Source organism: Macaca nemestrina, chromosome 3, assembly GCF_043159975.1.
Source record: "Macaca nemestrina isolate mMacNem1 chromosome 3, mMacNem.hap1, whole genome shotgun sequence".
NCBI lineage: Eukaryota > Metazoa > Chordata > Mammalia > Primates > Cercopithecidae > Macaca > Macaca nemestrina.
Window position 1 is genome coordinate 1,968,094 of NC_092127.1, and position 143,600 is coordinate 2,111,693.

Here is a 143,600-nt window from a genome sequence, read left to right on the forward strand (position 1 = left end):
AATCTCCACTGCTCACTGACAGCACCAGAGAAAAACCATGCTTCATTGATTACTCACTCAGAATCACCTAGCATAAGCTCAAACCCCATCACGAGCCTGTTCTATCACCCTCTTCCTGAGACGTCCCATGGGTCTCCAGAGGGTGGTCTCCTTGTTAGCAATAAGCCCACCTTGTTCAACTCCGGGTGTCCTGATGGCCTTTGGCTGGAAGTATTCACAGCAGTCACATCCCTTGTTCAGTCTCTGTCTTGAGGGCTGTGGGGACTTCCTTATAAATTCGCCAAAGAAGGAGGCACACCTTTAGAGCAGACGGCAATCTAGTTAAGCATACTCCTCCTGTTAGAAGAACGTTGGTCCAGGGCAGGCGCAGTGGCTCACACCTGTAATCCCAGAACTTTGGGAGGCCAAGGCAGGTGGATCACTTGAGGTCAGGAGTTCGAGACCAGCCTGACCAACATGGTGAAACCCCGTCTCTACTAAAAATACAAAAACTAACCAGGCGTGGTGGCACACACCTGTAGTCCCAGCTACTAGGGAGGCTGAAGTAGGAGAACTGCTTGAACCCAGGAGACAGAGGTTGCAGTGAGCCAAGATCGCGCCATTGTACTCCAGCCTCAGCAACATGAGTGAAACTCCATTTCAAAAAAAAAAGAGAGAGGGAACATTGGTCCTACCATTTGTGAATGAATGGTCACAGTATTACACTACTCTTATCAGCACATGTTACAGGAGTTACTGCACTGGCTATAACAGACCCTTTAATAAGCCCAGGACCAGTAACACATACTTCTGCTAATTCTACTCAAAATCACTACTGTTTCTCACTTTGTCTCCATCAATGAGGTTATGCTCCAGCACATCTCACCAAATGATAAAATTGAAATACTAGAATTATTCTTATAATAAGATTACTGTCAGATGTTGAATATTGATCAGAATCTCACTATAATTTTCACCAATCCATGGAGGTACCTTCATTAATACTGTTCCCGTGCTTGTTATTCAGAACCAGTCACCCCCAAGGCAGTGTTAATATTATTTGAGAAGCACAAATAAAGGCTTCCCAGCTGAAAAATTTCCTTCCCCCTAGGCTGCCACTAGGGAAAGCAAGAAATTAACATTTATTGAGTTTCTTCTAAATGTGAAGCACTCTCATAAAAATTTATCTCATTTAATCCTCACAACACACTGCAAGATGGGTACTATTCAAATTTTGACATGGAAGAAACTAAAAGCTGATGGTTTTCTCTGCAAAGAAGGGACTTTGTCGTGTATCTGTTACCCCTTCAGGACAGGCCAATGGTAGACCCATTGCAGACACTGAGTAAAAGGTCAGTCGAATAAATGAGGCTTGAAAAGGTTAAGAAAATTGTCTAAAATCCACCACTTTCTAAAAAGCAAAATAAAGTTTCACACTCCACTCTTATTCCAAATACCTAGCATTTATTAATAGCCTAAGTTATACCAGTTGCAAGAGATTGTGCTATTTGACAATTAAACCTACACTTTGGTATAACTATGAGCATGGTAAAGAAATGAAATATTTCTAAGTAACCAACACTTTAATCAGTACCTAGTAAATAGTAGGCATACAGTGATACTAATTCCCCTTTTCCTAATTAAATAGGGACATGTTGGGTTTTTCTGACGCCATTTTTCTCTTTGACCATCTAGACCATAAAAGTCACTGATAGCCAATATTGAGGGACCATCACAGACTGACAGGTTCTTCCACTGCCCGCCCCCCCAAAAAAAAGCCAATGAGATGGAAGGTATTTAATTTATGTATTTATTTTTGAGACAGGTTCTCACTCTGTCACCCAGGCTGGAGTACAGTGGTGCAATCATGGCTCACTGCAGCCTCAACCTCCACCTCAGCCTCCCAAATATCTGGGACTACAGGCATTCACCACCATAGCCAACTAATTATTATTATTATTATTACTATTATTACTATTTTTCCTTTTTTTTTTTTGAGACAGAGACAGCTCTGTCGCCGAGGCTGGAGTGCAGTGGCACGATCTTGGCTCACTGTAACCTTCACCTCCCGGCTCAAGCAATTCTCCTGCCTGCCTCAACCTCCCAAGTAGCTGAGATTACAGGCACACCCCACCACACCCACCTAATTTTTCTTCTTCTTGTTGTTTTGTTCTGTTTTGAGACAGAGTCTCATTCTGTTATCAGGCTGGAGTGCAGTGGCACAATCTTGGTTCACTGCAACCTCTGCTCCTGGGTTCAAGTGATTCTCCTGCCTCAGCCTCCCTAGTAGCTGGGACTACAGGCAGGTGCCACCATGCCCAGCTAATTTTTGTAGTTTTAGTAGAGAAAGGGCTTCACCACGTTGGCCAGGATGGTCTCGATCTCTTGACCTGGTGATCTGCCTGCCCAAGCTTCCCAAAGTGCTGGGATTACAGGCGTGAGCCACTGCTCCTGGCCATTTTTATTTATTTATTTATTTATTTATTTATTTATTTATTTATTTGTATTTTTAGTAGAAACAGGGTTTCACCGTGTTAGCCAGGCTGGCCTCAAAGTCCTGACCTCATGTGATCCACCCGCATCGGCCTCCCAGAGTGCTAGGATTACAGGTGTGAGCCATTGCACTCAGCCTTCAGCTAATTTTTAAATTTTTTTTGGAGAAACGAGGTCTCACTATGTTGCCCAGGCTAATCTCCAATTCCTGGACTCAAGTGATCCTCCTTCCTTGGCCTCCTAAAGTACTGAGATTCTAGGCATAAGCCATTCTTGCCTGGCCCAAGAACAACAGTTATTGCAGCAAAGAAGGAGTTTAATAATCGCTAAGCAATGGCAGGTCATTAATGCTTCCTGGCCCTTAGCGAAGTTTAATCCCCAACCATAATTCTAACTTTGTTTTATGAATGTACCTTTAATCTCCAGACAAGAAGGGGGATCAGTTTCCCTGGCCTCCGAGTTTAACTATGACCACATTCCTCTCATAGTTATATTGACCTCTCTACTATAATAAGCAAAACAAAAACAAGTTAGCAGGTGAGGTTAAAAGCAAGATAGAGTGGGTCATGTCAGAGTTCTCTCAATATTTATAATTATGCAAGGGTGGTTTTAGGATTCATTGGCATAGAAGTGTCTTCTTGGCTTGAACCTTCAGCAGGATTTTCTGAGACTATATCCTGGAATAAAAATGTGTGTGTGATGAGTGCCAGTCACTATGATGAAAGAAGGACCAGACAAAAGGCAACCTTCATTTTATACTCACAAGATGCCAGGCCCAGGGCCCAGCTACCCGAAGAGGAAGTGAAGGATGTGGAATGCAGCCGGCTCTACCTGACTTCCATCCTGCTTGTAAGTAACGAGGAAGAAATGAAAGTGAAGAAGCGGGGAATACAAGAGATTAGTATACAAAGAGGATAGACCGTATTTCTGTTTAAATTAGTGAAATCTATATTCAAATTCAGGCAGAAAAAAAAAAAGAAAGAAAACTGAGGCAGAAGAGGAGGAAAAAACCTTCCCTCGCTTTTCACTTGCTGACTTTATTACAAGACAAAGTGACACAAACCCACTGAACTCTTTCAGCCTGTTTTTCCACTCTGCTTAGACAATCCTATAGTCTTTTTACACAGCACCTCTTCCTATTTTTAACACGATAGGCTGCTTGGGATCCACCCTCTGATCATAGAAGGATGCTACCCAAACCAGAGTGCATAAAATTGATCCCAATTGTAATGAGCCCTTAGGAGTTTATCGAAAATCTTTTATGCCTTCAACTTTGCTTGTAAACAGCATCATTTTACTCACAGACAAAGAAGAGTTTGCCAATAGCAGACAGACTGTGTCATCAACGGAGTCGGCAGGGTGTGTCTGCCGGAACTGAGCCTCCCTGTGCTGTCGGTGGTGATATGATCAGACTGGTCTCAGCACTTCAGGGTGCTTTTGCCCTGGTCCTGAGCTAGGTTGGCCTCAGTCCCTGGAGGTAACTTTGTACTCAGTGTGCAGTGTGACTGTGAGCCTTACTCTCCAAGAAGAATTGAAGGTCTTTCCCCCTTCTTCCCCTTCTCCTCCGCTTACACCCTTGATCTGTGTTACTGTTCTACAGCTGGGCTAACAAATCACCATGCCTTCTGTGGTTTTAAAACAACACAAATTTATTATCTTGCAGTTCTGGAGGTCTCAGAAGTCTGACGTTATTTTGACTAGATTAAAATTAGGTGTAGGCAGGCCTGCATTCCTTCTGGAAGATAAGGGCAGGAGCTGTTTCCATGCCTTTTCCAGCTGCTAGAGGTTGCCTGCATTCCTTGGCTTGTGGTCCCTTACTCTATCTTCACAGCCAGGAGAGTGGCATCTTGTGTCCTCTCTGCCCTCTCCTTACGTCCTTACCTCTTGTCCACAACTCTCCTCGGTCATCATTTCTATTCTCAGGACCTGTGACACCATTCTAAACGGTTATTTCAAGCAGTTGTGGCAGATACACAAAACATAGTGTTGATCACGTATTTCAGACCACTGGAGCCAGGTTGTCGGCTTTTCTCAGCCGTGAGGCAGACACTGCTCCATTGTGTAACTGCAAGCTCTGTGGATGCACAGTCAGCTGTAGCAGGGGCCTGAAGCTCTCTTACCAGGCATGATGTGAGGGGACAGTACACCCATCCTTCTCCCAGAGAGGGGAGATTTAGGGACCTACGTGCTCAAGTTACTCTTTCCAAAGAAAGCTGCCATGAAAAGAAAAAGTTTAGACAAAATAAATTTAACAGAGTTTATTTGAGCATTAAGGCATTCATGAATCGGGCAGCACTCAGACACAGAAGAGGTGCAGAGAGCTCCGCTCTAGCAGAGTGAGCAACAAGCCTTTATCGGCTGACCATGAAAACAAAGGAATTACTCGACTGACTGGTCCAGCCAGGCCTCATTTGAGTATGATCTTGTGAAAAGTCCTTACTTACATAACTAACAGCTAGTTGGCTGTTTGTGGCCAGTTGCAAGTTGGCTGTTTGTGATTGAGTACTAGTTGGCTGCTTGTGAGTGGTTGCTAATTAGCTGTTTGTGGTTGGGTGTTTGACATCGGTTCCTAGTTGGCCGTTTGTGATTGACTGCTAGCCGATTGTTAGTGACTGCTTACTGGTTTGCTATTTGCAACTGGTTGTTGATTGGCTTTTTATAATTAATTGCTAATTGGCTGTTTGTGTCTGGTTGCCAGTTGGCTGTTTCTGATTGGCTGCTGGTTGGTTGTCCGTGACAGGTTGCTAGTTCACTGATTGGTTGCTAGCTAGTTGTGACTGGTTGCTGGTTGGCTGTTTCTGATTGGCTGCTTATTGCTTGTTGTCTCCCCAAACCCACAAAAAAAATAATAATCAGTTTCAAGAAATGCTTCCAAGTTGAACTTTGGTTTGCTTGTGTAAGTGTTCTAGGTACAGAACCAACCCCAGGCTGATGACCTCCTGCATATTTTGCTTTAGCAACTCCAATTTCCAAATAAATTTCCATCTTCTTCAACTTTAGTACCGGCCCATGTGAGAGTAAATAAAAAAGTGATTCTTTTCTAACTCCTTTGCAAGTTTAACACGAGAAAAAATGAGGAAGTTGACGCATAAATGATCTTGGACTCTCAGTGGAATCCTAGAGAAAAGGAATTCCATTTTCGCATCCTGTCATACACAGTCATTTCTGCTGGAGTGCCACATGCGTTTCTAAAAATCGTTGCAATATACAGAATTGTGTCATAAAAATTACTGAGTTTGGCCGGGTATGGTGGCTCATGCCTGTAATCCCAGCACTTTGGGATGCCAAGGTGGGTGGATCACGAGGTCAAGAGATTGAGACCAACCTGGCCAATATGGTGAAACTCCATCTCTACTAAAAATACAAAAAAAAAAAATTAAGGCCAGGCATGGTGGCTCACGCCTGTAATCCCAGCACTTTGGGAGGCCAAAGTGGGCCAGTCACGAGGTCAGGAGAGTGAGACCATCCTGGCTAACACGGTGAAACCCCATTTCTAAAAAAAAACAAATACAAAAATTAGCCAGGCATGGTGGCAGGTGCCTGTAGTCCCAGCTACTTTGGGAGGCTGAGCCAGGAGAATGGTGTGAACCCAGGAGGCAGAGCTTGCAGAGAGCTGAGATCGCGTCACTGCACTCCAGCCTGGGTGATAGAGCAAGACTCTGTCTCAAAATACATATATTCAAAAAAATTAGCCGGGCATGGTGGCGTGCACCTGTAATCCCAGCTACTCGGGAGGCTGAGGCAGGAGAATTGCTTGAACCCAGGAGGTGGAGGTTGCTGTGAGCCAGGATGGCACCACTGCAGTTCAGCCTGGTGACAGAACAAGACTCTGTCTCAAAAATAAATTAATTAATTTATTAAAAAAATAAAGAAACATAGCAACAAACTACTGGGTTTCTGGGTTCCTGGGCACAACACTAGAAACATTGTCAACTGACACATTAAAAAAAGAAGGACCCTAGTAAACACTGTAGTACAGTTTTACATTGTTAAGTGGTTAAGAAATACATAAGTACTACAATAAATGTGGCACTGTACCTTGAAAAATATCTGAAACTTGCTTATGGAAGTGGGCATCAGAAGGATTACAGCTTATGAGTTATTCTGAAGCAGTAGAAGGAGGGTTATCAGGAGGGACGGAAAAGAAAGGAAATCAAACAGAAAGCTGTTACACCAAATGTGTGTGGGTGCGGCTCATAACACTGGCAGTGAACTGAGGTGGCTGGCAGGTGTCGAGGGGTGTCTGCGCGTGTGCGTGCCTGTGAGTGTGTCAGTGTTTTATGCCTTCCTGGGCAGCTGGATTCAGCTAAGTGCAGTTGTCTCTGCTCACCTAGTGTTTTTCATGGATGAAATCATGCATACACAAACATGAAATTCTCGTTCTGCTTCAATTGTTCTCCAATACACCAACTGCATTGGAACAAATTTGCATTTTCGAAACAAATGAATAGCAGAACTGAATGTATTTTTATATGAGCGACCTGATCAGATCCTCCTCAGGGAGATATGCATCAGATCGTAGCCTATCGAGCTATTAAACATAAGCTGTTTTCAGTTGTCAGGCATCTCTGGGTATTCTTGGACAGATGGTGAGAAATGGGAATCGCTCTCCCATATCAAGAGCGAAATGGAGACGACTGTGAAGCTGTCTCACAGCAGAAGATGTAGGCAAGGAAGCAGCATGTCCTGGTAGAAAGGAACAGTCACTAAATCCTTGCTCCAAAAATTTCAGTGACATCCTGTGTGATTCCAACTATATGGTGTTTTGGAAAAGGCAAAGCTATGGAGACATTACAAAGATCAATGGTTGCCAAGGGTTACTAGGGAGAGAAGGATGAATAGGCAGCGCACAGAGGATTTTTAGGGCAGAGAAACGACTCGGTACGATACGATAGTGGTGGCTGCATGTCATTATACACTTGTCAAACCCAAGGAATGTGCAGCACTTTTGAAATACATTGAGCCCAAGGGTGAACCCTAATGTGAACCCTGGACTCTGTATAATAAAGATGTACCCGTGTAGGCTCATCAGTTCGGACAAATGTACCACTCTAGTGGGCGAAGGTGATCGTGAGGGAGGCTGCACGTGTGCAGAGGCAGGAGTTTATGGAAAAGCTCTGTATGTTTCTCCCAATTTCGCTTCGAACCTAAAACTGCTCTAAGAAGCCTTGAGACTTCCTCAAGTGATAACTGTTTCTCACACAGAGATTTTCTAGCCCTCACTTCTCATAGTACCCTGGAGTGAAGCTGAGCTCATTTGGACGGGGAGGACCAAATTCACATTGCTCACATTGATCAGGCACAAGTTCCTGTTTGGGGATACTCCTGCATCTCAACCAGTTTTTCTTGGGCATCAGGAAAAAGTGGTCGTTTCTACATTGTGCGTGATGCTAAGTGCAGAGACACAAATGAGCACCCAAACGTGAGAGCACTAAGGGATGGTTAGCAAGCTCCGAATAAAAACGCATGCACTTTTGAGTTTCTCTTCCCAAAAGGAGGAAAAGTAGAGTTTAGGGTGGCCTTTGGAGGCAAAGGCCTAGTGGGGTTCCAGCCTCATAGGAAGAGGTCCTGGGGTTAAGCTGGGCGAGAGTCAGTTATGGATGAGAGCAGTGCGGCTTCCTAGCACCATCCACTGACCACCTTCTCTTGCACTTATGACAGCCACAATGTCAATGTATTTCCTTCCTTTTATTTATTTATTTATTTTTATTTATTTATTTTTTTTAGACGGAGTCTCACTCTGTTGCCCAGGCTGGAGTGCAGTGGCCGGATCTCAGCTCACTGCAAGCTCCGCCTCCCGGGTTCACGCCATTCTCCTGCCTCAGCCTCCCGAGTAGCTGGGACTACAGGCGCCCGCCACCTCGCCTGGCTAGTTTTTTGTATTTTTTTAGTAGAGACGGGGTTTCACCATGTTAGCCAGGATGGTCTCGATCTCCTGACCTCGTGATCCGCCCGTCTCAGCCTCCCAAAGTGCTGGGATTACAGGCTTGAGCCACCGCGCCCGGCATTTCCTTCCTTTTAAACAGTATCTACTTTTAGAAATTTTGCCCAGGGGACACATGGACTCTCCCACTCCTGTGCCCATCCTCTCTTCTCCTGGGCCATCGTTTCCACCTTCCTTAGTTGTGTTGCTGTTGAGTGTGAGACTCCTTTTAGTCCTTTATTCCTAGACTTTTTTTTTGGAGGGGGGGCAGAGTCTCTCTCTGTCACCCAGGCTGGAGAGAGTGGCGCGATCTCGGCTCACTGCAAGCTCTGCCTCCCAGGTTCACGTCATTCTCCTGCCTCAGCCTCCCGAGTAGCTGAGACTACAGGTGCCGCCACCACGCCCGGCTAATTTTTGTGTTTTTAGTAGAGACAGGATTTCACCATGTTGGCCAGGCTGGTTTTGATCTCCTGATGTCAGGTGATCCACCTACCTCAGCCTCCCAAAGTGCTGGGATTACAGGCGTGAGCCACCGCACATGGCCTATTCCTAGAATTCTAAGCCACCCTGTCATTACTGTAGTTGTCATACACACAAATACTATATTTATATATAAAGAACCATAATTTTGTCCGGGCGTGATGACTCACTCCTGTAATCCCAGCACTTTGGGAGGCCAAGGTGGGCGGATCACAAGGTCAGGAGATCAAGACCATCCTGGCTAACACGGTGAAACCCCATCTCTACTAAAAACACAAAAAAATTAGCTGGGCGTGGTGTGGCGGGCGCCTGTAGTCCCAGCTACTCAGGAGGCTGAGGTAGGAGAATGGTGTGAACCCAGGAGGCGGAGCTTGCAGTGAGCCGAGATTGTGCCACTGCACTCCAGCCTGGGCAACAGAGTGAGACTCTGTCTCAAAAAAAAAAAAAAAAAAAGAACCATAATTTTAAAGAATAGAACTTAAATAAAAATTCTCTGACCTTGTGTCATTATAATTGCTTTAAAAGTTTTGCTTTAAAATTACTTAATCATGCTTAACTTACATGGTTTTTACCATTAATTCAGTTCCATAATTTCTTATCAACAATTTATAAATCCAGGCCTAAAAGTGTTTTCCTCAGTCCGGGGGGGGTGGGGAGTGTATTCGGAGACAACCTGCCCTGCACTGACAGGAGGATGCTTTTAGTCTTTATTGATCCCATTTCGTCTGAATAATTTTATGTTTCACTCCAGAAATATCGAGTGATTTGTGTAAAGGGTGCTGCCTCAGACCCCACTGGGGTGCTACGCAGTGTAGAGCATGTGTAATTTGTTACTTTTCTATAAACCAAAAATTCCTGACTTTCAAAGCACATGGAGCCCAAGGGGGTTAAGGAATTGAAAGCCCGCACGCTTTTCAAAGCATTTTTCCTGTCAAGCCGGTAACGTGTGTGAGGTTTCAGTGCAGCTGCTGCAGAGGCTGCTGGGGTCCCTAAATGTTTTCTCCTCTTAGCGCTCTGCTGCACTCAGTACCTAACCGTTTCCGCAGACACCTGCGACTGGATGAGCAGTGGAACCTGAGGCGAAGAGATGCTGAAGCTTCTGCATCACCCGGGTAAAGAACAGCCTCTCGCCAGGCGCGGCAGCTCACGCCTGTAATCCAGCACTTTGGGAGGCCGAGGCGAGCGGATCACCTGAGGTTGGGAGTTTGAGACCAGCCTGACCGACATGGCGAAACCCTGTCTCTGCTAAAAATACAAAACTACCCAGGGGTGGTGACGCATGCCTGTAATCCCAGCTACTCAGGAGACTGAGGCAGGAGAATCGCTTGAACCTGGGAAGCAGAGTTTCAGTGAGCCGAGATCACGCCACTGCACTCCAGCCTGGGCAGCAAGAGCAAAACTCTGAAAGAAAAGAAAAGAAAAAAGAAAAGAAAAGAACAGGAGAAGAGAAGAGAAGAGAAGAAGGAAAATAAAAGAAAGGAAAAGAAAAGGGGAAAGGAAGGGAGGGGAGGGGAGGGGAGGGGAGGGGAGGGGAGGGGAGGGGAGGGAAGGGAAGGGAAGGGAAGGGAAGGGAAGGGAAGGGAAGGGAAGGGAAGGGAAGGGAAGGGAAGAGGGCTTCTCATTCTGAACTTCCAGGCTCCCTTACTCCCCCACCCCAGCTTCTAGTAGCTTGAAATGGTCATGCCTGAAGCTGACTTTAAAACCCTGTGCTGGGCGTCGCAGAGACACTCTGCCAGCCCCAGTTCCTGAACGACCGTGGAGCAGACGCCACAAATTCACCTAGAATGGTTACATGAGAGAAAGTTGTCTGCTGTTTAATCCACCTATTTGGGGTTATCTTTGGTATAGCACCTGGCCTTTACCTATTATGAGATCATCAACATGCAGTTAGCACATAGTGACTTAATGAGGTTTCATTATTTCTATCAAAAAAAAGAACATTTAGGCCGGGCGCAGTGGCTCACACCTGTAGTCCCAGCACTTTGTGAAGTTGAGGGGGGCGGATCACTTGAGGTCAGGAGTTTAAGATGTGACCAGCCTGGCCAACATGCCGAAACCCCATGTATTTCTAGTCTCTACTAAAAATACAAAAATTAGCTGGGTGAGGTGGCAGGTACCTGTAATCCCAGCTACTTTGGAGGCTGAGGCAGGAGAATTGCTTGAGCCCAGGAGGTGGAGGCTGCAGTGAACCGAGATCACACCACTGCACTCCAGCCTGGGCAACAGAGCAAGACTCCGTCAAAAAAAAAAAAAAAAAAAAAAAAAAGACAATTTGTTCTCAGACTTTTTTGAATAGGTTTCTTAGATTAAATAAGATGCCTTTTCAGCTCTTTGATTTTTCTTCCTCTCATTGAATCTCGGTTAGCCAAACAATTAGCTCATCAGCATTGGCCCAAATTGACAAAACTGTTTTCCTTTCCTTTGTTTCCATCATTTAATAAATTCCTTAATTAACAACTTTCTCCAACAGTGGTCTTTTCTCTCTGCTGAGGCGCAGGCATAGCAGCCCTCGAAGCTCCTGTGAAGATCTCAAAAGAAGAAAAAGGCAAAAGTCATCTTGGTCTTTTTTTTTTTTTTTTCCAAGACGGAGTCTCTCTCGGTTGCCGAGGCTGGAGCCTGATCTCAGTTCACCACAACCTCCGCCTCCTGGGTTCAAGCGATTCTCCTGCCTCAGCCTCCTGAGTAGCTGGGATTACAGGCGTGGGCCACCATGCCTGGCTAATTTTTTTTGTATTTTTAGTAGAGATGGGGTTTCACTATGTTGGTCAGGCTGGTCTCGAACTCCTGACCTCGTTATTTGCCCACCTCAGCCTCCCAAAGTTCTGGGATTACAGGTGTGAGCCACCGCACCCAGACATTTTTTTTTTTTTTTTTTTGAGATGGAGTCTCGCTCTCTCGCCCAGGCTGGAGTGCAGTGGTGTGATCTCAGTTCACTATGACTTTCGCCTCTTGAGTTCAAGCAATTCTTCTGCCTTGGCCTCCCAAGTAGCTAGGACTACAGGTGTGCACCACCATGCCCGGCTAATTTTTGTATTTGTAGTAGAGATGGGGTTTCACCAGGTTGCCCAGGCTGGTCTCAAACTCCTGAACTCAGGCAATCCGCCCACCTCAGCCTCCCAAAATGCTGTGATTACAGGTGTGAGCCACCATACCCGACCTTCTTGGTCTTTTTAAAAAAGGACCTTTTACAAGGTGGTAAAATAATAAACATGTATAAAATATATCCTTATAAACTATAGGGATTATTCTTCTTAATTATTGACTTCTCATAATACCCCAATTTCTAATCAGTATGGCCTCGATCTACCACTTTTTATTAATGTTCCAGAGGTTAACATCTGCTACCCAAGATGTTGACACCAGGATGTCAGGGATTTGCTGATGAATATCCAGCAGCAATCAGCAAACCCTCAGCCTTATTGAGAAAACTATTGGTTATTTCAAGTGCAGAGCACTGATACTTGGCTTGCAATACTCATGGTACCCTCTGGTTAATTAATAACCAAGAATGTGAGATTTTACATTGCCCAGGTTGGCATTGAACATTTTATATTGCCCAGGCTGGCCGTGAACTCCTAGCCTCAAGCGATCCTTCCGCCTCACCTCCCGAGTTCTAGGTCAACAGGCATGTGCCACAACAGCTGGCTAATTTATTTTATTTTATTTTTGTAGAAATGGGGGTCTCACTATGTTGCCCAGGCTAATCTTCAACTTCCAGCCTAGAGTGATCCTCCTGCCTTGGCCTCCCAAAGCAACGGGATTGCAGGCATGAGCCACTGCACCCAGCCCGGGCAACTTCTTTAACCCTTCTAAAAGTGGTGTAACTATTATGCACATACTTGACCTGTTACAGCTGTTTCATAAATGTGAGAATTTATGAAAGGTCTGGGATATATTATCCAAGAGATTAAAAGATTATGATTGTTATTAGCGAGAAAGCACATATGCATAGGAAAGACTTCGAGTCGTAGCTATTCTCTTTGCCTTGATTGCATGCATACACCAAAGCTGCCCAGCAGCGGCTCAGCCCAGTTCAGTGGCTGCTCGTCTAAGCACCAAGCTGCAGCCATCAGCCATCAGGGGAGGAAGGCAGAACGATAGTCCCCAGAGGGCCAAGTTTCTGGGAAAAGATAAGCATCTGAATCCAAACACAGAGCCAAGATATTATCCATGAAGTGGAAGATAAAAGCCCTGGAGATGAGAAGAGGCACATAAAATGCAATCTGATTTCTAGCAGCAGAATACTAACAGCATTACCAGCTAGATCTTCCACAGCCTGCTCTTTTTAAAGACATATTCTCAGCCTCTTCCTTATAGTAGCTCATAAGAAAAAAAAACAGCAACGTATGTAACTCCTAAAGAATTAAGAACAGCTTTGTACATTCAGTATGTGAGATATATATTTCTATATATAGACATATAGAGATTTTTTTTTTTTTTTTCGTGGAATAGCATGCTAGTTAAACACTGTTCACCTGTAATCCCAGCACTTTGGGAGGCCAAGGTGGGTGGATCATGAGGTTAGGAGATCGAGACCATCCTGGCCAACATGGTGAAAATCCGTCTCTACTAAAAATATAAAAATTAGCTGGGGCTGGTGGTGCGTGCCTGTAATCCCAGCTACTCAGGAGGCTGAGGCAGGAGAATCGCTTGAACCAGGGAGTCGGAGGTTGCAGCGAGCCAAGATCATGCCACTGCACTCCAGCCTGGCAGCAGAGCGAGACTCCAAAATAAAATAATAATAGTAATAATAATAAAACACCATTGTTCCACTACCACAAAAGTACAAAACCTTCATTGGCTTGGGCAAATTGTATTTTTATTATCCTTCTCTTTGTATGTATGATGCATGTACTATTCTACAGGCAAAGTCAAACAATATCAAAGGAGACTGTTGTTAGGCCTTAAACAGAACCTACCTAAAATGGTGTTCTGAGTCTGAAATACGGCATAGAAAGGGAACAGGTTCACCTGTATCCATGTATACTCTCTGATGGAAAATAAATTTAAGGCCGGGCACAGTGGCTCACGCCTGTAATCCTAGCACTTCGGGAGGCCAAGGTGGGCGGATCACCTGAGGTCGAGCTTGAGACCAGCCTGGCTAACATGGCGAAAACTCGTCTCCACTAAAAATACACAAATTAGCCGGGCATGATGGTGCATACGTGTAACGCCAGCTACTTGTGAGGCTGAGGCAGGAGAATCGCTCGAACTCAGGAGGTGGAGGTTGCAGTGGGCCAAGATCGTAGCCCTGCACTCCAGCCTGGGCAACAGGAGAGAGACTCTGTCTCAAAGAAAAACAAAAACAAATGCAAGTCTAAGGAGAAACGTAGAGAAGAGGCAGCCACTTCCACAGATTTTCCTGTTACCTGATAGGCTGGAGGAGAGGGTGTGCATCCAAATACTCTCAAGACTCCAGGGGCTATTTAAAAATGAGTTGAGGCTGGACGCAATGGCTCATGTCTGTAATCCCAGCACCTTGGGTGGCTGACATGGGTGGATCACCCGAGGTCAGGAGTTCGAGACCAGCCTGGCCAATATGGTGAAACCCTGTCTCTACTAAAAATACAAAAAATTAGCCAGGCGCGGTGATAGGCGCCTGTAATCCAGCTACTGGGGAGGCTGAGGCAGGAGAATCGCTTGAAACCAGGAGGCGGAGGTTGCCTTAAGCCAAGATTGTGCCACTGCACTCCAGCCTGGGTGACAGAGCGAGACTCAGTCTCAAAATAAATAAATAAGTTGATTAGGCTGGAGGAGGACACAGAACATGGGAAACCTTCTAACTTGCTAAAGGCCCCTAGCTGATTTTTTTCATGTGTGAATGAAGGCCCAGTATTTCCATATATGTCAGTTTGCCAAAAGAAGGTAGAAATCTCTATGTTTAGATTAATTGCCTAATTTACAAATTTTAGCAACCAGTACAATTATTAAGAACCTGTGTAGCCAGAAACTCACACACACACACACACACACACACACACACACGTTAGAATTAGTCTGTGAGTCACAGGGTTTGGAGAAAAGACCCCAGGAAGGAGCCACATAGCAGGCAAAGGAGACCAAGGAGAGCAATTCCCAGGGCCTCCAGGTTTAAAAGGACAAAGCCCCTGGAGAGGAATAAAATCTTTCTTGCTGGAGGGACAAGCCCTGCAGCTGGATGACTTACCAGGTGTTTCTAGGCTGCAGGAGGTAAGGAAGGTGTGCCCTAGGCCAGGGCCGTTAGAGAAAGATGTGGGGGATATACTTTTTAAATGATAAGGAATTTGAGAAAAAGAGGAGGACAAATTTTATGAATTGCCTTGTAATAGGTTTGATTTTCTAAAAAAAATACACTGCAGGTTTTCAAGAGCAGCCAAGAGGTGATAAAAATACAGAAATAGAAGGGAAAATTGAGGTTAGCCTATGATGATAAACAACGTGAGGAAAGTCAGAAATACCCTTCAAGGAAAAACTAATTCCAGTCCCCATGCAGAATTCACAGACCGGGAGCTTGGGAGCAAGGTCTGATTTGGAAGGTTTTAGGGGCCCCAAAGCCAGCAAATGTGTGCTACCTTCAACTGAGGTGCTATTTCTGTTAAAAGTCTACATCTTAAACTTCAGTTCCTTAGGGCAATAACAGCCTTAGTTGATAACAAGTTTCTAACTGGAGAAAGCCATTTTATTTTCATGCTCTTTTTTAAAAAGGAAAAAAATTGGCCAGATGCGGTGGCTCACGCCTATAATCCCAGCACTTTGGGAGGCCGAGGCAGCAGATCACGAGATCAGGAGTTCGAGACCAACCTGGCTAACAAGGTGAAACCCTGTCTCTACTAAAAATACAAAAAAAAAAATGAGCCAGGGGTGGTGGCAGGCACCTGTAGTCCCAGCTACTCAGGAGGCTGAGGCAGGAGAATTGCTTGAACTGGAGAGATGGAGGTTGCAGTGAGCCGAGATCACGCCACTGCACTCCAGCCTGGGCAACAGAGCAAGACTCCGTCTCAAAAAAAAAAAAAAAAGAAAAGAAAAGAAATTCTGTTTACTTGCTGATTTTTTTTTTTTTTTTTTTTTTTTTTGAGAGAGAGTCTTGCTCTGTCACCCAGGCTGCAGTGCAGTGGCACAATCTGGACTCACTACAACCTCCACTTCTCCAGTTCAAGCAATTCTCCTGCCTCAGCCTCCTGAGTAGCCGGTACTACAGGCGCCCGCCACCATGCCTGGCTAAGTTTTCGCATTTTAGTAGAGATGGGGTTTCAACCATGTTGGCCAGGATGGTCTTGATCTCCTGACCTCATGATCCACCTGCCTCAACCTCCCAAAGTGCTGGGATTACAGGTGTGAGCCGCCGTGCCCGACCTACTCGCTGATATTTTGATGACCTTGATGAGCCTCAAGATTTCCACCCTCTGTATCAACATGTCCAAACAGGTTTCATCTTTCCTCCCCATTTGTGTTCATCTATCTTCTCCAAGAAAGAGACAACAGACAGGATTAAATGTGCAAGGACGTTTTGAGGTAAGATGCTGATGAAGTCAGTGGTATGCTGATAACTGATTTTGTCTTTGTTGTTTTGAGATACAGTCTCACTCTGTCACTCAGGCTGGAGTGCAGTGGTGTGATCTTGGCTCACTGCAAGCTCCGCCTCCTGGGTTCAAGCAATTCTCCTGCCTCAACCTCACAAGTAGCTGGGATTACAGGCACCTGCCCCCATTCTCAGCTAATTTTTGTATTTTTAGTAGAGATGGGGTTTCACCATGTTGGCCAGGCTGGTCTTGAACTCCTGACCTCAAGTGACCCAGCCGCCTCAGCCTCCCAAAGTGGTGGGATGAGCCACAGAGCCTGGCCTTCTGATAATAGGTCTGTAGGAGGAAAAAGCCCTGATCTGTAATGTCTGCCAACTGTTAGATGCAACCTCTCCCACCTCAGCCCATTTCAGGCTCTCAGTGTAGTTTCAGTAAACCTCAAGTTGAGAAGAGATTGGCACAATCCCCCTGAGCCAGCACCAGTCCGGCCGCCTGTAGCACACCACCTCTGCCAGGGATACAAGGAGGGCACTGTCCACAGCTGCACCCCAAGGGAAGGAGAAAGGGAGACTGGCAAAGCTGTCAAGGATCCCACAGCCAGAGCCAAACATCAGAGGAGTCCTGTGTGTCCCAGGATTGGGTCTGCACTGTCATCCCTGCCACTCTTGGCCAAACCCAGTAGAAGCCTGTAGGAGGCATGGCCCATGCACAGACACTGTGACGGATTTCAAAGGCCAGCAGCTGGGGCCTTGGTCAACTACACCTCCCAAAACTGGGGATCGTGGAGATGCATCTTCAGGCCATGGATGCTGTACCTCGCAAAGGTTTTCTTCCCATTCAAGCCTCGTTTCATTCTGAATTTCCTTACCTAGTAGAGAGTAACCATGGGAAGAATGAATTTGATAATCAAATTGATCAAAATCAAAATATGCGATAAAAAACAGTTCATCCATCAATTAAACAAAAATTAACGTCTTGAACTGGTGGTACTCCCATAATCTCAGCACTTTGGGAGGGAAGATCGCTTGAGCCCAGGAGTTTGAGGCCAACCTGGGCAATGTAGCAAGACCTTGTCTCTTTAAAAAATTAAAAATTAAAAATTAATGTTCAAAATGAAATGAACATTTATAAATACAAGTCAATCAAAGTAAAGAGTAGGTAGTAAGTCAAATTCGGACTAAAATAAGAGAAAGGTTGAATCCAAGGAAAGGGAGTCTTGTGGAAGACATCACATGGAAATCAAGCAAAATATATCCAAATCTCTGTGAGGATTTGAGATGATAAGCCCCAGTTTGAACTTTTACTCGCAGAAGAATGATGCAGTGTATGTGATTTTAAAATAATGATGCTGGTTTGTGGTCGTGTCAACCACTAATCCACTGAATTAAAGGAACACACCTACAAGGATTTTTAAAAATTAAATAATACAGAGTGCTGGGCCAGGCACAGTGGCTCACACCTGTAATCTCAGCCCTTTGGGAGGCCAAGCTGGGCAGACCACTTGAGGACAGGAGTTCGAGACCAGTCTGGCCAACATGACAAAACCCCATTCTCTACTAAAAAAAAACAAAAACAAACAAACAAAAATTAGCCAGGCACGGTGGCACGTGCCTAAAATTCCAGCTATTCGGGAGGCTGAGGCACGAGAATCCCCTCAACCTGGGAGGCAGAGGCTGCAGTGAGCCGAGATTGTGCCACTGCACTCCAGCCTGGTGACAGAGTGAGACTCTGTCTCAATAAATAAACAAACAAATAAGTAAATAAATAAAATGGAGCTTTAAAATGAAAGGCCAACAAGAACTCTGCTCCACCTCTTCCCTCCTGAAGTCCCGGTCTCCAGAATTAAGGTAGACCCTTTTTTTTCTTTTTGTTTTTTTTGAGACGGAGTCTCGCCCTGTCGCCCAGGCTGGAGTATGGTGGCCTGATCTCGGCTCACTGCAACCTCCACCTCCCTGGTCCAAGTGATTCTCCTGCCTCAGCCTCCCAAGTAGCTGGGACTACAGGCATGCACCACCATATCCAGCTAATTTTTGTATTTTTAGTAGAGGCGGAGTTTCTCCATGTTGGCCAGGATGGTCTCAATCTCCTGACCCCAGGTCTGCCCACCACGGCCTCCCAAAGTGCTGGGATTACAGGTGTGAGCCACTGCGCCCGGCCAAGGTGGACACTTTGATGCATGTCCCAGATTCCTCCCAGCAAAGAAGGACTTGGTTGCCCCTTACCGGGAGTGCCCTGGGCAGATAGGCTGCAGCTGTCAGCCTCTTTAGGAACTGCCTCTGCTGGGGGAGCCGCCTTGCCCAAGGGTGCCTAAGGGCTAGGATAGCTCAGTCCAACTCCAGCCAGGCTAGTTTGCAGAGCCAATGTAGCTCCAGGGCGCCCTGTGTGCGGCTGAGGCAGCCTGTAGTGGGCCCTGCATGGCAGCTAGACTTACCCCTCTGCGCAATCCTGCTTCCTTCCCGACCTTTAAACAGGTCTTGGTCTAGAGGTCATCCCCTTAACAACAACGACAACAGCAACAAATATATATATATATGGCAGCATGGGACACCTGCTATAAAAGGCAGCCACTGTTTTGAAAATTTTTACTGAAGTAGAATTTACATACAGAAATTGAACCTATAAATTTCCAGCTCAATGCACTTTCCCAATGAAAAACAGGATGTAACCAGCGCCAGATAAGAACAGAACATTTCCAGCCCCACAAAAGGACAATACATTTAACAGTTACTCTTTAAAATGCCTAATAGCATTTTAAATGAGTCTAACAGTGCTTTAGATCTATGCCAAAGAAGAAAGAAGGGAGAAAAGTTACATTATTAGCTTCAGTGCCCAGGGTTCAAACAACAATAGAAGATTTAGGCTTTAAAAACAAAACTTATAATTAATTCTAAATAGTATAGTATCGTTTTCAATATTTATGTTGCTTAAAATTGGCTTTTGAATGATGTCCGTTAATAGGAAAGGCTAGTTATAAAACAACTAGGATGCGTGTAAAAGCAGCGTGGACTCCATGATTCCTCTCAGGAGGGTCTCCTGGCTGCCTGGGCAGTGAGATAGCGTCACCAAGCAGTAATCTGGTCCCTCCTGTCTTTAGCCTGGGGCTATTTTTATCCCTTGCTCCAGAAGCAGAGAGGCCAGAAATTGCCCTAAGCTTTTCTTCTCAAACAGGTTTACAGAACCAGTGTTTCATTTCTGAGAAGCGAGGTAACTGGGAGACAGAGAGGGTTAGGGGAAAGGAGAGTGACAATTGGAAGGAGAGGGGCGTAATTTGAAGGGACAAGATGGGGAGCTGAGAAAAACAGCCTCTGAAAGCAGCCAGACCCTGCAAGGACCCTCCTACACCGCACCTCACTCCTCTCACACTCACTCACACCCACACTCACACTCACACCCACACCCACACTCACACCCACAACCACACTCACACTCACACCCACACCCCTCACTCACACCCACACTCACACTCACACCCACACTCACACTCACACCCACACCCACACTCACACCCACACTCACACCCACACTCACACTCACACTCACACCCACACTCACACTCACACCCACACTCACACTCACACTCACACCCCTCACCTAGAGGACCCTGCAAGGACCCTCCTACACCGCACCTCACTCCTCTCACACTCACACTCACACCCACACTCACCCTCACACCCACACCCACACTCACACCCCTCACCTAGAGGACCCTGCCACACCGCACCTCACTCCTCTCACACTCACACTCACACTCACACCCACACTCACACTCACACCCACACTCACACTCACACTCACACCCCTCACCTAAAGGACAGTCGCCTCTCCTGAGCACCTGGGCCTTCTGTCCCATCTGCTGGAAGGCAGGCCTCCCAGATACTCTGTAAGGAGGGGTGGGCCCCACCAAGCTAGAACCGAACAGAACTGGTGGAGAAGGAATTTGTTTGAAAGCCGTGGATCCACCATCACTGTGAAAAACACACCCAGGAAAGCAAATCCCCACTCTAGACACTGACTTACAAGGCAGAGGAGTTTACTATTTAGACCGGAAGGAGGTGAATCCGTGCGTCCATGCAGAGGAGTTTACTGTTTGAACAGGAAGGGGATGAATCCGTGAGTCAAATAAAAGACAATGTCTGAGACTCTCAGGAAGGTTCAGGAAGGCTTCCTGCCGGAGGCAGAGTGAGGGAATGAGACTCAGAAGGACCGGATTTGGGGCAGTATGGTTTGAGGCTGCCTTGTCCAGCCAGCCCAAGGCTAAATCATCCCGAAAGCCGCGGGGGGAGTTCCCACAAGGGAGTGCTCTGAACCGTTCCAGGACGGGGTCGATGGGGGTTCCAAAGAAAGAAGCCGTCAGCAGCGGGGTGCTCAGTTCAGAGCGGTTGTGAGGGGAGCTTACCGAGGCACAGCGATCCTCGGAGAGAAAGGGGTGCTCTGCATGGACACAGGGAGGGGAACAACACACACTGGGGCCTGTATGTGGGGCAGGGGAGGGAGAGCATCAGGATAAATAGCAAATCCATGCAGGGGTTCAATACCTAAGTGACGGGTTGATGGGTTCAGCAAACCACCGTGGCACATGTTTACCTATGTAACAAACCAGCGTGTCCTCACATGCATTCCAGAACTTAAAATAAAATTAAATTACATTTTTAAAAAGTGTTTATATAATAACCAGAAAAGAAAAAAAAAAGAGAGAGATAGAGACTGGGTACCATGGCTCAGTCCCAGCACTTTGGGAGGCTGAGGTGGGCGGATCTCCTGAGGTCAGGAGTTCAAGACCAGCCTGGCCAATGTGGTGAAACCCCATCTCTACTAAAAACACAAAAATTAGCTGGGCACGTTAGCGCGTGCCTGTAATCCCAGCTACTCAGAAGGCTGAGGCACGATAATTGCTTGAACCCGGGAGGCAGAGGCTGCAGTGAGCCGGGACCGTGCCACTGCACTTCAGCCTGGGTGACAGAGTAAGACTCTGTCTCAAAAAAAGAAAAAGGTGTTCTACCTGGGTGTGTCTGCAGTGGGGGGTTCAGGGATTATGGAGTGTGAGGGTTTCAGAAATTTGGTTGGGGGCCAGGGCCAGTTTCTTTTCGTGTTTTGGGCGACAACCTGGAGACCTTTGTGAGTGTCTGGGGAAGGTTCAAGACTCCGGTTTGGGCCCGGTTTGGGTTTGGGTGTGCTGGGAGAAGCCTGCACCTGGCTGGGTCACAGAGTGGTCAAGGCACTCTGCGATTTTTGGTCGGGACACAGAAAGAAAGTGAAGTAGGGGAGAAAGGTTACTGGGGGACCCCACAGAGGCCATTGCAAAACTGGGGAGGTAGAGTTTCCATAAGGACAGAACCAGGACCCCCAGGCAGAAGTGGGAGGAATAGAAGGCAAAATTCCGACCTCAGATTCAGGTTCTCGGTCAGAACGGTGAGGAATCCGGGCAGTGTCTAAAAATGCAAACAGAATCATGCTAGTGTAGACGTCCAAGCCCGGTGAGGAGCGATTCATAGTTAGCACTGTTGGGTGCTTACACCTTAAATTAAGTGATGCTCCAAGTACAAGTGTTATGTCATTTCATGCATACAACAGCCCTATACAGCCCTATAAAGCCCCGCACAGGCCTGCACGGCCCTGTACAGCCTCGCACAGCCCCGCACAGCCCCGCACAGCCCGGTATAGCCTCGCACAGCCCCGCACAGCCCCGTACAGCCCTATACAGCCTCGTACAGCCCTGTACAGCCCTATACAGCCTTGTATGGCCCTATACAGCCCTAATACAGCCTCGCACAGCCCTGTACAGCCCTATACAGCCCTGTGAAACAGGTATTATTTCCATTTTCTTTTTCTTTTTTTTTTGAGAGAGGATATCACTCTGTCACGCAGGCCAGAATGTGATGGCACAATCACAGCTCACTGTAGCCTCGACCTCCCAGGCTTAAGTGATCCTCCCACCTCAGCCTCCTGAGTAACTGGGACCACAGGTGTGCCTCCACGCCTGTCTCATTCTTTTTCTTTTTCTCTTTGGTAATAATATTATTTGGGATCTCACTATGTTGCCCAGGCTGGTCTTAAACAGGGCGCAAGCGATCCTCCTGCCTGGGCCTCCCAAAGTGCTGAGATTACAATGCGCCAGCCCAGATATTATTTTCAAACACGTTTTCCTGATGAGGGAACTGAGGCACAGGGAGACAAGGCGGTACAGTTAGTAAGTGGCAGAGTGGTGGAGCCTAGATTTGAACGCAGGAGACCCGGCTTTACTACCTTTAGTGCTTCGTCTTTGCATCTGGCTGACCCAGAGGCAGACGCACCGTGGAGCTAGAGAAACTTCAGTTTCAGGCTCTTATTTATTTGAGACTCTCTAAGACCTTGGGCCTAATTTTATCACTTGTAATTTTTAAATTATTTTTCTTTTATTTTTTTTTTGAGACAGAGTCTCGCTCTGTCACCAGGCTGGAGTGCAGTGGCGCAATCTTGGCTCACTGCAACCTCCGCCTCTCAGGTTCAAGTGATTCTCCTGCCTCAACCTCCCAAATAGCAGAAATTACAGGCACCTGCCACCACAGCCGGCTAATTTTTGTATTTTTAGTAGAGACAGGGTTTCAGTATGTTGGCCAGGATGGTCTCAATCTCTTGACCTCGTGATCCACCCACCTCAGCCTCCCAAAGTGCTGGGATTACAGGCATGAGCCACTGTGCCTGGCCTTCTTTTTTTTTTTTTTTTTTTTTTTTTTTAAGACAGTTTTGCTTTTGTTGCCCAGGCTGGAGTGCAATAGTGCAATCTCAGCTCACTACAACCTCCGCCTCCTGGGTTCAAGTGATTCTCCTGCCTCAGCCTCCTGAGTAGCTGGGATTACAGGCATGCATCACCACACCTGGCTCATTTTTGTATTTTTAGTAGAGATGGGGTTTCTCCATGTTGGTCAGGCTGGTCTTGAACTCCTGACCTCAGGTGATCCACCCGCCTCAGGCTCCCAAAGTGCTAGGATTACGGGTGTGAGCCGCTGTGCCCAGCTTAAATTATTTTTCTTAAAGAGGCCTCAAAAAACCTTGCACCATTCTGTGAGCTGTCAATAAGAAAGTTGCAACAGCATATCTCAGGCAACTGTGCAACAGTGCAACTATGGGTAACTTTCTCTCTCTGTCTCTCTCTCTGTGTGTGTTTTTCTTTCTTTTTCTTTCTTTTTTTTGCAAACAAACTGTTTATTTGCAGATATAAAACAAGACCCCAGCCGGGTGTGATGGCTCACACCTGTAATCCCAGCACTTGGGGAGGCCGAGGCGGGCGGATCACTTGAGGTCAGGGGTTCAGGACCAGCCTGGCCAACATGGTGAAACCCCATCTCTACTAAAAATACAAAAAAAAAAAATAAGGTAGCCGGGCATGGTGGCATGCACCTCTAATCCCAGTTACTCGGGAGGCTGAGGCAGGAGGATCACTTGAGCCCGGGAGGCAGAAGTTGCAGTGAGCCGAGATCACGCCATTGCACTCCAGCCTGGGCAGCAGAGCGAGACTCTGCCTCAAAAACAAACAAACAAAAAACAAAGACCCCAATGGGTGGCAAGGGCATTCCAGGCTCACCTGCAGCAATGCCTCCCTGGCCAGAAAGGGCCTGTAGGACCAGAAATGTCAACCCTCCCGATCCCCAACACTCATTTGTCCCCAGTCAAAAACAACTGCGACTCTAGCAGAAGGGTTACCCCAGTTAAAACCTACTCAACCAAGAAGAATGTGACAAACCAATAGAGATGCCAATGAGAAATCAGTGGCTATCAGGCATGGAGCTCGCAGCTAGCCACTCCCACCCCGGTGACAGGTCACCCTGGAAAACCTGCCCCTGGAGGGTTTCCGAGTGTGACTTCCCGTCCTCTCCCTGGGGAGGTCCCACTCTTGAAAGAAGATAAAACCCTAAAACCTCAGAACCTAAAAAACACACTCAAGTCCCCAGAATTCCAAAGTCAGCTAACCCCACCTCACCCCATCCTACCCCTGCCCAGAGCATTTTGCTGAAATGAATCCACCCCTGCCCATCTAGCAGGAGCCCCTCCTCAGGAGTGAGTAGGTCACGTCCTCAGACACTCACCGTCCTCCTCCTGGGTCGTTCACTCGGACTTGCAGGTAGAAAGGTGAGCCACAACCGACACTCCTAGCCAGACAGTAAAGTTTCTATTGGAACCCACCCAGATCGTGGCCTTGGTGAAGGAGACATGAGCTCAGCTCCTTGTATAGACGCTTTGTGAAGCCAGGATAGTGGGTGTTGGCCGCACAAGCCATCACATGGGAGACCCGCAGCAGGCCCGGGGAGGTCTCACAGGACTCCATGTATGTATGCAATATAAAAACGTAGACAGGCCGAGTGTGGTGCCTCATGCCTGTAATCCCAGCACTCTGGGAGGCCGAGGTGGGCGGATCACGAGGTCAGAAGATCGAGACCATCCTGGCTAACACGGTGAAACCCCATCTCTACTGAAAATACAAAAAATTAGCCAGGCGTGGTGGCGGCGCCTGTAGTCCCAGCTACTTGAGGCTGAGGTAGGAGAATCGCTTGACCCTGGGAGGCGGAGCTTGCAGTGAGCCGAGATCACGCCACTGCACTCCAGCCTGGGGGACAGAGCGAGACTCCGTCTCAAAAAAAAAAAAAAAGGTTACAAGGAGAGGATGCCGTGCTTTCCAGCCTTGTTCACGTCATGGCACACATCTGACATGTTTTTTGCAAGGCAGACAGGAGTGCTCACACAGCTGGTGGTCACCTTCCTGAGCCCCACCGAATGGCTGAGGTCCACATCTCAGGACACTTTAATCTACGTGGAACACTAACCGAGGCACAGTGACGGTAAAGCTTCTGTTGGAACCCGCCCAGATCGTGGCCTTGGTGAAGGAGACATGATCCGCGCTCAGCTCCTTGTACAGACGCTTTATGAAGCCAGGATAGCGGGTGTTGGCCCCACAAGCCATCACGTGGGAGACCCGCAGCAGGCCCGGGGGGGTCTCACAGGACTCCATGCGTGTATGCAATATAAAAACGTAGACAGGCCGGGCGACATCAGCCCATTCTTCCACACACAGGACGTGAAGCGCACGCACTCATAACATTTAGCAAAGTTCACACCATGTCCTAGGAGCTCAGGGCAAAGGTGTGAGAGTCCCAGGACGGAAGGATGAAAACAAGACTTCCTCTTTAAAATAGTTACGCGTTCATTTTAAATGTATTTTTAAGACAGGGTGTCGCTCTGTTGCCCACGCTGGAGGACAATGGCACCATCATGGCTCACCGCAGCCTCCAGCTCTGGGCTCAAGTGATCCTCCCGTCTCAGCTTCCCGAGTAGCTGGGCCTGCAGGCACCTGCCGCCACGCCTGGCTAATTTGTTTTCATTTTTATTTTTGGTGGAAGCAGAGTCTTGCTGTGTTGCTCAGGCTGGTCTCAAATTTTTGGCCTCAAGGGATCCTCCCACTTCAGCCTCCCAAAGTGCTGGGATCACAGCATGTGTCACCAGGCCCAACCTAGTTGTATGTATTTCCTATGTATTATATCAGTTGAGTTTTTAAACGTTGGGGAACAGAATGCTCAGCATGCAGGCTCAGAAGGACTGCACAGCCGTAAGAAAACAATGTGTGGAGGTTTTCTTTTACTACAACTGAACTTTTATTAATATTTTCCCTCTAAAATAGTAACACCAAGCTTGGAAACGTTTCAAAGATGTTGGTGCCTGTGTGTTCTCTCTTCCCCACGAGTCCAGTGTCTTTCTGTCTCCTTTCTGAAGAACACAAAATAGAGCCTCTGGGGGAGACGGGAGAGCTAACAGAAGTCATCCTGCCCCACACATTGTTGTGATTTGTGCTCATGTAATTGTCACAGGGACCAGGTCTTCCCCACACTGTTGAGAAGAGGCAACTAAGTCTCTGAGAGTTGAAATAACTTGTGAACGTTAAAACCGTCACTTTGTGGCAAAGTCAAGCATTCAAGCCCAGGCTGTCTAGTTTCATTTCTTTATCTTTTTTTTTTTTTTCCTGTGAGACAGAGTCTGGCTCCCTCAGCCCAGGTTGGCGTGTTGCAGTCACAGCTCACTGCAGCCTTGACCTCCTGGGCTCAAGTACTCTTCCCACCTCAGCCTCCAGAGTAACTGGATGCCCCGGTGTGTGCCACCACGCCCGGCTAATTTTTCAGTTTTTAGTTTTTTTGTTTTTGTGTTTGTGTTTTGAGACAGAGTCTCACTCTGTCACCCAAGCTGGAGTGCAGTGGGGCAATCTCGGCTCACTGAAACCTCTGCCTCCCAGGTTCCAGCTATTCTCCTGCCTCAGGCTGCTGAGTAGCTGGGATCACAGATGCACACCACCACGCCCAGCTAATTTTTTGTATTTTTAGTAGAGACGGGATTTCGCCATTTTGGTCAGACTGGTCTCAAACTCCTGACCTCTGGTGATCTGCCCACCTCAGCCTCCCAAAGTATTGGGATTACAGGCGTGAACCACAGTGCCCAGCCCTCAGTTTTTTGTAGAAATAAGTTCTCACTATGTTGCCAAGGCTGGTCTCAAACTCCTGGGTTCAAGCGATCCTCCCACCTCAGCCTCCCAAAGTGCTGGGATTAGAGGTGCGAGTCACCGCCCAGCCTCAGTGTCTAGTTTCAAAGTCTAAGCACTACTCCAATCCTTCCCAGCGTAGTTTCTTGGGGAATAAACACAATGCTCTGGCGAGACCGGAAGGCAGGGCACACGTGGCCTTTCGCTGGTCTGGAACTAGTGTGTCTGTCCCTTCGGTGTGGGGGTGTGAGGGAAGCCTCTGGGACTCCTTGCAGTGCAGGTAGAATGAAGGGAGGGGACAACCAACACACACACAGGACAGGACGCACAGGGAGCCTTCCTGCCTGCTGGAGACGCACTTGGGGAAGAATCAGAGAGACATCCAGGGGCTTCTGTGCACTGTGTTCACCACAGTGGGAGGTATAATAGTGACCAACAGAAAATCTGAATGCTACACCATGGTGAAATGATTACATAAATTAGGGACAGTCATATAATGAAGTGCTACTCCCATTAAAAATCATATTTTCTGCCTGGCACAGTGGCTCACGCCTGTAATCCCAGCACTTTGGGAGGCCAAGGCGGGTGGATCATGAGGTCAGGAGTTCAAGACCAGCCTCGCCAACATAGTGAAACCCCATCTCTACTAAAAATACACAAATTAGCCGAGTGTGGTGGCACTTGCCTGTAAACCCAGCTACAAGGGAGGCTGAGGCAGGAGAATCACTTGAACCCAGGAGGTGGAGGTTGCAGTGAGCCAAGACCATGCCATTGTACTTCAGCCTGGGTGACAGAGTAGGACTCCATCTCAAAAAAAAAAAAAAAAAATCAGCCCATGTGTGGTGGCTCATACCTGTAATCCCAGCACTTTGGGAGGCCGAAGTGGGTGGATCACCTGAGGTCAGGAGTTCGAGACAAGCCTGACCAGTATGGTGAAACCCCATCTCTATTGAAAAAAAAAAAAATTAGCCAGGCATGGCGGTGGGCGCCTGTAGTCCCAGCTACTGGGGAGGCTGAGAGAGGAGAATTGTTTGAACCTGGGAGGTAGAGGTTGCAGTGAGCCGAGATCGCGCCACTGCACTCCAGCCTGGGGGACAGAGCGAGACTCCACCTCAAAAAAAAAAAAAAAAATCATAGTTTCTAAGACAGTTAAATTCAATGCATGCTCCTATATTATTCCTGGTCACTGGAAGACTGAAAAACAACTATAAAGAACATTACAAGGACAAGTGACAAATTTTTATATGAAGTGTTTATTAGGTGATATCATTGTGTCCTTTATTGGATGTAGATTTTTGGATAAGATAAATGTAATGTAATAAAATGTGCTAATTCATAGAAGACACATGCTTATACATTTAGGAATATAAAAATTCATATTTTCTTTTTTTTTTTTTTTTTTGAGACGGAGTCTCGCTCTGTCGCCCGGGCTGGAGTGCAGTGGCCGGATCTCAGCTCACTGCAAGCTCTGCCTCCCGGGTTTACGCCATTCTCCTGCCTCAGCCTCCTGAGTAGCTGGGACTACAGGCGCCCGCCACCTCGCCCGGCTAGTTTTTTGTATTTTTAGTAGAGACGGGGTTTCACCATGTTAGCCAGGATGGTCTCGATCTCCTGACCTTGTGATCCGCCTGTCTCGGCCTCCCAAAGTGCTGGGATTACAGGCTTGAGCCACCGCGCCCGGCCAAAAATTCATATTTTCAAGAACTATCTAATGATTGAAGGAAGTTCACTATGTAATATTATGGTAACTTTTTTTTCATTTTGCTAAAAGCATACATACGTTAAAAAACAAAGGATTAGAAAGATATACACAAAAATATTAGCACTGGTTATCTGCATGTTGTAAAATTACATGCAATTTTTATTTTAACCTTTGCACATTGCAGCATGTTCTCATTTTCCTGTGGTGATGTATTAGGTCTCATCCTTCCAAGGTACACGCCAGGGATAAATCCAAGAATACGGAAGGCTGGACTGGCCACATTCTTCAGTTAACTCAGTGTAAGAGGGCCTTGTAAAGTGATCTAAGGTCAGATAAGGTACCGATACTCTCTAAGCGTGATAGGGAGATTGTGGTGGGGCAGGGGGAGGTACACCAGGAAGCTGGGAATAATCAGAGCAAAAAAGTAGATAAAGATCTTATCTGAAGTTGTTTTGGATATCAGATTTCAGCATAAGAGATTGGCAATATTTTATTTTTAAAGTGCTCCAGGGGGAAGAAAATTTAAAAATGAAGCAAATTGCAGTCAGATGCGGAAGATTCCTCCTGATGTCCTTCCTCCCTCTTCTAGCTGATTTTGAAGAGGTAGAGAAGCAAATTCCACTTGGAATAGCTATGTCCTGGGGAAATGGACCACTCAGGAAAGGGGGGAAGACAGGGATTTGGAGAGGAATTAACAAGGGAGGATGAGGGAACAGCTTAAGGAATGGTGGCAGGTTCTGTGGGGACACCCTCATATTCAGGGAATGTCGTTATCACAAGTTGAAAGGCCGAAGCAGCGAGACCCCGCCCTGAGCAGTGCAAGGGATGAGTGTCTACACGAGGGAACACGCCTCCCAGGGTCCACTCTCACTCCCCTTCCCACTCCCACTCTCACTCCCCTTCTCACCCCCACTCTCACTCCCCTTCACCCCCACTCTCACTCTTCTTCTCACCCCCACTCTCACTCCCCTTCATCCCTACTCTCACTGCCCATCTCACCCCCACTCTCACTCCCCTTCACCCCCACTCTCACTCCCCTTCACCCCCACTCTCACTCCCCTTCTCACCCCCACTCTCACTCCCCTTCCCACCCCCACTCTCACTCTTCTTCTCACCCCCACTCTCACTCCCCTTCACCCCCACTCTCACTCCCCTTCCCACCCCCACTCTCACTCCCCTTCCCACCCCCACTCTCACTCCCCTTCACCCCCACTCTCACTCCCCTTCTCACCTCCACTCTCACTCCCCTTCCCACCCCCACTCTCACTCCCCTTCCCACCCCCACTCTCACTCCCCTTCTCACCCCCACTCTCACTCCCCTTCTCACCCCCACTCTCACTCCCCTTCCCACCCCCACTCTCACTCTTCTTCTCACCCCCACTCTCACTCCCCTTCACCCCCACTCTCACTCCCCTTCCCACCCCCATTCTCACTCCCCTTCCCACCCCCACTCTCACTCCCCTTCACCCCCACTCTCACTCCCCTTCTCACCTCCACTCTCACTCCCCTTCCCACCCCCACTCTCACTCCCCTTCCCACCCCCCCTCTCACTCCCCTTCTCACCCCCACTCTCACTCCCCTTCTCACCCCCACTCTCACTCCCCTTCACCCCCACTCTCACTCCCCTTCACCCCCACTCTCACTCCCCTTCACCCCCACTCTCACTCTCCTTCCCACCCCCACTCTCACTGCCCATCTCACCCCCACTCTCACTCCCCTTCACCCCCACTCTCACTCCCCTTCACCCCCACTCTCACTCCCCTTCTCACCCCCACTCTCACTCTTCTTCTCACCCCCACTCTCACTCCCCTTCCCACCCCCACTCTCACTCCCCTTCCCACCCCCACTCTCACTCCCCTTCACCCCCACTCTCACTCCCCTTCCCACCCCCACTCTCACTCCCCTTCACCCCCACTCTCACTCCCCTTCTCACCTCCACTCTCACTCCCCTTCTCACCCCCACTCTCACTCCCCTTCCCACCCCCACTCTCACTCCCCTTCACCCCCACTCTCACTCCCCTTCCCACCCCCACTCTCACTCCCCTTCACCCCCACTCTCACTCCCCTTCACCCCCACTCTCACTCCCCTTCATCCCTACTCTCACTCCCCTTCATCCCTACTCTCACTGCCCATCTCACCCCCACTCTCACTCCCCTTCTCACCCCCACTCTCACTCCCCTTCACCCCCATTCTCACTCCCCAAAGTAAATGTAAATTACTTTTGTACTTTTTAATTTACTTAGTCCTTCCACAAAATTGGGATTTTCGGTAATCAAGGAAAGATATATTCCAAATGTTTGCAGTTTGCTGTTTATAATTTTGTTTCTTAGCTTTTGAGGTGAGAAATCAAGATATGAAATCTCTATAATAAAATAAGTGGAGCCCAGGTGTGGTGGCTCACATCTATAATCCCAGCACTTGGGAGACCGAGGCGGGCGGATCACTTGAGGTCAGGAATTCAAGACCAGCCTGGCCAACATGGCAAAACCCCATCTCTACTAAAAATATAAAAATTTGCTGGGCATGGTGGCAGGCGTCTATAGGGATTAACCTACTCAGGAGGCCGAGGCAGGAGAATCACTTGAACCCTGGGTGGAGGAGGCTGCAGTGAGCCGAGATTGCACCACTTCACTCCAGCCTGGGCAACAGAGCAAAATTCCATCTCAAAAAATAATAATTTTAAAAAATAAATAAGGCCGGGCGTGGTGCTCATGCCTGTAATCCCAACACTTTGGGAGGCCGAGGCAGGCGGTCAGGAGATCAAGATCACCCTGGCCAACATGGTGAAACCCCGTCTCTACTAAAAATAGAAAAATTAGCTGGGCATGGTGGCGAGTGCCGGTAATCCCAGCTACTTGGGAGGCTGAGGCAGGAGAATTGCTTGAACCCCGGAGGCCGAGGTTGCAGTGAGCCGAGATCGCTCCATTGCACTCCAGCCTGGGTGACAGAGCGAGACTCCATCTTAAAACAAACAAACAAACAACACACACCTGCAGGGATAGATCACTGAAGACAGTGAGCCTAGTGCAGACCACCAGCCGAAAGAGCTCCCCTCAGCCGCCACCCCTTCCTAACAAACCCTGACTTTCCTCTTTTTTTCTTTTTGAGATGGAGTTTCGCTCTTGTTGCCCAGGCTGGAGTGCAATGGAATGATCTCTGCTCACTGCAACATCTGTCTCCCAGGTTCAGGCGATTCTGCTGCCTCAGCCTCCCGAGTAGCTGGTATTACAGGCATGCGCCACCACGCCCGGCTAATTTTTGTATTTTTAGTAGAGATGGGGTTTCTCCACATTGGTCAGGCTGGTCTCAAACTCCCGACCTCAGGTGATCCACCCGCCTCAGCCTCCCAAAGTGCTGGGATGACAGGCATGAGCCCCCGCGCCCGGCCTGCCCTGACGTTTTGAGGTAAGAGGAGGGTAGGCTCTTTGGCCTTCCAGAGATTGAAAGCCTTCAATCGCAGAACATCGCAAAAGCCCAGAAAAGAACCTTATATACAGTGCGGTATAGTCGCTTGGCGTCCCCTGCCGTGATACATTTACTGAATAGAGACTTTACTCTGACCTTTTAACATATTAACGGAAGGTTCCAGCCTCTTGTGATTATGGAAACGTGAATGGTATGACGATATTCACACAAATCTTTGCAGTGTTCTGAATTATACTTATGTATATAAGTATATATAAGCCTTCCTGAGCACAAACACTGCAGGCTCGTGGGATGGGAAAGAAAATGGCTTTTGGGAGAAGGATGAGGCCTGAGCCCTTTCACCCGCCCTGGAAGGATGTGCCCGTGCCTCAGTTTCCCAGATGGATTTGAGTTGCCCCAGCCTGCAGAGCTCTGCACGGAGGACAAAGACACATTCGAACAGCACAGTTTTTCAGAGTCAAATAATTAAATACACTTGAAAAAGTGACATCTATTTATAAAGTCCGGCCTATGGCAGTAGGATTCATGGTAACAGGGTCTCAGTATTTGAGTGACCAGCACATACATGGGGTAGCCTAGAGAATTCATTTAGTTAACGACACAGAATATGATCAGCTCTCTTCTGTTGGGGTTGAAGTCGATCGTGTAATTTGGCTGCTCATAGTGGGATCAAGTTAATGGAAACTCTTGGGGGTGGGGTGGGGGTAGGGGAGTTTATTTCAGATCACCTGACATTAATACTGTCGATGCCTTCATCATCTTAATAGTTACGTCTTGGTCTCAGACATCGCCCGCTGTGAAGGCTCAGGGCACGCCCCTCAGACGTGGCTGTTGAGTGAGCAGATGGTGAGAGGGTCTGTGTTTGTCCCCTCATTTGGGAGGCAGGGGGAAAAGATTGGCCTGAGAGCCTCTTGGAAAGAAGCCGGCGGGAAGCTGTAGATGAGGGACTCATCCGTCCCGTTGTAGAATGCTATATGTCCAGACTCATAGTCCAGGAAGACACCAACCTTACACACAGGCTCTCTGACGTGCTGACCCTTCAGAGGGGACGAGACCCAGAGGCTGTAATCGTCTCCGATTTTTAAACCGATCAGTGAGAACAGGTCCCCGGGCGGCTTGGGGAGGTTCCCCTTTCGGCTCACCGAGTCCTTGCAGATGCCCACTTCCCACTCCGTCTTGTTTCCCACCTCCACCTCCCAGTAGTGTCTCCCACTGGTGAAGATCTGAGCGCCCAGCACGGTCGCAGACTGGTCAAATCTTTCCGGGTTGTCGGGTAGCTGCTGTCTGCTTCCCCCGTATTTCACACTCTTCAGATCCTCGGACAGCACGAGATAGGCATTGGCTGTGGCTGGGTCCAGCGTTATCTCTGCTGCAAGAGGAGGAAGGAAGAAATTTCCCTTGGGCATGCTTGAAAAACCTCTTACATATGTGAGATTTACATTGAATTCTTAGTATTTAGTCCTGGTTTTTTAAATCTAATTTAGGGCCGAGTGCAGTGGCTCACGCCTGTAATGCTGCACTTTGGAAGGATGAGCGGGGCAGATCACAAGATCGGGAGTTCGAGACCAGCCTGGCCAACATGGTGAAACCCTATCTCTACTAAAAATACAAAACATACCCAGGCATGGTAGCGTGTGCCTGTAATCCCAGCTACTCAGGAGGCTGAGGCATGAGAATTGCTTGAACCCAGGAGGTGGAGGCTGCAGTGAGCCAAGATTACATCACTGCACTCCAACCTGGGTGACAGAGCAAAACTCAGCCTCAAAAAAAAAAAAAAAAAAAAGTATTTGGTTTAGAACAAAATTTCTGAGTTCCTCTTTCACTGTTCCACAACACATATCATGAAGCTCCAAATGGAGAGAGAGAAGAGCCTCGTGGAGAAGGAGCTTTGATCTGCCTGGCGGGGGAGGAGAATCCCAGTGAGTGGCATGGACGTTGCTCTGTTTACAGGACATCTTTAGAGCTCTGAACTGTGTATCCACACAGGGATACCCTTGGTTGTTTGCATTCATATTAGCCATGGTAGGTTCTGGTTCTTCAATTTGGGTGGGAGAGAAAATAGCACTTACCTTTGGCTGAACTTCTAATGTGCCCAACATTTTCTATATATTATCTCATTTAATCACTGCAAGCATTCTTTTCTATCGTTTTTACAAAACGGAAAACAGGTTCACGAAGGTTAGGAAACTTCACCAAGATTACACAGTCACTGAGTGTTCGAATCACAATCCCTAACCAGCTTTTTTCATTACGTCATGACAAGTGCAGCTTCCTGTGAGTTCAGTGCAGCACCCGGGGACCACCTGATGAAGCACACATACACTGTGAACCGACAGTCACATATGGGGCCTCCTTTTTTTTTTTTTTTTCTGAGACACAGTTTCACTCTTGTTGCTCAGGTCGGAGTGCAGTGGTGCGATTTTGACTCACTGCAACCTCCACCTCCCAGATTTAAGCGATTCTCCTGCCTCAGCCTCCCAAGTAGCTGGGATTACAAGTGTCCGCCACCACGCCCGGCTAGTTTTTTGTATTTTTAGTAGAGATGGGGTTTCATCATCCTGGCCAGGCTGGTCTCAAACTCCCGACCTCGGGTGACCCACCCGCCTCAGCCTCCCAAAGTGCTGGGGTTACAGGCGTGGGCCACTGTGCCTGGTCGAGGACTCCAACTTTCACTCACTGTCCAGACACGATCAGGTACCCAATCATTCCTTTTTTTCCTTTTTTTTTTGAGATGGAGATTCTCTCTTGTTGCCCAGGCTGGAGTGCAGTGGTGCAATCTTGGCTCACTGCAACCTCTGCCTCCTGGATTCAAGTGATTCTCCTGCCTCGGACTCCCGAGTAGCTGGGATTACAGACGCCCACCATCACACAAACCTAATTTTTTTTGTATTTTTAGTAGAGACGGGGTTTCGCCATGTTGGCCAGGCTGGTCTCGAACTCCTGGCCTCAAGCGATCCGCCCTCCTTGGCCTCCCAAAGTGCTGGGATTACAAGCGTGAGCCACCGCGCCCGGCCCCACTCATACCATTTCATGCTTTTATGTATATACCAGATCCCAACATAACTAATTATCTGTGTGATTAATGCCTGTCTCCTCAATTTCATTGAAAATTCTACAAAAGCAAAGGCAAAATCTGCCTTATTTATCATTGTAAGTAAGCGCACAGCCCAACAGCACAGTGCTGAGCCCATGGCAGGGGTTTTTTCAACACTCTGGAGTTCAAAGCTCATTAGACCTTCCTCTGAGGGTCAGATTGTCCCCAAGATAAAAGCTGAGAACTAATCCTGACCTCTCTGGGTGTTAGCCAGACTAAACATCTGGAGCATTCTACAAGGACAGTTCGTCGAATGCGCCCTCGCTGGAATTGTAGAATTTAAGTCAGCTTTTATCCTAACGGGAACAGAGCTAGAAACGCAGACACCCCTGCATGAGAGGGTGTGTCTGCATGTGCAAGGTGGGGATGGAAACAACAATGACAAAACCAACAAAGAAAGGACCAGGATTGGCCGGGCGTGGTGGCTCAAGCCTGTAATCCCAGCACTTTGGGAGGCCGAGGCAGGCGGATCATGAGGTCAGGAGATGGAGACCAGCCTGGCTACCATGGTGAAACCCCGTCTCTACTAAAAATACAAAAAACTAGCCGAGCGAGGTGGCGGCGCCTGTAGTCCCAGCTACTCGGGAGGCCGAGGCAGGAGAATGGCGGGAACCCGGGGGCGGAGCTTGCAGTGAGTGGAGATGGGGCCACCGCACTCCAGCCTGGGCGACAAAGTGAGACTCCATCTCAGAAAAAAAAAAAACAAAAAGGGAAGGACCGGACTTCTTACACAGAAAAAGAAGCCAGATAAAGCCTGAGTCAAGTCTCACTGCTTCTCTCTGCCCACGCTCAGAGACGGTCTGTGGCCCCAGCCCTCCCTGATGTTCCTTGCTGGCCCAGATTCCTTAACCAGGAGCCTAGTGTCAGACAGTGAATGACACTGGCAGAACGTCTGCTGAAGTTAATTCTACGAGTCCCGGAGGGGTAACACATCAGGCTGACTTACTGCTGAATTTTCTTAGCATTTCCTTCATTCCCGTGATGCGGCACAGACTCAGCTCTGTGGTGGTGGCCTCTGGACACTGAAGCAAGAGTGGCTCGCTCCTGCAAGACAGCAGACAAGTTCACTCCTCAGCACAGACCGCGTGACCTGCTCCAGCTGGAGAGGCCACCTCATTTCTCCCCCAGCAACAGCGCAGACCTCCGCTCCCCACTCCAAACCGGCCATCAGCACCCCTTCCCCACAGCTTGCATAACTGAACACAGAATGAAAGCCTACCTTTCCAGGGCTCCTCTCACTTCCTAAGGGTAAAAAGAAAGAAGTTAGCACTGTGCGCTCCGATCATAACACAGACGAAATTCATGTTGCATGCAGTCCTTGCACAGCTCACAGAATCTGCTTCCCATGAGGCACGCCACGAGTGGGAGCACACAGAGCAGAGAAAAGGGGAGTGCCGTGGTGAACGCAGGATGTTCCTCACAATGACTAGAGAATACTCGGTCCTTTTCTTTTTCTCATGTCATCACTTTGTCCAGGGAACCCGTTCCACAAACAAGCCAACTTGCTGGTCTCATTGACCATCCAGTGAGAGACAGAGATAACAAAGGAAAATGGGCTGGTGACAACTGAGGCTAACCAAGCCTGTGTCGGGTCGGGCTGGTGTGTTTGGAAGGCCCTCAATTAACTAGTAGCATTCTGTGGAACCAGTCTACAAACAGACCTGAAGCTGGGGTTGGATCACGTGGCTTATGTTTAAGAAAGTCCATGGCCGGGCGCGGTGGCTCATGCCTGTCATCCCAGCACTTTGGGAGGCCCAGGTGGGTGGATCACAAGGTCAAGAGATCGAGACCATCCTGGCCAACATTGTGAAACCCCGTCTCTACCAAAAATACAAAAATTAGCCGGGCGTGGTGGCGCACGCCTGTAATCCCAGTCACTCAGGAGGCTGAGGCAGGAGACTCGCTTGAACCCAGGAGGCATAGGGTTCAGTGAGCCAAGACTGCACCACTGCACTCCAGCCTAGGTGACAGTGTGAGACTCTGTCTCAGAAACAAACAAACAAAAAAGAAGGTCCTGAAGAATGCAGTAGCCTAGAAAGACAGTAGACCAAAGGAGGTGAGAAATAGGAGCCCCCTGCGCGGAAGAGTGGGGCTCTCCCATCTATTAACTATCAGGCGGGCAGATCGCCCGAGTACCACAGGTGTGAATAATTAAATCAGTGCTGCTGTTAACCCATCCTGTAGATGACAGTCATCTAGACCTAGAGTTCATATCATAATGGTACTTATCTTCATCAGGTCTTTGTGAAGATTAAATTTAATCTGCCCAGCACATAGTAAATACACATTAATAAACTAGAAAAAAAATTAACAAAGCTGAGGTTGCACAGAGGCAAGTACAGAAGAAATTGAAGCCACCGTCAGGCTTGTTTGGGATAAGCATTCCTCTGGATTTTTTTTTTTTTTTCTCTCTCTCTTCTATAAGGCTTTATTGACATAACAGAATGTCAATTCTTCAGGAAAACTACTTTTGGACCAGAACTTAGTTTTTAAGATGAATAAAGAAAACATTATTTCCTATGGCTTGAAGTGCTATGAGTTACTATAACTTTTCCCATGACTCTTGTGAATGTTACCCTCACCTCAAGAGATTCTAAAGCCGAGCTTTGACTGGAGGACTCCATCTGTCCGATCATTTTGCTCAGGCCTCTGATTTGCTGGGTCAATTTGATCTCGTTGTTCCTCAGTTTCCTCATGTTCTCTCTCTCTTCCTGTTCTAGTAGCTGGAGTTGCAGCTGCTCCTCTTCCTTCAGGAACTGGTGCATTTTCATGTATTCTGACACAACAACCTGTTTGCAAGTCTTTGTTTCTTCCTGCCAAAACACACACACACACACACACACGAGATAAAGTTAGTAAGAGAAATGCACCTATCTGTAGATGTTTAATCCTTACAAGTCCTAGAGATTCTTTTTCTTTCTTTTTTTTGAGACAGAGTCTCGCTCTGTCCCCCAGGCTGCAGTGCAGCGGCACAATCTCGGTTCACTGCAAGCTCCGCCTCCTGGGTTCCCGCCATTCTCCTGCCTCAGGCTCCCAAGCACCTGGGACTACAGGTGCCCACCACCAGGCCCGGCTATTTTTTGTATTTTTAGTAAAGACAAGGTTTCACCATGTTGGCCAGGATTTTCTCAGTGTCTTGACCTGGTGACCCACTGTCCTTGGCCTCCCAAAGTGCTGGGATTACAGATGTGAGCCACCGCGCCCGGCCAAGTCCCAGAGTTTCATGGCAGCAGTTCCTGAAACCCAACATATAACACATATATTCTACTGATGCACTCCGTCTAGAGGCTGATGCTTTCAGAGGTATGTGCACTGTAGACACAATAGTGAACAAAACCCAAATCTCCATTCCCAGGAGGTTGTCGTTCTAGTGGAGAAAATCGAAAACGAGTAAGAAGTATGACAGGTAGTGATCAGGACTAGGATACAAATAAAACAAAATTAAGAAAAATTATGAAAAATGCGTTTTCATTTATTCAGTAAATATTTATTCAGTGAAAATAGGTGTCAGATAACCATAAAGGAATAGAAATATATACGGCAAACATTCTCACTGAAGAATTCGAAGTCTATGGCCAAGCACGGTGGCTGGCGCCTGGAATCCCAGCACTTTGGGAGACCGAGACACGTGGATCACCTGAGGTCAGGAGTTCGAGATCAGCCTGACTAACATGGTAAAAACCTATCTCTACGAACATGCAAAGCTAGCTGGGCGTGGTGGCGCACGCCTGTCATCCCAGCTACTTGGAAGGCTAAGGCAGGAGAATCGCTTGAACCTGGGAGGTGGCGGTTGCAGTGAGCCCGGATCGCACCACTGCACTCCAGCCTGGGCGACAGTGAAACTCCATCTCCAAAAAAAAAAAAAAAAAAAAAATGAATTCAAATGCTTTGACTGCCGCAGAGCTCAAATCCACGTCTGTGACCAACCTTGAGGACTTATCAGGTCTCATCTAAACCACTATTTTGCTTTTATATCTCTTTCTCTTTATTTCTTTTTAATTTGCATTTTTCCCTCAATGCTTTTGAGATATTTGTTTTTTAAATTACTTTCCGTCTTCTGTTATGTGTCTGTAAGTATCACTTATGTTTTAAATAATTCTATGAGAGCCATCATAGAGGAGCCCACGGCACTGTCTAGCTACACAAAGGAGTCTGCCCAGAGCGGGGGAGCTGGAGCTGAGCCTTGAGATTCCAACGAAGACAGTCAGAAGGCGGCAGTCCAGTGTAAGGAAACCGCATATCTTAGGGGTGAGACTGGAAACATGTGTCTTTTTTTTTCCTGAAATTTCACTAAATTTCCCTTTAGTCCCCCTCATGGGGTCACATACAAGCACACAAAAGTCAGACAGACACTGACCTGGCACAGTTTCACTCTCTCCTTCTCGTGGGTTAGTACAGCCTGAGCTTCCTTTCTCCTTATACACAAAAGATTCAGGATTTCCTGAAGTTTCTCCTGCAATAGAAACAAACCCTTTGTGGCAAATGAGCAGAGTACCGGGTCCTGAAGCGGCTTTGAAGACCGGTAACAGCACAGTACTAGGCCTCTGAAACAAAGGGCAGGCCGGGCGCGGTGGCTCACGCCCGTAACCACAGCACTTTGGGAGGCCGAGGCAGGCAGATCACTTGAGGTCAGTAGTTCAAGGCCAGCCTGGCCAACATGGTGAAACCCCATCTCTATTAAAAATACAAAAAATTAGCCAGGCATGGCGGCGGGCGCCTGTAGTCCCAGCTACTTGGGAGGCCGAGACAGGAGAATCGCTTGAACCCAGGAGGCGGAGGTTGCAGTGAGCCGAGATCACGCCACTTCTCGCCAGCCTGGGCGACAGAGCAAGACTCCATCTCAAAAAAAAAAAAGACAGAAAGAAAATAAAAGAAAAGGGGGGTGTAAGCGGGACTCACACTGGTTTGTGATGTGGTGCTCAGATGGGCACTCCTGACTGTCCCCCATAGAGGACGTTAGGAAAGCTAACGGGGGGAGCCTGTGATGAGTCCTGGGGTTCACGCTGAGCAGCTGTCTTACCCTGTGATGCTCCTCAGCCTCGCTGGAGAGGTGCACTCTGTTTACACCATGGCTCTGGACTGCGAAGACGCTTCCACCCTGCTCGTCATCGGAGAGCGCCTTGGCAGCAGCGGGCATCCTCCCGTAGCTGCTCTGCTCATCCTCGCTCTGCAGCACCTGGGACCGGAGCTGCCTGGCGATGCTGGCCAGCCTCCCCAGACGCTCGTTCGGCTGGAAATGCGGGCCCTCCAAGGTCCTCCAGCACTCAGGACAAGATAAAGGTGTGTTATGTTCCTCCCAGCTCCGGAGGAGACACACCAGACAAAAGCTGTGCCCACACTCGGTGGTCACTGGGCTGCTAAAATAGTCCAAGCAGATGAAACAGGTGAGTTCTTCCCTGAGATTCTCCATCAAATCTGCTGTAGACATTTTCTCGAGGCTGGACATGGGGCAAGGTCACACCTCTGTTCTGGGATTAGCAAAGCCCTCCCTACAGTCCCACAGTTTTGAGTAACACGTGGGTGACCTGTTGCTATGTTGTTATTACAAGAAACCCTTACCTCTTCTGTGCCTGATTTCACCAACTGACATCCACTGTCCAACACAAAGCCAATTATGACTTAATGTGGAACTCCTGTGCACTGGGCTCCTCACCAGCCCCAAACTTTGAGACTCATCTCTGTGCAAAGCACACATGCTAGAGGCTGAGGGCTCTGGCTTCTAACAGGATTACCATTTCGAGAATTGGTTATCGTCCATAAACAGCACTGTGGAACCATGTGAACATGTGGGTTTGGGGCTGGAAGTCTGGGTGATTTGGTGTAAACCAGTAAAGAGACTTGAGTTTTGATGATCTCTAATAATATCTGAATTGGAAATTTGGTCCAAATCTTTTGGGAAACTCCGCTAATAAAACCTAGTTTTGAACTGAAAGAAGAAAACTGTAATACATCGTCCTTTTCTCATTAGCGCTTTGTTCTGCTTGACCAAAGCTTAAGCTTTCTGGTCCTTTATTGGGTACTGTGTACTTTTATTTAATTTTATTCATCCCAACAAAATGAGAACTCTTCCACTGGAGTAGTCCTTGCTGTTAGAAGCACCACGGATGGCCAGAGCTGTGTTTATTATTCTTCGCTGCAGACCCTAGTCCTCACCCACCTGCCACCATGGAAAGCATCTAAAATGACATTGTAATTGGAAGTTGCCTCAAGAGGCTATCCCACTATGGAGCAGATGGAAAGAATTACACTTTAGTATGAATGTAATTTTGCTCACTTATTTTCACCCATTGAAAATTTCCAGACTAGGCCCTTTCAAATCCCTGATTCTCTATCAGTTCTTACTGGACAGAAATGAAGTGTGCAGACTTTTTTTTAAACATATGAAAAAATAAATACCTAGTGTAGAGAATGTGCACAGTGAACACCGAGATTGGGGCCAAATGCCACAGATTCACTGTGTCCCCTGCTCGGGAGTCAGCTCCCGTCCTGACCCGCCTTCCGCTCACTGCACGCCGGGAAGTGGCGCCTCAAAAGCTGTTCCTCAAACGCTAGAGCGTTTGACCCCCCCACTCACCCATCACGCCGTGTTTCTGTTTCCATCCCTCACTCTCCAGCTTGGCAACCTTCCGTGGGTCGGGTCCATTACTCAGGTTGTTCCATTCATTGGTTTCTGACTGTCAAGGCTCCGACGGCCGCTTCTCTTCCACTTACCTCCAAGAGGATGTTAGATGTTTTCTTACCTTGAACTTTGGGAAAAAGGAGTTTTTGGCTGAGAATGTTTTTTCCTCACCTTCCTTTCTCCGCGTCAAAACTCACCTTTCTGAAATCATTAATTCAAAATGTTTAAATCCTATATACATCCTTCGTAAAGCATACGTGAATTATTAGGATGAGAATTTAAACTATTAAAAACAAAAACAGAGCGAAAGTTACACTACTGTAAAGAGGAAGAGAGGTGGCATCAGGGTGGTGTCGCGAAACCTCTACCGAGATAGCTTCCAGGATACTGACTTGTCACAGCTTCAGAATATTGCTATGAGTTAGTCTTAAGTAAGGCTTGCAAAAAAAAAAAAAAAAAGTTGGCCGGGCGTGGTGGCTCACGTCTGTAATCCCAGCACTTTGGGAGGCCGAGGTGGGTGGATCACTCGAGGTCAGGAGTTCAAGACCAGCCTGGCCAACATGGTGAAACTCCGTATCTACTAGAAATATGAAAATTAGGCCGGGTGCTATGGCTCATGCCTGTAATCCCAGCACTTTGGGAGGCCGAGGCAGGCAGATCACTTGAGGTCAGTAGTTCAAGACCAGCCTGGCCAACATGGAGAAACCCTGTCTCTACTAAAAATACAAAACTGGCCAGGCGTGGTGGCGCATGCCTGTAATCCCAGCTAGTCAGGAGGCTGAGACAGAAGAATTGCTTGAACCCAGGAGGTGGAGGTTGGGGTGAGGCAAGATTGCACCATTGCACTCCAGCCTGGGCGACAAAAGCGAAACTCTGTCTCAAAAAAAACAATTAAAAATTAAAATTACCGGGCGTGGTGTCGCACACCTGTAATCCCAGCTACTTGGGAGGCTGAGGCAAGAGAATCACTTGAACCCAAGAGGTGGAGGTTGCAGTGAGCCAAGATCCCGCCACTGCACTCCAGCTTGGGAGAGAGAGAGAAAGACTCCATCTCAAAGAAGAAAAAAAAAAAAAAGTCTACAATAACACTAACTACCACCACTAGAAAAAGAGTTTATGAACTAGCCAGCACCTCCATTCCGTGTGTTATTCCAACACAACCCCAGGAGGAGTCTTTACTATTTACCGAAATCGTTAGAATAAGCCTCACAATGCAGTTACAGCACATCACAGAGCCAGTATTCCAATTTGGAATAGGGAGGCTGGCATAGTCTGTCTTCAAGTCATACCGATCTGATCCCTCCCGCTTCCCTCTTCTGGATAAATTGTTTTATTTTATAAGCATCGTAACACAATGACCGTGTGCTATTCATTGGTGACTACAAGAACTCTTTGCACACGGCTCGATTTTTCTTTAAATGAGTTACAAATGAATAGAGGAACTACGTTATTATGGAATCATAGTCTTATATTTAGCTGGAAGTCAAGAGATCTTATAGTCCAACTACCTTCCACAGATGCTGAAGAAAACCGAGGCTCGAATAAATTGAATTCGTCCCCTGATACTTACTTACTACATAGGCCAGATTAGGACAGGAAACTGGAGCGCCTCCCTCCCAGTCTTTCTATTTTGTCAACACACTATACTGCGTCTCACTGATTGACTGGTGAGTGGGTGAAAATTTCCAGTTTTCTCGATAAAATGAACATTGCCCAATTGCTGTCAGAAGGGAGTCAGACAGCTGTCACGATGGAGTGATGGTGCGACAGGTATCTGAAATCACTGGCCACATTCACTCTTGGGAAGGCAGACTTCCTTACCGTCTTTCTAAATATATTACCTGGGCTTAATTCATGGATGAAATGCATTCACAGAACAGACCAGCCTTCCCAAAATATATGACCCAGTCGCACTACCAGACACAGCTTCGGAGATCAACAACTCAAGTAGTTTCTTCTCTGGCTTTTCTCTCCTGAGAGGGTGACGCTAGGGGGACCCCAAGAGGGTCACAGTCACAACTATCAACTATCACCCAGATGCCATCAGGATTGGTACATGCAGAAAACAAGGAAATTTATAGATATAGTTAGTAAGGGCTTATTTGTTGATGCGGCAGTGGACTAGATGGGAGCTTATTTGAAAAATACATTGCTTGAAAGCCTGGTTTTAAAAATAAAGTTAACCGGGCCCAGTGGCTTACGCCAGTAATCCCAGCGCTTTGGAAGGCCGAGGCAGGTGGATCACCTGAGGTCAGGAATTCAAGACCAGCCTGGCCAACACAGTGAAACCTCGTCTCTACAAAAATAGCCGGGTGTGATGGCGGGTGCCTGTAATCTCAGCTACTCGGGGCTGAGGCACGAGAATCACTTGAACCCAGGAGACAAAGCCAGCAGCGAGACATGATCACCGGGGCACTCCAGCCTGGGCACTGAGCGAGATTTCAAACAAAAAAAAACTATAGTTGACCCTTGAGCAATGCAGGGGTTACAGGTGCTGACCCCTCGCACATCAAAAATTATCTTTACCTTTCCCAGAACATAACTACTAATAGTCTACTGTTGACCAAAAGCCTTATCAATAACAGAAACAGTCAATTAATATATTTTTGTGTTACATGTATTATTTTATTCTTATCAAATAAGCTAGAGAAAAGAAAATGTTATTACGAGAAAATCTATTCACTAAGTGGAAGTGGATCATCATAAAAGTCTTCACCCTTGCCGTGACCATGTTGAGGAGGCTGCGGAGGAGGGGGTGAGGGGGTGAGGGCGGGAGGGCTGGCCTTGCTGTCTCAGGGGTGGCAGAGGCCAGGCAGGTAGAGGAGGTGGAAGGCTGGGCAGGAGAAGCAGGCGTTCCTGGTATAACTTTTATTGAGAAAAATCCATGTATAAGTGTCCATGTTGAGGAGTTCAGACCCACGTTGTTCAAAGGTCATCTGTACATCTGTCATTTCATACCAGTCTGGAAAAGACAGGTTACTCAGCACAGCTCAAGGAAAGTCGGGGAGTCATCTGGAGAAATACTTTCAGTTGATCTCTATCTCGCAACTTGCACCAAAGTATATTCCAGGTAGATACATACAGGATACGTGTGTGTGTATGTTGGGGGGGAGGGGGCGTGTCTATTTTTTCCCCTCTAAATATGAATTTCTACTCATATTATTATTTCCTTTCTTATTGCTTTTTTCACCTTATTTATTTATATATTTCTAGGAAAGAGAATTCGCAACAGGTGTCAAACACATACTCTGAAATTAGGGAGAGGACTGCCATGAATGTATACTTAAAATAATAGCTTTTTTTTTTTTTTGAGACAGAACGTGTTTTTTTTTTTTTTTTTTTGAGATGGAGTCTCGCTCTGTCACCCGGGCTAGAGTGCAGTGGCGTGATCTCGGCTCACTGCAACCTTCACCTTCCAGGTTCAAGGGATTCTCCTGCCTCAGCCTCCCAAGTAGCTGGGACTACAGGCGCGTGCCACCGCACCCGGCTAATTCTTTATTTTTAGTAGAGACGGGGTTTCACCGTCTTGGCCAGGCTGGTCATGAACTCCTGACCTCAGGTGATCCGTCCTGAGGGACCAGGCATGGTGACTCATGCCGTAATCTCAGCACTTTGGAAGGTCAAGGTAGGAGGATTGCTTGAGGACAGGAATTCAAGACCAGCCTGGGCAGCACAGCCAGACCCTGTCTCTACAAAAAAATTTCTTTTTAAATTATCCAGGTGTAGTGGTCCATGCTTGTGGTCCTGAGTCCAGCCGAGGTGTTAGGATCATTGGAGCCCAAGATGTCAAGGCTGCAGTGAGCTGTGATGGTGCCACTGCAATCCAGCCTGGGCAACAGAGTAAGACTCTATCTCAAAACAATTAAAAAACAAATAGTGGAGATCAGGAAACAATTAAATGTCCATTGAGGAATGAATGGATAAAGAAAATGAGATCTATACGTACCATGGAATAGTAGTCAGCCTTGAAAAGGAAGGCCTGTCATACGCTACAGCATGGATGGACCTTAAGGACATTATACTATAAGCCAAGCACGGAGAACAAATACCGCATGCTTCCCCATCTACAAGTTACCTGACATAGTCAAATTCAGAAGCAGAAAGTAGAAGGGTGGTTGCCAGGGACAAGGGGGAGGGAAAAATGAGAAGGTACTAAACAGAGTCGGGGAGACCAGGCTCAGTGGCTCACACCTATAATCCTAGCACTTTGGGAGGCTGAGGCGGGTGGATCACTTGGCGGATCACTTGAGGTCAGGAGTTAGAAACCAGCCTGGCCAACATGGAGAAACCCCGCCTCTACTAAAAATATGTTTTAAATTCTCCAGGCATGGTGGTGGGCACCTGTAATCCCAGCTCCTTGGGAGGCTGAGGCAGGAGAATCTCTTGAACCCAGGAGGTGAAATTGTGCCATTACACTCCAGCCTGGGTGACAGAGCAAGACTCCATCTCAAAAAAAAAAATAAAAAAATAAAACAAAGAGTGGGTGAACAGCTTGAGACCGGGGGTTTGAGACCAGCCTGGGCAACATAAAGAAATCCTGTCTCTACTATATATATGTGTGTGTGTGTGTGTGTATATATATATTTTGTTGTTGTTGTTGTTTTTAATTAGCTAGGTGTGGAGATGTGTGCCTATAGTCCCAGCTAGTTGGGAGGCTGAGGCACGAGGATCTCTTGAGCTCAGGAATTCAAGGCTGCAGTGAGCTGATTGTTACTTCATTCCACCCTGGGTGACAGAGCAAGACCCTGTCTCCAAATACACACACACACACACACACACACACACACACACACTCTAAATAATTTGTCAGCAGTTTTTTCAGTAAAGAAATACTGGAGAATGGAGTAGGAGCTGAGAAATGTGAGGTGTGACTTGGAGTAAGCCAATTAATGAAGCAATTTTCCTCAGCTTTAAGGATAAAATTGTCTCTGAAGATGGGTTTCAGCTGTGATATAAAAAAATTTTTTAGTAGTCTGCAATTTCAATGGCAGCTTTTATTTATTTATCGAATAGATATTGAGCCTCTATTATACAGACAGCAATGAGCTCAGTGCTGAAAGTGACTAAAAATTATTTCTCTTCTTTGGGAGCAGAAGATATGTGTGCAAAAGAAGAAGAAAAATCTACAAAATGAAAGGACGTGTGCCTTGAGAGTGGTAGAATTTAAATTAATTAACTGCTTTGGCATTTTAGTGGCGGGAACATGACATTCTTGCTGGAACAATTATAAAAAACTTCTTGGAGAAATGGCATTCGACCTGGACCTTTAAGGGCTAACACGTATTTCAACTGAAAAGATAAGCTACTATTTAGAAGTGAGAAAACTAACTGAATATTTCAGAAATAAAATACGAAATCTGATTGATGGTGAGTCAAAATATTACAAACAAAAAGTCGCAACACTCTTGTTATCTCGGAAATTAAATATTTAATTAAGACCCGGGCGGGGCGTGGTGGCTCAAGCCTGTAATCCCAGCACTTTGGGAGGCCGAGACGGGCGGATCACGAGGTCAGGAGATCGAGACCATCCTGGCTAACATGGTGAAACCCCGCCTCTGCTAAAAAATACAAAAAACTATCCGGGCGAGGTGGCGGCGCCTGTGGTCCCAGCTACTCGGGAGGCTGAGGCAGGAGAATGGCGGGAACCCGGGGGGCGGAGCTTGCAGGGAGCCAAGATGGCGCCGCTCACTCCAGCCTGGGCTGCAGAGCCAGACTCCGTCTCAAAAAAAAAAAAAAAAAAAAAAAAGACCCAATTCAGCTTGACAATATTCGCCTTTAACATTACACAGCAAGACATGGGGCCAGATGTGTGGGGAAGGGTCGGGAACTGGAAGCGCACAGGTTTCCTGGTGTGCTGAACCCAGCCACTCTCAGCCAGTTGCCCAGGTTGGCCACTGGGAGGCGCTCTCCAAGAGCTTCAATCTCGGTAGCTTCCCTGAGGATTTCCGGGGAGGTGTTTTGTTTGTTTCTGGAGAATAAAGGCTATATTGTTCATCCCCTTGCTTTAACAAACGTTAAACGATGAACATTTCCTTGTTTCAGGCTTTCTGCTGGGTGCTTTATATACTTGTCTCTTGAAGAGATTAAAAAAAAAAAAGGTGGAGGAGGGGGAAGTCAAAAAGAAATTGTGTAAGTTGGGGAGCCTGGGCAGGAAACTTTGAAAAGCAGTTCAAACAAACAAGACAAATAAGAATTTAAACACTTGGTTGACATTTAGGAGTTATAGTCTAAGGCCAGGCATGGTGGCTCATGCCTGTAATCTCAGCACTTTGGGAGGCTGAGGTGGGTGGATCACCTGAAGTCAGGAGTTCGAGACCAGCTGGCGAACATGGTGAAACCCCCATCTCTACTAAAAATACAAAATTTAGCCGGGCATGGTGGTGGGCGCCTGTATTCTCAGCTACTTGGGAGACTGAGGCAGGAGAATCACTCGAGCTTGGGAGGCAGAGGTTGCAATGAGCCAAGATCACGCCACTGCACTCCAGCCTGGGTGACAAGAGTGAGACTCCGTCTCAAAAAAAAAAAAAAAAGGAGTTAGAGTCTAACTTCTTCCCTCATTCTAATGCAGATTCTGGGGCTTGAGATTATTAGAGATAAATAATTTGAATTATTGCCATATGTATAGAATTTAATATTGGTGAAGAATAATGGCAGATTAATTTAGAAAAACCCTTGAAAGCCAAGGTCACTTGTTCTGTGTCTTGCTTCTATCATATGATCCCCTTTGAGACGCCTGTCACTTAAGTCTGCAGGAATTATTAAAAACCTTTTAAGTTCTAGGTGGTGTAATACACCCAGTATATTAGGAAATAAATCATCATCCCACATTAAACTTGTATTTTATAGGGAAACAGGTGTTTAAGTATATACACATTGTTTCCTCATCTGTTTGTTTTTTGTTTTGTTGTTTTGTTGTTGTTGTTGTTTTTGTAGAGACAGAGTCTTGCTATGTTGTCCAGGCTGGCCTTGAACTCCTGGGCTCAAGGGGTCCTCCTGTCTCAGCTTCCCAAGTAGCTGGGACTATAAGTGCACACAACTTCCTTAATGAGAAAGTCCACTTTTTGCTTTTCTTAGGAAAATCTTTTTTTTTTGAGACAGTCTCTCTGTCGTCCAGGCTGGAGTGCAGTGGCACGATCTTGGCTCACTGCAACTTCCTCCCCGCAGATTCAAGCAATTTTCTGCCTCAGCCTCCCAAGCAGCTGGGATTACAGGTGGCTGCCACCACGCCCGGCTAATTTTTGTATTTTTAATAGAAATGGGGTTTCACCATCTTGGCCAGGCTTGCCTTGAACTCCTGACCCTGTGATTCACCTGCCTCGGCTTCCCAAAGCGCTGGGATTACAAGCATGAGCCACCACACCTGGCCTGGAAATCTTAACGTTTATTCATAAGACTCTACCAGTCACCCCCACTGCAAAAAATAGGATCTTTAATGGAAAGAAACATGAGACTAGTTGTTCTAATGGCACCTGCTTCATGCCAGACACCATTCTCAACACTTTCAACACATGACCCGTGAGGTGGACGTCAGTTCCTGCCCCACTGACAGATGGGAAAACAATATCTAGTTATGTGACTTGTCTTAGATTCACAGAGGGGGCTTTTTTTTTTTTTTTTGAGATGGGGTCTCCCTTTGTTGCCCAGGTTGGAGTGTAGTGGCTCAACCTCTGCTCACCGCAACCTCTGCCTCCCACGTTCCAGTGATTCTCCTGCCTCAGCCTCCAGAGCAGCTGGGATTACAGGCGCCCACGACATGCTCGGCTAATTTTTTTTGTTTTTAGTAGAGACGGGGTTTCTCCATGTTGGTCAGGCTAGTCTCGAACTGCTGACCTTGTGATCTGCCTGCCTTGGCCTCCCAAAGTGCTGGGATTACAGGCGTGAGCCCCTGCGCCCGGCCCAGAGGCGGCCTGATTTCAGAGTCCCAGCTATCAACCGCAGAGCCAGGCTGCCGTTTCCACAGAACTGAATGAGCCGCAAATGCAAAGCTCACAGAGTTTGGTTGGCAGCCAGACTCCTTGAGTTTTGTGACCAGAAGGAGGCTTGCTGGGCAAGGATCCTGTCAAGTCGGTCCCTGACAGTGGATGCGCTGAGGTCCCCGGATCCCTGAACTATCCAATAATAATTGGTGCTGGATGCTGCCTGGGGACACTCCTCCCATGCTGGTTGATTACTTGCAGCCACAGTTGGTGAGGCCAGAGAAGAGAGCGCTTACTTCTAGGTGAGTTTATGACAGGGCTTTCAAAAGGAGCCAGCAAGGCCGGGCACGGTGGCTCATGCCCGTAATCCGGGCATTTTGGGAGGCCGAGGCAGGCAGACCACCTGAGGTCCGGTGTTCGAGACCAGCCTGATCAACATGGAGAAACCCAGTCTCTACTAAAAAAATACAAAAATTAGCCGGGTATGGTGGCACGTGCCTGTAATCCCAGCTACTCGGGAGGCTGAGGCAGGAGGATCGCTTGAACCTGGGAGGCGGAGGCTGCGGTGAGCCAAGATCATGCCATTGCACTCCAGCCTGGGCAACAAGAGTGAAACTCGTCTCGGAAAAACAAAAAAAAAAAAAAAAAAAAAAAAAAAACGGAGTGAGTGAAGCCTCTCGAGAAAAAGCTAACTGGAGCCTTTTCCACCGTCTCTCTTCCTTGGCTGTGGAGGTGCAAAGATGTAAGGAAATGTGTTAAGCTAGGGTGCCGTAGGGTCGTAGAGAACCCTAGAAAAGAAGGAGGGTTTTACATCGAGCCGGGAAGTCAGGCCTGTGGGAATTCATGGCAATCACCAAGCACCACGTCAGGTTCTCTGGGGAGAATGGCTGGGAGCCCGAGCGCTGAATGCCTTCAAGGGGTTGTGAGGCGCGGGGCGGGCAAGGTTGAAACTGAGGGAATCTAAAGGAAGACTTCGAGAACATTTGAGGAAAAGCACCCCAGAAGACTGAAAGTCTCACTGACAGAGCATCTGCATCTGGGGGGACAAGGAATACTTTGGGGCCACTTCTGGGCCAGGACGCTGACGCCACATCCTCAGTACGACTTCATGGCTCTGTCTTCTACGATAGACGCCCCGCCATGTCCCCTTTCAACTCCCCAGTCCCTTATAATAGTGGCTCCCTAACTTACCTGGGCCTCTGAATCACCTGAGGAGCTACAGCCACCTGGAGCCCGAGTCCCACCTCCAGGGGTTCTGAGTAAACAAGTGGAGCATCCTAATGAGCCTGCAGCCCTACGGGGGTGGCTGTCAGCCTCACCTGGAACTTAAACTCTTGAGACCGCCGCCCCGCCAGACCTGTGGAGTCAGAGGCTCTGGGGTGGGCCCCGCACTCTGCTCTATCGAGCCCTCCAGGTGATTTTGAGTCCAGCACACAGAAGTCTGGGAGCCACAGGTTTAAGAATCAGAATTGGCTGGGCGTGGTGGCTCATGCCTGTGATCCCAGCACTTAGGGAGGCTGAGGTGGGCAGATTACCTGAGGTCCGGAGTTTGAGACCAGCCTGGCTAACATGGGTGAAACCTTGTTTCTACTAAAAATACAAAAAATTAGCCAGTCATGGTGGCGGGCGCCTGTGATCCCAGCTACTCAGGAGGCTGAGGCAGGAGAATTGCTTGAACCCGGGAGGCGGAGGTTTCAGTGAGCCGAGATGGCACCACTGCACTCCAGCCTGGGCAGTGGAGTGAGACTCCATCAAAAAAAAAAAAAAGAAAGAATCAGAATTGTTATCACTTTTCAGGTGATTCTAACATGCAATGAAGTTACGAAGTTAAGAATCACAGCTGTCACAAATAAAACCACCTCACAAAGACTGGGTTCCCAGGCAGCTGCAGGCTGGCTCCCGGGACAGGCTTTTACTCTGCCTCTTAGCAAAACTATGTCTCCGTCCCCTCATTCCAGATGAGAGTTCCCAGCGTGAATGCCGGTAGACAGTGACATTCTGAGGGAGGTCTCTGGTGGAGGGAGGAAAGTCCCAGACAACTTCTACACAGGCTAAGAATGGCAAGTGTGACTCAGAAGAGGAAGGAATGTGATCGTGAGCTGACATTAAAGACAAATTCCTGTTGCTGCAAAAAATCAGGTCAAGATGAGTGGTTTTTATTGATTTTTCTCTCCTTAATCCTTCTCTTCCTCCCTGAAAAGTATGAAGGCTATAGCTTGGATCTACCAGATTTCAAGAAAGAGCTGACTTCTTCCATCTGTTCACATCATTGGATCAAACCACTTGTAATTGCAGGTGCACGCAGACCTTGCTGCGAGTGCCTCTGAGGAGATGGAAAGGAACGCCTGGCGATGGCACCTGTGCTCTGAGGTGTACTGTGCCGTAGGGGAAGATGGCTGAGATGGCAAAGCATCTGAGATGTCATGTAATGGATTTCAAGAACAGCACATGTGAGATGCACCCAAAAAGCCTGAAGGCTTGTGTTGACAGATCAGATGCTCCTGTGTGAGACTGGTGTTCTGTCTCAGCAACACAAGTCTCTCTCAAAATTCATCACTGGGAAGGCAAAAGTCATCTTCAAGGTAAGACTGTCTTCTCTGAAGAGTTCAGGCCGGGCATGGTGGCTTACACCTGTAATCCCAGCACTTTGGGAGGCCAAGACAGGCAGATCACCTGAGGTCGGGAGTTCAAGACCAGCCTGACCAACATAGAGAAACCCTGTCTTTACTAAAAATACAAAATTAGCTGGGCGTGGTGGCACATTCCTGTAATCCCAGCTACTCGGGAGGCTGAGGCAGGAGAATTGCTTGAACCTGGTAGGCAGAGATTGCAGTGAGCCAAGATAGTGCCACTGCACTCCAGCCTGGGGGACAGAGCGAGACTCCACCTCAAAAAAAAAAAAAAAAAAAAAAAAGAAAGAAAGAAAAAGAATAAAAGAAAATTTCAGGGGTTCATTCTTAATCATTCTTTCCTTCTTTAAGACATGGTGTCTTCAAAATAATTCCCATTAGCTCATTCATTTTCTATCCCTGACCTGTCAACAATGGAGACTCAGGAGCCCCAAAAGCCCCCTTTTGACTGACAGTAATGCTAATTTTCACATTCTAATTCATGCCTAAATTTATGCTTACTTTTGACTTCATAGCTCTAGCATAGCAACCTCCAGGAGAGGATAATAGTTATCCTTTTCAGAATGAGGCCCAAGAAATCCTGAGTTCTCTACACAAGGCAACGGTCTCACAAGCGGACAACTGCCTCGGCAGAGAAAAATGAACAGGTGAGTATGCCTGGGGCTCTTCCGAGTAAGGACGGCCGCGTGATTACGGAGCGGTCTTCAGTGAGCTCAGGGCCACAGGCTGCAGCTTCTCCTCACCATGGTGTAAACACCAATTTGCCCAAATGCGGGCACCCGAACTATATAAAGGCCAGAAAATATAATGAGTTCTTGCCTCAAGGAAACTATCCTCATGGAAGAGTCAGAAAAGTCACTGGACAGTCACGATCTAGAAACTGTGGTAAAATGGCTGTAGTGGATACAAAGCACCAAAGCCAGAAACAGTTTCAAAGAAATAGTTAAGGATTCTACTCAAGTGTCACTTCTTCCACCCTAATAGGGTTTGAAGGAACAAGAAGGTTCAGAGGGCACCATTATTATGTAGGAAGGACTGGAAGGAGGAGTAAGTCAAGCTCCTCATCAACAAAAGTTATTTGGGAGAAAATAGGCAGGGCCTTACACATCTAAAAAACGTTTACTTAATTCCACAGTAAATATATATCCACCGAAGTGTTAAACAGAAGACCGACAGGGAGAGAGATTATTTTTTATTTTTTATTTTTTTGACTGGCTTCAGGTTGGGATCAAAATAGTTTACACTGTCAGAGAACTTGATAGTTGGTTGCAGTTCTCAGCTAAAAGCTGGGCTGGGGTAGTGGCAGTGGGATAGACAGAAGTGGAATTTAATGTTGTGTAAAGTCTTAGATATGCCAGGCGCGGTGGCTGACATCTGTAATCCCAGCACTTTGGGAGGCTGAGGCAGGCAAATCAAAATGTCAGGAGATCAAGACCATCCTGGCCAATATGGTGAAACCCTGTCTCTACTAAAAATACAAAAGTTAGCCGGGCATGGTGGCAGGCACCTGTAGTCCCAGCTACTCAGGAGGCTGAGACAGGAGAATTGCTTGAACCCAGGAGGCAGAGGTTGCAGTGAGCCAAAATTGCACCGCTGTGCTCCAGCCTGGGTGACAGTGCTTGAACCCAGGAGGCAGAGGTTGCAGTGAGCCAAAATTGCACCGCTGTGCTCCAGCCTGGGTGACAGAGCGAGACTCCATCTCAAAAAAAAAGAAAAAAAAGTCTTAGATAATAACACTTGGTAATTAACTATAGAAATACGAAGCAGATAGTCTTTCCTAGACAATACTGGTATTCCTGAACAACCGAGTGGACGTGGTTGCCTTTGACATGGGGAGAGAGTGATGTGTATATATATGTATATGTTTCATTTTGGACACCTTGACTTTGAGATGCCCTGCACAATATCTGAATAGAGAGTTCCAGTGATCGGTATATACATACGTATGAGCCTGAAGATGAACAGAGGGACCTAAACTAGAGATAAAGTCCTGGCATACAGAAGGTAGCTGAAGACTAGATCACAGGTAGCTGTCCAGGAAGAAAATGTCGAATGGAGGGTCTCCATTGTCATGATTATAGAAGGCAGGTGAAACTCAAAGTTCAAATAGATCTTAAACATCCTTGGAAATTGTCCTACGAGGATTGGAAATCAACTGTAGGGCTAAAAATAGCATGTTTCTATAATGCAAAATAAAGGACTTGTTTTAGTATGACAAGAAAGTCATGTTGATTCAACATGACCTTTCCCTGGCACACTGAAGTTTGGTTGTAAGTGAGAGCAGTCGAAGGCAGAGAACACTAATGCAGCCAAGTGCAGCAAGCCCTCAGTGGGGTGATCTCTCTGCTATGATGAGATCATGATGGCCATCCACACCGCACTCTTCTTGGCTCAGTTTGACCAGATACTCTGTCATAGAGATGCAGATTTTGCTGTTCCTATGTGCATCTTGTCCTTGGCACCCTAACTCGGCAGCCTCAACCCTTTCCCAAATTTCTTATCAAATAACTCTCACTTCCTAAAAAAGCAGTTTCAATAGTTACCCAGTATTTTTGTTTTTGTTGTTGTTAGAAGTTTATGTGTCTTCGACTCTACATGTGGCTTTCTTTTTAAGGGCTGTTAACATTTTGTAAGCATCTGGTTTGAGTTGTCTAGGGATTGAGTGTTCCACTCTAACTCTTATGGAAGCACTATTATTTTAATACATTATTTGGCAGAGTGGGGTGTCTGTTTGTTTGCTTTTTAGGAAACAAACTGCACGTAGCAGAAATGCCTATATATGGAAAAATGCAGTATTTCATCAAGATCAAACTCTAGATTTAAATGAAAAAGGCATTTGAGTATATTAAGAGTCAAGAAGGCTGAGCATGCTGGCTCACACCTGTAATCCCAGCACCTTGGGAGGCCGAGGCAGGCAGATCACAAGGTCAGGAGATTGAGACCATCCTAGCTAACACGGTGAAACCCCGTCACTACTAAAAATACAAAAAATTAGCCGGGCTTGGTGGCGGGTGCCTGTAGTCCCAGCTACTCGGGAGGCTGAGGCAGGAGAATGGCCTGAACCTGGGAGGTGGAGCTTGCAGTGAGCCGAGATCGCGCCACCGCACTCAAGCCTGGGCAACAGAGCGAGACTCCATCTCAAAAAAAAAGAGCCAAGAAAATCAAAATCTATCAAGTGACATGTGTATGTTACCGAGAGCAGTGTTTTGAGCTTCATGAACAGGAAGCTTGTGGTAAGAATTCAGTGCACCTACCAGGGCTTCTGACCAAATCCCAGTCAGCATCCTACAAACATGTCTGGTCATTATGTCACTTCAAGCTGCAAAAGGAACAGCAGAAAACCACACAGGAAGGGACTCATCAACATCATCTGGTGGGAGGTTAGTTTCCTTGGTGGGTGCTGAACAGAAGCGCCCCTGGGTATCTGCAGCCTTAGAGTTCATGCCCAGTGAAATGTCCAGCCCAATGACAGTGATTCCCTAGAAGGCTAGTGCCTTTTAACTGAAAGAAGGACCATAACCAGACTCTCCATACTTTTAGATATGTAAAAATCTATTTCGTTTTGTTTGTGAGATTTAGGAGAACTCGGCTATGGAAATAGCCAAGTAACTCCATTGTAAAACATACAATTGAGCCATTGATTTAGAGTTGTGATTCTAAGTTGAGGTTTAAATATATACAAAGCATTGTGGTGTTTCAGAATATCAGGTTCACTATTTTTATAAGTTTGATTTATCATATGAGAATTTTGGGCCGGGTGCAGTGGCTCATGTCTGTAATCCCAGCACTTTGGGAGGCCAAGGCGAGTGGGTCTCCTGAGGTAATGAGTTTGAGACCAGCCTGACCAACATGGTGAAACCCCGTGTCTACTAAAAATACATAAATTAGCTGGGCGTAGTGGTGGGCGCCTATAATCCCAGCTCCTCGGGAGGCTGAGGCAGGAGAATTGCTTGAACCCGGGAGGCGGAGGTTGTGGTGAGCGGAGATCGCGTCACTGCATGCCAGCCTGGGCGACAAGAGCAAAACTCCATCTCAAATTAAAAAAAAAAAAAAAAAAAAGAATTTTGTGCTGAGGAAGGATATTTTTCAAGTCAGACAATTAAAGTATTTAAAAATATTGACTACATTAATTGATAACTATAACCGGACTATATAAAATGGCCTAGCTTTGTAAACGAGACCCAGCATAAGGGTCTTTGAGTGGTAAAATTTGCTAGAATTATATAACAACTCTAAACAAACTTAAAAGTTTAAGAAAACCTATTTTGGGGTTTGGCTTTATAAATACGAACCTTCCAGATAGTCTACGTATAAAACTACTACCCTTGTGGTCCCCCTACCCTGTGTATAAATTCACATACGATATAGGAAGGTCTACTGCAGAGCCATGGGAACCATCATGTCAAACGCTAACCTCTGCAAAACCCTCAAGGTTTTGAAAGGACAAGACCAAAGGCACATCTAGATGATAAGAAGAAACAAAGAAAAAAATTAAAAGAAAGGAAAAAGAAAAAAAAAGAAGAAACAAATAATTTATTTGTTTCGTACTTGGTAATAGTTTTCCTTTTAAACCACCCATCATTCTGAAGAAGAAAGCAAGCTTGCGTTTGTCTATTTGCCCAACAATGATTACCTCTAGAAGGGAACTGCAGGGATTAATGGAAGATACCTCAGGGTGAAGGGCGTCCACTCCACTTACTGCCTTTTCAGCTTCCACTTCCTCCAGGAAGTATGTCCAGATCTCCTTGGATAATTAAATTCCTCCTCTGATAAATGAGCTCACAGTTCTTCGTATCTCTCCTTCAATGCCTTAGTGTTGGAATTTGCCTCTTGGATTAAACCGTAACTCCCTTATGTCAGTACTTTTCATACCACTGACCACGACCCACTGGAAGAAACAGTTTGACATGACATGGGACATGCAGCTGATGAAACACTCTTAGCTTTGCTGCAGAAAAAGTGCCCTGAATCTTTTTTTGTTTGTTTTGAGGTGGAGTCTCACTCTGTTGCCAAAGCTGAGTGCAGTGGGGCAAACTCAGCTCACCGCAACCTCCACCTGCTGCTCAAAGGATTCTCCTGCTTCCTCCTCATGAGTAGCGGGGGATTACAGGCACGAGCCACCATGCCCGGCTAATTTTTTAATATTTTTAGTAGAGGCAGGATTTCACTATGTTGGCCAGGCTGGTCTCAAACTCCTGACCTCAAATGACCTGCCCGCCTCAGCATCCCAAAGAGCTGAGATTACAGGTGTGAACCATCACGCCTGGCCCAAATCTCTTATATTTTTTTTAGTACTGGTCATGATTAATTCAACTGACATAGCAACCTGTAGTCTAGAAAAAGTGACCCAAGGGGAGGGGACCGTGTGTGTGTGTGTTTTGGGGTATTTTTTTTTTCTCCACACATTGCATTCTAACATTTCTGTGCATACATATGGAGACTGGCATCAAATGGATGCTGGATAAACAAAAGGCTGGATGAGAATTTCAACTATCCATGTGTGTGCTATGTGTTGGATTTCCTTTGAAGAAGGATTTATCTCCTTACAGTGGAAAGCCACAGGTAACGATCTGTAAGTACCTGGTATTAGCCTCGGTAATACTGAGAGGGGGTACACCACTAACTTCATGGAAAGACCTTCAACCACACAATGACACAATTAACTACCAGTAGTCAAACATGAAAACTCTCAAGAATGAGTAAGAAGTGGAGAAAAACAAAATGCAAGAATCTGCCAATACCTGCAGGAGGCTTCTCTATAGAAGATGCTCATGCAGAATCTGGCCAAAAAACCAGAAACCACGCTCGCTTCAGCAGCACATATAGTAAAATTGGAACAAGACAGAGATTAGCACGGCCCCTGCATGAGGATAACACCCAAAGTCGTGAAGCATTCCACATTTTCTTAAAATACGAAAATTCTTAAAATAAAAATGTAAAAATACTGAAACTAGTAGCAATTTGTGCTCATTTCATCGAAGATGTGAAGACATTTAGTTCATTGTCTTATGTGAACAGGTATAGACATAAGCAAGGTGAATTTTTGGAAAATGAATACTTTGTATCTTCTAAAGAACTTTGGTTCAGGGAGAGGGTTGCACCCTTGTAGGGGAGAGGTAACATTTATTACTTTCTCATGAAAAAATCCTCACCGAGTATATTTTCTTTCTAGGTTAAATTCTGTGTCAAAGCTATTCTAGGTTTGTGTTGAAGCTATCATTTTGGTCTAATAAAATAATTTTGTGTTAGAACAGAATTCTTGATTTGTTTTCTTTTTTTTTTTTTTTTTAGATGCAATCTCACTCTGTTGCCCAGGCTGGAGTGCAGTGGCACTGTCTCGGCTCACTGCAACCTCCACCTCCCAGGTTCAAGCAATTCTCCTGCCTCAGTCTTCCGAATAGCTGGGATTACAGGCACCCACCACCATGCCCAGCTAATTTTTGTATTTTTAGTAGAGACGGGGTTTCGCCATATGGAACAGGTTGGTCTTGAACTCCTCACCTCAGGTAATCTACCCGCCTCGGCCTCCCAAAATGCTGGATTACAGGCGTGAGCCACCGCGCCTGGCTTGATTTGTTTTCTGAATCCAACATAAGAGGTAGGCGTTCTTGAAGAATCCACTTCTAATCCTCTTTCTTTCTCTCCTTAGTCACCGAGCAGCAGTTCAGTGGAGGGTCTGTGTCAGTTGTCTATTGCATTGTAACAGGTGACCACAAACTTAGCATCTGAAAACAACACCCGTGGATGAGCTTGCAGTTGTGCAAGCCAGAAATCCAGCATCCCATGACTGGGCTCTCTGCTCAGGGTCTCGTAGGTTGGACAGCATATATTCTCTTAAGTTTGGGGTCTGCTTCCAAGTTCATTTACATTGTTGACAGAACTCAGTTCCTTAAAGTTATGGGAGTGGATGAAGACCCCGTTTTCTTGCTGACTGTCAATGAGAGTTGCTGTCAGAGGCCACCGTCTGCCACTGTCAGATCCATGCCGTGCGTCTCTCCAGAATCCTTCTCCCAAGCCACCAATCCCTCACATGGCGTCTCCCACACCACAAAAGCCCAGGCTTTGTTCGGGGCTCACATGAGTAGGTCAGGCCTACCCAGGGCAACCTCCCTACCTTACGGTGAATTGATTTGACCTTAATTACATCTGCAAAATCCCTCACAGCAGCAAGCAGAAAAAAATTTTTTTTTTCAGATGTAGTCTCACTCTGTCACTCTGTCACCCAGGCTGGAGTGCAGTGGTGCAATCTCAGCTCACTGCAACCTCCGCCTCCTTCCAGGTTCAAGCGATTCTCCTGCCTCAGCCTCCTGAGTAGCTGGGATTATAGGCACCTACCACGCCCAGCTAATTTTTGGATGTTTAGTAGAGACGGGGTTTCACCATGTTGGCCAGGATGGTCTTGATCTCTTGACCTTGTGATCACCCGCCTCAGCCTCCCAGAGTGCTGGGATTACAGACATGAGCCACCGCTCCTGGCCAGCACCCAGATGAACGTGTGTTTGAAAAACTGGGAGAAGGTGTATGTGTACTGGGGGGTGAGAATCTTGGGGGACATTCTCATAATTCTGCCCACCACAGTGCCTCTTCTCTATCTGTCTGTATCTAAGGGATGGCTTACTTACTGAAGGCATCAGATGAGAGAAAGCAGTAAGGAAAACAAGTTCTTTTCTTGGCATTACCTAAACAGAGTAACTCCATCGTTGTTGACAGGCACCATATTCCGAGATGATGAACATCCCCAAGGTGGTCTTGAGAAGGCCTGAGCGTGCAGCAAGATGGTAAGAACGGAAGAGGGAGATTTCAGGCGAAGCCGGCCATGGCGCAGGTGAGCTGGCCTGATTCACGGCTGTTCTATCACTGTACTGCTCCTCCAAGCTTAGAGCAGTCAAGAGAAAAGACCAAGGCATACTCATACAGGGTTAAAATCCAATGAACCTGTCCCTGGCACACGGGACTTAGGTAGAAATATCGGTTTCCTTCTATCCTCTCTCTTTGCAGGAACTATCAGTTTCGAGAAAACGCTTTTGGTCCGCATGTTATAAATTGCCGGTCTTCATTATTAAAGCCACAGAGTCTAGAAGGCAGAGACAGTCTGAGTCCTTCTCCAGGATTAACACTGCTCTTTCCATAGCTTTATCTCCTGTCCCTCAGCTACCTCCCCTCGCCACCACTGCCAGAAAAGCTCAGAATGATCCCATCAGTTATCCCAAACTCAGATAAATCCCATGCTCAGCCGTCCGTGTCAGGTCTTCCAGACCTTAGCTTTAGACAGTCAGTGTCCCGTGTACTAGCTTGAGCTATGAGTGACATTAGCTTTAGACAGTCAATGTATCCCGTGTACTAGCTTGAGCTATGAGTGACATTAAAAAGCAAAGTAATGGTGGCTTAAAGAGGATGGAAATTTATTTTCCTCGTGTAATATCCGGTAGGCAGAATGAATTCAGGGACCCTCACTCTTGTTTCTTTGACACATACAGCCTCCATCCTACAGGATATCTGATGACCCAGTTTCTATCATTATGTTTACATTGAAGTTCAAGGGGAGAAGGGTACACTCTCTCTCTTTAAGACTCTACAAAGTGACCAGGCATGGTGGCTCACGCCTGTAATTCCAGCACTCTGGGAGGCTGAGGCAGGCGGATTCCTGAGGTTACGAGTTCGAGACCAGCCTGGCCAACATGGTGAAACCCTGTCTCTACTAAAAATGTAAAAATTAGCCCGACGTGGTGGTGGATGCCTGTAATCCCAGCTACTTGGAAGGCTGAGGCAGGAGAAGCGCACCACCATGCCCAGCATATTTTGTACTTTTAGGAGAGCTGGGGTTTCTCCATATAGGTTTCTCCATATCATCTCAGGTGATCCGCCCGCCTCAGCCTCCCAAAATGCTGGGATTTCAGGCATGAGCCACCGTGCCTGGCTGTTTCCATTTTTTTTTTTATTTCTTTTTTTTTAAATTTTATTTATTTATTTATTTTTGAGACAGAGTCTTGCTCTGTCGTCCAGGCTGGAGTGAGTGGAGCGATCTCAGCTCACTGCAACTTCTGCCTCTCGGGTTCAAGCGATTCTCCTTCCTCAGCCTCCTGAGTAGCTGGGATTACAGGCGCCTACCACCATGTCCAGCTGATTTTTTGTATTTTTAGTAGAGACAGGGTTTCACTATGTTGGCCAGGCTGGTCTCAAACTCCTGAGCTCAGGCAATCCGCCTGCCTCGGCCTCCCAAAGTGCTGGGATTACAGGCGTGAGCCACCGTGCCCAGCTTCCATTTTCTTTATAAAAGATACTTTATGACTAAGAAGCATTCCATAGTTTATATCCTACCTGGTTAAATATAAATGTTCATTACTCAGGGTGGCCCTGATGTTTTCTGTCTCTGTTCTGCTTCCACCCTAGCAAACCACTCCCTTTTTCTACTTAACATTCTCTTTAACCACTTTAACAGGAGAGGCAAAAAAGCAGTGTCTCTCCAGGATTGCACCGACAATACTGATCAACGGATCCATGCTAAGCTGTTGCAGCCAGGAAATGGAGTACAAAGTTTAGTAAAAGGACTGAGCATGCTAAGGAAATACTCTTGTTTACATCACTACTAAGGCTACTATTTGTTGGGAACAGGCCCCCCCAAAATCTGGCCATAAACTGGCCCCAAAACTGGCCATAAACAAAATCTCCACACCACTGTGACATGTTCATAATGGCCATAACGCCCACGCTGGAAGGTTGTGGGTTTACTGGAATGAGGGCAAGGAACACCTGGCCCGCCCAGGGCGGAAAAAACGCTCAAAGGCATTCTTAAACCACAAACAATAGCATGAACAATCTGTGCCTTAAGGACATGCTCCTGCTGCAGTTAACTAGCCCAACCCATCCCTTTATTTCGGCCCCTCCCTTTGTTTCCCATAAGGGATACTTTTAGTTAATCTAATATGTATAGAAACAATGCCAAGACTGGCTTGCTGTTAATAAATACGTGGGTAAATCTCTGTTCGGGGCTCTCAGCTCTGAAGGCTGTGAGACCCCTGATTCCCCACTTCACACCTCTGTATTTCTGTGTGTGTGTCTTTAATTCCTCTAGCCCGCTGGGTTAGGGTCTCCAGACCGAGCTGGTCTCGGCACTTTTGAAGGTGGATTTGGGGAAGGATTTCCTGCATCATACTTTGAAAGAAGATGGATAGTACTGATTTATTGATTTATTTTGTCTCTCAGCCATCTTTCCTCATTCATTCCAATCAGACTATGAAACTCTGTTCACAGTTGTACAACACTGCTGTGTACCAAATTGAGTAGGTTGAATAAATTAAATCAACTGCATTAAGTTCTGCAAGACAACACCAGGTTTTGTAAAGATATTTTGATGACATAAAATTATCTTTTCTTTTTTTTTTTTTTTGGAGACGGAGTCTTGCTCTGTCGCCCAGGCTGGAGTGCTGTGGCCGGATCTCAGCTCACTGCAAGCTCCACCTCCCGGGTTCACGCCATTCTCCTGCCTCAGCCTCCTGAGTAGCTGGGACTACAGGCGCCCGCCACCTCGCCCTGCTAGTTTTTTGTATTTTTTAGTAGAGACGGGGTTTCACCGTGTTAGCCAGGATGGTCTCGATCTCCTGACCTCATGATCCGCCCGTCTCGGCCTCCCAAAGTGCTGGGATTACAGGCTTGAGCCACCGCGCCCGGCCAAAAATTATCTTTTCTTTTCTTTGGAGGCAGAATCTTGCTCTGTCCCCTAGGCTGGAGTGCAGTGGCTCAATCTTGGCTCACTGCAAGCTCCGCCTCCCGGGTTCCCGCCATTCTCCTGCCTCAGCCTCCTGAGTAGCTGGGACTACAGGCGCCGCCACCGCATCCGACTAAGTTTTTGTGTTTTTAGTAGAGACGGAGTTCCACCATGTTGACCAGGTTAGTCTTGAACTCCTGACCTCAGGAGATCTGCCCACCTTGGCCTCCCAAAGTGCTGGAATTACAGGTATGAGCCACCATGCTTGGCCAGATTTTCTGTTTGAACTAATATTGCTGGCACAATAACCTCTGGTCAAATTTATTTATAAAGCAGCTTTTTTCTCTGAGATCCAATCCTTACAACATTTGATGCCAGTTGTTTTAAACAGGTCCAGGTCCTGAAGGGTATCCAAATTACCATATAACTTTAAAGTGTGGAGCAAGCTTTTTGACTCCTTGTTTCATGAGAGGGTAAAGATGCATATCCTCTAATGATAGTGAGCAGCATGTAGATTTTAGTATCTTTTTAAATTTTTATTACTTATTTATTTTAGAGACAGGGTATCGCTCTGTCACCCAGGCTGGAGTGCAGTGGCACAAGCATAGCTCACTGCAGCCTCGACCTCTCTGGCTTGAGATCCTCCTGCCTCAGCCTCCCAAGTAGCTGGAACTACAAGTGGGCACCACCATGCCCAGCAATTTTAATATCTTGATGATGCAGATTTATTATTGAAATTGACTACAATGGAATAGAAAAAAAAAATCTTCTTAAAAATTTATACCAGTGGCCGGGCGCAGTGGCTCATGCCTGTAATCCCAGAACTTTGGGAGGCTGAGGCAGGCAGATCATGAGGTCAGGAGATCGAGACCATCCTGGCCAATATGGTGAAACTCCGTGTCTATTAAAAATACAAAAATTAGCTGGGCATCGTGACGTGCACCTGTAGTCTCAGCTACTTGGGAGGCTGAGGCAGGAGAACCACTTGAACCCAGGAGGCGGAGGCTGCAGTGAGCCGAGATCGCGCCACTGCACTCCAGGCTGGGGGGACAGAGTGAGACTCCGTCTCAAAAAAGAAAAAAAAAATCTATACCAGTGGTCTAAAAGTTTTCAGATAAACAGTACGTTAACAAAAGCTGAATATATGCCTTGATATCAATTATACAGTTTACCACATTATATATATATATATATATATAAAACTAAACAAAAGAAACTGAAAAGGGCATCAAAGAGCTCTTTATTTCCCACATGCCAATAATTCACCTGTGCCACCTCCGTCACCACCGGCTGCACTCTGCCTTACGGAGAGGGCCGTGCGCTTGACTTGGCTGAAAAGAACGACTCTGGGGAGGAGAGGAAGCGCGCTCATTCAGAGAGCAATTTCCATTCTCATCACCACCCTCCTCGCTCCTACGTGTGTTTCGTCCAGCCTCTCCTGATGCTCAGAGACTTGTGAAAGACGGTGATGGTGACCCACGGTGCAAGTGATGCTCAGGGCTCAGTGGATTGCTGCAGGTCGTGGCAAGTGTGTGGCCGAGCTGGAATCAGAGTCCACATCAGTCTAACTCCATCAATGAGGCATGATGCTTTCCTCAGCTTCTGAGCTTTAGCGAAAATCCGAACTTTATTTGCTCAGGATTCACTGATTTCAGCTAAAGTCAGCCCGTTCCTTTTGCTCAGGCTATTCTCTCTAGTGAAAACAGAAAGGGCTTGCCCCGGTGTTGTAATAGGTGAGGTGAAGGTGACCTCTTAATTCTGTTGGAATTGTTAGGAGGATTATCTTCCTTACAAATGAGTACAAGTAAACTGAACATGTTGGGTTAGACAAGCATGCACTGACTTACAACAACAAATGGGCAGCTGTGCTATCATGAGGTCGACCATAATGTTTGATTCTTTTTTTTTTTTTGAGACGGAGTCTTGCTCTGTCCAGGCTGGAGTGCAGTGGCCGGATCTCAGCTCAGTGCAACCTCTGCCTCCCGGGTTCACGCCATTCTCCTGCCTCAGCCTCCTGAGTAGCTGGGACTACAGGCGCCCGCCACCACTCCCAGCTAATTTTTGTATTTTTAGTAGAGATGGTGTTTCACCATGTTGGCCAGGATGGTCTCAGTCTCTTGACCTTGCGATCCACCTGCCTTGGCCTCCCAAAGTGCTGGGATTACAGGAGTGAGCCACCGCGCCTGGCCCCCATAATGTTTGAATCTTAAGCGTTTTTTTTTTTGTTTGTTTGTTTGTTTTTTTTTTTTGACAGAACTGTGCTCTTGTTGCCCGGGCTGGAGTGCAATGGTGCGATCTCAGCTCACTGCAACCTCCACCTCCTAGGTTCAAGTGATTCTTCTGCCTCAGCCTCCTGAGTAGCTGGGATTACAGGCACCCGCCACCACGCCCAGCTAATTTTGTATTTTTAGTAGAGATGGGGTTTCTCCATGTTGGTCAGGCTGGTCTCGAACTCCGGACCTCAGGTGATCCACCCACTTCATCCTCCCAAAGTGCTGGGATTACAGGCGTGAGCCACTGCGCCTGGCCTGATTCTTAAGTTTTAATACTTTCTTAAGCAAGGAAGAAGCAGTTGAACATGACTCCTGGACCTCTTAGAGCTGCAGGAAGTAAGCCAGTGAGAGCGAAGCCCCTGCTTCTAATGGAGCAGCCTTGGAGAAAAGCAGCCAAAGAGAAGCCACACCTTCCAGATGAGTGATAACACTGGGACCACAACCAGTGCACCCCTGCCCCCCGCTGTTCCTTTCTGGAATGGGAGGACGTGGTACTCTCCTGCCACAGAATCGGTCCAAAGTAACGAATACAGCCTTGTTTGGCACCAGCCATACTCATCCCACCTGGAAGCCAAGAGTATGCCAGCCTGGGGCCAGTGGTGAAGGGAATGTGGCTAACAAATGGGATAGTTCTGTTTTTGTCTTGTCTTGGTTTTTTGAGACCAAGTCTCACTCTGTTGCCCAGGCTGCAGTGCAGTGGCACAATCTTGGCTCATTACAACTTCCGCCTCCTGGGTTCAAGCAATTTCCGGCTAATTTTTGTCTTTTTAGTAGAGACGAGGTTTCACCATGTTGTCCAGGCTGGTCTCGAACTCCTGACTTCAAGTGATCCACCCGCCTCGGTCTCCCTAAGTGCTAGGGATACAGGTGTGAGAGAGCGTGCCCGGCTGGGATACGACTGTTAAAAGTTCATGAAATGACTCATGAGAACCATGATTTACTCATTCATAATTGTGTTTGTTCTTTGACAGTGAAAAAAAAATTACATTTCTTCAGGATTTTTATTTTAATGAAAAGCTTTCCTATGAAAAATCTAACTACCTTAAAATGATCTGTGTTCCTTGTAATGTGATTACTCTAGCCCTATGAAAGCATCTCGTGATAAACTGTCATACAAATTTGAGGCATCTTTTTAATAAATTGTCAAGACATTTAGTTAACATTTAATAAGGACAAATAAGTATAATAAGGAAATATCATGAAATTTGGCACCAGATTCAAATTCCACATCTGCACCCAGTGCTCTTGGTCAATCCCTTAATTCAGTGACTTAATCACTACGTCATCTACTTTATCAGCTGTAGATATACCTCATAGGGTTGTGGGGCATGTAACAGTATATAAGAGTTTACAGCCGGGCGCGATGGCTCAAGCCTGTAATCTCAGCACTTTGGGAGGCCGAGATGGGCGGATCACGAGGTCAGGAGATCGAGACCATCCTGGCTAACACGGTGAAACCCCGTCTCTACTAAAAAATACAAAAAACTAGCCGGGCGAGGTGGCAGGCACCTGTAGTCCCCGCTACTCAGCAGGCTGAGGCAGGAGAATGGCGGGAACCCGGGGGGTGGAACTTGCAGTGAGCTGAGATCCGGCCACTGCACTCCAGCCTGGGCGACAGAGTGAGACTCCGTCTCAAAAAAAAAAAAAAAAAAAAAAAGAGTTTAGCACACTTTTTTGAAACGCTTTTAGAATTATCTTAAAATATTGACTCTTTTAGAATTAACAATTTAATAAATATTTGTTTAATAGTAAAACAGGCTTTAATAATAAGTATTTAAGTATTTAATAGTCTAAAACAGGCTTTAAGAGACTTCAAAACCTGACAATATGCTTGATGTTTATTTTCCATTGGATTCAAAGATTACAAAGTCTTCTTGACAAAATGAGTAAGCTCAAGAGTTATGAAAGCTCAGGGGATGGTGAGAATAAATGACAGAGTATCTGACAAGTATGTGTGAGTATCTTCACAGATGTTGGCTATACCCAGGTTTAGAAGAGAAAGGAAGATTGGCTTAGAAAAATAAGAGGAGGATGGACTGGCTGAGGAGGGGAGGGGTGCACAAGAATAAATATGGTCTACTTGAAGCAAACTGGGGAATTAGGTTTTGGAAAAGAGATTGGGTGTAGGTAATCATTTGAGATAAGAGAAAGGGTGTATGGCCCGGCGCGGTGGCCAGAACTCTGGGAGACCAAGGAGGGTGGATCAACTGAGGTCAGGAGTTTGGGACCAGCCTGGCCAACATGGTGAAACCCCATCTCCACTAAAAATACACAAATTAGCCAGGTGTGGTGGTGCGCCTATAATCCAGCTATTCGGGAGGCTGAGAAAATTGCTTGAACCTTGGAGGCGGAGGCTGCAGTGAGCCGAGATTGTGCCACTGCACTCCAGCCTAGGCAACAGAGTGAGACCCCCATCTAAAAAAGAAAGAAAGAAAAAAGAAAAAGAGAAACGGTGTACTTGAGATTCCATAAGGCAGAACCAGGTTCTGAAAGATCAGATAAGCCAAGGAGAAGAATTCTCATTATCCTGTCAGCAGTATTAAAAAAACAAAACAAAACAAAAAAACTCACTGGTTTGATTAGCAGGGGATTGATTGACTGATGCAATAAAAACCCTCAGGGACAAAACTATAAAACTGAGAAAGCTGTGAAGAGTTCCTCCTCACTGAGGCCAAATATCAAATATGAATTATCTGGAATTGTTCCCTGACCTCCCATCTGTGACAGATTCCTTAGGCAGTTATCCCTACTCTTGGTTTTTCTTTCCACAGATAATGGAATGAACACTTCCTCCAGCAAACGTTCTAGAAACTAACAAGTCAGGCATTATTTTCTGCTAAGGAACAAACACATTCTTGAGTATTAGCTTGAAGGCTTCTTTCTTGTGACATTGTCAATATACACCAGACTCATTAAGAAAAAAAATCCCAAACCTGAAGGAGCTAGAGGTGTTAGGCACTGCACAGGGGACTGGAGATAAAACAAGATATTTATCCAACCAAGGGCAGGGTGATTAAGCATTTTCTGGTACTTCATTAAAAATGGAAATTACAGGCCCCACTCTAGATTTCTGGAATCAGAGACCCTGTGGAGAGCCTTGAGTTTTAATAAACTCAGGTGGTTCTAATGCGTAATGAGCATTTGTTAAGCGTTGTACTAGATTAATTGTGTGAATATGATAAGAAACTTCACAGATGCCTTCCTGATGGTGTGAGGGCGGGGCTGAGGGAGGAACTGAACTGATAAAATCTGGTCAGTCTCCACTGTTCCAGCTTTTTCCCTAAAGGAAATACCTTGATCGGGCGTGGTGACTCATTCCTGTAATACCAGCAGTTTGGGAGGCTGAGGCAGGCAGATTGCTTGAGCCCAGGAGTTCAAGACCAGCCTGGGAAACATACTGAAACCCCGTCTCTACAAAAAGTACAAAAATTTGCCGGGTGTGGTCGTGCAGCGCCTGTAATCCCAGCTACTCTGGAGGCCAAGGTGGGAAAATCACTTGAGCCTGGGAGCTCGAGGCTATAGTGAGCTGAGATCGCGCCACTGCATTCCAGCCTGGGCGACAGAGCAAGACCCTGTCTCAAAACAAAAAAACAAAAAAAAAGGAAATACCCAGGATTGCTACAAAGAAAGTAAGTGAGATTTCCTCTGTAGATCATTTTCTTAATAATTGTTTCATTAGATTTCTAAACTTGATCTTAGAATCTGTGTGTGTATCTGTGTGTTATCAGGAAAAAGCCTGAAGAAAAACAATTAGGAAAAACAAAATAAGGGTAGACAACATGCTGGGGACTTAATTCGTCAATTTTCCTTTGTTGTTCCTGTAAAAATATTTAGTCTCTGGCCCTCTCATTACACCTTCAATTTTTACTAGTTTGACATAAAATATCTTTTATGGAGTGCATGGAGTATGTCAGATGTAGACACAGGACATCTAAAGGACTTAGTTTCTTATGGATGGAGAGTGACCCACAAGTGAATGTGTTCCTAGAAAGAAAATCACTTAGCTACAAAGAAAGTAAAATAAGGAGATGAGTAGTAGGAAGGTATTTCAGATTGAATAGTGATGGAAAGGTCTCTCTTGGGAAGACATTTGAGCCGAGAACTGAAGAGAAGTAAGAAGAGGCAGCCAGAATTGCAAAAATATCAAAGAACAGCTTCCTTGGCCATGGAAGTGGGAAGGGCTGTGATGAATCTGAGGCAACTGGAATTGACAGTGATGGGGGAAAGCTATAGTGAAATCAGCTGAAGGCCGGAGGCCAGATTTTATAGGACTGGGATAGCCACTTGGATCTTACTCTAAATGCCATAGAAAGTGACCAAAAACCTGCTCCCTTGGTTTTGGTTTCAAAACAGTATTCTGGTGGTTGAGCAGAGAGGAGTTGGAGATGGGCGAGGAGGGCAGGACAGAATATAAATTTGGAAAACAATAGTTGAGTTGGTGAAAGGAAGGCTTAACCTGTGGCTCCAAAGGAATGGGTTTGGGGGAAGAGAGCCATTGGGTTGAGATCCAGAGCAGCTTTAGATATGTTAATTTTGGGTGCTCCTTATACATTCTATTGCAAATATGTTAAGAATTGGGCAGGAGATTGAAATCAGAGAGTGGAACTTAAATCTTCAAAAACGAGTAAGATTACCTAGGGAGAGACCAGGACTGGGAGACCAGAACTCAACCTTGAAGCACCCCAAGATTGAGAGGTTCAGAGAATGTGGGACCAGAAAACGCCACAGAGAACAAGACCAGTCAAGTTAGAGGAATGTCAGCTGCAGACTGATGAGAGAAGAAAACATTGTAGGAAGAAGGGCGTGGTCAGCTATGTTAACTGCTGCTGGGAGCTCAAGGAAAAATTTGAATTGGTGAATTTCTTTGTTTGGTGACTCAGTGGAGTCATCTGGGACATGTTCAGGGACCTAAGATGCGGGAAATCAGCAGGATTTCAAAGACCTAAGCAGAACAAAGGATGAAAGCATATTCAAAGACAAGGAGAGAGAAAGTATTTGCAACGCATATAATCTACAGGAACTTGGATCTATAACTATCTCTTAAAATTGATCCCTCCCCCAAAAAAGGCCAAACCTGATGGAATAAACTGAGAAATAGGCTTGAACGTAAGAGTTGGCAGCAAAAGAAATGAAGATGATTTTTTAGCATAAGAAAATAAAAGGCTTAGACATATTAATAATAGAACGGATGGAAATTGAAAATATATGAATATACTATTTCTCACCCAGCCAGTGGGCAGTGATCCAAAAGTTTAACATCTTTTTAATTTGTTGCTTGGAGTGCAAAATTGTACAACTTTTGTGCTTGGGAAACTGACAAAACATGTCAAAATTATGGATGCATTCATTCACAGTCCCATTTGCGGGGAATATGCCTTTTCAGGCCAAGATTCTCAACTTTTTGGAATCAGTACTCCTTTGCACTCATTATTGATGAAGGTCCTAATAAGCTTTTGTTTATGATTGTCAGTATCTATGTTTACTGTATTAGAAATTTAAAACTGCATTTTATAATTATTCATTTAAAATAATATAAAACAAGCCAACCACGGTGGCTCACGCTTGTAATTCCAGCATTTTGGGAGGCCGAGGCGGGTCGATCACCTGAGGTCGGGAGTTCGAGACCAGTGTGGCTAACACAGTGAAACCCCGTCTCTTACTAAAAATACAAAAAATCAGCCGGGTGTGGTGGCCGCGCCTGTAGTCCCAGCTACTCGGGAGGCTGAGGCAGGTGAATCGCTTGAACCCGGGAGACGGAGGTTGCAGTGAGCTGAGATCCCACCACCGCACTCCAGCCTGGGTGAGAGTGAGATTCTGTCTCATAAATAAATAAATAATAAAAACAAAAACCTTTTTCTGAAAGAAAATTTCGAGCTAAGTGGCTTTTTTATTAATAGAGAAAGTCAGAATTACAAAGGACTTAGGAAGAAGGGCATTGGGGGCCTTCTTCTTGCCAAAGACGGGCACAACGTTGACAAACGCCGCTTGTACCGCATCCGCGGCTCAGCCCGGCCTGTCTTCTTCCCGTGCGGCCACCTGAGTGAGAGTCTGACCTGTCGCTTTCCCAGCGCGGCCCGGGAACCACGGACGTGGCCTCCCGGCATGGGGCCTGCGGCTTCCCGGGCAGTCGGGGCCTCCACCCGGCCCTGGTCCAGGGGCGCGCCTGCCAGGAGCACGATCGATCTTCCGGGGCGAGGCCCCCCAGTGGCGCAGCCGCCGCCACCCGGAGACCGTCTCCGGGCCGGTCCGCTGCAGGGCAGGAAGCTCCGGGGCGCGGACCCAGAACTGCAGGTTGGCAACTGAACCGCGCTTCCGGCTGCCGCCACCGCCAAGATGGAGTCGAAGAGGAAGGAGCCGGGGCGCTCGCGTCCGGACCGCGGGCTGCGCCTCACGTCACTCCTAAAGTTTTATTTCGGAAACAAAATTATTGAGAAGGAGCCAGGGCGCTCCTGTCCGGACCGCGGGCTGCGCCTCACGTCACTCCTAAAGTTTTATTTCGGAAACAAAATTACTGAGAAGGAGCCAGGGCACTCCTGTCCGGACCGCGGGCTGCGCCTCACGTCACTCCTGAGATTTTATTTCGGAAACAAAATTTTTGAGAAGAGTGGCTTGGTTTCACTGTTTTGCAAATCTGTTTAATGGATGGCTTCTTAGAAGAGCTGTTTTTGGCCCGGCGCGGTGGCTCACGCCTGGAATCCCAACACTTTGGGAGGCCGAGGCGGGCGGATCATGAGGTCAGGAGGTCGAGACCATCCTGGCTAACAGGGGTGAAACCCTGTCTCTACTGAAAATACAAAAATATTAGCCGGGCGTGGCTGCGGGCGCCCGTAGTCCCAGCTACTCCACTCGGGAGACTGAGGCAGGAGAACGGCGGGAACCCGGGAGGCGGAGCTTGCAGTGAGCTGAGATCACGCCACTGCCCTCCAGCCTGGGGGACAGAGCGAGACTCGGTCTCAAAAAAAAAGAGGAGCTGTTTTCACTTCTTCGCTTCCCCATTCCTTCTGTTGCAGTGTGTTTTGAGCCGCCTTGTAGTCCCAGCTACTCCAGAAGCTGAGGCGGGAGGATCGCCGGAGCCCAGGAGTTCACCAGAGGCTGCAGTGAGCTGTGGTCACCCCACTGTACTCCAGACTGGGCGACAGAGCAAGACCCTGTCTCTCAAAGGGAAAGTATTTTAATAACTTTTTCAACTAGTTGTGGGTATTTTCTGTAATTCTATCAATGAACTTCTTTCGTACGATGCCTTTTGAGCACTGTTTTCCCCCAGATGACTCATAGGTGCGTGCTGTTCTTTGTAATTAATTTTCAGCCTATTGCTCAAGATCGTCAGAAGACCTGAGGGAGCCCCGCTGATCTTAGAACACTGGCCTAACTCTGTCTTTTCCCCAAGCAGGCAGCCGCCAGAAGTTTGTTGGATTTGAGGAGTCCAGAGCGCCGACCCGCTCTGCCTGTGTGGACTATTTCCTTGGATCTTTGTGGACCCTGAAGTTGCCAAGTGTGTGTGCCTGCTCCAGAAAACAAAGGAAGCCACCATTGTTTCTCATTCCGAGTGCAGGGAAATATCTCAGCAGAAGCAAACAGTCCAGTCTTCAACACCTACCAGGATGTCCAAAAGGCTCAGCCCTCAGTTACAGCACATCACGGAAGATGCCTGTTGTGAAACACACCTGGAACCGATACAGCTGTTCTGTGATGTTGACCAAATCACACTCTGCAGCAAATGCTTCCAGTCCCAGGAGCACAAACATCACGCGGTGTGTGGGATACAAGAGGCTGCTGAGAATTACAGGGTAAGAGTCTCGCAAATCCCAAAACCCTCTGGCCAACTCCTATACGGATGAAATGGACAGATATTCCAGTCCTCCAAAACCATGATCTTAGTCGATGTTTATTAAAGAATATTAGATAAGTTCATTGAACCTTCAACCTAAAGGCTAAGAAAATATATACTCAGAGTTGTTGGCTGTTGAACTCTAAGGTTAGGAATCCAACTGTTGTAAATCAATGATCTCACCTGGAATTCTGTGCTTTCTCTCTAGAAGTTATTCCAGGAAATATTGAATACATCGAGGGAGAAACTTGAAGCAGCTAAAAGCATATTGACTGATGAGCAAGAAAGAATGGCGATGATTCAGGTCAGTGCTTATCGTGATTCTTGGGGGAAAATTACCAGTAATGTTGTCAGAAAATAGTGTATCATAAACAAAGTCAAAAGACAAATCACAAAGCAGGAAAAACATGTGAAATCTATAGGAAGGAAAAGTGCTAATATCTTAATGTATAAAAAGCTTTTTAAAGTCAGTAAGAGGCTAGGCGCGGTGGCTCACGCCTGTAATCCCAGCACTTTGGGAAGCTGAGGAGGGCGAATCACTTGAGGTCAGGAGTTTGAGACCAGCCTGGCCAACATGGTGGAACTCCGTCTCTATTAAAAATACAAAAAGTAGCTGGGCGTGGTTCCACGAGCCTGTAACCCCAGCTACTCGGGAGGCTGAGGCAGGAGAATCGCTTGAACCAGGAGAGGAGGCAGAGACTGCAGTGAGCTGAGATCACACTACTGGACTCCAGCCTGGGCCCCAGAGCAAGAATCCGTCTCAAAAAAAAAAATAATAAATAAAAATAAATCAGTAAGAAAAAGACTAGAAACTTAATTTTAAATAATGATCAAATAAGAGTTTGCAGAAAAGAAAGTGTAAATATATTTTAAATACATTGAAAGAATCTGAACTTTTGTTCATGGTAAGAGAAATACAAATTATATTGTGAGTAAAATGGCATTTGCAATGCTATTTGCAGTGATCAAAAAGATTAGTGACACCATTCGGAACAATGGCATAGGAGAAGGAGCATCTCTTGTACTTCTGGTTGCCACATAAATTCTGAAACCCTTTAAAGAGCGATTTGAGAATTGCTATCCAGATTTGAGGGTTCACCACCTGTTAGGCACATTTCACTTCTAATTTCAGACCGTGTCTTCATACTTAATCTTATTCTGTGCAAGGTATCCCCGATTCTGGGTCTTTTCTTTCCCTCAGTTTTTAAAGGAAGTAAATGCCTAGTTGGGGAAGATAGTGGAGGAGAATTGCCTGGCTAAGCAAGAATTTTTCAGCTAATCCCCCCTTTTTTTTAAGTTTCAAGCACCACATGTTCAGCAAATACTGAGATCTCACTGTTTGCCAGGAACTATGCAAGCTGCTAGGGGCGCGTCAATGGAAAACAAAAAAAAAACCAGTTCTGATTTTGTGGAACTTAAATTCTAGTGGAAGTAAACAAAATAAGTTTAATGTGTAGCGTTTTTTGTTTTTTTTTTTTTTGAGACGGAGTCTCGCTGTGTCGCCCAGGCTAGAGTGCAGTGGCGCGATCTCAGCTCACTGCAAGCTCCACCTCCCGGGTTCAAGCAATTCTCCTGCCTTAGCCTCCCAAGTAGCTGGGACTACAGGCGCCCGCCACCTCGCCCGGCTAGTTTTTTGTATTTTTTAGTAGAGACGGAGTTTCACCGAGTTACCCAGGATGGTCTTGATCTCCTGACCTCGTGATCCGCCCGCCTCGGCCTCCCAAAGTGCTGGGATTACAGGCTTGAGCCACCGTGCGCGGCCTAATGTATAGTATGTTACATGGGAAATGTTTAAAAAAATTTTTTTAAGTGAGAAAGAAAGCAATGGAGTGAGCTTTTAAATAAAGTGATCAGAACCTTGTTATTCAGAAGGTGGCACCGAAGGAGGTGAGGGATTGAGCCATGCGGTTATCTTGGGGAGGAATATTCTAGGCAGAGGGAAGGCCTGGAGGCTGCCATGTATCTGGCTAGAGCTGTGTAAGGAAATGGGAGCTGTAGGTGATGAGATCAGAAGATGGTCAGTCATTCAGGGTGGCTAGCCTTCAATGAAATACAAGGTTCAAAACCACTGGAAGGTTTTGCACAGAAGACTGACATGGCTTAACTTCCATTTCATAGAAACATGCTAGCTGCCAAATGAAAATAGACATTAAGATAGTAAAAGCAGAGGTGGAGAGACGTGTAAAGGGACTTGCAATAATTAGGGAGAGATGATGGTGAGCTGGGGGACAGGTAAAGAGGTGGTGAGAAGTGGTCAGGTTCTTGATAAATCTTGATTTCATTGAATCTTTTTTTTTTTTTTTTTTTTTTGAGACGGAGTTTCGCTCTTGTTGCCTAGGCTAAAGAGCAGTGGCTCGATCTCGGCTCACTGCAACCTCCGCCTCCCGGGTTCAAGCGATTCTCCTGCCTTAGTCTCCCAAGTAGCTGACATTACAGGTGCCCATCATCATGCCCGGCTAATTTTTGTATTTTTAGTAGACAAGGGTTTCACCATATTGGTCAGGCTGGTCTCGAACTGCTGACTCATGATCCATCTGCCTCAGCCTCCCAAAGTGCTGGAATTACAGATGTGAGCCACAGCGCCCGGACGATTTCATTGAATCTTAAATAGCTTAATAGAGATGTTACTTAAGCATCTCTAAGATGACTACTCCCAAATATATATCCCTAGCCCAGACTTCCAAAAGGTAGTAGACTTCACGTCCAGTTTCCTACTTACTATCTTTACTTGGATGTCTAATTGACTAACCAAATTCATCACATCCCTAACTAACCAAATTCATCACATCCCTAACTAATGCGCACGCCTCACTTCTGGAATCCAGCCCTGCCATAGATTCTCTCTATATATTTTGATAATTCCATTCTTCCAGTTGCTTAGCCTGAAATTTTTGGTGTCTTTCGTCCATGACTTCTTTTTTTCCCCACACCTCTTACCCAAGCATCAGCAAATCCCATTGGCCCTTTTCCAATGTCCTGGTCTCCTCCTCTGTGTTGACAGAGGCTGTAGCTTCCTTAGTTTTTCCTTATTGATGAACATTTCTTCGTCTGCATTTTATGTTGTAAAATTGTGTTGATGTCTTGGCTGATGTTGACTCAAATTCCATTTGTCCTTTGGGTTTATTGCTTCTGTACTTTATATTTCCTTGTCTTTTTTTTTTTTTGAGACGGAGTCTAGCTCTGTTGCCAGGCTGGAGTGCAGTGGTGTGAACTCGGCTTACTGCAACCTCCGCCTCCCAGGTTCAACCGATTCTCCTGCCTCAGCCTCCCAAGTAGCTGGGATTACAGGCATGTGCCACCATGCCTAGCTAATTTTTGTATTTTTAGTAGAGACTGGTTTTCACCACGTTGGCCAGGATGGTCTCGATCTCCTGACCTTGTGATCTGCCCACCTTGGCCTCCCAAAATGCTGGGATTACAGGCGTGAGCCACCGCGCCCGGCCTTCCTTGTCTTTATATTGGGGTTAGAGATGGAAAGAACACATTGTGGTCAATGTAAGAGAGATATATATATATATATATAACTATTATAATGTGTGTGTGTGGTGTTAATCTATCATGTTTAACCTGAAGTCTATCATGTCTATATGAGGAAGGAAGAGGAACAAAATTTTAAAAAGATGATTGAGTCTGAGTATAGTATGAGACTCCGGTTGTTGGATGAAGAGTGTGAGCTGAATCTCCAGAGACAGCAAGAATGCACGTCTGACTTGAACTTGAGAGAAGGCCTTCTGAATCAAGTGATCCAACTTGCCACAGAGCTAGAGGAGATGTTCCAGGAAATGCTGCAGGTGAGATGTTGAAAACAACATCCTCTTAATATTTGAAAAATGAGAAAAAGAAGAGCTGAACATTATGTCAATTCCGGAATAACATATCCAGTGACAACCACACATGTATTAAATGAATTATATACCTACCTGGCAACTCTATTTCTATGAATTTATCTTCACATGCATATAAAAAGACATAAATAAAGCACAATATACCTATAAATATATTTGTACACATATTACTCTATTATACTTCAAATATACTTACACACATAGAAAAAGATACCTGGATAAGGCAACACTGAAACTGAGTTTCAGTTTAGAGCCATGGTTTAGAATTCTCCTTTGAAGCCAGATGAATGGAGTTCCTATCTGAGTCAGCTGTTTACTGGCTCCTGGGTGGCCTACGACCTGCTGCTTAACCTTTGACTTGGTTCCTTTAGCTGTAAACTGCACATAACAATGGCCCCTAATTTATAAAATTATTGTGAGATTTGAGTGAGGTAATCTGCTAGGCTTATTAAACAGTGTCTTGCTTCATGTTAAGCAGTTGATGAGTAGGAAATACTACAATTATAACATTTATTCATAGCAAGAGGTTAGAAACACCCTGTATTTATCAATAGAAGACTCACAAAATGTGGTCTGCACATACATGGAAGAATACTCTTCAGCATGTTACGATGGTGTCACGGCTCTGTGTATATGAATAAGGAATGTTCTCCAAGAAAAAAGTAAGTTGTCGGATTAGTAATCAAATATAATAAACTATCACTTATGTTTATGTTCTTTCCCCCTAAATAACATACTCACGTTGCTTATGTGACTACCTATGTAAAGTATACTTGGAAGGATAAAAAGAAAACCAATATCAGTACATAATTATGTATTTCTTATTAGTTAATCTATATAACTTAATTTTAATTGATTTCAAGTTAATGAAAAAATAGGGAACCTTCTGAGCAGCCACAGAAAAAACATGAAATGTTTTAGGTACATGTTAATTTGAGTAAGGGCTGCATGTACCCACATCTGTGTCAGCTTAAACATACATAATGGGGTCAAAGAATCCACTGTCTCTTGAGAGGAATCCTGCTTCAACAATATCATGGTCTTGCCTAATTATGTCTATTCCTGGGGTAGCAGGCAGAAAAGCAGGTTTGTTTGGTTTGGTTTGGTTTTTTTTTTTTTTTTTCTTTGAGACAGAGTCTTGCTCTGTTGCTCAGGCTGGAGTGCAGTGGCACGATCTTGGCTCACTGCAACCTCTGCCTCCCGGGTTCAAGCAATTCTCCTGCTTCAGCCTCCTGAGTAGTTGGGATTATAGGCGCCCGCCACCACCCCTGGCTGATTTTTGTACTTTTAGTGGAGACCAAGTTTCACCATGTTGGCCAGGCTGGTCTCGAACACCTGACCTCATGATCTGCTGGCCTTGGCCACCCAAAGTGCTGGGATTACAGGCGTGAGCCACCGTGCCCAGCCAAAAAGCAGGTTTTTAAAGACATGGTTGAATGAATCAATAGGAGAAGTTACCGAACTCTTGTTCCTGAACTTGAGGTTGTTAAATAGTAACAAAGAGATGCTTCTGCAGAGACTGAGCCATGTGGGGAGAGAGAACATGAAGAAACTGAAGGAGAGTGAAGCCAGGGTTTCTGAACAGATCTGCAGCCTCCAAAAACTCACCACGGAGCTTGAGAAGAAGTGTGGGGAAGACGCCTTAGCATTGCTCAAGGTAAGATGCTGGGGAAAAGAAAATAAAATTCATTCCAGTATTTGAGAAATGAGAAGTGGACAGTACTCATTAGGGGTTGCCGCCAGAACACAATATCCAATGATCTTCAACTACAAAAGAAGACTGCACGACTATTTTTTAGCTGCCAAAAGCATTAGGAATGGTCGTAGCTTTGTGGGATAGTGTGGAGCTGCTTATGAGATTAATTCTCACCTTAAAGCAGTAAGTTCGGATTGAGATGTGACAGTGTGGTTAATTGATTAGTCAAATTATGATACATCCATACAATGAAATATTCTGTAATCATAAAGAATAAAACAGCTCTATAGGCACTACAAGAGTATCTTCAAGCACTCAAGTGAAAAAGAAAGATGCAGATTGCTTTTCATTTGATCTTTCGATAAGAAGTATATATACACACATATACATGTGTGCCTGCTAACAGTCACAGACTTTCTGGCAAAAATAAATAAATATATAGTCATCTGCGATGATCTTGAAACAAGGGTGAGATTATCTGCTATGGTCTGAATGTTTGTGTCCCTCCAAAATATTTATGTTGACATCCTCTTCCCCAAGGCGATCGTATTGGGAGGTGGGGCCTTTGGGTAGTGAGTGGGTCCTGGGGGCAGAGCCCCTGTGAGTAGGATTAGGGCCCTTATAAAAGAGGCGGAGGAAGACCTTGCGCCTTCGGCTTGTGAGGCTGGAGATGGAGGCTACCTAGGAGGGCTGGAGCCCTCAGCGGACACGGAATCTGCCGGTGCCTTGATCTGGAGATTCCCGGCCTCCAGAACCACGAGAAATGAATTTCTGTTGTGAAGAAGCTACTCAGTCTGTGGTAAGTATTTGCATATTTTGAATTTTGTACAGTAACATACGTTTCCTTTTCAAAAAGTGGGTTATCTTTTTTTTTTAGATGGAGTCTCACTCTATTGCCCAGGCTGGAGTGCAGTGGAGTGATCTTGGCTCACTGCAATCTCTGCCTCCTGGGTTCAAGCGATTCTCCTGCCGCAGCCTCCCGAGTGGTTGGGATTACAGGCGCCCACCACCACACCCGGCTAATTTTTGTATTTTTAGTAGAGATGGAGTTTCACCATTCTGGTCAGGCTTGTCTCAAACTCCTGACTTCAGGTGATCCACCCGCCTGGGCCTCCCAAAGTGCTGGGATTACAGGCATGAGCCACTGCGCCCGGCCTTACTGTCTTTTTAAGACTGTCCATATCCCTCTGCTAGGCTTATAATTGCAAGTGAATGCGCTCATCTGGAAAGCGTCTGCAGGTAAATCCTTAGGAAGCAGCTCAGTTCTTGATCATGCAGGCAGGTGTGGCTCTGCCTGCCTCCCACTGCCCTCCCAGCCTGCTCAACTCTGGCCACCCCCTGCATGGAAAGCAGATAGATGCTCGTGTTCTGAAGACTGAGAAATGGTGGCTCTGAATAAGATTGCTGGGGTGAAGGATAGAAAACATTTTCCTTGGGGATACAACAACATGATTTCATGCATTTTTCTGACTTTTTCTGTTTCCATGTTAGAATTTGTTCATCTGATAACTAGCATTATGAGGCTGAAGACATGACATGGAAATTGAGTTTATTGTAGAGGATATTTTCCTGGGCACAGATTGCAAAAGACGGCTCAAAAACCCAGTAGTAACCCGGTCTCTTTTCTTTCCCTTAGAATGCAAAATACTCTTTAGAAAGGTGAGTTTTCATTTTGGATACAATTGGGTCAGAACCAGAGTCCAATAAGATGTTGATTGGGATAAGGAGAGTGCATTTGCTGGCAGGAGGTAATGGGATCCATCTACTAGACCAAGGGGTCTGTGGTCTGTGCGGATGACTGAGGCTGTCCTTTCCCTTCAGGAGCAAGTCACTGCTGCTTGAGCGTCTAGAGCCTGCTCATATCATAGACTTGAGTTTATGCCACATAAGAGGATTCAGCAGCATGTTCAGAGTACTCCAGAGTAAGTTGACACGTGTGACGCTCACACGGCTCTGTTCTGTATCTGAGAATCAGGTCACCTTCCTGCCATAAATGGAAACAAATTCCAGTAGTTTAAAAATTTTAGGCCAGCATAGGGGGTCACTCCTGTAATCCCAGTACTTTGGGAGGCCAAGGCGGGCAGTTTGCTTGAGGCCAGGAGTTTGAGACCAGCCTAACCAACATGGTGAAGTCCCATCTCTACAAAAAACACGAAAATTAGCCAGTTGTGGTGGTGCACGCCTGCATTTCCAGCTCCGTGAGTGGCTGAGGCAGGAGAATTGCTTGAACCCGGGAGGCGGAGGTTGCAGTGAGCTGAGATCACACCACTGCACTCCAGCCTGGGCAACAGAACGAGACTCTATCTTAAATAAATAAATAAAAATTTTAGGAGACTGGAGAGCTGAATATGTTATACATATTAGATAACGATCAAGAAAATAACTGTATGATCTTATATGAAAGCTTTTCCCATGCAAATTCTTTTTTATTTATTTATTTTTTTGGACACGGAGTTTCACTTTGCCCAGGCTAGAGTGCGGTGGTACGATCTTGGCTCACTGTAACCACCCCTTCCTGGGTTCAAGTGATTCTCCTGCCTTGGCCTCCCGAGTAGCTGGAATTACAGGCATGCACTACCACACCCGGCTAATTTTTTGTATTTATAGTAGAGATGAGATTTTACCATGCTGGTCAGGCTGGTCTCGAACTCCTGATCTCAGGTGGTCTTCGTGCCTTGGGCTCCCAAAGTGCTGGGATTACAGGCATGAGCCACCATGCCTGGCTGCAGATTCTTTACCAGTTTCCCAGCCATGAAACATGATTGCAGGCAGATTCCACTGCTTAAAAATGTAAACTTCTAGGGGGAGAAATTCAGCATGTATAACAAAGGGTTTGTATCTCCTGTCCTTATAGCTTTACCTTTTCCAGAGCGTCCTATTGATGGAATCCTACAGTGTGTGGCCTTTCGAGGCTGACAGCATACTGCAGTTGAGATACAGAATGTCCAGACTGCTTCATGTATCAGTAGTTTGCTCCTTTTTATTGTTGATAATATCCCGTTGTAGAAATATACTATAATTTATTTATCTTTTGCAATTCTATGGACATGGGTTGTTTCCAGCTCTGTGCTGTAAATATTAGCATGCAGGTTTTTCTGTGGGCATAGCTTCACAGTTCTTGATTGACTATCTAAGGGTGAGATTGTCAAACTTGTTTTCCAAACTACCTGTGCCATTTTGCCCTCCCACCAATAATGTGCAAGATTCAGTTACTCTATATTCTCACCAGCATTTGGTATTGTCAGTTTGTTTTACTACATCCAACCCAATAGATGTGTAGTGGTATCTCATTTTAATTTGCATTTCCAGAATGACTAATGATGTTGAGCATATTTTCATGTGTTTATTTTCCCTCTATCTCTACTTTGGTGAAATACATGTACAAACCCCTTTTTAAAATTGGGTTGTATGTTTCTTGAGTTTTATAATTTCTTTATATATTCTGTTTAGCAGTCATTTATCAGATATGTTTTGCAAATATTTCCTCCCAGTATGGTTTATATTCTCATTTTCCTAATACTGTCTTTTGAAGTGTAGAGGTTTTGCATTTTGATGAAGTTCAATTTATCAATGTTTTTCTTTTATGATTTGTGCTTTTTGTGTCTTATTTGAGAAATTTTGCCAAAGCCAACAAAGATTTCCTTCTAAAAGTTTTATGGCTTTAGGTTTTACGGTTTTATGTTTTACATTGTGGCCTATGAACCATTGAGAGTTAATATCTGTATACAGTTCACAGAATGGTGCAAACCCTCTCCTCCCCCTACCTTTTATTTTTATTTTTTGTCACATGTGTATCCATTTGTTCCAGTTTCATTTGTTAAAAACACTACCGTTGTCCATTCAATTTACTTGGCCCCTTTGTTGAAAATCAACTGGTATGTGTGACCAGATGTATTTGTGACTCTAAGAGGTCTATTGGTGGTTGACTCTATCCATGTGACCAGGTCTATTTGTGATTCTAAGAGGTCTGTTGGTGGTTGACTGTATCCATGTGACCCTGGTCTATTTGTGACTGTAAGAGGTCTATTGGTTTTGACTCTATCCATGTGACCAGGTCTATTTGTGACTGTAAGAGGTCTATTGGTGGTTGACTCTATCCATGTGATCAGGCCTATTTGTGACTCTAAGAGGTCTATTGATGGTTGACTCTATCCATGTGACCAGGTCTATTTGTGACTCGAAGAGATCTATTGATGGTTGACTGTATCCATGTGACCAGGTCTATTTGTGACTCTAAGAGGTCTATTGATGGTTGACTCCATCCATGTGACCAGGTCTATTTGTGACTCTAAGAGGTCTATTGATGGTTGACTCTATCCATATGACCAGGTCTATTTGTGACTCTAAGAGGTCTGTTGGTTTTGACTCTATCCATGTGACCAGGTCTATTTGTGACTCTAAGAGGTCTATTGGTGGTTGACTCTATCCATGTGACCCAGGTCTATTTGTGACTCTAAGAGGTCTATTGATGGTTGACTATTCCTTTGCCAATAGCACATTGGCTTGAATGATAACTCTGTAGGAAGTCTTGGAAGCAGGTACTGTGCATTCTCCAAATGTATTCTTTTTCGGAATAGTTTTGGCTACTGTAGGTTGTTTGCTTTTCCACATAAATTTTGAAATCAGCTTGTTGGCTTCTTCAGAATGGACCGCTGGGATTTTTATTGATATTACATTGAATCCGTAGATCAATTTGGGAAGAATTGACATCTTGACAATATTTAGTGCTTTCAGTCCAGGAATACAAAATATCTCCATTTATTTAGGTCTTAGATTTCTCTCATTAGTGTTTTGTCACTTTCAGCATACAAATGTTATATGTATTTGGAGATGTATCCCTAAGTATTTTATGTTTTTTAGTACCGCTGTAAACGGTATTTTAAAATACCAATTTCTAATGGACATTTCATTCATTTCTAGTTCATTACAAGTATATAGAAATGGAATTGTTTTATATATATTGACATTTGTACCCTATTACTATGCAAAACTCACTCATTAGACAGTGGATTTCTGTAAATAGATCCTTCGGGGTTTTCTACAAAGTCATGCAGTATATGAGTATAGGTAGCTTTATTTCTGCCTTTCCAGTCTGTAAGCCTTTTCTGTATTTTTCTTGCCGTATCATACTGGCTCAGACCTGCAGTGTGTTGAATAGAAGTGATGAGAGTGGGCACTTGCTTATTCTTGATCTTAGGAAGAAAGAAGACATTAAGTCTTTACTGTAAATTCTGATACAGCTATAGGACTTTTTGTTGTTTTGTATTTTGTTTTTTGTTTTTTTGTTTTTTGAGATGATGTCTGGCTCTGTCACCCAGGTTGGAGTGCAATGATGAAGTCTCGTTCACTGCAACCTCCTCCCAGATTCAAACGATTCTCCTGCCTCAGCCTCCCGAGTAGCTGGGACTACAGGCGCGTGCTACGACACTCAGCTAATTTTTGTATTTTTAGTAGAGACGGGGTTTCACTCCATTGGTCAGGCTGGTCTCAAACTCCCAACCTCGTGATCCGCCTGCCTCGGGCTCCCAAAGTACTGGGATTACAGGCATGAGCCACCGCGCCTGGCCCTAGCTATAGGATTTTTTTATGACTGCCTTTCATCAAATTGAGGATGTCCCCCTTTATTTCTGGTTTACTAAGAATTTTTATCATGAATCAATGTTGAATTTATCAAGTTCTTTTTCTCTTGAGATGTTCCTGGTTTTTCTTCTTCAACCTTTTCTTATTGTTGTTGTTTTTGAGATGAGTCTCGCTCTGTTGCCCAGGCTGGAGTGCAGTGGCACGATCTCGGCTCACTGCAACTTCTGCCTCCCAGATTCAAACGATGCTCCTGCCTCACCGTCCTGAGTAGCTGGGATTACAGGCACCTGCCACCAGGTCCGGCTAATTTTTGTAATTTTAATGGAGATGGGGTTTCACCAGACTGGTCTCGAAGTCCTGGCCTCAAGTGATCCGTCCGCCTCGGCCTCCTGAAGTGCTGGGATTACAAGCGTGAACCACTGTGCCCGGCCACAGCTGTGCATTTTTCCAAAGATAATTTGCATTTGTTTCTGCCAGTCTCCTGGAAATATTGAGAGTCTCAGACAATTTATTTAAAATTCAAGACATGTAGCTTTTGAGACCACCCTAATAATGTGAATTGGCCTTCAAATTCAGAGATTTAAGTTAATTAAATTTACTGCAGTCAAATACTAGAAATTAAGTTGGATTCCACATTATAGAAAGTAGGAAATAGGCCGGGCGTGGTGGCTCAAGCCTGTAATCCCAGCACTTTGGGAGGCCGAGACGGGTGAATCATGAGGTCAGGAGATCGAGACCATCCTGGCTAACCCGGTGAAACCCCGCCTCTACTAAAAAATACAAAAAACTAGCCGGGCGAGGTGGCGGCGCCTGTAGTCCCAGCTACTCGGGAGGCTGAGGCAGGAGAATGGCGGGAACCCGGGAGGCGGAGCTTGCAGTGAGCTGACATCCGGCCACTGCACTCCAGCCGGGGAGACAGAGTGAGACTCCGTCTCAAAAAAAAAAAAAAAGAAAGTAGGAAATAAAGGCTTTCCAGGTTTATGGCTTAGACAGCTGAAGCAGTAAGGGAGCTGTGAACTCCCTTAGTGGAGACTGCAGAGGGCTGGCCTTGAAGTTCCATTTTGGGTGTCTTATGTTTGAAATTCCCGTGTTTTTTCCAGCTGGTATTTGGCTGTTTATAGAGTGAGTCATAAACACAGGGAAGGTCTTTAAAACTGAAGCACAGTTACCTGGACGCGGCGAAGGAGAATATACTACTTGAAAGGGGTCCCAGGACCAAGCCCTGTGAAAGATCATGATAGTTAGAGGTTGGGCAGAAAGAGGTGAGAGGAACAGAGATAGGAAGAAGGTATATTTGTGCAGGTATGAGGAATTCATTGAGCCTGCTTGTTCTCAGCGTCAGTTGCTGGAGGGTCCTCACAGGTGTTCTGTCCTCCACTGGAGAATTCTCTGATGTACTTACTGCCTGATGTCCAGGGCCTGTTGTCCGCAGTTTCCAGGCCTCGATGTTACCCTGTGGAGATATTTAAGATGTGTAGAGTACATCATTGGGAGGGCCATGAATGAGTTGCTGCTAGCTTACTCCTCCGTCTGCTCCAGGCTTGGAGACCTGTAGAAGACCAGGGTTGGGTCCCAAGTGATATCTGGGTGGAACTTGGCACCAGGACAGTTTGACAGCCTCTGGGGTGAAGGTGTTTTTTGTTGTTTGTTTTGAGATGGTTTGTTTTGAGATGTTGTTTGTTTTGTTGTTTGTTTTGAGATGTTGTTTGTTTTGCTCTGTCGCCCAGGCTGGACTGCAGTGGCATGATCTCGGCTCACTGCAACCTCTGCTTCCCGGGTTCAAGCAATTTTCTACCTCAGCCTCCCGAGAAGCTGGGATTATAGGCGTCCGCCACCACACCTGGCTAATTTTTGTATTTTTTTAAATAGAGACGGGGTTTTACCGTCTTGGCCAGGCTGGTCTTGAACCCCTGACCTTGTAAGCCACCGTGCCTGGCCGGGTGAAGGTGTTTCTAAACCTTCCTTAGCCCATTCGTCTTTGTTTTATTCTTCCTGCTCAGGCAGACTGTGTCCCTTTCCATATCTTATGGACTTTTTCCTCCACGAGGTCCATATTGAAGTAAAGTTTAGAGGTTCCTTTTTCTGGACCCTCCCAAATTGCCTCTCCCGTGTCTGCACCTGGGGCTTGTGCCCACTCAGTGGGAAGCCCAGGTGTGTTAGAATCACGTCTCTGGCATTGGCATTGGTGAACTCCTATGTTAACGAGGGTTTTCTCTCCTGGCAGGACATTTAACGTTGGATCCTGAAACAGCTCATCCCTGCCTGGCCTTATCTGAGGACCTGAGAACTGTGAAATTGAGGCATGGGCAGCAGGATGGGGCTGGCGACCCAGGAAGATTGGACTTCAGTGCCATGGTGCTGGCTGCAGAGAGCTTCACCTCAGGGCGGCACTACTGGGAGGTGGACGTGGAAAAGGCAACCAGGTGGCAAGTGGGCATATTCCACGGCTCTGCAGACACGAAGGGCAGCACGGCCAGAGCTTCCGGAGAGAAGGTCTTGCTCACAGGGTCGGTGATGGGGACGGAGTGGACCCTCTGGGTCTTCCCCCCTCTGAAAAGGCTCTTCCTGAAAAAGAAGTTGGACACAGTTGGGGTTTTCCTTGACTACGAACACGGGCAGATATCATTCTACAATGTGACCGAGACGTCCCTCATTTACAGTTTCTCCCATTGCGCCTTCCAAGGAGCTCTCAGGCCTGTGTTTTCCCTCTGTATCCCAAACGGAGACACAAGTCCAGACTCCCTCACCATCTCCACGCAACACGGTCCTTCTTGTGATGCTGCTGTTAGCCCTTAATCTTCTGTGTGCAAACTCCAGCACCACAAGAGACCAGAAAGTTGGAGAACAGGACATTGAAATAATTTTTGTAAACTAACCCAATAAAAAGCATTCCGGGAGTCGGAGCCTGATTTAATATCCGGAGCCGTTGCATTTATGTAACTGTCAACACAAATGTATGTAGTGGAAGAGGTTGCACTTAACTTGAATCATGAATGATAATAACAGGGAAATCCTACACTAATGAGAACAAACGCATATGCATCATGGGGTTGGGGAATTAGAGAAGAAATATAGTCTGGGGTCGTTAGAACTAGGTTAGGAACTCGATCCATTTCTGAACACATTTGCAGAATCAGGTATAATCCGGAATGAAAGCAGGACTTCAGATGTAAGCACGCCACCATGAGGAGCAGAGACATCCCATTACTGACAGTGAGTATCGGGACCTCCCAAAATTTTTATTCCAAATAGAGATAATAATATATGTAGATATTTTATGTGGATAAGAAGGAGGAGTTGTGGAAAATGTGAATATTTTAAAATTTTATTTTTCTTTTTTTTTGAGACGGAATTTCGCTCTTGTCGCCCAGGCTGGAGTGCAGTGGCTTGATCTCAGCTCACCACAACCTCCCCGGGTTCAAGCAGTTCTCCTGCCTTAGCCTCCCAAGTAGCTGGGGTTACAGGTGCCCACCACCACGCCCAGCTAATTTTTGTATTTTTAGTAGAAGCGGGGATTCACCGTGTTGACCAAGATGGTCTCGAACTCCTGACCTCAAGTGATCCACCCGCCTCGGCCTCCCAAAGTGCTTGAATTACAGGTGTGAGCCACGGCGCCTGGCCTACCTCTTTCTGATAAGAACAATTTGATTTGGCCGGGCACGGTGGCTCAAGCCTGTAATCCCAGCACTTTGGGAGGCCGAGACGGGCGGATCACGAGGTCAGGAGATCGAGACCATCCTGGCTAACACGGTGAAACCCCGTCTCTACTAAAAAATACAAAAAACTAGCCGGGCGAGGTGGCGGACGCCTGTAGTCCCAGCTACTCGGGAGGCTGAGGCAGGAGAATGGCGTGAACCCGGGAGGCGGAGCTTGCAGTGAGCTGAGATCCGGCCACTGCATTCCAGTCTGGGCGACAGAGAGAGACTCCGTCTCCAAAAAAAAAAAAAAAAGAACAATTTGATTTATTAGAAGAAGCCCGATAGGTAATGCTGCTTTGAATCAGGTAAGTAATATCAATGATGCCTGGTGTTCACCCTGTTTCTCTATTTGGTGATCTACTGGCAAATGCTTTCCCTTACATCCTTGCTCAGGGATGGTTGTATAATGCTGAGAAAATAAGTATCTACACAGGGACTTTCATGTTTAAGTTTTATTATACTTTATCTCCTTTAATATTTTTAACAACCTATGAGTGTGCATTAATGTTACTATTCATATGTGGAAACTGATGCTCAGAGAGCTGATTTGTTTTTTCTAATGTTATTTAGCTGTTACGTATCTAGTAACAAGGAGAAGGAATTAAATCCAGACCGTCATCAGATCAAAAAGCAAGCTCTGCCTTGACTCCTCTCACACAGGGATCTGTTGTAATGAGCATGACCAGGTGGAACAGGGTCCGGTTTTACTCAGATGTTCTGAAAATGCAGGTCAGTTCCCACAGAAGATAGAAGCAGCCTATCAGTTACACTGCCCTCTGTAGGTGGGCTCTGGCTTGTGGAGGCCAAGTTCTTTCTTTAGGACCAGCAGAGGAGGAAGGAACGAAAGGCAAATGTCAGAAAATTGCCTCTGTTGACTCATGGAAGTCAAGGAAGATGTAGGATCTTACTTATCTGTCTTTTGGGGCAACATTTTTGACGATTTCGAATTCTCAAAATGTGCTTTTAAAAGATGTGAATAAGTATATTCTGGTAAAGGTACACCCTTGGAAAAGTCACAGTGTGTCTTTATGCTGAATCACAGGAAGAATTGGGGGAAGTGGCTCTGATTGGAAAAGTCAGGGTCAGGTTAGATAAGTGATCCAAAAGTGAGATAATTATTTGAAACATTGAGACGAAGAATTCAGAGCAGGCCAGGCACGGTGGCTCACACCTGTAATCCCAGCACTCCGGGAGGCTGAGGCAGGTGGATCACAAGGTCAGGAGATCGAGACCATCCCGGCCAACATAGTGAAACCCCATCTCTACTAAAATACAAAAAATTAGCCAGGCGTAGTGGTGTGCACCTGTAGTCCCAGCTACTCAGGAAGCTGAAGCAGGGGAATCACTTGAACCCGGGAGGTGGAGGTTGCAGTGAGCCGAGATTGCACCACTGCTCTGTACTCCAGCCTGGCAACAGAGCAAGACTCTGTCTCAAAAGAATTCAGAGCAACGGCTCTCAAACCCTTACGTAATTTTTAAAGAAAAGATAATGATGACTCATGAAGGAAAATGTGAGATGATTTAGCAATAAATGTATGATTAATGTTCAAAACCCAGTAATACACATCTCCATGTCTAGCTACTGCAAATTAAAAGCTGAAATAAATACTTTGGATCAAACATTGCTATACAACCCCCAACATAAAAATAAAATTGTTTATAATAAGCTAGAACATATGATAAGCCAAACTAGTGGTTCTCAAAATTGCCCCAACTCCAGAGGGAACATTTGACAATGTCTGCAGCAGTTTTTTAGTTGTCACCAGAAGATCAGTGCCACCGGAATCTAGTGAGTAGAGACCAGTGATGCTGCAGTGTATCCTACGGTGGACAGTGCACCCGATGCACAAAGATTTATTCGGCCCAAAACACAGTAGTGCTGAGGCTGAGGAACCGTGATCTAAACCAACAATAATAGTAAAAAACAAGAGTAGCAAACTTTGAAAACTCAAATCAGAATGTTGTTAAACCATTATCTGCATTCTTTCTCCAGAGTACAGGAATTCCTAATGTACCCATTTAGTGAGGGCTTTGCAAGTTATATTTATAACTTGGCACGATCTTGGCTCACTGCAAACTCCACCTCCCGGGTTCAAGGGATTCTCCTGCCTCAGCCTCCCCAGTAGCTGGGATTACAGGCGTGCACCACCACACCCAGCTAATTTTTGTATTTTTAGTAGAGACAGGATTTCACCATATTGGTCAGGCTGCAAATTATTTATTAACAGCTAATTATCTTAGAATATTGAATTTAAGAGAAAGAATAAATTAATATATTGACCTGACCTTGTGAATATCATAATTAATAAGTAGGTTATTAGTTAAATACTTTGGTCATAATTCTATACATTTTCATCCGTTTTGTTTGTTTGTTTGTTTTTGAGATTGACTCTCTGTTGCCCAGGCTGGAGTGCAGTGGCACGATCTCGGCTCACTGCAACCTCTGCCTCCTGGGTTCAAGCAGTTCTCTTGCCTCAGCCTCCCGAGTAGCTGGGATTACAGGCACGCCACCATGCCCAGCTAATTTTCTGTATTTTTAGTAGAGATGGGATTTCACCGGGTTAGCCAGGATGGTCTCGATCTCCTGACCTCATGATCCACCTGCCTCAGTCTCCCAAAGTGCTGGGATTACAGGCGTGAGCCACCACGCCTGGCCTTTCATTTATATTTTTAAAAATACATTCATAATGTCCAAAAACTCTAGTTCCAACTAGTTCCACCTCCTGCAAGACCCCCTTTGAACCTTCCAACCCAGACCCTATGTCTTCCCCCTGTTTCTCTGTTCTGACACACGGATAAGACTGTCGGAGTTGTGTTCTTATGACAGAGAGCCTGACTTAGAGCTTTGTTCGACCAACCGGGTTTTCGGATGATCTTCCAAGGAGTCCAGCAGTCAACATTTCTCATCTTTTGAGCAAGAAATAATTACAAATTCACCTTCACCTATTCTTTCTCCTTCTCTCTTGCAATCAACCAATTTTTTTCCTACCTCGTATTGCCTCCAAATTCCTGTGGGCTTTTAGGAAATCCTCACCCGGAGATCAGGGCTTGGCAAACTTTTTCTGTAAAACTAGGTAATTAATATCTTGGACTTTATTGGTCGTACTGTCCCTCTTGAAACTAACTCTGCTGCTGTAGTGCATATACAGCCAGGACAGTGCTTAAATAAATGCATGTGGCTCTACTCTTCCAATAAAACTTTATTTATAAAAACAGGGGCCACAGTTTGCCTGCCCCCGCTATAGATGATTCCTTTTCTCTTTTCAATATTGAAACTATTCCTCAGTCAGGACCTTCTAAAATTAACTTTTAAAAAGCTAACGTAGGCCGGATGTGGTGGTTCCTCCTGTAAGATGCGCACTTCAGGAGGCCCAGGCAGGATGATACCTTGAAGCCGGGACTTTGCGACCAGCCTGGGCAACACAGGGAGACCCTGTCTCTACAAAGGATAAATTAGCTGGGCATGGTGGCTTGCACCTGTGGTCCCAGCTACAGGGAAGAGTGAGGTGGGAGGAACACTTGAGCCCAGAGTTTGAGGCTACAGTGAGCTATGATTGCACCATTGCACTCCAGCTTGGACAACAGAGAGATGTCTCCAAAAAAACGTATGTGTGACTGTATCTCCTGGGTTTTTTTTTGTTTGTTTTGTTTTTTTGTTTTGAGACAGAGTCTCGCTCTGTCGCCCAGGCTGGAGTACAGTGGCGTGATCTCGGCTCACTGCAACCTCCTGGGTTCAAGCAATTCTCCTGCCTCGGCCTCCCGAGCAGTTGGGATTACAGCCATGTGCCACAAGGCCTGGCTAGTTTTTGTATTTTTAGTAAAGACCGGGTTTCATCATATTGGCCAGGCTGGTCTCGAACTCCTGAACTTGTGATCCGCCCACCTTGGCCTCCCAAATGCACTCTGGTGTGTGTGTTGGTTTATGCTATCCACTTCTGTGTTTAGTCCAATCTGCTTTCTGTCTCTTTCTGCCTACAGGCCTTAATCGCTTCCATATTGCTAAATCCAACTGATTTTATTCCTTTTTTTTTTTTTTAAGATGGAGTTTCGTTCTTGTTGCCTAGGTTGGAGTGCAATGGTGTGATCTCAGCTCACCACAACCTCTGCCTCCCAGGTTCAAGTGATTCCCCTGCCTCAGCCTCCCAGGTAGCTAGGATTACAGGCATGCACCACCACGCCCAGCTAATTTTGTATTTTCAGTAGAGACAGGGTTTCTCCATGTTGGTCAGACTGGTCTCGAACTGCTGACCTCAGGTGATCCGCCTGCCTTGACCTCCCGAAGTGGTGGGTTTATAGGCGTGAGCCACCATGCCCGGCCACTTCCATTTCATATTACTCAAGCTCTCAGAAGTAGTCAATGCTATTAATCTCTTTATCCTCAATAAATTCTCCGTTGACTTACAGGACGCGTGCTGTCCTCATTTTCCTACCCTTTTGCCAAATGCATCTTTTTCCCTTTAAACTTGTAGTAAATACTTCCTGTTCCTTCCTAGGATCTCATTTCTCATTCACTTCTCTAAGTGAACCTCATGTCCACAGCAGAAACTATCAACTCCTCAGAAGTGACCCCTAAATGTATAGAGTTAAGTGTTGCATAATAGTGTTTTGGTCAATGATAGATTATATATATGACGGTGGTCCCACAAGATTACAATACTGTATATTTACTGTACCTTTTGTATGTTTAGATACACAAACACGTTGTGTTACAGTGTGCAGTCCAGTAACCTGCTGTACAGGTTTGTAGCCTAGGAGAAACAGGCTACACCACACAGCCTGGGGGAGCAACCGGCTACACCATATAGCCTGGGGGTACAGCAGGAAGTGCCACTCAGGGGTATGTAAGTACACTGACATATGCACAAGGACAGCATCGCCTAAGGATGCATTTCTCAGGAGCTAGGGGGACACACACGACGGTACTTCTAACCCATGAGTTCCATTGGTAAAAATCGGTTCATGAGAGGTGAGAAAAGTCATATATTACAGTGGCCAGGGCCCTCCAAAAGATCCCAGTCCATAAACATATGCAGTATATATACGGTAGTAAAATTTCATGAGGGAGGAAGTGATTAAGGAAAAAAGTGCAAAAAATCTGTAGAAGGATCTAGGATCATCTCAAAGGTTTTCGTTTTTTTTTTTTTGGAGATGGAGTCTCGCTCTATCGCCCAGGCTGGAGTGCAGTGGCCGGATCTCAGCTCACTACAAGCTCTGCCTCCCAGGTTTACGCCATTCTCCTGCCTCAGCCTCTCGAGTAGCTGGAACTACAGGCGCCCACCACCTCGCCTGGCTAGTTTTTTGTATTTTTTTTTAGTAGAGACGGGGTTTCACCGTGTTTGCCAGGATGGTCTCGATCTCCTGACCTCGTGATCCGCCCGTCTCGGCCTCCCAAAGTGCTGGGATTACAGGCTTGAGCCACTGCGCCCGGCCAAAGGTTTTCATTTTACAGCGCTGTGGGGTTTTAACCAGTTTTGTATCTAACAGAACAAAAATGTTGAGAGACATTGCTCTACCCCAAGTGTTTTTGTTTTTTTGGGCTTTTTTTTGAAACAGAGTCTCGTTCTGTCGCCAGGCTGGAGTGCAGTGGCACAATCTTGGCTCACTACAACCTCCGCCTCCTGGGTTTAAGTGATTCTCCTGCCTCAGCCTCCCGAGTTGCTGGGACTACTGGCGCATGCCACCATGCCTGGCTAGTTTTTTGTATTTTTTAGTAGAGACGGGGTTTAACCATAGTGGCCAGGCTGGTCTCAAACTCCTGACCTCATGATCCGCCCACTTCAGCCTCCCATAGTGCTGGGATTATAGGTGTGAGCCGCCGCGCCCTGCCCAAGTGTTTCTTTAAGCTTTATAGTTGTGTGGCAAACTTTTTGACATACCTCAAAATTGTATCTTTTCTGCTAGACCCAGTGGTCATCCTGTGCTCCCAGAAATGTTCCTTTCCAGCATACTCACAAAGTTGTCTGCTTTCCGCTATCCTCACGGCCACCATCCAGGCCAAGTCTCCGTCCTCACTTGCCTGGTTTCTCCATTTCTCATTCCTGACACATGTGAGTTTCACACTGCCACAAGTGTGAACTTTTTGAATTATGGCCGGGCGCAGTGGCTCACACCTGTAATCCCAGCACTTTGGGAGGCCAAGGCAGGTGGATCACCTGAGGCCAGGAGTTTGAGACCAGCTTGGCCAACATGGTGAAACCCTGTCTCCACTAAAAATACAAAAATTAGCCGGGCATGGTGGCGGGTGCCTGTAGTCCCAGCCACTCAGGAGGCTGAGGTAGGAGAATTGCTTGAAACTGGGAGGTGGAGGTTGCCGTGAGCCGAGATTGCACCATTGCACTCCAGCCTGGGCGACAGCAAGACTCCCATGTCAAAAAAAAAAAAAAAAAAGAAAAAGAAAAGAAAAAGGAAAATGCAATAAAGTAATATTAATGAAATAGTGGAGCTGGGTGAGTGATGTTGGGGTTCCAGGGGAAATATGCCTGCATAAGAACTAAAAAGTGAGTAAAGGATATTCAGGCAAAATGGTGCATTCGTTTACTAGGGTTGCCATAACAGACCCCCCACAAGCTTGGTGGCTTAAACTACAGACACTTATGGTCTCCTAGTTCTGGAGGCTAAAAGTGTCAAATTGGTTTCTTCTGAGGACTTTCCAGGCCTCTCCTGGCCTCTGGTGGCTTGCTGGCAGTCCCTGGTTTTTCCTTGACCTGCTGCTGATACAGCACTCCCTGCTTCACCTTCTTCTTCACCTGGTGTTCTCCCTGTATGGCTCTGTCTCTCCATAGGGCATTTTTAAAAATAAGGGCACCAGTCATATTGTGATAGAGCTTGCCTCACAATATGGCTTCAATTTTTTTTTTTTTTTTTTTTTAAGAGACGGAGTTTCGCTCTTATTTCCCAGGCTGGAGTGCAATGGTGTGATCTCGGCTCACCACAACCTCCGCCTCCCAGGTTCAAGCAATTCTCCTGCCTCAGCCTCCCGAGTAGCTGGGATTAGAGACATGTACCGCCACGCCCGGCTAATTTTGTATTTTTAGTAGAGACAGGATTTCTCCATGTTGGTCAGGCTGGTCTCGAACTCCTGACTTCAGGTGATCCCCCTACCTCAGCCTCCCAAAGTGCTGGGATTACAGGCGTGAGCCACTGCGCCTGGCCAATATGGCTTCATTTTAACCCAATGATAATGCTGTTTTCAAATAAGGTCACATTCTGAGGAATTAGGACTTTTTTTTTTTTTTTGAGACAGGGTCTTGTTTTGTCCCCCAGGCTGGAGCACGGTGGTGGGATCTCGGCTCACTGCGGCCTCGACCTCCCAGCCTCAAGCGACCTTCCCACCTTAGCCTCTGGGTAGCTGGGACTATAGGTGTGTGCCACCGTGTCTGTTTCTTTTCTTTTTTGTTTGCTTCTTTTTGTGTGTGTGTATTTGTGTGTGTGTGTGTGTGTGTGTCTGTGTGTGTATGTGTCTGTGTGTGTGTGTATCTGTGTGTGTGTGTGTCTGTGTGTGTGTTTGTGTAGAGACAAGTTTTCACCATGTTTCCCTGGCTAGTCTCAAACTTCTGGGCTCAAGTGATCCCAGCTTGCTGGGATTACAGGCATGAGCCACCACTCCTGGCCGATACCAGGACTTTAACACATCAATTTTGGGGGCTAAGTGGAAGGAATTAACACAAATGAGCCTATAAGAAAGTTGTTACGAAAATGAGCTGTGCATGGTGGCTCATGCCTAATTCCAGTGCTTTGGGAGACTAAGGTAGGAGGATTGTTTGAGCCCAAGGATGTAAGGTTACAGTGAGCCATGATTGTGCCACTGCGCTCCAGCCTCAGTGATAGCGCGAGACCCTGTCTCAAAAAAAAAAAAAAGTTGGTGTAAAAACGGTATTGCATGTATACCTTCAAGCTTGCAAATCCTGTCACCTGAGAACTTTTTGTTTTTGTTTTTGTTTTTTGAGACGGAGTCTCGCTCTGTCACCCAGGCTGGAGGGCAGTGGCGCAATCTCGGCTCACTGCAACCTCCACCTCCTGGGTTCAAGCAATTCTCCTGCCTCAGCCTCCTGAGTAGCTGGGATTACAGGCGCCTGCCACCACGCCCGGCTAATTTCCTTTATTTTTAGTAGAGATGGGGTTTCACCATCTTGGCCAGGTTGGTCTCCAACTCCTGACCTCGTGATCCACCCGCCTTGGTCTCCCAAAGTGCTGGGATTACAGGCGTAAGCCACTGCACCCGGCCAACCTGAGAAGATTTTATAAATCCTAATATCTAAACCATATCTCCCCAAGGATTACATCAGAATCTTTGGGGTTGGAAACTAGGCATCATTTTTTTTTCAAAGCTCCTTAGGTGATTACAGTATCCAACCAAGACAAGCAACAAAGTTGGCAGAAGCAAGAAATCGAAAACAACAGCTGGTTTGTTCAGTGGCTCTAGCCTTTCGTGTAGTGTACGATTTACTGTTTAAATGTAAAAATGTGTTGAAGGTGCTAGGGATTAGTCATAATGAAATGGCTGTTTTAGGAAGATTGTTAATTGGGCAAGGTATAATTGGAAGTAGCTTTAATAAGTGATAAGTGGGCTGGGCGCAGTGGCTCACGCCTGTAATCCCAGCACTTTGGGAAGTCAAAGCAGGTGGATCACAAGGTCAGGAGTTCAAGACCAGCCTGACCAATATGGTGAAACCCCGTCTCCACTAAAAAAATACAAAAATTAGCTGGGCATGGTGGTGCAAGCCTTTAGTCCCAGCTACTCGGGAGGCTGAGGCAGGAGAATCGCTTGAACCTGGGAGGCGGAGGTTGCAGTGAGCTAAGATCACGCTACTGCACTCCAGCCTGGGGTATAGTGCGAGACTCATCTCAAAAAAAAAAAAGAAAAAAAAAGAAGCAATAAGTGGCCAGGCATGGTGACTCATGCCTGTAATCTCAGCATTTTGGGAGGCCAGGGCAGGAGGATTGCCTGAGTCCAGGAGTTCCAGACCAGCCTTGGCAACATGGCGAAATCTTTTCTCTACAAAAATATAAAAATTAGCCTGGCATGGTGGCACACACCTGTAGTCCCAAGTACTCAGGAGGCTAAGGTGGGAGGATCACTTGAGACTGGGAGGTCGAGGCTGCAGAGAGGCAAGATCATGCCACTGCACTCCAGCCTGGGCGACAGAGCAAAACCCTGTCTCAAAAAAAAAAAAAAAAAGGGGGGGTGTAAGTCTTGGATATTTGAGCTAAGTAGACCTAGGAAACCTTTGGCCAGAGGAGCCTCCAGTGCTATGGAATGCCTGGGATCATCTCTACACTGAAAAGATGTCTATATTTGTATGTGGTAAATGTACTTTGGATAACACATGTATCAATAAAGTAAAATATCTAGTTTTGCTCTGTAGTTATAACTTGGAAAAAGTGCTCTATACATGTGCAGGGATGTCAAGCTGTGAGTTTTTTAATAGCCAAACGACTAACACATTTCTGGGTTAAGGATTAGCAGGAGAGGCTCAGGAAGTCTCACAGCTCATAGGAATCTGGACCAGCTCCTTCTGTCTTCAATGGAAAGGCAGCGCAGTCAGCTCGAAATAGTCTGTGTAGGGCTGAAAGAAGGAGAGGTGAGTGAACTCACTGCCGTTAATTTTTTGATCTTGTACAAAGCAAGGAAAGGAATTACAGGAGAGAGAGGAGATAAAGAATTCACAGGGAATAAGGAATTTGAAGCTTTGATTTTTCGGATTTTCTGATTGGAATGTGATAAATGCTATCAATGGTACATGGAGGTTAAAAAACGCATAGGTGGGTAACAGCAAAAGATGGATAAGTTTGCATTTTAGTTATGCCTCGACAAATTGGAATGTGTATAAGAGAATGGGCATTTTGACCTGGAAAGAATCAAGTATGAGATTGGAAATTTAACCTCACATGAGAAAAAGAATTCTCTGTAACGATAGATGGATGTGGTAGAATGATAAATAAAAAAGATGTGAATTTAAATATTACTTCTCCGTTCAAAATAGCAATTTAAGTTTGTCATACATTTACTACCTGCCAGGTAAGGTTCAGAATGCTTTCTATTACCTCATCTACCCTAAATGGTAGATACTTTTTTTTTCTTAACTGAGTCAGAAATACAACCAATATGTTCAGAATCTCCAGAGAGTGATACTCAGATTCTTGAAACCCGGGCTGTTTATTCTTTCCAACCACACAAATTGAATCTCTTTAAAAGGATTTGCAGACAGATAACAGGCTCACTGGAGGGGAGAGTTGGGGAAGTTAAGGCCTGGCAAAAATATGGAGGTGAGGTTCACATTACTCAAAGGAAGCCGTTGATGGAAACTTAAAATTATTTTCAAAAAGTGTATTTATGTAAAATAAAATTTTTAATTAAAAAATAGATTAGGGCCAGGCGCTGTGGCTCACGCCTGTAATCCCAGCACTTTGGGAGACTGAGGTGGGCAGATCACAAGGTCAGAAGATTGAGACCATCCTGGCTAACACGGTGAAACCCCGTCTGTACTAAAAATACAAAAAAAAAAAAAAAAAAAAAAATGGGCTCACCATTTATCGCATGGTGGCAGGCTCCTGTAGTCCCAGCTACTCGGGAGGCTGAGGCAGGAGAAAGGCGTGAGCCTGGGAGGCGGAGCTTGCAGTGAGCCAAGATCGTGCCACTGCACTCCAGCCTGGGCAACAGAGCGAGACTCCATCTCAAAAAATAAATTAATTAATTAATGAAATTTAAAAAAATAGATTAAAACCAGACCGGGTATGGTGGCTTATGCCTGTAATCCTGGCATTTTGAGAGGCTGAGGCAGGCAGATCACAAGGTCAGGAGTTCAAGACCAGCCTGACCAATATGGTGAAACCCCATCTCTACTAAAAATACAAACAGCCGGGTGCAGTGGCGGGCGCTACTTGAGAGGCTGAGGCAGGAGAATTCCTTGAACCCAAGAGGCAGAGGTTGCAGTGAGCTGAGATTGTGCCACTGCACTCCAGCCTGGGTGACAGAGCGAGACTCTGTCTCAAAAAAAAAAAAAAGATTAAAACCATGTGAATAAGCTTTTTCCCTCCCTAACTGGTTTAATGAGCTTTGCGTTTATCCTCTGAGCACTCTCTAGTCAGCTAAATTACCCTGTTTTGTGTGTCTTGTTTCAGATAGGAGAACTATGTGGTCGTTTCAGATACTCAGAGATACAAGAGAACTTTGTATTTGAAAAAGAGGGTGGAGGTAAAAGCTCCTGTTGCAGTAGTGTTAACAATTATCGTTGCTCTTTGGCCTGTGGAATTTCTGAAGCTAAAAGCTATTGTAACATTGGATGTTAACATTCAGAGCTTCAGATAGGAGTAAACTGTAGTCGGGGAACTATCTATGTAAATTTCCTCTGAGAATGTGCTATCCATGTCTTCCTTGTGGAGCTAGATTGCTTGTGTGGAGGGAAGAGGAGATATAGAATTCGTTTCCTAGGTCTGCAGTGATGTAGGGAACATGCTTCACCCCTTTAGACCAAAATCTATTCCCAAATACTTATAAAAAAAGACGTGTGAATATTCATTGAGAACGTCTTCCCTACCCTGCCCGTGTTTTTATTGATTTCTTGGGGTAATTTAATTTGCTTTATGGGTAGAGCTGAATTAATGTGGAGTCATAGTCAATGATGAATTGCTTGATAAAAATGAAAACCTATTTCCTCAATTTAGTTCTCTTCATCCTTCTGAATTACTACATTAGCTTCCCTTCTTGCCTGCGATTATAAACCCAGCCAGGCTTTAATAAAGGGCCTCCTCAGCCCACCTCAGTATCCTTTCTTCCTCACTCCTTCGCCATGTTTCTCCGTAGCTTCAGTCAGAGCCAGCTAGATTCCCAAATGTGTCACTCTCGCAGGGACCCCATGCATTCGAAAAGCTTCGGAGGCTTATTCTGACAGCACTGACTTTGGAGCCATCCTTTATTTTGCTGCCATTCTGTGTTCAATCCATCAGCAGCGACTGTCGGCTCTACCACCCATATATGTTCCTCAGCAAACGCTCACCATCCTCCTTGTGACCCACTAGTTGAGACTGTGATCTTTAGTCTGGACCGCAGTGCTAGACTCCAGCTGGCTGCCACCACACAGGCCTTTCTTGATCTGTCCTCCACAAACAGCGCCCTCCCTGAACGTTCCAGTCCCCACTCATTCTCTTACCTCTTACCCTACATTATTTTCTTTGTAGCATTAATCATGACCTGATTTAACATTACGTACTTCACTTCCTGTCTGGAATGGAAACCCCACAATGGCAAAGGCGTTAAATGAATGAACAAGAAACCCAGAAAGTGTTTATTAAACAATCCCTGTATGTCAGGTATTTGCCTTACCTGAAGGAACAAAACAAAGATCTCTGGCATTAATGAACAGATGAGGCAGCCTGATTTTGAAGTTTTACAGTACAATTTTATCTAAAAAACTCTCTACAAATTAGCTTTTGTTTGTTTTTGTATTTGTTTTGTCAAACTGATAGCTACTTAGTGAAAGAGCTTCTCTAGTATGCCTACAACATTTCATCATGACCCAGCAACCATTAAGTCTTGCCGAGGATGCCTCCTGAGTGCATGAAAGAAAAGAGGTGAAGGAATTAACAAAGTGATGGTGTATGAGAAAATTCCCAGGACGACAGCACCAGCTGGCCCCAATTAGAGCAAAGGTGGAAGATTCACAGAAAGGTAACTTGAAGGAAAAAATAAATAGAACTGATTATTTCTTAGCCGTTTGGCTATGTCAAGAAAAGCTTTATAGCTCCATAGGACAGTATAAGGGATGAACTTGTGTTTGGTACACTAGGAAAAAGAAAACCGAAACATAGAGAGAGCTAACTGCTAACTCCATAAAAAACAAAGTTGTTGATGGTTTAAAAAATGTTGCTTTGACTATATTGGAATGATGTGGCAGTGAAGTTATCTGCAGCAAGTAAAAGGTAATCAAAGATAATCCTTCTTTCTTTCTCTTTTTTTTTTTTTTTTTTTTTTGAGACGGAGTCTCGCTCTGTAGCCCGGGCTGGAGTGCAGTGGCCGGATCTCAGCTCACTGCAAGCTCCGCCTCCTGGGTTTACGCCATTCTCCTGCCTCAGCCTCCCGAGTAGCTGGGACTACAGGCGCCCGCCACCTCGCCCGGCTAGTTTTTTGTATTTTTTTTAGTAGAGACGGGGTTTCACGGTGTTTGCCAGGATGGTCTCGATCTCCTGACCTCGTGATCCACCCGTCTCGGCCTCCCAAAGTGCTGGGATTACAGGCTTGAGCCACCGCGCCCGGCCCTTTCTTTCTCTTTTCTTTCTTCCTTTTTTTTTTTTTTTTTTTCTTTTCTCTTGACAGGGTCTCACCCTGTTGCCCAGGCTGGAGTGCAGTGGCACAGTCATAGCTCATTCTGCATCCTTGAATTCCTCAACTCAAGGGGTTCTTCTACCACAGCTTCCCAAGTAGTTGAGATTACAGGCATGTGCCACCACGCCCAGCTAATTGTTTACCTTTTTGTAGAGATGAGGTCTTGCTATGTTGCCCAGGCTGGTCTCAAACTTCTGGACTCAAACAGTCCTCCACCTTGGCTTCCCAAAGTGCTGGGATTACAGGTGTAAGTCACTGCAACTGGCCCATCTTTCCAATTTCTATTTCTATTTCCAATTTCTATTTCTATTTCTAAGGTGCTTTGGTGCTAAAATATATGTATTATTTTGATGAAATTAAATTAAATTCAAAACAATGGATAATGGATAAATGATGAATTGTGTTTCTATTAAAAATGAAGAAAATTTTAGTGTCAGAGGTTACTAGGAATGTGAGAGTATTTCAATGAAAATTATAATATAAGGGATTTTTTTTTTTTTTTTTTTTTTTGAGACAGAGTTTTGCTCGCTCTTGTCACCCAGGCTGGAGTGCAGTGGTGCGACCTCAGCTCTGGGATTACAGGTGCCCATGACCACACCCAGCTAATTTTTGTATTTTTAGTAAAGACAAGGTTTTAACTTGTTGACCAGGCTGGTCTCGAACTCCTGACCTCAGGTAAACCGCCCACCTTGGCCTCCCAAAGTGCTGAGATTACAGGCGTGAGCCACTGCAACCAGCCAATATAAGGGATTTTTTAAAAGGTATATTGACTAAGGTGTTATGAAGATTGTTGGCTCTCAGGAGAAAATCTATATACTTCCACAGAAAGGCCAGAAAAGAAAAAGTAATATAATAGGGGAAACCTTACTAATTGAACAAGGAAAACGAGGAGACGCTAGCCAATAAGAGGCAAGTCATTGAAGACCTGGGAAATTAACAGACAAGCTTGAATTCTGGGCAAATAAAGTGAAAATTTGGTGAAAATAAATCAATAGATTATTCCAATTGCTCCAAGTTTGCAGAAGTTGGCATACTTACGATAAACTTAATAAAGTGAAAACAGTCTAATATAGAAAATTATTCTTGTAACAACGAAACTTAAAAAAGAGAGAAAGAAAGAAAGAAAGAAAAGAAAGAAAAAAAGAGAGAGAGAAAGAAAGAAAGAAAAGAAAGAAAGAAAGAAAAAGAAAGAAAGGAAGAAAAAGAAAGAAAGAAAGAAAGAAAGAAAGAGAGAGAGAGAGAGAGAGAGAGAGAGAGAGAGAGAGAGAGAGAGAAAAGAAAAGAAAGGAAGGCAGGCCTGGAGCTATTCCAGCAGGGCATGGTCCTGAGGCCAGTCATCAGCTACTGGTTATTTAGTGAGTGATTTCGTCCTCCAGCAATACTCAAATGTTTCCCTAAACTTGTGTCTAACTAAATGTTTGGCTTCCTAGGCTAATGGTTTGCCGGATTCATAGCTGTAAACAAATTGTGAGCAATTGTTTGGACTGTGAATGGATGGAAATTGTTTTGAATACTTAAAATTAATGGACTACAGTCATATGCTGCCTAATGATTGCTCTGGTCAACAGCAGACATATAGGAACGTGGTCCCATAAGATTATAATACTGTATTTTCACTGTGCTTTTTCCAGGTTTAGGAACACAAATATTTACATTGTGTTACAATTGCCTACATTTGCAGTACAGTCATATGCTGGACTGGTTTGTACCTAGGAGCAATAGGCTGTACCATATAATGTAGGTGTGTTAGGAGGTTACACCATCTGTTTGTGTAAGTACACTCTATGATGTTCACACAATGCAAAATTGCCCAATGACGCATTTCTCAGCATATATCCCCATTATAAAACAATGCATGGCTGTAAACTGATTATTAATACTTTTAAAATACATTGATTTATCCCTTGGGGACATGGGACCTACCAGACCCCCAGGATCAGAAGATTGAGAGCATTGACTGTGACGGAAGACTCTGCTTTCCCCCAGGGTAAAGATGTGTTATGCCGACACTTCCCATACCAGGTAGTTCCCAAAACCTGTGGAATTCCTACGAGTGGAAATATTACAGATGAACTGTGTATATGAGTATTTCTGAATAGTAAGTGAGGCACTATAAAGTGTCTGTGGCTCAGTTTGAAATGAGACCTTTGGGATCCATCGTGACACTGATTGGCACATTCTCAGTAGCGTCTGGAATGGAAGAGGCACCAAGCCCTCTGCTCTTGTTCTGTGTGACACTCCTCCTCCAGGAGAGTTTCTCTACTGTTTATAAAAACAAATTGGGAGTGTCATCTGGCCTTGTCAAGTGTACACAACACCCTTGACATAAGTAATTCCATCTTAACAAAAGACTCCATCTTACATTTCACAAAGCACTTTGCCAACAGGGACCAAATGTTTCACCTGATCAACAAAGACTGCATCCAGCCAGACAGGGGCATCAGCAGGCACACTCGTCCACAATCCGGCCTCACCAGAGGAGGCTGTGGCAGTCAGAGAGCAGGACTTCACCAGCTGGAAACAACCATCTTAACAGTCTCCATCTTGCTGTCACTGGTAGTTGGCACCCGGAATCCACCACCAAAGGCTCTGCCCACGTCAAAGACTCTTGCTTGCAAGACTGATGGGCTACCTGGGTCTGGCCCAGAGATTCTCTGGGACTGGTTCATTAACCCTCTTTGCTATCCCCTTTCTCTTGGTGTTAAATGCTACTTTGTTTGTTGTGATTTTTTTTTTCGAGACGGAGCCCAGGCTGGAGTGCAGTGGCGCAATCTCCACTCACTGCAAGCTCCGCCTCCCGGGTTCCTGCCATTCTCCTGCCTCAGCCTCCTGAGGAGCTGGAACCACAGGCGCCGCCACCACGCCCGGCTAAGTTTTGTATTTTTAGTAGAGACGGGGTTTCACCGTGTTAGCCAGGATGGTCTCGATCTCCTGACCTCCTGATCTGCCCACCTCGGCCTCCCAAAGTGCTGGGATTACAGGCCTGAGCCACCGCACCCGGCCAACATTTATATATTAATTAGGTATATTATGATGTACGGTTTGCAATATTGACTGACATGTGGAGTGACTTGAGCCTCTGTGCCCGCAGCTCTGACTACCGCTTGACCAGGAAGTACTAAGGAGAACTGCCTCCTTGGGAACTCCACAGAGCTGGTGGCTTTTATGATTTAAATAGCGTCGATACAAGTCTGACGTGGAAAGACAGCATGTGACCTTGTGCCACTCATGATACCAAGGGTTTGTCTGCGTCTGTGTCGAGTGTGCATGCCCGCTCTTCCCAGCAGTCTGCAGCTCCCTGGGGACGTTTCCCCTCTGCTACAACAGCGTTGAGCAGGTCATCCCAGCTACTCCGGAGGCTGAGGCAGGACAGTCGCTTGAACCCAGGAGGCAGAGGTTGCGGTGAGCCGAGATTGCGCCGTTGCACTCCAGCCTGGCGACAGAACGAGACTCTGTCTCAAAAAAAAAAATTAATTAATTAATTAATTAAAAAACTTTGTAGAAGATGCTTATTGCATTTTCAACAGGAGGTTGACGATATTCTACATAATCTTAGTAAGGAATTCGAGGCCTAGAGACTGATTGATAATCCCTTAGTGAAAGGTATATATCTGATTTCATCTTTTTCTCTGAGGCATAGGTTTACACAGAAAATTCCTAGCCATAAGATACATCTTCCTGTACCTGGTCACATTATATATAAGAATGATTTTCTGCCATTGGAATATGTGTTCCTAGATACTAGAATCCCAATTCCGAGCATATTGGTGAATCAACAAAAAGATACCTCCTCAGTTTACTGGAACTGAACAATTCTGTCCCAGGCCCTCTCTGGTAGACCAGAATGGATATACAGGTCTCCAGTGAACTGCTTTCCTCCTGCGGGTGGGGGAGGAGTTAGAACAGTTGTTTTAGTTCACAACAGAACCCTGGCTGGTCTGTAACGCCGCCGTCTGAGAATACTGTAAGGACTGAGGACTACACAGTTACCTCATTTTGTCAAATCAAAACCAGAGCCTGAATGTGTATGTGTGTCTGAGAACAGCGAGAAAGTGATAAGCCAAATTTTGCAAAACCTGGACATGTGTAGAGATGATTGCTGGAATTCTTTTTCAACTTTACTGAGATATGGCTTTTTTCAAAATAAAAAGCTAAGGTTAAAAAAAGACAAGGTCATGGCGGGGCACGGTGGCTCACTCCTATAATCCCAGCACTTTGGGAGGTGGAGGTGGGCGGATCACCTGAGGCTGAGTTCGAGACCAGCCTGGCTAACATAGCGAAACCCTGACTCTACTAAAAACACAAAATTAGCCAGGCGTGGTGCCACATGCCTGTAATCCCAGCTGCTCGGGAGGCTGAGGCAGGAGAATCGCTTGCACTAGGGAGGCAGAGGTTACAGTGAGCCGAGATCGCGCCATTGCACTCCAGCCTGGGTGACAAGAACGAAACGCAGTCTCACAGAAAAGAAAAAAGAAAGAAGAGGTCTTTGTTGAATGACCTGGAAAAGCAACTGAATATTTTTCCTATACAGGAGAAAGGAACTAATGTTCTTTTCCTTCAAATATTGTCAGGACAACTCTCTACTATAGCTTATGAAAAACACCAAGTGTTTGTGTTACTAATCTGTGAACTTTCATTATAAAAATGGAGAAATATAAACTGCCCCTCTGAGTTTCATTACCCCAATACAAGGATAATTAATTTGATAGAGAATATTTTTTGCAATTCCCTTTCTATGTTAAGGTTTTAATTTGTGTGACTGAAATCATTCTATGTATAATCACAAGATGCAGTTAATTTGGTTTGATCATTAAATTACAAGTCTATGTGGAAACTTGTTTTTAAAATTTATTTCTTGAATATGTAATATACTTTCCATATCTTTCCATCAGATATCCATCTACAGAGAGTCTGAATGTATATATTTCTTTTGAATAAACCAATTATGTCATACTTTTCTATATATTTTTCCCCAAATAATATATTATGAAAGTCTTTTTTTTTTTTTTTTTGAGAAAAAGTTTCCCTCTCACCCAGGTTGGAGTGCCGTAGCGCGATGACTGCAACCTCCGTCTCCTGGGTTCAAGCGATTCTCCTGCCTCAGCCTCCCGAGTAGCTAGGATTACAGGCATGCACCACCATGCCCAGCTAATTTTGTATTTTTAGTAGAGTTGGGGTTTCGCGTTGTTTTTAGTGAAAATTTGAAAACAAATGTATGTAACACATGATGTTACAATAAATACTTTGTATAATGTAATTTCATATAATACATGTGCAGTTATATCTGTGGAGTGAATTTCCTGGAGGTAGAAATACTGGATCAAAAATGTGTGCACTGGGATTTTTACGGATGTCATAGTTCTCCACAGAAATGCTCACATACAGTTTTACTTGCAAGTCTCTCTTCCCCTTTACTCCGGCCCGTAGGGTCATCAAAACTTTAATGCATTTAATTTTTTTTTTTTACTCTACATACAGAATATATATTAGTGTGTGTAATGTATGTGTATATACACACATATGCATGTTCACACAGAGACTTAAGAATAATAAAACACCTCTGTACCCATCACCTACTTTATACAACAAATAGGATATTAACTAGTCTCTTAGAAATTTTCTGTGGGCTTCTCCCTGATTGCTTTTCTCTCTCTTCCTCCCTGAAATAACTACTATTTTGTATTTATATATCTTTTTTTTTTTTTTTTTTTTTTTTGAGGCAGAGTCTCACTCTGTCCCCAAGGCTGGAGTGCAGTGGCACCATCTCGGCTCACTGCAACTTCCACCTCCTGAGTTTAAGTGATTCTTCTGCCTCAGCCTCCCAAATAGCTGGGACTACAGGCACCCACCAACACACCCGTCTAATTTTTGTATTTTTAGTAGAGATGAGGTTTTGCCATGTTGGCCAGGATGGTCTTGAACCTTGGACCTCAAGGTGATCTGCCCACTTCGGCCTCCCAAAGTGCTGGGATTACAGGCGTGAGCCACCATGCCTGGCGTATATATCTTCTTTTTCTCCCTTTTTCTTTTTTTCCTTTTTTTTTTTTTTTTCCTGTAGAGATGGGATTTCACTATGCTCCCCAAGCTGGTCTCAAACTCATTGGCTCAAGTGATCCATCTCAGCCTCCCAAAGTGCTGGGACTATAGGCATGAGCCACTGCACCCAGCTTGTATTGATATCTTGTGTACACTTGCATTGGCTAGTTTTCTTGGTTTACAGATGGTATTTATAGATTAAGGAAGTTAGTCCTTTGTCTATGATGTCAGTTGCAGATTTCCCTCAGCTGTCTGTTTTGATGTTCTTCTTATGGTCTTTGCCAAGTAGTCAAATCTGTAGTTTTTGAATTTTGTGTTATGTTTGGACAAATCCTCCCCACTGTGAGATTGAAAAAAAAAATCTCCCCTTTAATGAATAGTTTTCTTTTTCTCTTTTCAATTGGTTTTTCTCCTTCCTTCCTTCCTTCCTTTTTTTTTTTTTTTTTGCAGAGTCTTACCTGTCACAAGGCTGGAGTGCTGGAGTGCTGGAGTGCAGTGGCATGATCTCAGCTCATTGCAATCTCTGCCTCCCGGGCTCAAGCAATTCTCCTGCCTCTGCCTCCTGAATAACTGGAAGTACAGGCATCTACCACCACACCTGGCTAATTTTTGTATTTTTAGTACAGATGGGGTTTCACCATGTTGGCCAGGCTGGTCTCAAACTCCTCACCTCAAGTGATCTGCCCCGCTCAGTCTCCCAAAGTGTGGGATTACAGGCATGAGGCACCACGCCCAGCCTCAATTGCTATGTTTACATAGATCCTTTTCTGAATTTCAGAATTGGTCATCATTCCTTAGAATGGCACTCCCAACATAGAATGATACTTATATACAGAGTCTATATACAGAGTCTTACATTTTTCCTTTTTCAGAATCTCTATTAGAAAATGGCCAGTGTTGGGCGGGCGCGGTGGCTCACGCAGCCGAGATCCTGCCACTGCAGCCTGGGCAACAGAGTGACTCCGTTTCAAAAAAAAAAAAAAAAAAGAAGAAAAGAAAATGGCCAGTGTTAAAAAATTAAAACCTTGTACTTGGGACTTCTGGTTCACCTGGTGTTGTAGCTATGAATTTTACAGAAAACAGTCACTAATTCAGAAATTTTATTTTATTTTATTTTAGAGACAGTTTTGCTCTGTCACCTAGGCTAGAGTGCAGTGGCACAAATCATGGCTCCCTGCAGCCTAGAACTCATGGGCTAAAGTGATCCTCCCACCTTTACCTTGCTCCAAAGCAGCTGGGACTACAGGCAAGTGCTACTATGCCTGGCCACTAATTCAAAATATAAAGAATATCTGGTCAGGCAAGGTGGCTCACGCCTGTAATCCCACCACTTTGAGAGGCCGAGGTGGGTGAATCACCTGAGCTCAGGAATTCGAGACCAGCCTGGCCAACATGATGAAACTCCATCTCTACTAAAAATATCAAACATTAGCTGGGCGTGGTGGCGGGCGCCCATAATCCCAGCTACTTGGGAGGATGAACCAAGAGAACCACTCGAACCCAAGAGGCGGAGGTTTCAGAGAGCTGAGGGCAACAGGAGCGAAACTCCGTCTCAAAAATAACAATAATTAAAAAAGAATATCTGGCTTTGGAAGTATACTGAAGATTTTAATATTAAATCTGTTTTCATTTTTAAAGAGTGTTAATTCCAGTTATAAAGAAAATTTGGATTTTTTTGACTGCATCAAATTCTACCACCTGGAGACAAACCAGTGCTGCTCACATTTTAATGTATTTTCTTTCTATTTATTTCTGTATGATTGTATATGTATTTTTAAAGATAAATTAGAATTGGGATATTTGGTATTTTAGATCCCACTGATTTCATATTATAATTTGATACATCTCTCTGTGTCAGTACAAATGTAATCATTCTAATAGCTATATGGCTACAGGCTATTGGTTTCCCATAAATGAATTACCCAAGTTTGTATTGAATCTAGTTATGTTGTTTATAATTTTTGCTTATCTGTACATATGATAGACAATACAGCCTGGTTTCAGTCACACATAATTCTGCTATTTGGGCTAAAGTTTCCAGGAAAGTGCATTTCTTTCTTTTTTTTTTTTTGTGAGACAAGAGTCTCACTCTATTGCCCAGGCTGGAGTGCAACTGTGCGATCTCGGCTCACTGCAACCTCCATCTCCCAGGTTCAAGTGATTCTCCTGCCTCAGCCTCCCAAGTAGCTGGGATTACAGGCATGCACCACCACACCTGGCTAATTTTTATATTTTTAATAGAGACAGGGTTTCACTATGTTAGCCAGGCTGATCTCGAACGTCTGAACTCGTGATCTGCCTGCTTCGGCCTCCCAAAGTGCTGGGATTACAGGCATGAACCACCGCGCCTGGCCGGAAAGTGCATTTCTTTTTTTTTTTTTTTTTTTTTTCCTGAGGCAGAGCCTTGCTCTGTCGCCCAGACTGGAATACAGTGGCTCAATCTCAGCTCACTGCAGCCTCTACCTCCTGGGTTCAAGCGATTCTTCTGCCTCAGCCTCCCAAGTAGCTGGGATTACAGGCATGCCCCACCACACCCAGCTAATTTTTGTATTTTTAATAGAGACAGGGTTTCACCATGTTGGCCAGGCTGGTCTCGAACTCCTGACCTCAGTTGATCCACCCACCTCAGCCTCCCAAAGTGCTGGGATTACAGGCGTGAGCCACCACACCTGGCCAAGTACAGAGCATTTCAAATGGAGATAATGCATAGAGATTGGGAGGTTTTTGGTATATCTGTAGAACGGGGCCCAGCCACTTAAAAAAATAATCCAGAATCCATGGTCAGTAGTGAGAAAAGCTCTTGGATTAAAAAGAGGTTCCTGACTGGGCATGGTAGCTCTCGCCTGTAATCTCAGCACTTTGGGAGGCCAAGGTGGGCAGATCATGAGGTCAGGAGTTTGAGACCATCCTGTCCACTATGGTGAAACCCCGTCTCTACTAAAAAATACAAAAAACTAGCTGGGCGTGGTGGCCTGTGCCTGTAGTCCCAGTAACTTGGGAGGCTGAGGCAGGAGAATTGCTTGAACCGGGAGGCGGAGGTTGCAGTGAACCGAGATCACACTGCTGCACTCCAGCTGGGCGATAAAGCGAGATTCTGTCTCTCAAAAAAAAAAGGTTCTTATTCAATTACTTGAGGAGAATTAAAAGAACAAATGCAGCTTGCAGTCCAGTATGCAAAATTATGTTTGTATTTGATGAAGAGGGACCGTTAGGCTGATACCAGTCCAGGAACTGCTCAGGCCTGAGTCAGTGAATGTGTAAAATCTAATTCCACCTGGAGAGAGGGGCACACACAGCTCAGAGCTTTCCTTCTAGAACTCTACCGACCAATGCACTAGCCACTAGCCACAGGTACTTACCTAAATTCAAACTGAGTAACACAAAAGGAAATGCAAACGTCAGTTCTTCAGCCTGCTGAGCACATGTAAGTGCCCAGTACCCACTGTGGCTAGTTGTGGCCATGTCAGATGGAGCAGCTCTAGAACACTGCCATCCTTTCCGAAAGCACTGTGCGAGCAAATCAAACTGACAGCCTTTTGCAAAATACGCTGGAGCCAGAAACCGGGTGGAGAGGATCCTATTAGAAGGCTATTTTTGTAGTCCATTTGAAGATGGTGTTAGTAAAAAAGGGCCAAGAGATTGATACGAGACGATATTCAGTTATTATCGAGTGTAAAATGGGATGCTGTAACTTGTGCCTTGGGAGACGGGGAGATAGAAGTGTCAGGAAGAGAAATACGGAGCACAGAGGATGAGCCAAGTGTAGAGGAAAGGTCCTCTGGGGATGTGCTAAGTTGAACACTCGGGGTCTCCGTAGCAAGCAGGTCAAAGTATTGGTGCTTAGAATGCTCCGAGTTGTAGACTGATGAGTAGATTCTGGGGACAAGCCAGACAAGGACTTTCTTTTTATTAGTTGCTTATTTGGTTGCTCTTTTATTTGTTTTGGGAGTCTTTTGCTTTTGTTTTATTTTACCTTTTTTTTTTTTTTTGAGATGGAGTTTCACTCTTGTTGCCCAGGTTGGAGTGCAGTGGCGCGATCTCAGCTCGCTGCAACTTCCGCCTTCTGGGTTCAAGCGATTCTCCTGCCTCAACCTCCTGAATAGCTGGGATTATAGGCACCCGCCACCACATTCAGTCAATTTTTTGTACTTTTAGTAGAGATGGGGTTTCATCATGTTGGCCAGGCTGGTTTTGAACTCCTGACCTCAGGTGATCTACCTGCCTCTGCCTCCCAAAGTGCTGGGATTACAGGTGTGAGCCACCGCGCTCAGCCTTATTTTAACTTCTATTTCATGACTAGATATACACAAGCCTATTAGGAAGCTTACTTTTTATAAAATTATGTAAATTTTATACTGAGTCAAGTAAACAAATCTTAAGTGTAAATTCAATGAACTTTTACATACAGTGTTTATTTACCAGTGATGTTACCACCTAGATCAAGATTCAGAAAATGTCCAACAGGCTCCGAGGTCCTCTGATACCCTTCCCAGATAGTACGTAACCTCTCAAGAGGTAGCCATTATTCTGACTTTTTTTACTTTGTCACGCAGGCTGAAGCGATCCTCCCACCCCAGCCTCCCAAGTAGCTGCGACTACACGTGTGTGCCACCATGCTCAGCTAACTTCTTTTTTTTTTTTTTTTTCTTTGTATTTTTGGTAGAGACAGGGTTCTGCTATGTTGCCCAGGCTAGTCTCAAACTCCTGAGATCCGCCTGCCTTGGTCTCCCAAATTGTTGGGATGACAGGTGTGAGCTACCATGCCTGGCCCTGATTTTTATTACAAGATTAGTTTTGCCTGTTCTTGAACTTTATATAAATGGAATAATAGAGTATACATTTCTTGATGTGAAACTTCTTTTGCTCAAGATGAGGGTCATGAGATTTTTCCATGTGTGTCCACATCAGTAGGGATTTTATTGTTGCTTCTGTCTATATCGTACCCCATTTGCTCATCTATTCTCCTGTTGGTGGACATTTAGATTGCTTCTAATTTTTAGTTATTGTTCATGAAACTGCGGTAAATATTATTGTTCATGTTTTTGATGGTTGCATGCATATCTCATGGATATGTACCTAGAAGTGTAATGAGTTCTAAGACATGTGCCACTAAAATAATATATCCAACAGCTCACATATAATTCAGGTATTGGCATTTTCTTATTTGCTACATGATGCATGTGTGTTTGTGTGTGTGCAGAGATTATAGCATTTTGTAGATGTTGTCTTAGTGGTAACTAAGTTAAAAAATAGAATGACAAAAATGATCTCTGAAATTTTTTAAAACCCTTAAAATTATAAAATGCCTAGGAATTAATAAGAAATGTGAAAGATTTATGGGGAAGTTAATCATAAGACTTACTTCAGCCGAGCACGGTGGCTCATGCCTATAATCCCAGCACTTTGGGAGGCCAAAACGGGTGGATCATGAGGTCAGGAGTTCAAGATCAGCCTGGCCAACATAGTGAAACCCTGTATATAATAAAAATACCAAAATTAGCCAGGCGTGGTGGTGGATGCCTGTAATCCCAGCTACTTGGGAGACCGAGGCAGGAGAATTGCTTAAACCTGGGAGGCAGAGATTGCAGTGAGCTGAGATTGTGCCACTGCACTCCAGCCCTGGGCAACACAGTGAGACTCTTGATATATATATATATATGAAGACTAACTTAAAATACTTTAAAAGTGGGAAGACACACGATTTTCCTAAGTGGAACACTTGTGTAAAGACAAATGCCAATTCTCACCTAATTTCCAATGTGAGTCCAAAAATAGTCTTTCAGAATTGTCTTGGAATGCGAAAACTGTTTCTAAAGTGTACATGAAATAGTAAGTGTGAAAATAGCCAATAAAAGTGCCTAAAGAAAAATAATGATATGGGGACTCCCAACCAGTTATAGATAATAAACTCTTCAATTAACAGGTTGGGACAGTAGGCTATACATTTAGGAATAAAACATATATCCTAACTGCAATAACAAATTCCAGGCTGGGCCCAGTGGCTCATGCCTATAATTCCAGCACTTTGGGAGGCTGAGGCAGGAGGATTGCTTGAGGCCAGGAGTTTGAGACCAGCCTGGACAAGACCCTGTCTCTACAAAAAAATTAAAAAATTAGCCAGGAATGGTGGCATGTGCCCGTAGTCTCAGCTACTTGGGAGGCTGAGGCAGGAGGATCGCTTGAGACCAGGAGGTCAAGGCTGAAGTCAGCTATGATTGTGCTACTGCACTCCAGCCTTGGCAACAGAGCAAGACCCCTGTCTCTAAATAAAATAAAGTAAAATAAAATAAAATAAAATAAAAATAAATCCCAGATGGATTAAAAACAGAAGTTCAAACAAAATCCAACAGTGTGAAAGAGTTTACCAAAAAAAGCTTTTTAATTTTGAAATAAAAAAGGCTTTTCTAAGCGTGCAATAAATCCCAGGTAGCCTAAAATGAAGGCTGAAATATTTAAAGCTACATGAAATTAAAGACAAATGGCAAAATAGAGAAAATGTTCTGTAACATACGTGACAAAGTATTACTAGTCTTCCTATAAAGAGTTCTAACACATCAATAAAGAAAAGACAGAGAGTCCAATATAAAACAAGTTGAGAACATAAACATGTATTTCACCTTGGTAGACATAAAATACACAGTACATATGCACTTGCCTTCACTAATAATGCATGTGTCTAGTTCTTGTTGGCAAGGGTATAAAGAATCAGACACTGCCACAGTTACCTGGAGGGTGTGTATGTGAGTACAACCTCTTTGCAGGGCAAATTGGAAAAAAAGTATATGAAAATGCATCGGTGTTTACCATATCCAGTTCTGGGATTTACCTCATGGAAAGAATTGGGCAGGTGCACAAATACCTATTATGAGATATTATAAAATTGTTATAAAAGGAGAAAAGGTCAATAGGGGAATGGCTAAATACATTAAGAAACATTCTGTAGCTGTTAAACAGAAGACAAATTATATAGAGATAGAGAAATAAAATAGATTTACACAATTACTGTAATATATTTTGAGTAATAAAATCAACTTCCATAAAAACTTTTAGATTTATATGTCCTGAGAATTCCAGGCTAAGTAGTTTACACGGATCATCTCATTTAATCCTCAGAGCCCTGATTGTCCAGTATATCAAAACATTTATTACAAGTATGTCTCTTCACTAACAGCCGCCTTAAATGCACAATACAGCAATGGCCAAGGCTGTTGTGGAAAAATTTCCTGACTTTTATGGTTCAGTTTTTAATGACTTTTTATTATTTTTGTTTTACTTTACTTTTATGGAATTTTCGAACATATTAAAAGTGGGGAGAAAAATAAAACGAGTCCTCCTGTGTTGACAGCGTAGCCTCAGTGAGCGCCAGCACCTGCCTGTCTGGTTCCAGCTCTGCCCCACCTGTCCTGGAGAGCTGTGACCCGAGTCACGGACACCATCACTGCACCACGGACGTTCCGGTGCCAGCGCCAAAGCCAAGCCACAGCCTCCCTTACGCACCACTTAGTTCTCAACATAACAGCTCTATTTCTCTTTGTTTGTTGAGTTTCGCTCCTGTTGCCCAGACTGGAGCACAGTGGTGTGATCTTGGCTCACGCAACCTCCGCCTCCTGTGCTCAAGCGATTCTCCTACCTCAGCCTCCCGAGTAGGTGGGACTACAGGCATGCGCCACCATGCCTGGCTAATTTTTTATTTTTAGTAGAGGTGGGGTTTCTCCATTTTGGCCAGGCTAGTCTCGAACTCCCGACCTCAGGTGATCCGCCCACCTTGGCCTCCCAAAGTGCTGGGATTACAGGCTTGAGCCACCACGCCCGGTCTCATAACAGCTCTATTTCTTTTTCTGTGCTTTCAAACTTATTCTGTGCATTTAACTGCTTCTTAGTATTGTATAGTATGGACATAGCACAGATTTTTAAAATAATTTCTCTATTATGCATTTTAACTGTCAGTTTTTCACTGTAACAAGCTGTGCTGTAATAGTCTTTGTACAATGCTTTTTCTTTCTCTTGTGGGGGTGGGGGTGGGGGTGGGAGTGCGGTGGTAAATGTTGAATATTTCAGATAGATGTCCAGAAATGAATTGGTTGGATATTTAACAGATAGAAAAATAAAATAAAATAAAATTTACTTTTTATTTTTATTTTTTGATAAGGGTCTTGCTCTCTTGCCCAAGCTGGAGTGCAGTGGCGCGATCTCAACTCTCTGCAACCTCCGCCTCCCGGGTTAGAGTGACTCCCACCTCAGCCTCCTGAGTAGCTGGGATTACAGGTGAGCATCACCACACTCAACTAATTTTTGTGTTTTTTTTTTTTTTTTTTTTTGCAGAGACAGGGTTTTGCCATGTTGCCCAAGCTGGTCTGGGACTCCTGGGCTCAAAGGATCTGCCTGCCTCAGCCTCCCAAAGTGCTGGGATTATTGGCATGAGCCACTGCACCTGGCCCCAAATTTTTGTATATGATATTTCTATGCTCTAAATCTGCCAGGGACTTTTCATCTCATTCAGACTAAAAGTCAGAGTCTTATAATGGCCTACAAGGGCCCACGGGTGATCTGGACCCTCATGTCCCACCTCCACCCCCACTAGGGCATTACCTCCCATCTCCCCTCCTCAGACTGAACTCTCAGCTGAAGTAACTCCAGACGCTCCTGTTCTTCAAACACATGACATGCACTGCCAGTGGAGGCCCTGACACGCCCTGGCCCTTAGGCCTGGAATACCCTCCTGGGAACAGCCCCATGGCTCCTACCCATGCTGCTTCCATCTAATGCTCTATAACAATTTTAACAGGAATTTTTTAAACTAGAAAGCTGATTCTGAAGAAGGTATGGAAAAATAAGTGAATAAGAATAACAGGCGAAAGTATAAATCTGAGAAATTCTTTATGCAAGTAATTAGCCCTGCAAGATAATAAAACAATAATAATTAGGTTGAGTGCAGTGGCTCACACCTGTAAACCCAGCACTTTGAAACGTCAAGGTGGACGAATCACAGGGTCAGGAGTTTGCAGCTTGGCTAATATGGTGAAACCTGTCTCTACTAAAAATACAAAAATTAGCTGGGCGTGGTGGCGGGCACCTGTAATCCCAGTTACTTGGGAGGATGAGACAGGAGAATTGCTTAAACCCGGGAGGCGGAGGTTGCAGTGAGCCGAGGTCGCACCACTGCACTCCAGCCTGGGAGACAGAGCAAGACTCTGTCTCAAAATAAATAAATAAATAATAACAACATTGAAAACACAGTGTTACTAGAATATGAAGATACAGACTCATCAACGAAACAGAATGAAGCCAGTAAAAGACTCAAATACATACGAAAAAATCTAGTACTGATAAAGGTGATACTTCAAATCAATTGAGAAAGACGGATTATTCAACAAATAGTGTTGCAACAGGAGGAGCTATTTGAAGAAAAAACTAACTGTAACTCTACCTCACACTTTAAACCAAAATAAATCTCAATGTTCACATATTTACACTTCAAAACTGATACCATAAAAGTGCTAATAGAAAACACAGTTGAATTTTTTTATAAAATTGGAATGTATTAGCTTCCTCAGTATATTAAACTCAAAAACAACAAAAAGTACAGATTGATTTGACTTTTAAAATAATTAAGGCCGGGCACAGTGGCTCATGCCTGTAATCCCAGTACTTTGGGAGGCCAAGATGGGCAGATCACCTGAGGTCAGGAGTTCGAGACCAGCCTGACCAACATGGAGAAACCCTGTCTCTACTAAAAATACAAAATTAGCCAAGCATGGTTGCACATGCCTGTAATCCCAGTTACTGGGGAGGCTGAGGCAGGAGAATCGCTTGAACCCAGGAGGCGGAGGTTGCAGTGAGCTGAGATCATTCCATTGCACTCCAGCCTGGGCAACAAGAGCGAAACTCTGACTCAAAAAAAAAATAATTATAATAGTAATAATAATTTAAAATTTTCACATAACTAACAATTTTAAATAATAAAAATGAAATAAATGTTAAATTAGAAAGCAAATATATGTCTCATATCATAGACAAAAAGCTAACTTAATCATGAGATGCTTTTTCAAATGAATGAGGAAACAAACAGGAAAATATGCAAGGAATGTAAGAAGTAGTTTACAGAAGAAAGAACGTAAATTGTTCTTAAGCTTATAAAAGATGTTCTTAATAAGGGAAATGCAAACTTAATCTACCGGAGATAACATTTCTTACCTGTGAATTTGTCAGTAATGCAAAATGTTGACAACCTACTCTGGGCAAGGCTATGGAAACAGAGGCCCGCTAGGACCACAGTCTGTGGGACCGTGAAGCTCTCTAACTCCACCACAGGGGCCTCTGTGTGTTCTTCCAGGCATTTCCACTGACAGTTTCCTTTGTGGAACGCCTAGTTAATGCTGATGCGTTCGTCAGAGCCCAGTTCAGCATCATCTCCTCAAGGAAGCCTTCCCTGACCCAACTTCCATCCCTAATCCTTCTCCTGCTGTCTGTGCTCATAACACTTATTCATAGCACCTCTCAAAAAGGGTTATTTATTCATCTAGCACTTGTTTTTCTCACTCAAAGTCAAAATTTATGAGGTCAAAATCTTTAGCGATCATTTCCTCCAATATTTGGCTCCTACCAGGTATAGCTGCATGGCAATTACAGAATAAACTTTTAGTTATCTGTGCCATTTCATTAATTTCTCTCAGCCTCTGTTTCCTCAAGAAAATACAAATGTCCTTGGGAGATTGTGAATGTTAAATGAGATATCATAAAGTCCATAACATAATGCTTGACACAGAGTAAACCCCCAAGACAGGGAAGCTACGCTAACATTTAATTGCAATTATCATTACCAAGGCAATGTGTACCTGGTTGGGACAGATTAACATGTGCCAAGCTTCAGTTGTTGGTTTGTTTGTTTGTTTTTTGAGACCTCCAGAGTCTCACTCTGTTGCCCAGACCGGAGTGCAGTGGCGCCATCTTGGCTCACTGCAAGCTCTGCCTCCCAGGTTCAAGCCCTTCTCCTGCCTCAGCCTCAGTTGCTCTTACCTCTGTTCCACTACTGTTGCAGTGGCTATGTTCTGTCTAGACTCTTATTTACTTAATATTTTACTTTCAGTGACTAACTTCTTCAAATTAAATGTCTACTTTAACCTCACATAAAATTAATCTCTGCAAAAGTATTAGATTTTTTAATGTATTTTCTGCAATAAATCGTTATCTAATAAAAAGAGTTCCTAGTGATCACCTGAAATTATCATGAGAAGATGCTACTTGACTCAGTCCTTGGGAAATGCTGAGATAAATAATCACTTGATGTTTATCATTCCCCTTCTTCGCATGTCTCTAAATTGTACCTATTAGAATTATTTATCTCTGTGTTTATCTTCATCATTAACTGGGATGTCTAAGGGCAAGGATTGTGACTGTAAATTCTATTGCCGGTGATTACTAAGATACTTTCCCAGAACAGCAGCTCAATAAATATTTGCTAAATGAATTAAACAGTTTTTGAATTCCTACATTGATTAAGAAATATGCTAGACATCTTGGCAGGACTCAAAGAATAATCAAACAGAGATTCTTAATCAAGAAGATAGCAAGTTATAAAAGAAATATTTTTATTTTTCTATAAAAATGTATATGTGATACTACTTACTGGTATGTTATACGTATGTAGTTACTTTCCATGAATGTTAAGAGTAAAAATAAACGTTTTAGCTAAAAATTACATTCAAGCTATACCTTGACAAACAAGGATGTGAACTGACAATGTGTATTTCTGCATGTGTTGGCTTGTATAGAGGTTACACGTGAGCTTCCTACAAAATGCAAAAGTACAAAAGGTGTTGCAGTGAAAATTAAGTTTCCCTGACATCTCCGACTCCATGTACCCAGTTCTTCCGCCCAGGATCCCTGGTTACTAGGTTCTCCCCTCCACTACCACCTGGAGCTGTTCTGTGCATATGGAATTAAGATTCCAATTTAAGATGTAGGGAGAGGCTAGAGAAAGGCAATTCCAAAGCAGAGAATTACAAATGCAAAGCCACTGAGGTGAAAAAGTGGAGAAACATGAGGGAAAAAGTGGGGAAACAATGAGTGAAATTATGACCAAAAGAGTAGAAAATAGTGAAGCAGGGTACTGTGGCTCATGCCTGTAATCCCAGAACTTCGAGAGGCCAAGACAGGAGGACGGCTTGAGCCCAAGAGTTTCAGACCAGCCTAGGCAACCTAGGGAGATCCCAGACCCATAAATTTAAAAAAATAAATTAGCTGGATGTGGTGGTTTCTGCCTGTGGTCCCAGCTATTTAGGAGGCTGAGGTGGGAGGATCACTTGAGCCCAGGAGGTTGAGGCTGCAGTGAGCTGAGACTGCACCACTGCACTGCAGCCTGGGAAACAAGTGAGATCCTGTCTAAGAAAAAAAAAGAAGAAAGAAAGGAAAGAAAAAAAAGAAAGGAAAAAAGGAAGAAAAGAGGGAAGGAAGGAAGAAAAGAGGGAAGGAAAAAAGAAAGGAAGAAAGTACAAATTGCTATAATCTATGAAGAAAATTTGCCAATATTCATTAAAATTTTAAATGCATTTAGTCTTTGACATAGCAATTTTACTTCTAGGATATTGCTACGGTTTTAATGTGTCCCCTCCAAAATTCAGGTGTTAAGGGAGGATCAGGAGGGCTCCTTCCCTTGTGAATGGAATTAAGGCGTATATATAATTCTATATAAGGCCTTTGTGTGTGTGTGTGTGGGGGGTGTATATCTTTAAAGCCTTTAAGCCCTTCTAATATATATCTAAATGCTTTACAAGGTTTTGGCTTCCTTGTCCTTCTGCCTTCTGCCATGTGAGGACACAGCATGTCTACCCCTCCAGAGGGTACAGCATCAAGGTGCCATCTTGGAAGCAGAAGGCAGCCCTCGCCAGACAACTGGCACCTTGAGCTTGGACTTCCCAGCCTCCAGAATTGTGAGAAAATAAATTTCTGTTCTTAATAAATTATCTGGTCTCAAGTGTTTTGTTATAGCAGCACGAGGAAAAATTATTTTCCAAACACTCATATGTATGAGCAATGTTATCCATACAAGAACATGTATTACAGCATTGTTTAAAAATCACGAAATTCTAGAAACTGAAATACCACCAATAAAAGATTGGTCAAATAAATTGAGGACACAGTTATACAAGGAACGCTATGTCGTTTTTATAAAGAAGAGAGCGTTTTCCCAAAATTGATATAAAATTACACCCAAAATACAGTTGAGGCAAAAGGTAGAACATAGGAAATGTGTACAAGATGTTCCCATTTGAAGGTAGAGAAAAGGATATCTATGGTGTGTACATACACACACATATGTCTGTCTGTCCTTATACAGATATACACATGGTTAGATGGGCTTATAATACCTCTGCAGAAAGACAAAATAAAGTTGCCATTGCCTCTGGGGGTGGAAACCAGGTATCTATAGGGATAAAAGGAAAAGTTACTTTTCACTTTATACTATTTTGTAGTGATGAATTGTATAGTCATTAAGTCAGCAAATATTTGCAAGTACCTACTAAATATCAGGTACTTTTATAGATGTTGGAGATAAAGTTCCTACTCTCCTGAAGTTTATACAGTACAAATGCATGTTATTTAAAAAATTAAAGTTCATAAGACAAATGATCTATAAGCTATAGCTAAAATAAATACTACTTTTTAATTTCTTCTCACTACATAAATTAATTTCTTCTCTGTACATAAATTACAAAGTAATTATTTTAACCTTTTTTCTTTTTTAAATCTCAAATTGTATTCGTCTTTTTTTTTTTTGAGACAGTTTTGCTGTGTCACTCAGGCTGGAGTGCAGTGGTGTGAACTTGGCACACCACAACCTCTGCCTCCCAGGTTCAAGGGATTCTCGTGCCTCAGCCTCCCAAGTAACTGGAATTACAGGCAGGCACCACCGCACCCAGCTAAGTTTTTTATTTTTAGTTCAGATGGGTTTTCACCATGTTGGCCAGGTTGGCCTCAAACTCCTGACCTCAAGTGATTCACCTGCCTCGGCCTCCCAAAGTTCTGGGATTACAGGCGTGAGCCATCGCGCCCAGCCAGTCTTTAAAATAAAATACAAGCATTAAAAATTAATTACTTTTTTCACATCAGTTTTAAATACAAGTAAAACTATGTATTCAAAATTATTTTTTATCGTAAACTTTTAAAAATTAGGAAGTCAAATCTCAAAGTTAGAAAGTTAGGGATCAGATAAAGGATACTAAAGTTAGGATAATAGATTTAAAAGTTAAGAATGAAAGTCTCAACTTTGGTTGACTAATTTAAAGAGGATTACACTGGTTATTTCAGCAGGTCTTATGAAGCTGAATGAACAAGACGGCGGTGCAGGGGAAGCAGGAGGAATCACGACAGCCCCGTGTAGTGATCCCAACTTGGGTTCGGAGGTTGTAAGGGCCTGAAAGTTTACAGGACCCTGAAGATTTGAGTCTTGTCGACCGAGGTAGACTGTGCCCGCATGGAAGGGAGAATGAAACCTGGAGCTCATCACAGAATCTGTTCAGTTCCTGATGATGTCAGGCCTCACCATTAGAAAGAGATGAGAACGAGGCTGGGCGTGGTGGCTTACGCTTGTAATCCCAGCACTTTGGGAGGCCAAGGAGGGTGAATCACGAGGTCAGGAGATCAAGGCCATCCTGGCCAACACAGTGAAACCCCATCTCTAATAAAAATACACAAATTACCTGGGTTTGGTGGTGCATGCCTGTAATCCCAGCTACTCAGGAGGCTGAGGCAGGAGAATCGCTTGAACCAGGGAGTTGGCAGTTGCAGTGAGCCGTGATCGCACCATTGCACTCCAGCCTGGGCGACAGAGGGACTCCATCTCAAAAAAAAAAGAGAGAGAGAGAGAGAGATGAGAATGTGACTCAAGGACTAGAGCGAAGCAGACAGGTCTGGGTTTGAAATTTAATTCTTCATGTTTTACTCACACACAAGGTGAGTGTGATCATGAAGAAAAGACCCTCAGAAAGAAGGCTTCCCATCTGGGGCAAAGCCTAGAGGAGGAGCCATGGAGATCGAAGGGGCGATGAATGTACTATGGGGGAAACAAGGAATCCAGAAGCAAGGAAACCTATGGCCTTTCTGAAGAGATGAGTTTTCGTTTTATTTTGTTTTGTTTTTTGAGACAGAGTTTCACTCTTGTTGCCCAGGCTGGAGTGCAATGGCATGATCTTGGCTCACTGCAACCTCTGCCTCCTGGGTTCAAGCAATTCTCCTGTCTCAGCCTCCTGAGTAGCTAAGATTACAAGCATGCATCACCACGCCTGGATAATTTTGTATTTTTACTAGAGACAGAGTTTCTCGACGTTGGTCAGGCTGGTCTCGAACTCCCGCCGTCAGGTATCTGCCTGCTTCGGCCTCCCAAAGTGCTGGGATTACAGGCATGAGCCACTGCGCCCAGCCAGAGATGAGTTTTATAGGAAGAATAACATAGGTAAAGGGTTCAAATTGTGCAGGTGAAGGGGCTAGATAAAAGGAACATCGGGAGCCAGTTGTGACAGCACTTTGGAAGTGTTCTGAGGCTGGAAAGCATTTTGTTAGAAGTTTTTTTTTTGTTTTTGTTTTTGTTTTTGTTTGAGATAGAGTCTCACTGTCACCCAGGCTGGAGTATAGTGGTGCAATCTCGGCTCACTGCAACCTCCGCTTCCCGGGTTCAGCAGTTCTCCTGCCTCAGCCTCCCAAGTAGCTGGGACTACAGGTGCACGCCGCCACACCTGGCTAATTTTTTTCTGTATTTTAGTAGAGATAGAGTTTCACTGTGTTGCCCAGGTTGGTCTTGAACTTCTGAGCTCAGGCAATCTGCCTGCCTCAGCCTCCCAAAGTGTCAGGATTACAGGCGTGAGCCACCGCACCCGGCCTGGAAGTTTAAGTAGTGAGCTATAAGAAAAGGCAGCAGGAAAGAAAAATAGAAATATGGGTTATTATGAGGTCATGTAGGAATGACTTAGGGATGTTTATTTTTTGCAGCTTAGTTAACTAAGGCCATGAAACTTGAATGTGTTTTTGTGGTGTATCAAGAGATTTGGAAATGCACAAATAATATTCCACACACAATACACTAGTACCATATTTAATGTGATTGTTCTCCTTATTCAATTGATTGAATTAAATGTCTTTTTGTTTCATTGAGCTGCCTAATTGCTTCATTATAATTTCTATGTATTCCCCAAAAGAGCAGTTTCCTTAGGATAAGATATAATAGAATAGCCCAGACAGATAAGAAAGTATAGGCATCTTCTCCTCCTTTTCGTTGAAGTATAAATTTATTTGTTTTTTGTGTTAAAATTGGATTAAATGGGGAGGCAAACTCTATTAAATTAAACCATAAAGAAGTTGCATGAATATGGATGGATGGGGTGTTTGTTGGGTGACTTTCCAACTGTCTACAGAAATCTGAGCAGCAGAGAGGCAAAGTCAAACTTAGGGCAGTGCCAAGAGAGGGCCTGGGGCATGACAGTGCTTTAAACATTAGAATCTTAGGAAAGCTGTAGGTCACTGGATGTCTATGCAATTGAGCTAGCGTAACATTAAAAAAGGGTCCAATTTTGTCTATTGTTAACTGTAAGAATTATATCCATGAATAAAAAAGATAGCTATGTGGGTTTATTAGTCCATTCTCATGCTGCAATGAAGAAATACCTAAGACTGGGTAACTATAAATAAAAGAGGTTTAATTGAATCACAGTTCCACATGGCTGGGGAAGCCTCAGGAAACTTACAATCATGGCAGAAGGCACCTCTTCACAGGGCGGCAGGAGAGAGAATGAATGCAAGCAGAGGAAATGACAGTCGCTTATAGAACCATTAGATCTCATGAGAACTCACTCACTATCATGAGAACAGCGTGGGGGTAACAGCCCATGATTCAGTCACGATCAGATCCCACCCCTGCCATGTGGGGATTATGGGGAGTACAATTCAAGGTGAAGTTTGAGTGGGGACACAGAGCCAAACTATATCAGTGGATCATATCTGAAGATGGCCAGAGATAACTTAGTTGTTGAGTTTGTTTAGGCTATGTAATCCCACCAGAAATCTTTGAATGTAGGGGCAAGTTTGGCCAAATATCTCAAGAGCATCTGTGGAAAAGGAAAAGCTAGCTCCTATGTTCCTGACTTGAATAAATGTTAACTTCCTGTTTGAGAGACAGAGCCTTAAGTTCATTTGGGGAAGATGACCAAAATCAAAAGGAAACACACAAATCTCCCTTTCCTTAATTAAAAGTGAAGTGAATCCACTGTGAAAACCAAACACCACCAGGTGCAGTGGAAATGACTTTGTCAGCAGGACCAGAGGCCCCTCCGTGTTCTCTTTCCATTGTCAGGAGTGCATGGCTCATTAAGCGCTTCCCAAAGGGAAGGGCGCGATCCATGACTGGGAGACATAGGAGGCAGCAGTTCCTGCAGGCAGGCAGAGTGTGTCACTCACCAGCACATACACGTGGGGGAGAGTGTTCTGAAACTAAACAGCTGTCCACTTAGGTCTCATCTTAAGCTAAGAAGTCTCCAAAACAGGATTAACCTGCAAAAACTATATGTGAGAGATGCTCGCTCCAGATGCTTTTTGAAAAATACCATGTTGGCCAGGCTGGTCTGGAACTCCTGACTTCAGGTGATCCACCCGCCTTGGCCTCCCAAAGTGCTGGGATTACAGGCGTGAGCCACTATGCCTGGCCAAAATTAGCTATCTTTGGTAATTTTCTTTCTTTTCTTTTTTTTTTTTTTTGGCAGAGTTTTGCTCTGTCGCTCAGGCTGGAGTGTAATAGCACAGTCTTGGCTCATTGCAACCTTTGTCTCCTGGGTTCAAGCGATCCTCCTGCCTCAGCCTCCCAAGTAGCTGGGATTACAGGCACCCACAACCACATTCGGCTAGTTTTTGTATTTTTCCGTAGAGACAGGGTTTCACAATGTTGGCCAGGCTAGTCTCAAATTCCTGACCTCAAAGTGATCTACCTGCCTCGGCCTCTCAAAGTGCGGGCATTACAGACATGAGCCACCTCGCCCAGCCTTTGGTAAGTCTTTAATTTAGAAGTCATATTTGTGGTTAGATAGATTGGCCTTTTTGCAAAAGCCTGTCCCTTTTTCTTGAAATATTGAAGAATATCAGACATACAGACATCATGCAATACATATTGAAAAGTAATCCACATGAATGTAAGGGATCCAAAGGAGGCCTTAACCTGAATGAATCTTTATTCAAAATGGGTGTTTTTTAAAAAGAAAATCTTATCTAACTTTGCCGAAGTTATTCTCTAACATTTTCTAATGTTTTGTATGTTTCCACATGTTCTTCATTCATTCATCCATTTAGTTGTGCTCTTTTCAAACATCATGGAATTGCACTAGACACAGGGTTCTGCAAGCTGCCTTCTTCACTAAATAATTTCTGCGTAGTATTCTGTCTCCTTACACTGAGATCCTCTTGTCTTTAGTGACTGCATGATACTTCCACAGCCAATGTTCCACATTAGGTTTATTAAGCCCCTTTTGGAAGAAACTGTTTCTGCATTTTTGTGCCTACAAATATTGCTCGAATATCTCCTGTAGTAAAATCATGAACTTGACAAGTGTCCGTAGAGTATCTCCAGATGTGGAATTGGTGGGCAAAGAAAAATGCCAAAGTTTTAGAGTTTAATACCAAGAGTGTGTTGGTACTTCATTTTTACTACAATTTTCTGATATTTAAGGATGTGTTCTCAAAAAGCTATTAGATATATTCACTGAAATTACTAAAGTCTCACAATCATTAGGCAATAATATCTCATTTGAATTAAAAACATGAGTTTTGTGAATTTGGTAACATTTTATTATATACACTGGTGATGAAATTACATCTCAATTTAATAGTAGGGTAAGTATTAAATTTTTGTTTTTCTTTTTTTATGTTGCTTTGTGCATTTTGTTCAATAATGGTAGGGTAAGTATTAAAGAGTAGGATAACTAAATATTGTATCTTAATGTGATGCAATCATAAAGTATAGTACAACTTATAAAATATCTGGCCAAAAATACTTATCTGGTAGCTAATGAAACCTTTAGCTCTCACTTTCACATTATAAAAAATACATGTGGGCCGGGCGCGGTGGCTCAAGCCTGTGATCCCAGCACTTTGGGAGGCCGAGACGGGCGGATCACGAGGTCAGGAGATCGAGACCATCCTGGCTAACACAGTGAAACCCCGTCTCTACTAAAAAATACAAAACACTAGCCGGGCGAGGTGGCGGGCACCTGTGGTCCCAGCTACTCGGGAGGCTGAGGCAGGAGAATGGCGTAAACCCGGGGGGCGGAGCTTGCAGTGAGCTGAGATCGCGCCACTGCACTCCAGCCTGGGCGGCAGAGCGAGACTCCGTCTCAAAAAAAAAAAAAAAAAAAATACATGTGATAAACAAAGCTAAATGACATCATGAGGAAACAATTGGACAAATCCAGAAGGTAGAACATTATAGAAACCGGACCAATCTCTTCAATAGGTCAATATGATTTTGAAACAAAAAGGGGCTACTCTTTTAGATTCAAAATCAGAGATATAACAAAATTAAAAACTTGCTATTCATTGTTTATCGGCTTAAACAAGGAGGTGCTAAAAACCTATAGGGACATGTCACAAGGATATGGAAATCAACTTAAAAGCATACCTGCTTGCAAAATTTGGGAATATTTGATCATCTGAATAATGACAAGAATGTATTATTAGGTTGATGCAAAAGGAATTGCAGTTTTTGTCATTAAAAATATTTGCAGCTGGGTGAGGTGGCTCACGCCTGTAATCTCAGCATTTTGGGGAGACCAAGGTGGAAGGATGGCTTGAGGCCAGGAATTCAAGACCAGCCCAGGCAATATAGTAAGACCCTGTTTCTACAGAAAAAAAAAAAAAAAAAAGCTGGGCACAGTGACACATGCCTGTAGTCCCAACTACTCAGGAGACTGAGGTGGGAAGATCACTTGATCTCAGGAGGTCAAGGCTGCAGTGAGCTGTGATTGCGCCACTGCCCTCCAGCCTGGGTGACAGAGCAAGACTCCGTCTAAAAAGACACTTGGCAGGTAAATGCAATGTGTGTGCCTTGATTAAACTTTGAATTGGAGAAAAACAAACAAATCTAACTATATTAGGACAAATGGGAGCATTAAATATGACTGCATATTACTGTATAATGTATTACTGTTTTTAGTTCCTGAACGTGAAACTTATGGTATGGTTTTATAAGCAAACGTACTGGTTCTTGGGAGGTTTCCGCTAAAGTATTTAGGAAAAAAAGTCATGTCACCTGCAACTAACAGGCATGTAATTGTTCACCCATTCCTTCACTCCTGCCAAAACTGTGGTAGACATGCATGTACATATGTACACACATATGTATGCATAAGTATGATGTATGTGATAGTTTGTATGTGTATACTTCACGTTTGTGTGTGTGCATGCCTACGCATGTGTGTTTGTGGAGACAGAGAGAGGGATCACAAAAAAGTGACACAATGTTAACAATTAGTGAACGTATGAGAAAGGTATACAGGTACATTAGTCCGCTCAGGCTCCTATAATAAAATACCACTTACTGGCTGGCTTAACCAGCATAGATTCATTTTCTCAGAGTCCTGAAGGCTGGAAGTCCAAGCTGAAGCTGTCGGCAGGGGGGCCCTTCCTTTCCTCTGAGGCCCCTCTCCTTGGCTCTTGCAGCTGCCTCGCAGGGCTCTCCTGGTGTATGTCCAAATTTCCTCTTCTTACAGAGACAGATTAGATTAAGGTCTACCCTAATGGCCTTGTTTTGACTTAATCACATCTTTTAAGATCCCCTCTCCAAATCGAGCCGCATTCTGAGATACACAGTTTAGGACTGCAACATATGAATTTTGTAGGGACACAATTTAGCCCATCACAAAGTGTATTCATTGGACTATCTGCAACTTTTCAGTGGATTTGAACGTTCTCAAAATAAAAAGTTGTGGGAAAAAAATTAAGAACCTGGCTGGTCCCATCTACTTCTCTAAAATGAAATTATTTTGAGAGTCAGAAATGTTTTGGCATGTGTTAAGCATCGACTAAATTTCTTAGACGAGCTATATGTAAGATATTATGGTAAGAATTTTTTTTGAAAGAAAAAAAATCAACAGAAGCTGGACTGTGTTAGTCAATTTCTATCTCATACCAATAACCCCCTACACCACACACACATACACACACACACAAACATCCTGCAAACTGAAGCACAAGTTTTGAAATTCAAAATAAAAAAACTCCCCTATTATTTTTGCAAAAGTCATAATCTCTTCATTAACTTATTAAATTTAATGTCTTGTTGATAAAGAATATTTCTAACGTGACACACGTCAACATGATGACACTGCTCATTGTTATAATTACAGTCTTCAGATTTTAAAAATGTTTCTATTTTGAGATTTTTTCCATTATAATTTAGCTATAAACTGAATAAATATAACGGCATTCACCTTTCATTTCCAATTCCTCTTGATAGTTTTCAGTCCTAAAGTTTTTTCACCTCAAGCTGTGATTTGTCAGGTTTTATAGGCTCTGAGTATTGTCAGCATTGCCCGTGTGTGGATGGGAAGCCCCCGGAGAAAATCGAGGCTCTGTAGAATAGGCATGGTGATGCAGGAAGTGACGCTCATTCCTCCGAGTGCGCGTTGAAGCAATGCCCCAGCACGAGAGGTGCTCTTCTTTTCAAAATGACATAAAACAGAAGTCTTAACTTTAGTATGAGACGCTTTCACTGAAAACCTCCAGAAACCATCCCAGTTTCAGATTTCATGAGTTGTCTTAGAAACTTTTTTCACATGTATTCAAAAGTTTTAATACTTCAAGAGATCAGACGAATTTTACTAAGTTGCAAATATATTTTTACTTCCTGATTCCTGTTTCAAAAGTATTTTTTCTAATTATAAAGTTAGAATGTTTTTGGTTAAAAAAATTTTCAGAAATGAAAGTATAAATAAAGTGAAAACTCATGCATAATATTCTACCTAGAGATCAGAGAATTGTTAGTATTTTATCAATGAATTATTCTAAAGTCTGGTAAATAAAAGAGTAAAGGATTTATCTTATTTTTCTTGTATGAACTATATCTCAGCATAGCTAACGGGTGAATTCTGGGTCAAATCCTGACCTAATTTGTTGCCAATCTTTCTTATTTCTTCATTCATATATTTAAAGTTATTTACTTTCCTCTAGATACTGCTTTGGCAGTGTTCTACCAATATTAACATGGGGTGCTGCTGTCATTAATTCTACACTCTTCAAAATGAATCTCATTTTGCTCAGAAGATTTTAATATTTATTTATTTATTTAATAGATGCTTGGCACCTTTAATTATACAAAATCAACTTGTTTCAAGATACAAAATTAATGTTGATATGTAATTAATGAAAAAATAATATGCTAAAAAGAAGACTATGCAAATACCCACACAGGCCGGACACGGTGGCTCATGCCTGTAATCCCAGCACTTTGGGAGGCTGAGGCGGGTGGATCACTTGAGGTCAGGAGTTCGAGCCCAGCCTGGCCAACATGGTGAAACCCCGTCTCTACTGAAAATACAAAAATTAGTCGTACGTGGTGGCACATGCCTGTAATCCCAGCTACTCAGGAGGCTGAGGCAGGAGAATCACTAGAACCTGGGAGGTGGAGGCTGCAGTGAGCCAAGATTGCACCACTGCACTCTAGCCTGGGCAACAGAGCAAGACTGTCTCAAAAGAAAAAAGAATGCCCAGACATATGCTGTATTTCCACTTATACATGTGTGATCAATAAACATCAACACACTCATGTAGAAACTGATTTCATTCATGAATGAAGGCCATAGTTTGTAGATATTTTAAGGATGCCAGGACACCACGGAAGCTGGAGAAAGGAGCTGAGGAGCAGTAAGTGCTGGCCACACAAGAACTATGTTTATTTAGCTGGTGAGTACCTAGAGTCGTAAATGACAGCAATCAGGCTCACAAACACCCAGAAATGGGAATTAAGGGTTTCAATGTAGTTATAAAGCTCATAAAAGTCCAATTAGACTGAGGTACATTTACTCAAAATTTTGAGATTCATTAAGTGCTGGCAAACAAAATAACTCCTCAGACAAATGCACATTTTTCAGTATACACCGTATTGCAGGGAAGGAGGGAGAAGAATGTGCCTTAACTGGTGAAATCCACCAAGCTGCATATCAGTATTCTGTCACACCAGTCTGAAGACAGGGATATGTTCTAATAAAACTTCAGATTAGGTTTCATTTGGCTAAAATAGAGCTGAAGGTTGCTTACAGGGAAATGTTCTAATATAATTTCAGATTTTGTTTCATTTGGCTAAAATAGAGCTGAAGGTTGCTTTCTCATGTTAAAAGTTTATTACAATGATTTTTCACATAAATGTGTAGACTTGAACTCCAGGACTAAATATGGCATGATTATTTTGCTTTTAATCTGTCAACTAGCCAAAAATTGACCATTCTAAAACTACAACAAAGAAAAACTTGAAGTAGTGTGGCTCATATCCTCGAACCATTTCTAATGGGTAACTGTTAGCATTTAACATATTCAAAGAGTGAATGAATCCTTGCATTTATTTGGTTTTGCATGCCTCAGCTAGGATGCATAATCACAAAAGACAGCAGACACTGGTAAAAGCTTGCTCAGAAGTTTTTAACAGCATGTTGTAAATGTCCCAGGCAGAACATTTTAAATCAATCATCTACTAATGGTTTCAAACTTACTGTATTATTAGCAGACCACAATCTTTATAATATTATCTTCAGAATATATTAAGGTTTTCCTTGTATCCTAGCACATGAACATTCTTTTAAGATTTCATGTATGCTTGAATAATTGTTGTATTTTCTCTGGTTGATAGGCATGAAATATTTTCTTTTTTCTTTCTTTTTTTTTTTGGAGATGGAGTCTCATTCTGTCTCCCAGGCTGGAGTGCAGTAGCGCCATCTCGGCTCACTGCAACCTCCACCTCCTAGGTTCAAGGGATCCTCCTGCCTCAGCCTCCCGGTAGCTGGGACTACAGGTGTGTGCCACCACGCCCAGTTAACTTTTGTATTTTTAGTAGAGAAAGTGTTTCACCATGTTGGCCAGGCTGGTCTTGAACTCCTCACCTCAGGTGATCTGCCCGCTGTGGCCTCCCAAAGTGCTGGGACCACAGGCATGAGACACCATGCCCAGCCATGAAATACTTCCTATAGCTAATAATTCAATCATTATTTTTTAGGGGTTTATTTTTAAATTTTAGGCTGACCTTGAAAATCATAACCTAGGAAGTATTCTGGATTTCTATTTAAATAAAAGTAGATTTAGACAAGTTCAGAAAAAAAGTACTAGCCTTTTGCATGCAGTTGATTGATACCATCACAGCCAGGGTAGAGAAAACCCCTTATGTGTTTACTTACTCGTACTCTCTGGCTCTCAGATTCCCATCCTCTCTGCTGTAGTTTATTAGCTGTCAGAGCTAGTTAGGTCTCCAACTTATCACTTTAATTTCTAAAGGCACATAATGAATTTTAATCGGTTTTAACTAACCATCATGAGAGCGTGGGGAGATCCTTCTGCTTTATTTTTATTTTTTATTTTTTCTGAGACGGAGTTTCACTCTTGTTGCCTGGGCTGTAGTGCAGTGGCATGATCTCAGCTCACCGCAACCTCCGCCTCCTGGGTTCCAGCGATTCTCCTGCCTCAGCCTCTCGAGTAGCTGGCATTATAGGCATGTGCCATCACACCTGGCTAATTTTTTGTATTTCTGGTACAGACGGGGTTTCTCCATGTTGGTCAGGCTGGTCCTGAACTCCTGACCTCAGGTGATCCGCCCACCTCGGCCCCCAAAGGGCTGCGATTATAGGCATGAGCCACCGTGCCCGGTTATCCTTCTCCTTTTTAGTTCAAATAAATCTCGATGAAGCTAGTAAGCTCATGTGAAGAAACCTGAAGATGGAGGCACAGCAGGGTGGGAGTAATTGATGATCTAGACATCTGAAGCAACGTGATGTTTAAAGTCCTATGAACCTGTCGATTCACTTGGTCATACTTATGACCCCACAGCTTAATAGCATTCACTTGTGAGGAGTTACTGGGTGTTTCTGAATTTGTGATGGTGAGGTCAGAGATGGGAGAGCATGTGCATAAGCAATTAGCCTGAAGAGTGGAGCGACTTTCTTTAAGGGCTGTTCAACCAGCGCTCATTAACATGCCATGGAACATCCTTGGAGTGACTGAGTACCAATGGACAGAGGAGTTGCCAGGAAGACCAGAGTCCCTGGTATTTATATGGCAAGCTTACCAGAGTGGAAAGAGCAATTATGTCTTTCTGTTTTGGAAAAAAACAAAGCAAAATACGCACTTCTTTCTTCTGCCCCTGATCTTTCTAGGACTGACTTTTTCATTGTGTTGCGAGCACATCCCACCAGGAGGACTGTCTGTAGCACAGTAACACATCTTTTCATGGGGTGCCCATGAAGAGTTCCAACACGTCCCATGCAGTGGCAGCCACACTAGAACTAGCAGGAGTCACACACTGGGGAGTCCTCGGGACTTCATCTGATATGTGGGTTCCCATCCCTTCTGCTCCTGGATTTATTATTATGCCATGCCATGCTGCAACAGCCAATTTTTAATGGGGTTTGCATCCTGAACATTCAATTTAATTCCAGAGAATTCAGAACAAGCCCCTTTGTTGTTGGTGCTATATCCCCAAAGGGAACCCAGTGATGTTTACTGATTCACTGAATGATATACTGACCTTCCAGATCCACGTTATTCTCAGGGCTAGGAATCATCCATTGCACCCTTTCCTTTCACTGCAATGACTTTCGGCTTTCAGGGCAAGTCAGCTCTACTGCTGCAGAGAAATATCACAGCATTTTCTTCTTCTAATCACAGTGACCAACCATGATACTTTCAAGGAGAGAATCACTTGATCTCCACATTGGGGTCAGCAGAAATATATTTCATCTTTAAAGGAAAACAATCAGATTTCATCACAGAAGAGGGTTTTTAGAGTATGAAAGCACTTCCTATCCAGAATATGCACTTACATAATCGTTTAACAATAGAAAAAGAGGTTCCATGGGGTAACTGTCACTGGTCAGGGTTCTGCAGGAGACCAGATGGCCAGGGAAGAGGCTTTGGGGGACCAGCTAGTGGCTATTTGCAAATACCATTCTTATTTATTTATTTAGTTTTTCAGACAGAATCTCGCTCTGTTGCCCAGGCTGTAGTACAGTGGCACGCTCTTGGCTCATTGCAAACTCTGCCTCCCAGATTCAAGTGATTCCTGTGCCTCAGCCTCTGGAGTAGCTGGGATTATGGGTGTGCACCACCATGCCTGGCTAATGGTTGTTTTTTTTTTTTTTTTTTTTTTTGAGACGGACGGAGTCTAGCTCTGTTGCCCAGGCTGAAGTGCTGTGGCACGATCTGGCGTCACTGCAACCTCCGCCTCCCAAGTTCAAGAAATTCTCCTGCCTCAGCCTTCCGAGTAGCTGGGATTACAGGCGCACAGCACCATGCTCAACTAATTTTTGTATTTTTAGTGGAGACGGGGTTTCACTGTGTTGGCCAGGCTGGTCTCCAACTCCTAACCTCATGATCTGCCTGCCTCGGCCTCCCAAAGTGCTGGGATTACAAGCATGATCCACCATGCCCGGCCAACTTTTGCATTTTTAGTAGAGAATGGGGTTTCACCATGCTGGCCAGGCAGGTCTTGAACTCCTAGCCTCTAGTGATCCGCCTGCCTTGGCCTCCCAAAGTGCTGGGATTAAAGGCGTGAGCCACCACGCCCAGCCCCATTCTCATTTTAAACTTAGGTGAGCACAGCACTCTAACCTCTCAAAGAAAAACAAAAACATACCATTATTTCTGAAACTTGGAACAGTTACTCTGCTCTCATTACCATTTGACTGGTATTGGTAATCTACTGCTGTGTCATAAATCATTCTCAACCTTAGTGTCCTAACACGAAAACTGTTTATTGAACTCATGATTGTATGCGTCATCATCAGCGCCAGGCAGGACACTTTTCTTGCTGTATTTGGTAAGGCTCACTCATGCATTTGTCTTCAGTTGCAAATTCTGGTGGTCAGTGGACTGGTGAGGGCTAGTATATCCAGATGGCCCCACTCAGCCTCCGGGAGTGGCTTTCTTTTTTTTTTTTTGAGACGCAGTCTCGCTCTGTCACCCAGGCTGGAGTGCAGTGCAATGGCATAATCTCGGCTGACTGCAACCTCCACCTCCCGGGTTCATGTAATTCTCCTGCCTCAGCCTCCCGAGTAGCTGAGCTCACAGGCGCCCGCCACCACGCCCAGCTAATTTTTGTGTTTGTAGCAGACACAGGGTTTCACCATATTGGCTAGGCTGGTCTCGAACTCCTGGCCTCAAGCGATCCACCCACCTTGGTCTCTCAAAGTGCTGGGATTATAGGCATGAGCCACCGTGTCGGACCCTGGGAGTGGCTTTCTATCGGCCAGGGTAGGTTGGTTCTCCTCCCCGTTCTCATTTTTCAGCAAGATAATCCGATGTGTTCACATGACAGTAGGGTTCCAGGAGCAGCAGGAAGCAAAATCCCAAGGTAAGTTCTTCTTCAGCCTATCATGTTTGCTAATTTCCCATCAGCAAAAAACAAGTTACAGTCAGTCAAACCCAGACTCAGAGAAGAAAATGGACTTCACCTATTGATGGGAGAAGATACAATCACATTGCAAAGGGACACGCATTAGGGATGGCAAAAATGTGCAGCTGCTACTGCTGACTTAGCTTGAATATTCACAAAACACTAAGAAAATAATAAAAGTAAAGCTCAGGGAATTAAACTTACTCATCTAAAATCAGCACCAAGTAATGGCATTGGCCAAACCATTTATATCAGTCTTCAAACACTGTGTTCTTAAAAAACAAAAAACAAACAAACAAAAAAATTCACATCACTAACCCTCAAAGTTGTAGTACCAGAAGACTTACTCTCTTTCCCTCTGAAACGCCCTCGCAGGGTGTGCATTGCGGGTGTGGCTCTGACTCGCTTCTGGCTGCTCAGACCTTCAGGGAAGTATGGTGGGGCTCGACTCCACGGTGGTGTCTAGCGGAGAATGTTTACGGTTCCTGAAGCCCCTCGGGGTGTGTGTTACAAGGTGCTCTGTTAGGCGGCTTGTGTTAACCAGCTCAGTTAAACCCCCTTCCTTACTACAAGGACAGAGGACTTTCTGTATCCTGGAGGATCTTGCTTTGGCGAACCCGAAGAATCGGATCACACGTGGACTTGGAAAAGGAATTTTAAGTTTTATTGAGTGGAAGCAGGTGTCCCACGATGGGGGAGCCCGAAGGGACATGATCTTCCCCTGGCTCTCCTCCGACTGCCTCGGCAAACTCCGCCTGATCCTGCCGGTCGATGGCCTGTCCGTGCGCCAGTATTTTCTTCCGCCCGCGGGGGCCTCTCCTCGTCCTCTCCGCCCCCACCGGCTGTTGCGTCCTCTGCTGACGGGTCCTCTCAACGTCTCGCAGCCTCTGTCTCTGCCTTGCTCGCGTCTTGGGTTTTTATAGGCCTAGGATGGGGCCACGGCAGGCCAGGGGGGTTCTGGGAAATGCAACGTGTGGGCAGGCAATGCCTGTCCTCACCTAGGTCCGCGGGAGCTGCGCCCTAGCCGGGGACCACGCCCTCCTCCGCCCCGCACTTCCCCTCCCCACTTCCGCATCGTTTAAAGGCACCGCGCTCTTCTCTTCCCAGCACCGCAGTGCCACGTACGCTACCATTAAAAATATATATATTTGAACAGTTGCCATTTCTGCAGTGTCAACGTAGAGATCTACACAAGTACAATCTAAATTGCCTGCCTGGCATGCCCCATGCTCGTCTTTTTTGTTTTTTTTGAGACGGAGTCTCGCTCTGTTGCCCAGGCTGGAGTGCAGTGGCGCGATCTCCACTCACCACAACCTCCGCCTCCCGGGTTCAAGCGATTCTCCTGCCTCAGCCTCCGGAGTAGCTGGGATTATGGGCACCTGCCACCACGCGCAGCTACTTTTTCGTATTTTTGGTAGAGACGGGGTTTCACTGTGTTGGCCGGGAGCCCAGCCGAATGCCCATCCTCTGAGGTGTTGGCTGACCCTCAGCCCTCTGTGTGGAAGTCCTGTAGGCTCCTTTGCATGTATACATGTATTCCAGAGGCCACTAATCATACCACATTGTGATTGTCTATTAGACCATAGGCCTCATCAACAGCACTGTGTTTATCAAGTGCCTGACAGAGTGGCGTGTATAGAGGTGGGGACTTGCTCTGTCACCCAGGCTGGAGTGCAGTAGCAGGTTCGTGACTCACTGTAGCTTTGAATTCCTGGGCTTAAGTGATCCTCCTGCCTCAGCCCCCTTGGTAGCTAGGACTACAGGTGCATGACACCACGCCTGGCTAATTTTTTGACAAATTTTTTTTTGTTTGTTTTTTGTTTTTTGTTTTTCAGAAGGAGTCTCACTCTTGTCACGGAGGCTGGAGTTCAGTGGCGCCATCTCAGCTCACTGCAACCTCTGCCGCAACCTCTGAGTTCAAGCGATTCTCCTGCCTCAGCCTCGCCAGTAGCTGAGATTACAGGAGCCCGCCACCACGCCCAGTAATTTTTCTACTTTTTTTTTTTTTTTTTTAATAGAGACGTGGTTTTGCCATGTTGGCCAGGCTGGTCTCAAACTCCTGACCTCAAGTGATCCGCCCGCCTCGACCTCCCAAAGTGCTGGGATTACAGGCATAAGCCATGGCGCCCAGCCTACAGATTTGTTGTAGAGACAGGGGTCTTTGTATGTTGCCCAGACTGGCCTCAGACTCCTGAGCTCAAGCAGTCCTCCCACCTAAGCCTCCCAAAGTGCTGGGGTTACAGATATAAACCATCTCGCCAAACCTAATGCATATTGGTTGAACGAATGAACAGTTAACAACGGTTAGCATTTACTTTCTTCATTTAGAGGTATAATAGAAATATCTCGGATAAAAATGTTTATATGTAGGCAGTAGGCAGGTTTTTTTTTTTTGTAATTGCTGTATAAAAATAACCCTGTAATACACAGAAAATCTAGCATATGAATAGTGAAGAAGAGACAAATCTCCCATAGGGAATTCTAAATAGTGTATGTAAATATTTCCCCCCTCTATGAGGTGGAGCTGAATTCCTTTTTCCCCTGAGTGTAGGTGATGCTAGTAGCTTGTTTCAAGACTATGGAAAGGAGGTAGAGGAGTGGTAATTTTTCAGGGAGAAACGTGACAAGCAGTCCTCAGCCAGGCAGTCAAAGTGTTAACCACATCAGGGAAGAGTCACGTTGATGGCATGCACCTGGATATGATATGCTAAGAATGCTACTTCAGGTGGGCACGGTGGCTCGCGCCTGTAATCCTAGCACTTTGGGAAGCTGAGGCGGGCAGATCAGGGGGTCAGGAGTTCAAGACTAGCCTGGCCAACATAGTGAAACCCCGTCTCTACTAAAAATACAAAAATTAACTGGGCGTGGTGGTCCACATCTGTAATCCCAGCTACTTGAGAGGCTGAGGCAGGAGAATCACTTGAACCCAGGAGGCAGAGGTTACAGGGAGCTGAGATGGCGCCATTGCACTCCAGCCTGGCGACACAGTGAGACTCCATCTCAAAAAAAAAAAAGAATGTTACTTCAGCGTTGTGATGTTCTCCACAAACACCCATAACCTCAGACTATTCATAAAAACATCAAACCAAGATAGGAGCCTGGTCGGTACTCCTGAAACTGCCAGGGTTATCAAAATGAGAAGTCTGAGAAATTGTCACAAACCAGAGGAATGTAAGGAGACACATACCTAAATGTAATATGGGATCCCGATGGCCGCCTGGAACAGAAAAAGGACAGAAGGGAGGACTAGTAAAATGATATGAAGTGTGGGGTTTAGTCAATAATAATACATCAGTGTTGGTCTTGAGTTGTAACAAATATACCATCATAATGTACAACGTTAACAATATAGGAAATTGGGAGTGGGGTGGGTTACCTTTTCATCTTTGCTGTAAATCTAAAACTTTTCTAAAATTAAAAGTTTATTTAAAATTTAGAAACTATATTTTAGGAAAACAGAGAAGGCAATAAAAATAATAAAAACAAAACAAATTAAGAAATGACCACAACTTACAAATGAAGAAAAAGAGTTCTGAGGCAGTTTGCATCCTGTAGAAGTGAGAGGAAGTGAACATTAAAAGAATAAATGATGCCTTGAGCTTTACTTATACAGTGAGATGGAAGTCCATCTTAAATTAAGAAAAGTTGGCCAGACGTGGTGGCTCACGCCTGTAATCCCAGCACTTTGGAAGACCGAGGTGGGTGAATCATGAGGCCCTGAGATCGAGAGACCATCCTGGCCAACATGGTGAAACACAGTCTCTACTAAAAATACAAAAAATTAGCCGGGCGCGGTGGCACATGCCTGCAATCCTAGTGACTCGTGAGGCTGAGGCAGGAGAATCGCTTGAACCTGGGAGGCGGAGGTTGCAGTGAACCGAGATGGTGTCACTGCACTCCAGCCTGGTGACAGAGCGAGACTCCGTAAGAAAGGTCATAGAAAGATTAGAGAATGTGATCTATTTAGAGAAAGAGGTCAGAGTTGAAAATGCAGCCACATTTTCCTATTACAAGAACTTTCCAAGAGGTTATGAAACAATGAAGAAGTGTAAACTGATCTCAATTTACCAAAGTTAAGTGAGCAGGCCGGAGCCTGGGTAGCTTGGGGCTTGGTATGAGAGGGAGATTTGTTTTGCATTGTAAATCATTTTGTTTTCCTACTTTTGTATTGGGTGCATTCATGTATTACCTAGTCTTAGAAATTAATTAACAGTTGGCTCTGTTTAGAAAAAACAAACATAGCTAAAACCCTGCATTTGGGTGAAAATCTGCTTCTCTCAACCAGAAATGACAAGATTAGACCTGGTAAGCTATACAAGCAGTGGCCAGGTAAAGTAAGCTAGAGGGCGGGATGCCTTTTCATGCCTGGCAGAATTTTAAAATTGAGGCTACTTCAACATCTGAATCATGCCAAATAATACAACCACGGTTAAAAAGAAAAACCTGCTACTGTCTAAAATCTTTTTATCGTGAGCATTAAATATTAGCAAAACAAAAAGGCAATTTGATGGTATTAACCCCAGCACTTTGGGAAGCCGACACGGGCAGATCACTTGAGGCCAGTAGTTCCAGACTGGCCAATATGACAGAAACCCATCTCTACTAAAAATACAAAAAAATTAGCCGGGCGTGGTGCGGGCGCCTGTAGTCCCAGCTACTCAGGAGGCTGAGACAGGAGAATGGCGTGAACCCGAGAGTCAGAGCTTGCAGTGAGCTGAGATCACACCACTGCACTCCAACCTGGCAACAGAGCGAGACTCAGTCTCCAAACAAACAAACAAACAATCATTCTTATGATAAACCTCTAACCTCTCATGACTATCAGCCCATGAGAAAAATAAGAAAATCTTGTAGAAATTTAATCAACCTAAAGGTTAAAAGTTTCTTTTCTTTTTTGTTAAGCTTATCTTTTCTTTTTACTTTTTACTTTTTTTTTTGAGACAGAGTCTTGCTCTGTCAGCCAGGCTGGAGTGCTTATTGCATCCTCGACCTTCTGGGCTCAAGCAATCTTCCCACCTTAGCCTCCTGAGTAGCTGAGACTACAGGCATGTGCCACCACATCCAGCTACTATTTTTTTTATATATATATTTTTTACTTTCATAGAAACAGTGTCTCACTATGTTGCCCAGGCTTGTCTCAAACTTCTGGGCTCAAGTAATTGGCCGGCCTTGACCTCCCAAATTGCTGAGATTACAGGCATGAGTCACTGCACTTGGCAAAGTTAAGAGTTTCTAAGGACTTGTAGGATTTTAGAATGGGAATGGATCTTAGAGGTCAATTTAGTCAAATCCCTTTATTTCACAGATGAGAAATGGGAGGGTCATAGAAATGAAGTAACCTGTTCATAATCACTCAGCAAATACTTGGCAAATGTAACTAGTATCCAGGTTTCTTACCAGGTTGCCTTGCATGGGATGTGTATATGTATACTTTTTTGTATTTTTGGTAGAGACAGGGTTTCACTCTTGTTGCCCAGGCTGAAGTGCAATGGCACGATCTTGGCTCACCGAAACCTCCGCCTCCTGGGTTCAAGCAATTCTTCTGCCTTAGTCTCCTGAGTAGCTGGGATTACCGGCATGTGCCACCATGCCCGGCTAATTTTTTTCTGTATTTTCAGTAGAGACGGGGTTTCTCCATGTTGGGCAGGCTAGTCTCAAACTCCCAACCTCAGGTGATCCACCCACCACGGCCTCCCAAAGTGCTGGGATTACAAGCATGAGCCACAGCGCCCGGCCTACCTACTATGTTCTTATAGAGAGATAGATAAATAAAACGGTGATATTTTTAATACCCCCCACCAGCTTAAATAAAATATACATCTTGATTTTCTTTTCCGCACTTTGAATGTAAGCCGCCTAGCTTGTTGTGGAGCATCACCTACACTCAGGGGAGAGAGGAAGTCAGCTCCACCTCATCGAGGGGGGATATATTTACATACACTATTTGGAATTCCCTATGGGAGATTTGTCTCTTCTTCACTACTCATATGCCAGATTTTCTGTGTATTACAGGGTTATTTTTATATAGCAATTACAAAAAACAAACAAACAAACAAAAAAACCTGCCTACTGCCTACATATAAACATTTTTATCTGAGATATTTCTATTATACCTCTAAATGAAGAAAGTAAATGCTAACCGTTGTTAACTGTTCATTCGTTCAACCAATATGCATTAGGTTTGGCGAGATGGTTTATATCTGTAACCCTAGCACTTTGGGAGGCTTAGGTGGGAGGACTGCTTGAGCTCAGGAGTCTGAGACCAATCTGGGCAACATGGAAAGACCCCTGTCTCTACAGAGAAATTTGTAGGCCGGACACCATGGCTTATGCCTGTAATCCCAGCACTTTGGGAGGTCGAGGCGGGCGGATCACTTGAGGTCAGGAGTTTGAGACTAGCCTGGCCGACATGGCAAAACCCCATCTCTATTAAAAAAAAAAAGTAGAAAAATTACTGGGCGTGGTGGCGGGCTCCTGTAATCTCAGCTACTCGTGAGGTTGAGGCAGGAGAATTGCTTGAACTCGGGCGGCAGAGGTTGCAGTGAGCTGAGATGGCGCCACTGAACTCCAGCCTCGGCGACAAGAGCGAGACTCCGTCTCAAAAAAAAAAAAAAAGGAAATTTGTAAAAACAACAAGAGTGAAACGCCGTCTCAAAAAAAAAATGAATATAGTATACATAAACACATTTCCAAAAAAAAAAAATCACTGAAATCTTTCATATAAAGGGAGCTAAAATTATTTTTAAGTATATACCTACATATTTGAGTGCTCATATAAAGAAATTAAATGTGACTATTTAAAGTCTATCACTTACATTATGTGTATGTATCCATTTACACATGTTACAAAGACATCTCAATGTATAGCAATTTAAAAAGGTTTTTGTAATAATACTTTGGTGGTATTAATTTGATACTCATTAACTGCAGTAAGCATTTAATCTTCAACACTGTAACTGAGCTTAGGAATTGAGTTAAACATACTTTATGTTTGAATGACTGTAATTAAAAATTCTGAAGAAAGGTATAAGCTTTTTTAAGTAAAAAGGTCTTAACTTTGTGAAACTTACAGAAAGATATACAAGCATATTCTAAGCAGATACTTAACTGACAACTATTTGACATGTTTTCTGCTACAGTGAGTACTCACAGAAAAAAATAACTTAGAAGAAAAACGATTCAATTAAAACAGGATTTCAACTGGGGATTTTAACTAATGAGACTTACAACTATTTTGGAAAATCCTTGTGAATTTCCATTTGTGGTAAGGTATTTTTCATTTGATTCTGTCATGATCCTACTATGAAAATGTTAATTGCCTTAGTCTGATTTTAAGTGATAAATCTATCTTGAACAGATGATTAAAATTTTGAACAGAGAAAAAAGTTTTACTGAATGAAACTCTTCAATATATTTAGCTAAGAAAAATTTAATTCTAAGACCATATTAAACATGCCTGAATCTCTTTTCCTTGTGATCGCTCAATAAAATAATTAGAAAAGGCAGAAGTAAACATTTTGTGGTTACAGGGAGAAAGGTTGTCCAGACCCAAAAGCTTAACGGTAGGGGTCTCTTAGTGAGTATGGCATGTCCATAAAAAGACACAAGAGGTAACTAACTGTACAAACAATGAGAATGCATTCCAAGCACTAAAAACTAAGAACTCCAGGACATCATCAGTAAAAAAATAAGTGTAGAACAGAGTGCGGTCATACACCGCGTTACAAGAGGGACACGTCCTGAGAAATGCAGCATTAGGCATTTGTGTTCACGTGTGAACACCATAGAACGTACTTACCCTAACCTAGATGGCAGAGCCTCCTACACTGCTAGGCTATATGGTAGAGCTTGTTGCTTCTAGGCTACCCACCTGTACAGCTGTTACTGCACCGAATACTGCAGGCAACTGAAACATAATGGTAAGCATTTGTGTATCTAAACATAGGTCAACATAGAAAATGTACAGTAAGGCGGGGCCCGGGGCCTCATGCCTGTAATCCCAGCACTTTGAGAGGCTGAGGTGGGCAGATCACTTGCGGTCAGGAGTTCGAGACTAGCCTGGCCAACGTGGTGAAACCCCCTCTCTACTAAAATACAAAATTAGCTGAGTATGGTGGTGGTCGCCTGTAATCTTAGCTACTCGGGAGGCTGAGGCAAGAGAATCGCTTGAACCCAGGAGACAGAGGTTGCAGTAAGCCAAGATGGTGCCACCGCACTCCAGTAAAGTACAATAAAAATATAGTATTATGGACTCATCATTGCATATGTGGTCTGTCGTCAACTGAAGTGCTGTCATGTAGCTGGCACGTGACCGAGTACAATATGTTGCATTTGCATAAACCAAAAGAATGGGAAGAATTAATTTTCTGGTTTTTGAAGTATAATGAATAAATTATTATACAGTTTTATAAAGTAATTTTAATAATAAAAAGAAATTGGCTGAGGCCTGTTTATAAGACAAACATTGGGCCAGGTGCAGTGACTCACGCCTGTAATCCCAGTGCTTTGGGAGGCCGATGCAGGCGGATCACCTGAGGTCAGGAGTTCGAGACCAGCCTGGCCAACATGGTGAAACCCTGTCTCTACTAAAAAAAAATACAAAAATTAGCCAGGTGATGTGCCCCTGTAATCTCAGCTACTCTGGAGGCTGAGGCAGGAAAATTGCTTGAATCCAGGAGGCGGAGGTTGCTGTGAGGCCCAGATAGGGCCACTGCACTCCAGCCTGGGAGACAGAGC

The 143,600-nt window shown here is 44.8% G+C and overlaps 2 protein-coding genes, 2 long non-coding RNA genes and 1 pseudogene across 8 annotated transcripts; 3 read left to right on the forward strand and 2 right to left on the reverse strand.

The window, feature by feature from the left end:
• Window positions 1–18,944: 18,944 nt before the first annotated feature.
• On the reverse strand, window positions 18,945–20,461 carry LOC139362136 (uncharacterized). Of its 3 annotated transcripts, none has more exons than XR_011620463.1 (3): window positions 20,409–20,461; window positions 20,179–20,295; window positions 18,945–19,582 (listed from the first exon to the last, which is right to left on the reverse strand). It is a non-coding gene; the product is annotated as an uncharacterized lncRNA (long non-coding RNA). The 3 variants fall into 3 exon arrangements; XR_011620462.1 differs by having other exon boundaries at window positions 18,945–19,566; window positions 20,392–20,461; XR_011620461.1 differs by having other exon boundaries at window positions 20,392–20,461.
• A 12,019-nt stretch (window positions 20,462–32,480) lies between these two features.
• Window positions 32,481–42,898, reverse strand: LOC105466533 (tripartite motif family like 1). 2 transcript variants are annotated; one of them, XM_071092713.1, is made up of 8 exons: window positions 42,847–42,898; window positions 41,670–41,841; window positions 40,116–40,452; window positions 39,453–39,548; window positions 37,678–37,908; window positions 36,315–36,337; window positions 36,042–36,139; window positions 32,481–33,370 (listed from the first exon to the last, which is right to left on the reverse strand). In XM_071092713.1, the coding sequence occupies exons 2-8, from the start codon at window positions 41,693–41,695 to the stop codon at window positions 32,820–32,822; spliced, it is 1,362 nt and encodes a 453-aa protein (XP_070948814.1). In that variant the 5' UTR covers window positions 41,696–41,841; window positions 42,847–42,898; the 3' UTR covers window positions 32,481–32,819. The 2 variants fall into 2 exon arrangements, with proteins under 2 accessions (XP_070948814.1, XP_070948813.1); XM_071092712.1 differs by having other exon boundaries at window positions 40,116–40,533.
• Window positions 42,899–58,065: 15,167 nt separating this feature from the next.
• Window positions 58,066–58,165, forward strand: LOC112424038 (U6 spliceosomal RNA; annotated as a pseudogene).
• A 12,941-nt stretch (window positions 58,166–71,106) lies between these two features.
• Window positions 71,107–87,101, forward strand: LOC105466534 (tripartite motif family like 2). Of its 2 annotated transcripts, none has more exons than XM_071092714.1 (9): window positions 71,107–71,972; window positions 72,249–72,404; window positions 72,633–73,025; window positions 73,275–73,370; window positions 76,663–76,857; window positions 78,428–78,568; window positions 80,244–80,266; window positions 80,429–80,529; window positions 86,412–87,101. In XM_071092714.1, the coding sequence occupies exons 3-9, from the start codon at window positions 72,840–72,842 to the stop codon at window positions 86,981–86,983; spliced, it is 1,314 nt and encodes a 437-aa protein (XP_070948815.1). In that variant the 5' UTR covers window positions 71,107–71,972; window positions 72,249–72,404; window positions 72,633–72,839; the 3' UTR covers window positions 86,984–87,101. The 2 variants fall into 2 exon arrangements, with proteins under 2 accessions (XP_070948815.1, XP_070948816.1); XM_071092715.1 differs by having other exon boundaries at window positions 71,107–71,529.
• A 1,360-nt stretch (window positions 87,102–88,461) lies between these two features.
• On the forward strand, window positions 88,462–120,361 carry LOC139362137 (uncharacterized). Its single transcript, XR_011620464.1, has 3 exons — window positions 88,462–88,614; window positions 100,351–100,552; window positions 120,016–120,361. It is a non-coding gene; the product is annotated as an uncharacterized lncRNA (long non-coding RNA).
• The last annotated feature ends 23,239 nt before the right edge of the window (window positions 120,362–143,600 follow it).

Coding starts and splice junctions, on each gene's coding strand:
- LOC105466534 (XM_071092714.1), top strand. CDS start 72,840: ATGTCCAAAAGGCTCAGCCCTCAGTTACAGCACATCACGGAAGATGCC. Junction 76,858..78,427: donor TGTTCCAGGAAATGCTGCAG/GTGAGATGTTGA, acceptor ATGCTTCTGCAG/AGACTGAGCCATGTGGGGAG. Junction 80,267..80,428: donor GCAAAATACTCTTTAGAAAG/GTGAGTTTTCAT, acceptor CTTTCCCTTCAG/GAGCAAGTCACTGCTGCTTG.
- LOC105466533 (XM_071092712.1), bottom strand. CDS start 41,695: ATGGAAACAGAAACACGGCGTGATGG. Junction 39,549..40,115: donor AGGCTGAGGAGCATCACAGG/GTAAGACAGCTG, acceptor TTTCTATTGCAG/GAGAAACTTCAGGAAATCCT. Junction 36,140..36,314: donor GTGAGAGGAGCCCTGGAAAG/GTAGGCTTTCAT, acceptor GCTGTCTTGCAG/GAGCGAGCCACTCTTGCTTC.